Consider the following 144,179-nt stretch of genomic DNA (forward strand, 5'->3'; position numbering starts at 1 on the left):
CAGAAGTTAGTTCCTGTTGTACGAATCCTAAAACTTAAGCCTACTAACGACTAAGATAACGTTTATTCCATTCAAATATTGGAAAAGGTCATGCACCAACCAATTTGAAAAAAATGTTGATTTTTTTTTTTTTTGAAAATGTGTATGTTTGAAATAAGCCTTCACGACATTTTTATGATTCTCAAAATTAAAGAAAATTAGTGAGAAACAAATGTTATGTCAGTTTGGATATCTCATGTGGCTCTACAGTTTATTTTTGTACCCTCAGCATTTATGCTAACGAGGGTATATACCTTTTCATACGGGCAAAATGTGCCTCATCGAAATAATGGTTTTAGACCCCAAGTATGTTTGGACGAAATGTGTTTCAGACAATTTGGGGTCGATTAAGCAATGTCCGTCCGTCTGTCTGTCTAGCTGGCTGGAGCGTACGATAACTCTCGAACGAAACAACTGATTCGATCCAAAATTTGGCTTCCGTAATATTTTGTCCAAACTTAGTTTAAGTTCAAAGATGGGCTATATCGGTCCACTATTTCCGGTACTGTATTGTTCGTTAGTTTAACTGTTGACAACTGCATTTATTTTTATATTTTCAATATTGAATGTACACATAAAATGCAAAGGTGACTTGTTACAAATAGATATTGAATACAGTGTTTAAGTAAGTATCTAATCGAGTATACAACATCTTCCACTTCAAGTATGTTATACATCAATAAATAATGAATTGAAAATTATAAATGAAATATGTATTAATATTCTATTAAAATAATGAAATAATATTAATTTAATTTTTATTTGACAAACACAGTAACCTAGCCCATAGGGCCATGAGCGGTTCCAAAAACAGCTATACAATAACTACTCTCAGATACTTATATCTAACAATATTTCTTAGCATATCATGAATAGAATTAAACATAAATAAAAGCAAAAGCATGTAAATTAAGAAATGAAAATATATAACAAAATAATCATTAATAGAATCAGCTATGCAACAATATATCATTACAAACTAAGACAGCATTTATGAACGCTGTATTTGATTACGATTAAAATGAGCACATAATTTATTCTTGTAACATTATTAGGTTCTCTTCCGAATCCATCTGGAGTTTCGGCGTAAAGTTGTCAGTTGTCAGTTTGAATAATATATGATCTTGGAGATGAAAGGACTTCAATGATAACAGCTTCTACCCAACCTTTCTTCTCATGATGCCATGCCTTTTCTCCCTCAGTAAAATTGGATTTATATCTTGCATGTCTGTTATAGTATCTTTGGGAAGTAGCTTGCTTCTTTTCCAATTTTTCTGACACGTTGGGTATAATTTTAGGATGGAAAAGTTCAGTTTTCGCCGGCACTAACGATCGCGTTTTTCTGCTCATGAGCAACTCAGTTGGTGAAGCATTCACATCTTTCAAAGGAGTATTTCTATACTCTAACATTACAGCTAGATGTTTTCTTTAGTAGGTTTTTTGCTATTCCTACTGCTCGTTCCGCAAAGCCATTTGCTTGTGGGTAATGTGGACTTCTTGTGGTAGGCTTAATTCCAATATTTGAACAGAATTCACGAAATTCGTATGAGTTAAAAGGCATGTTATCTGAAACAATTTCTAAAGGTATTCCATGAAGTGAAAAACACGTTTTCAGATGCTTTATACATTCTGCAGCTCGTTTTCATTTTATTGGAATGATGTCTAAAAATCTTGAATAATAATCCGAAACCACCAAATAAGCCTGTGATTCATACTCACAGATGTCCATACCAATCTTGCTAAAAGGTAAGAGATGGACTTTATGACATATCATTGGTTCTTTTACTTCCGAGCCATGATTTGTTTGACATGGCTTACACAGTTTTATCATATTTTCAATATCTTTATTCAGTTGTGGCCAATATATAATTGTTCTCGCCCTTTGTTTCGTTTTTTTTCAATGCCTGAATGAGATGAATGTAACTGAGCAAGTATGTTTTTCCGTTCTTCTTGAGGTATTATTAATCTGTCGTTGAAAAATAATATTCCGTCATTCAGAAAAATTTCATCTTTAATTTTGCTATAACATCTTAAGTCATCTGATAATTTTTCATTACTTTTGGGCCATCCGTTAATCACATAGTTTTTAAGCTCAATCAGATACGAATCTTTTGCCGTTGCTCGACGAATTTTTTCAAGGCGATCATCCGTTACATTCACTGTATGAACAAATTCGTTAAGATCTTCAATTTCAGGTGTTTTATCATCTACATCAAAATATCGTGAAAGTAAATCCGCTACATAAAGATATTTTCCAGGAACATGTGTAAATTGCAAATTATACTTCAATAACGCCAATTCCATTCTTTGAAGTCGGGGCGATGGTATTTTACAAAATTCTTTCTTCATAATTTCAATTAGAGGTTTGTGATCTGTTCTAATCGTAACAGAATGCCCATATATGTAATAATGAAATTTGCGACATGCAAAGACAACTGCCAATAATTCCTTTTCTATTTGCGCGTAATTGCATTCCGTCTCTGTAAGACTTCGAGAGGCAAACGGAACTGGTTTTCCCATTTTGCATCAAGCAACATCCAATTCCAAATTTAGAAGCATCTGTTTCTATAGTAATTTACTTTGTTTCATCAAAAATTTGTAATGTTGGAGCATTAGCAATTAACAATTTTATTTTTTGCAAACAATCATCGTGAGGTTTTTGCTATTCGAATATTACATCCATCTTTAGTAAATCACGCAATGGTTTTGAAATATCACCTAGCTGTGGAACATAGTCACGTATATAATTAACCATACCCAATAATTTTTGTAAATCTTTTTTAGTCTTCGGTCTTGTTATTTTCAAAATGGCCTGTATTCTCTCAGGATCACATCGGATGCCATCACCAGATATAATTTTTCCCAAATATTTTACCTCTGATACTTTATATTGAATTTTATTAACATTAAATTTTATGTTCGCCTCTCGTGCACGCTGCAACACTTGCTCCAAAATTTTGTCATGTTCCTCAGCTGTATCTGCAGCTATTAAAATGTCATCTATGTAAACTACCACATTCGGAATGTCTTCAAAAATGCGTTCATTATATTTCTGAAAAACTTCTGGACCAATTTTTATATCATATGGCATACGCTTAAACCTGTAACATCCAAAAGGTGTATTGATCGTGCACAACTCACTGGCCGTGGGACTCAAAGCAATGTGCCAAAACCGTTATTTAAGATCCAAACCTGTGAAATATTTCTTGTTTGCAATTCTAGCCGCTATTGATTCAAAAGATGGTATTGTGTGATTTTCAAGCAAAATATCTCTGTTTAAATACTGAGGATCAATGCACAAACGAAGTTGGCCATTCTTCTTTTCTACGATAACTAAATTTGAAGCTCTCAAAGTCGGACCATCCACTCGTTCAATCACTCCTCTTTGAACCATGTTATTGAGTTCCTCTTTAACACGATTCATCAACGATAATGGAATTCTTCGAGCAGGCTTAACAACAGGAATGGAATCTGGCTTCACTTTTATCTCTAGATCTTCAACAAAGCATCCTAGCCCTTCAAAAACATCTGCATTTTTTTTATAAAATGTTCCTTATGATTATCCTTTAAACAATGAACTTTTTGGATTAGATTGAATTTTTCACAAGCTTCTAAACCCAATAAAGGCTCAAATGGAGTATCAATAACATGAAATCTAAGAACTGTGATATCATTCCGACACGTGACAACGCAGATGCCTTTAAAATCCAAATCTGCACCACTGTAACTTTTGGGAGGAAGACCACTACTTTCCATCTTGACATTTTTAATATACTTCAAATATCGTAGTGGGAGAACTTTAACATCCGCACCAGTATCAAACTTGAAATTTATAAGACAATTCTCCACTCGTTATGAAGAAACAATTCATCATTTTCTCTTACCATGCTATTTTCCTTGATTTCTCGCACTTTCTGAGAATAGCAAGCTATGCTAAAATGATTTAAACGGCCACAATTGTTACACTTTTTACCAAAAGCAGGACATTTCCTGTATTCATGAAATCCTTTACAAAATTTGCATCCTATCTTGCCTACTTCATTGAATCTTCCTTGAAGTTCCCTTTTTGTGCGTCCGCTTTCATCAGTATGCTGTTTCTTCTTCTCCATGTCACTTGCATGTTTATTCACCATTTCGGAAGCTCGGGCTATTTCTATTGTTTTCTCAAGCGTCAGGTCATTCGTTTCAAGCAACTTCTTTCTGAGTTTATTACAATTTGTTCCGATCACAATATTATCTCGAATCATACGTCCACTATCCAAATACCCACAACTTTTTACGAGCCTTCGAAGGTCCATTAAGTAAGAGTCAAAGGGTTCGCCATCATTTTGCTTTCTTGAATTGAACTTAAATGCTTCATAAACTTCATTTGTTTTTGGTGTGCAATAATCCTGAATGGCTGCTACGACATTTGTATATGTTTTTCGTTGTTCTTCCGTCAGCGTTAAAGTATTGTATACCTCAATTGCATCCGAACCACACGTACTCAAAAATATACCAATTTTTGCGATTCGCTTCTTGCATCAAGATCAATTGCAATTGCATAAATATCATAATTTTGCTTGAATATTCGCCAATTTTCCGAAATATTTCTTTCAAATTGTAATGCTTCTGGTCTGCGAATATCTAACGCATTACATTTGTTTCCTGCAGTTGCCATTTCAAATTCTTCGCTGCTTTCGCTATCTTCAGATTCAATGCTATTTTTAGTTTTAGAAGTGCTCCTTGTTAAAACCATTTATCCGGCTGCGCCATGTATTGTTCGTTAGTTTAACTGTTGACAACTGAATTTATTTTTATATTTTCAATATATCGTTCCACTCCTTCAGGTACCTCACCCACAAAAGTTCAAAAATGTTCGGAAAGGGAGTGACCGATGTAATCCATACTTTGCACATCCTAATATATCAACCAGATATAGATCATGTTCGAATATGAACTATATTTGTTTACTCCTTCTGGTACCTCTCACACACAATTTTGGATAAGTTCACTTTAAGGTCTGCTCCTGAATCACTTTGATATTTGTTGAAGCGATTTGCGTTCGATAGCTCCATTACGACGGTAAAAGTTTTTTCAGGGGTAAGTCCATATTTCTTAGGAAAACAGCCCGAAAGGTGTAAAAAATCCCTATGTCACCAAATGTGGCTGTCGGAGAGCACGATAACTCTCGAACTGTTCAACCGATTTGGTCCAATATTTGGTCTTCGTCATAGTATACCTAAACTTAGTTACATTCGATCTGTCCGTAGGTGAGGTTATATACCTGTCGGCAATGCCGACTGACACTTTTTTACTTGTCAATTATGTATCTACTGACAGTGACTTCACAAAATTGCCAATAATTCTGATAAATTCAAATTTTAAAATCATTTTGTGCGTCAGGTTTTTTCACCGAATTACTTTATAATTAAGATTTTATGTAATCTTATGTCGAAACTCATCACGGTATGATACATGGATATGAGGTTGTAAAAAAGTCATAACCCTAGGGCCTATACCGGCAAATTTTAAGTGGAAAGTTTTATACCCACAACGAAGACTACCTACAACTTTATTTCGGAGGGATATTGAGGCCACAACCTTCAAAATACCAAAAATCGGGAGGTACCGTTCTATGCGGGCTATATGAAGGCGTGGGCTTATACCGACAAGTTTCAGGTGGAAAGTTTAATACCCCTAACGAGGACCAAATACAAATTTCAACTATTTCAGTGGGAAATTGAGGCCACAAAATTTAAAAATCCCGAAATCGAGAGGTACGATCCTTTGGGGGCTATATGAAGGCCTTGGCATATACCGGCAAATTTGAAGTGGGAAGTTTTATACCCACAACGAAGACTAACTACAAATTTCAGCTATTTCAGAATGATATTGAGGCCACAGCTTTCAAAATACAGAAAATCGGGAAGTACCTTTCTATGGGGGCTATATGAAGGCGTAGACCTGTGCCGACAAATTTCTGGTGGAAAGTTTAATACCTCAACGAAGACTAATTACCAAATTTCAGTCATTTCGGTGGGATAATGAGGCTACAACCTTCAAAATACCCAAAACCTGGAGGGGGCTATATGAAGGCGTATACCGACAAATTTCAAGTGGAAAATTTTTTAACCTGAGCGAAGACCAAACACCAAATTTCAGCTTTTTCGGTGTAATAATGAAAGAAAAACCTTCGAATGCCGAAAATCTATAGGTACCATTCTATGGGGGGATAAATGAGGACCGATCTTAAAAAGTGTCTTGAAAATTTCATTATAAATTCTGGACCTGCGTTCAAAAATTTTAATTACATATGGGTGAATGCGCGGCACATGTTAGTTCGCTACTTTTAACGGATGTTAAAGGCTGGGGAGCTGCATTTGACTCCACGGGAAGGTTAGTAACTACTTCAGATGAAGGAGGGACTTTGCCATGTTAAAAACGGTCAGGAAAGTTGCTTTATATGTTTCATCCCGTACGTCACTCTGTCAGCAAAGCTGTCTGATACTATTTTACTTCAGTATAAATGTGATTTAGGATATAAAAAGTTCGACGAATATAACTCCGGTTTTACTTGTTTTGAATCTGTAAACAAAATCTTTAACCTCCTCAAACTACAAGCCAATAGCAAAATTCTCGTTTGGTTTCTAGTCTGCTATGATGCAATGCGATATCCGCCACACTGTTGCACAGTGTCCGATTTTCCAAAAAACCTGGCCAAAAATCGAAAAAATTACAATTTACACTAAAAAGGGTAAGATATTATTTATAGGATCCCAGTGCGTGTAGTTATGAAAAAATATATACACTTCTTGTTTAATAAGTGGGTATAAATGCAGGTCGAAGTGTCCCTATTTGGATTTTTTTTTTCAATATTTAAGTTGTTTATAAATCTATGATAATATGAACAAGTAAAAAAGCTTTAAGTTCGGCCGGGCCGAACTTTTTATACCCTCCACCATAAAATATTCTGAACTAAAATGGAATAATTAGTTTTCATTCCTGTCCCCAACTTTAAGTGGGTACGTTAAAATGTCAGATAATGTACATACATAAAATGTTTCATTCGGTAGGCCCTCTTTATGTATCTAACTATGTATGTTGACAATTTTTGGTGGGCTAGAAATTGGGAGGTACCGTTATACAGGGGTTATAATAAAACATGGACCTATGTTGACAGTTTTTGATGGGGGCCTTTAATGTTAAATAACTCCTAATTCGGTTAAAAATTGTAGCTAGAATGCTCAAAATACCGAAAATCGGTACATAACGTGGGAACTTCAAATGTCATTAACAGCTAGTTCGGAGGTATGTGGGCTATACGAAAATATGAACTTAAATGAAAAATTTTTGTTGGCTTTTAAATTTCAAATTACAGAAAGTTCGTCAAAAAATAAAGCTAAGGTACGGAAAATCGGGAGGTTTGTTTTGGGGCTATACCAAAACATGGACCTACGTTCGGTTAAATATTTTAAGTAAAATCCTCAAAGTACCGAAAATCGGGAAGTATCGTTATATTGGGGCTATGTTGAAAATTGTTGATGCAGATGTGTGGTGACCACTACAATCTTCAAAAGTCAAATTACAGTTTTTTACAAAAATTTTAGCTAAAATTGCCAATTACTGAAAATTGGGAGGTACCGTTATATGGGAGCTATATTGAACATGGACCTATGTTGCCAATTTTTTATGTTGTGACCACTAAGAACTTCAAATGTCAAATTACTGCTAGTTCGGTTAATATTGTAGTTAAAATCATCAAATTACTTAAAATCGGGAGGTACCGTTATATGGGAGCTTTATCAATACATCGACCTTTTTTGACAATTTTTGGTGGAGAGGTGTGGTGACCACTAAGAATTTCTAATGTCAAATGTTCAAATTACAGATAATTCGGTTAAAACTTGTAGGTAAAGTTCTCAAAATACCGAAAATCCGTTATATGGGAGTACCGAAATCCGTTATACCGAGGTACCGTTATATGGGGCTATACTAAAACATGGACCTACGTTCATAATTATTTCGAATATAAGTTTTTTTTTGTCACTAAGAACCCTAAATATTAAATTATAGCTAGTTCGGTCTAGAAATGCGACTTAAATCGTCAAAATACCTGAAATCGGGCGGTAACGTTATATGGGGGCTATTCCAAAACATTGATCTATGTCCACTAGTTTTGTTATATAAGTTTATTGACACTTAAGAACCCAAAATGTCAATTTATAGCTAAATCGGTCTGAAAATGTAGCTAAAAAGGTCAAAATACCGTAAATCGGGGGTACCGTTATATGGGGGCTATACCAGAACGTGGACCTATGTCCACAACTTTTGTTATATAAGTTTATTGACACTTAATAACCCCAAATGTCACATTATAGATAAATCGGTCTGAAAATGTAGCTAAAAACGTCAGAATACCGTAAATCGGGGGATACCGTTATATAGGGGCTATACCAAAACGTGGACCTATGTCTACAAGTTTTGTTATATAAGTTTAGTGACGCTTAAGAACCCTAAATGTTAAATTAGAGCTAAATCGGTCTGAAAATGTAGCTAAAACGTCAAAATACCGTAAATCGGGGGGTACCGTTATATGGGGGCTATACCAAAACGTGGACCTATGTCCACAAGTTTTGTTATATAAGTTTAGTGACGCTTAAGAACCCTAAATGTTAAATTTGAGCTAAATCGCTCTTAAAATGTAGCTAAAACGTCAGAATACCGTAAATCGGGGGGTACCGTTATATGGGGGCTATACCAAAACGTGGACCTATGTCCTTAACTTTTGTTATATAAGTTTATTGACACTTAAGAACCCTAAATGTCAAATTAGAGTTAAATCGGTCTGAAAATGTAGCTAAAAACGTCAAAATACCGTAAATCGGGGGGTGCCGTTATATGGGGGCTATACCAAAACGTGGGCTTATGTCCACAAGTTTTGTTATATAAGTTTAGTGACGCTTAAGAACCCTAACTGTTAATTTTGAGCTAAATCGCTCTGAAAATGTATCTAAAACGTCAAAATACCGTAAATCGGGGGGTACCGTTATATGGGGGCTATACCAAAACGTGGACCTATGTCCTTAACTTTTGTTATATAAGTTTATTGACACTTAAGAACCCTAAATGTCAAATTAGAGTTAAATCGGTCTGAAAATGTAGCTAAAAACGTCAAAATACCGTAAATCGGGGGTGCCGTTATATGGGGGCTATACCAAAACGTGGGCTTATGTCCACAACTTTTGTTATATAAGTTTATTGACACTTAGAAACCCTAAATGTCACATTATAGATAAATCGGTCTGAAAATGTAGCTAAAAACGTCAAAATACCGTAAATCGGGGGTACCGTTATATGGGGGCTATACCAAAACGTGGACCTATGTCCCCAAGTTTTGTTATATAAGTTTAGTGACGCTTAAGAGCCCTAAATGTCAAATTAGAGCTAAATCGGTCTGAAAATGTAGTTAAAAACGTCAAAATACCGTAAATCGGGGGGTACCGTTATATGGGGGCTATACCAAAACGTGGACCTATGTCCACAACTTTTGTTATATAAGTTTCCTGACACTTAAGAACCCTAAATGTCAAATTATAGCTAAATCGGTCAGAAAATGTAGCTAAAAACGGCAAAATACCGTAAATCGGAGGGTACCGTTGTATGGGGGCTATACCAAAACGTGGACCTATGTCCACAACTTTTGTTATATAAGTTTACTGACACTTAAGAACCCTAAATGTGAAATTATAGCTAAATCGGTCTGAAAATATAGCTAAAAACGTCAAAATACCGTAAATTGGGGGGTACCGTTATATGGGGGCTATACTAAAACGTGAACCGATATAGCCCATCATCGAACTTGACCTGCCTGCAAACAAAAGACGCATTTTCCCAAAATTTCAGCGTCCTAGCTCCATTTTTGTGGATGCTAGAGTGATTACCACAGACGGACGGACGGACGGACGGACGGACGTGCACAGATCGACTTAGAATTTTACCCTGATCAAGAATATATATACTTTATAGGGTCGCAAATGAGTATTTCAATGCGTTACAAACGGAAAAACAAACTTAATATACCCTCCATACTATGGTGGAGGGTATAAAAATAAACAACGGTTATTAAATATTTTCTTTCTGTAATTGTAATGAAAGGTATGTGAAACGTATTTAAGATGTTCAGTGTCGCCAATGAGTTGTGCGTTCTTTAATAACACTGGTCAACACGACTTTTGTTTCAACCGAAGTTGTTGTTGTTTTTAAATGAAATCGGCGAGCTATATTCAAATCTGGTCACGGTTTTTCTCCATCAGCTCTTGTTCTTGAGATATAGCTCAAAATCGGTTTTTACGAGTTTTACCCAGTATTTCGTTATTTTCGGATACAAACAAATATTATTTTGTGGGTTTTTCGACACTAATATATTAAAGAGATGTTGTACGGTCGATACACAAAGTTTTTGTAATTACAATGAATATATAACGAAAAAATATAGAAAACATACGACGGACCTTGTAAAAATTTCATATTTTGCGCACTTTAAGCTGTAATTACGTCATCGGGGGAAGTCATAAGATCTTCATATGACAATGCGGATATGCTTAGGGTGTCAACTATATAGTTCAGTATTCAAATATATAATATAAAGTTCATAGCGCCCATCATTCGGCCATAACCTAAAAATCATCGTGAAGACTGCCATTGAAAAGTAAATCGCATTTTTGGTAATGACATCACAGGTAAATGATTTCCCTTTAGCAGTCTTCATGACGATTTTTAGGTTATGGGCGAATCGTGGGCGTTATAAACTTTATATTATATATTTGAATACAGGACTGAGCATATCCGGAATGCCATATGAACTTCCCCCGATGACGTAATTACAGCTTACAGTACTCAAAATATGAATTTTTTACAAGATTTATCGTATGTTTTCTATATTTTTTGAAATATATTCGACATAATTATTTCAGAAATCATTTTATATCGAGCGTATAACATCTTCTTAATACATTAGTGTCGAAAACCCCGCAAAAAATATTTGTTTGTATCCGAAAATAACGAAATTCTGGGTAAAACTCGTAAAAACCGATTTTGAGCTATATCTCAAGAACAAGAGCTGATGGAGAAAAACCGTGACCAGATTTGAAAATAGCTCGCCGATTTCATTTAGAAACAATAACAACTTCGGTTGAAACATTCAACTTTTTCAATTTTGATGAGCAGTGTAATTGATGTCCGTACTTGTTAATTTTTTTCAAGATCAATTTTCACAATAAATTATGAAAATAGTTGTGAGTAAGATCGAGTTGGGCCGTGTAATTTATCATTTCATAAAAAGGAATGGGTTTTTTACCAATTTTCACCGAAACATTCTGCACATATTTGCACTTTTTGTTTTTATGTGATATTTTGTCTTGCAGATATGTACAGATTTTTTTATACCCTACACCACTATGTGGAAAGGGTATTATAAGTTTGTTTTGGGAAAAATTCATGTAACACCGCGAAATATTCGTCGGAGACCCCCAATGTGGTATACCAATCTTCATATCTCGGCGAGATAAAGCGATTTTGAGATGTGTGTCCGTCCGTCCGTCCGTCCGTCCGTGTGTCCGTCTGTCCATTATAAATTGTAATCAAACTCCAGGCCGCAATTATGGACCGATCTTCACGAAATTTGGTGTGGAGGTCGGTTTTACATCAGAATAGATCGCTATTTTAATTGGTGATGATCGTGAAATATTTAGCGGGTGAAATGGACCAAAAACATAATTTTTATCCGATTTTGTAGCTGCTCTGTAGGTCGCAATAATAGTCCGATCGCCTCGAAATTTTAAATATGGTAAGAGTATATGACAAAGAAGATGCTTGCAATTTGAGATGGCGATCAGATAATATTTAGAGGGTTAAATGGACCACAACTTTTGTGTGAAAATTGTGAAAATTTTTAATATACAGCTTATATCATTGTTCCTGAAAGACACATTCCTCCCTCGTGAGTTATATTTGGAAAACTATCTCTTGACCTTTCCATTGATGTCAATTATGTTGATGTACGTGATCAGATTACAGAGTTACAGCCTAATATATCCAGTTTTTTGTTTGTTGTGTAATCATAAACACGCTAGAGGTGCCAATTATAGCTCAATAGTCACGAAATTTTGCACGAGGTAAGAGTTTAGGTTGAAGAAAATGCCTATAATTCTGCGTGATGATCTGATTATTATTTAGCGGGCGACATACACCATTACTTTCGAATGAAAAATATACAAATTTTATTTTTGGTCCATATTTTAATTCCTGGAGGGCATATACCGACACAGTAGCCTACATATGGGAAAATAACTGCTGACCTTTCCCCTGATGGAAATTGCAATAATGTGTCTGCTAGATAACAGGCCTACTGCCTAATATATAATGGGTTTTGTGTAGAGAACCGCAATTTCCTCCTATGCTACAAATTGTCTCTATCATGACAGATAAATGTTCAGTTCAGTTGTCCAATTGGATGTTTTATACAATTATTACAGTATGGGGTCCCCTCGCCACCTATTTTATACCTCAGGATTTACAGTAAAGGGGATACATACAAAATAGACCAAAGATGTGTCTCATCGAAATAATGGTTTTAGGCCCCAAGTATATTTGGACGAAATTCTTTTCAGACAATTTGGAGTCGATTTAGCCCTGTCCGTTCTTCTGTCTCTCTTACTGTTTAGCTGGCTGGTGCGCACGATAACTCTCGAACGCATCTACCGATTCGAACCAAATTTTATACTTCGTAATATGTTGCCCAAGGGAGATGAGAGAAGTCTCCCTTGTCCCGTATGGGATGTTTGTGGAACAATTATTATAATATTTAGCCCAAACTTAGTTTAAGTTCAGATATAGGCGTTATAGGTCCACATCTCCCCCACAAAAGTTCAAATTTTTTTCGAAGAAATGTGTGAACAATAACTGCCGAAGTGAGCAATCGATCGATAAATCGGGTAAGACTATGTCGATCCACACCTTCGGGTACGTTCCGCACAAAATTCGGAAAAGTGAAATTTAAGAGTCCTCTCGAATCGTTTGAATTTTTTTCAGCAAATTGTCGTTGCGGTCCCCTTTACGATGGTACAATTGCAATAGCAAGTCCATACTTCCTCAGATTATGGCCGAAAAGCTCCAAGAAACCCTGAAAAACAAACAATAAGCCTAAATAAAATGGTTTGTCCGCAAGATAACTTTCAAAGGGATTTTCTGATTGGTCCAAACTTTGCACATCGTATTATTTCATTCTGTCATGCATCAGGTTGGAAAATGGACTATATCGGTCCCGTCCTTTTAGTACCTCCCACACAAAATTTGGGAAAAGTGCAGTTTGAGGACACGTATCGGATCTACATATTTGAATTTTTTGAAGGAGGGTCTTTTCGCGGTCCCTATTGCAACGGTACAATTTTTCCGGGGTAAGTCCATACTTCCTGAAATAATGGTCTAATGGAGGGACAAGGGAAGCTTCTCTTATATCAATGGATTTATATTATATTATTGATCTGTGACCTAGCTTTTATCGCCGAGTCCGAACGACGTGTCCTTAGTTGCCACATGTAGAGACTTTTTCATGCCTGAAATACTCAGGAAATATCGCCAACATTACTAAGGGGTATTTTGCCACCGTTGAAAATTTGGGAATCGAACCCGGTAATTCAGCGTCCAAGGCGGTTGAATATAGCTAGTTCCTAGAGGTTGTGGTGTAGGGTATCACATGGTCGGCCCGTCCGACTATAGCCTTTGCTTACTTGTTTTCATTCAGAATGTTAGAATATAGTATAGGGTCACTTTCTGGCGTTTGGGTATAATTTGGAGTTTTGGTATATTCTAAGACCTATAGTAAAATTTTATGGCGAACAAATTTCTAGAAGATTTTGGTCTGATCCGATCACATTTTATAGGAGATTTTAAGGATTTGTGGAAACAGGGACCAAAAGGACCCCTTTTATGACTCGCACGAGGGTTAATTTTTTTAAGAAAAATATTCCTCGCACTCTTGTCAGTATAGTTATTAAAGACATTATACACCTAAAGTGCAAGGATTCCAAGTGATCTTAACTCAAATATTTCCAAAACTGTAGAAATGGTGGAAGCTTCCAACCCTATTTTAGTTTCTTGGTTTTTTGGCAAAATTGATACCGATATTTTCTTGGTATGTAATGCAAATAGAGATTTCTTTTTTTTTGGTAACTGATAGTGAAATTTAGCAGAGAACATTTTTGTCTTTGACGGCATTCTTCTAAAATGATGCTTTGTATGACAATTTTGCCAAAACTCACATGAAGTACGCCCTTAACCCTAAAATGTGTTTATAATTTTGCATATTTCTGGAGTTTAGGAAAGGTATAGAGTTTTGGTGCATTCTAGGACCCATAGTAAAAATTGATGGCGAACAAATTTGTAGAATATTTTGATCCGATAAGATCACATTTTATAGGAGGAGGGACCAAAAAGACCCCTTAAATGACCTCCTCCTAAATGATATCAAAAATGTAATCAGCGGCCCGAAAAACATAAGAACCAAAGGTTAGGTCAAAATCCATTCATTTTTAGAGTTTTGGCGAGGTTTTTCGGAAAATTGGACACTGTGCGTTGCTATTGTTACTGTTATGCGTCCCTTATTCATCTATGTACAGTTGCTAATCAAAGTTGTCTCACAAGATTTTTGGAAACATTAATGAACAACATCTGTGAAATTTCTTGGTTTTTCAATACATACGGCTAAGTAAAAGCTTGTTTTCATGTCCTTGCTAATGGTATTCTTGGAATCTTCTTCAAACATTCGCCTTCTGACACAAAACCTTAGATGCCTTTTACCTAATGACCGTCATCTTTTAGCCACATTAATGGCTAATCATCTGTGACAACATTCACACTTCCTTTTTTGTGAAGGATTTGTCATTAGCGTTACCCCTTATGCCACATATTCCATGAAAATGTTTGCACAAACGTCCATTCCGTTTGGCTTCACAAAGAGTTCAAATGTAAAACTAATTACATTTTCCAACATCTTGTGGACTTTTCGAACTGACAGACGGACTATTTGCAGCTCCTTGAATATGATACAAGTGTCATCTGTTTACAAAAAGTGTGGTAACACATTGCAATGTTGTCGGGTAGATAGGTAGATGCACGACGAACTTCAGTTTACTCACGTCTGAATGATATCACGGACAACACAGTTTACCACTGAAACTGGTTACAAAAGAAACACACAGTAACAATATAACATATACCAAAAGCAATGGCAACAGCTATGTATGTCCATACAAGGAACAAAAAGGATACCATTACAGTCCAATGAACGTGGCCACAATTAAAGTGGCACATTATCTGCATACTAAAATGCTGTGAAACAATTTACCAAAGTGACAAATTAGTCTTCATAGTTGTGATGACTTTTACATTTGTATGAAAATTATTTTTTCTGTTTCCGGAAAAAGTAACAAATGATACAAAAAATGTTTCGTTTGCTTTTATCGTGTTACACTTTTTTAATAGGGCCTTGTTATGAATTGTTTCTTCTGGCACATTCCTTTACAATTCCATTTGAAAATCTAAAAATTTAAAAAAATTTGTTAGCAAATCTAAATTATACTACCTCAGAATCCGTATTAACCTCTAAAAAATAAATTAAAAATACGTACAGCATCCAGACATCGCACAAAAAATATGAAACCAAATTTATAAACATTGGATTTATAAATTGCATATTATAGCAACAACAAAAGAGAAAAAACTTATTGTTAAATAAACAAGTAAGCAAAGGCTATAGTCGGACGGGGCCGACCATGTGATAACCTACACCACAACCTGTAGGTATTAGCTATGTGCAACCGCCTTGCACGCTGAATGTCCAGCTTCGATTCCCATCAAATTGTATACGGTGGCAAAATGCGATATTTCCTGAGTATTTCAGCCATTAAAAACGTCTCTACAAGTGACAACAAAACATCTCTACAAGTGACAACTAGGTCACATATCAATAACATAATATGAATCCATTGATATAAGAGAAGCATCCCATGTCTTTACTGGAATGTTTGTGGAAAATTATATAAATTATACATTTCTAAATAATATTCGAAAATTGGAAAATTCACATTGATTAGCCCCTCCCTGATATATCTTCAAATTTTCTTTGAATATCAGGTTCCTTTTTGGAATACACCTAAAATAAATAAATATATATACCACGCAATTTGGTTTATTTGATAATTGGGAAAATTGCGAGTTTATTGAAGATCTATCGTCCAAAAATTGTGCACTTGTACCTCACTTATGATTCGAAAATAGTTCATTGTAGTTCATATTGTGATATCAAAAATATATATTATACCGGTAGAAATAACTAACAATGAATAGAAATTCAAAAATTTTGCATGCAAACAAATTTATAAATCCGGGCTTAGGTAAAGTAAACACATTTATGGTATTTACTTGGTGAAAATCGCAAGTTTCGTTTTATATTTGACATTAAATGTATTGAAGTTTTAGAATACGGTTTCTAAAATCATTTTATGTCAAGACATATCGGAAATTACGAGGAATAATAAATTTTTCAGGAAGAACATTTCCCCAGAAATAATGAATTTCTTCAAAAGGTTACCCCACGTTCTTTCCTGGAAAATTTACTTCATTCTTTTGACATTTCTGTACTCATTTTGGATCCTTCGGTAAAGAAATATAATTTTCAAGAAGTAAAAACCATTATTTTCGCAATTTTGGAAGCTATAACCCTAGTTCAAAGTAAGCGTAGAATTTCAGACGTACGCAGACAGTATGAAAACTTGTACAGTTTCATTTTTTTTCATAATTTCTCACAGTTTTCGACATAAAATGATTTTCGAAACCGTATTCCGAAACTTCAATACATTTTATGTCAAATATAAAACCAAACTTGCGATTTTTACCAAGTAAAATCCAAAAATGTGTTTACTTTACCTAGGCCCGGATTACGTTTCTTCGCATTTCAAAACGCTAACAACATTTATTTTCATATAAGACCTCGAATATTGTTACAGAAGGACTGCTATCAGCTATTTTCGTCAAAATTTCGGGAATAAATTGCAATAGTTAATCATATCTAGCACATTTTTCTTAATTATTTCAAATAATCGTCCGACTTTTTATTCATACAAAATTTTTAATAAAATTACCGTTATTTTTACATATTTCTATACCAGAGCCATTCCAAAAGAAGAAAAGAACAAAAATTTGCGGTATTTTGCTTTGAAAATCCTTAAAAACTCCCAATATATAGTGCTTATAGGTGTACGAATACGAACTTTGCCACCCACACAGGCGCCATCTATACCTAAACGACGGAATAAATTAAAAATTTGTTTTTCATTCTTAAATCTTTCTTCGTTATGGTAATTCCTATCAATTATTTCATATTTGCACATAAAATATGGTATTAATAACGATTTTATTCATTTTTTAGGGGTGTACGAATATGAACTTTGCATACTGTATGTGTAAAGTTTGGAGCAAATCGATTGCTCACTTCGCGAGGTGGCGAGGCGACCCGATGTTGCAATATTTGTATAAAAATTCAATTTGACAACTGAACTGAAAATTTCTCTGTCATGATAGAGACAATTTGTAGCATGGGAGGAAATTGTGGTTCTCTACACAAAACACATTATATATCAGGCAGTAGGTGCGTTTTCTAACAGACACATTATTACAATTTGTATCAGGGGAAAGATCAGTAGTTATTTTTCCATATATAGGCTACTTTGGCGGTATATGCCCTCCAGGAATGAAAATATGGACCAAAAATAAAATTTGTATATTTTTCGTACAAAAGTAACGGTCTATGTCAACCGCTAAATAATATCAGATCATCATGCAAAATTATAGGCATTTTCGTCAACCTAAACTCTTACCTTGTGCAAAATTTCGTGACTACTGAGCTATAATTGCTACCTCTATCGGCTTTATGATTACACTACAAACAAAAAACTCTATATATTAGGCTGTAACTCTGTTATCTGATCACGTACATCAACATAATTTACATCAATTAAAAGGTCAAGAGATCGCCTTCTAAATATAAATCACGAGTGGGGAATGTGTCTTTCAGGAATAAAGATATAAGCTGTTTATTAAAAAAATCACAATTTTCACACAAAAGTTGTGGTCCATTTAACCCTCTAAATCTGATCACCATCTCAAATTGCATGTTTCAAGTTTGTCATATACTCTTGCTTTATTTAAAATTTCGAGGCGATCGGACTATTATTGCGACCAACAGAGCAGCTACAAAATCGGATAAAAATTATGTTTTTGGTCCATTTCACCCGCTAAATATTTCACGATCATCACCAATTAAAATAGCGATCTATTCTGATGTGAAACCGACCTCCATACCAAATTTCGTGACGATCGGTCCATAATTGCGGCCTGGAGTTTGATTACAATTTATAATGGACAGACGGACACACGGACGGACGGACGGACGGACACACATCTCAAAATCGCTTTATCTCGCCGAGATATGAAGATTGGTATACCACATTGGGGGTCTCCGACGAATATTTCGCGGTGTTACATGAATTTTTCCCAAAACAAACTTATAATACCCTTTCCACATAGTGGTGTAGGGTATAAAAATATTATTCCAAATATATTTTTTGGTTCGATTAGAAAAATTAGAAACAAATATTTGGAGTTCCTCAACCATTTCCCTAAAATCTCATACAATAATTAATGTACTCTGCTAAAACTTCATCAAGAAATATGGTTTACAATCGCAAAAGCTTAATTGATTACTGCGATAACTTATAAGGACAAAAAGTTATGAGTAATATTCAACTTACAATAATTCAAAACAAATGAAAACAAGTAAGCAAAGGCTATAGTCGGACGGGGCCGACCATGTGATACCCTACACCGCATTCTGTAGGAATTAACTATATGCAACGCCTTGCACTCTGAATGTCCGGGTTCGATTCCCATCAAATTGTCTACGGTGACAAAATACCTCTTAGTAATGATGGCGATATTTCCTAAGTATTTCAGCCATGAAAAACTTCTCTAAAAGTGGCAACTTAGGACACGCCGTTCGGACTCAGCGATAAAAACTAGGTCACATATCAATAACTTAATATGAATCCATTGATATAAGAGAAGCCTCCCTTGTCTTTACTGGGAAGTTTGTGGAAAGATATATAAATTATACATTTGTAAAAAAATATACGAAAATTGGAAAATTCACATTGTATAGCCCCTCCTGCTACATCTCCAATTGTCTTTGAATATCCGGTTCCTTTTTGAAACACACCTAAAATAAACAAGTAAGAAAAGCGTTAAGTTCGGCCGGGGCGAACTTTTTATACCCTCCACCACAAATTTCAGCCATTTCGGTGGATTAATGTGACCACAACCTTCAAAAACCCGAAATCCTGAAGGTACCGTTCTATAGGGGCAATATAATAGCGTGGACCTATACCTAAAAATTTTTGGGGGAAAGTTTTATAAGCCTAAAGAAGACTAAATACCAAATTTCAGCCATCTCGGTGTGATAATGAGGCTAAAACCTTTAAAATATCGAAAATCGGGAGATATCGTATTATGGGGGTTATATCAACACGTGGACCTATATAAAAATTTTATGGTAGAAATGTTTCTTAGGCTCTGGAAACACAAATACAAAGTTACAAGCGATTCTTTGGTCAAATGGGTCGGATACATTCAAAATATATTAAAATGACGCGTACTTTATAAGGGGCCTTATGTGGGGGCTATACCAAAACGTGGACCTATATAATCCTACTTTGGTAGGAATGTTTTCTGGCCTCTGAAGACACAAAGTACCAAATTACAAACAATTCGGTGGTCAAATGGGTCAAATACATTCAAAATATACTAAAATGACGCGTACTTTATATGGGGCCTTATATGGGGGCTATACCAAAACGTGGACCTATATAACCCAACTTTGGTGGGAATGTTTTTTGGCTTCTGGAGACACAAAGTACCAAATTACAACCAATTCGGTGGTAAAATGGGACAAATATCTTAAAAATTCCTTAAAACGACGACGCGTCACGCGTCATTTTGTATGGGGGCTATACGAAAGCGTGGACCTACATAGCCCGCTTTCAATACCAAAAGTCCTACGTACATATAATATATTTTCCCAAAGTTTCATCAACCTACGTCAATCCGTTCGGACGCTAGAGTGATTTCCACAGACGGACAGACGGACAGACGGACGGACATGGCTATATCGATGTAGAATTGCACGCTGATCAAGAATATATATACTTTGTGGGGTCTACAATGATTATTTCGAGTAGTTACAAACGTAGTGACAAACTTAATATACCCCCATCCTATGGTGGAGGGTATAATAAATATATATAGCACGCAATTTGGTATACATATTTGATAATTGGGAAAATTGCGAGTTTATTAAAGATCTATCGTCCAAAGTTGTGCACTTGTACCTCACATATGCTTCGAAAATAGTTCATTGTGGGCATATATTGTGATGTCTAAAATATATTTTATACCGGTAGAAATAACTATCAATGAATAGAAATTCAAAAATTTCACATGCAAACAAATTTATAAATCCCAAAATTATTAATATTCAATTATACAGCAAAGAAGATAGTATAAGTCAGCTGCGCTAACGGTGATATACCCTCAGCCTCTGGCGTATAAAAATATATTTATTTTGTAACACGAGTTTAATTCAAAATACGTGGAATCTGTAGGTATCTCAATATGGGGCTATACCAAATCAATTTAAGTAAGCTAAATTCTGAGTTTCAGAAATATTTGAGAATTATTTTTTTCAGATTTGTAATTTTAGTTGGAACCGGCAGGGTTTTTGGAACTTCTGGACTAATGTCTCAGGAAGTATTACTTATCCCGGGAAAGGGACCAGAATATGGACCGTAAAAAGAACATTCTTCAAAAAAAAAATTATCAAATAGATCAGAAACGGATCCTCAAACTGCACTTTTCCCAAATTTTGTGTGGGACGTACTCGAAGGACGGACCGATACAGTCCATATTCCGACCCGACACATGACTGGATGGAATAATACGTTGTGTAAAGTTTCGACCAATCGGAAAATTCCCTTGAGAGTTAACTGGCGGATTTGCGGCGCAAGTACAATCTGCTGAAAAACATTCAAAACGATTCGAGGGGACTCTTTAATTTCCTTTTTACGAATTTTGTGTGGGAAGGACCGATATAGTCTTATCCGATCTATATGTGGAAGGAATAATAATATATGGAAAGTTTGGAGCAAATTGATTGCTCACTTTGCCACTTATCGTTCACACAATTTTTTGAAAACAATTTTGAACTTTTTTGGGGGAGGTGTGGATCGACATAGCCTACATTCGAACTTAAACAAAGTTTGGGCAAAGTATTACGATGTATTAAATTTGGTTCTTATCGGTAGATCCATTCGAGAGTTATCGTGCGCACCAGCCAGCTAGTCATTAAAAGAGACAGATGAACGGACAGGGCTAAATTGACTCAACATTTTCTGAAACCAATTTCGTTTGCATTTTTTTCTTCTTATATGTTAAGGTATCTTCTGATGTGTTTGTATTGCTGATCCGTACTATTTACTTTTTGAGAGTCCTATACTATGTCAACATTCCCAAGAAAAAACCTGATACTGTTGCCATATTTTCGGAAAATATCCCAATTATAATAAAAAATGTACAAAAAGTGTGCAATTTTTGCGATCATCAGAATAGGTTTGAATCAAATAAGATTGAAAAATTGTACTACCCATGCAAATATTGCGCAGTTTTTTTTTTTTTTTTTGATTGGTTTAGTTTAGTAAAATGGAACATTCTGATAAATCCTACAACAAATTTGACCCGCTATATTTGGAACGTGGGTTCAATTCTCAACATGGAAAAGTTACCAAGAACTTTCAGATAAAATCAAGAAATATTCAAACAAAAACGTTTTATGAACTTGCTTTAAATGCCTTTTTGATTTCGTTAGATCTCTTCTGAGCTTCGAAAATTGTCTGAAAACAAATACCAGGTGTAGCCATATTATTAGGATCGATAAATTAGAAAGGTCATTGAAAATAGTTGGTATTTTAGTTCAAGTTTCATTTCTTAACTATCCTTGCAGTACAAATTTAAGTATTATCATGCTCACAAATCTACCATAGTTGACTAGATGTATCATAAATGTTCGAAAATTGGTCTTGAAGAATGTTTCTTCGACGACAATAAAGTAGAAAATTGTAATTCAAATTTAACTCAAAGGGGCATCATATCGCCGACTTTTATAGTGCTGTATAACCTCAGTAGTCCATTCTTTTGTACTTATTCGTGTTTGTTTTATGGCGTACAGAAATAAGGCCCCAGGAAATAACACCCCAAATTGAAAATGAAAATAGGCCCCAAACAGGTATATGAAAAACAACAACAAAACTTTTGGGGTCTAATTTCGTCTTTTTGGGACCTTTTTTCATTTAACTGTTGGGGCCAAATTGTCTTCACAACAAGTAAATCGAAAATTTGAAAATCAAATTGGGGTCTAAATAATATTGGGGCCTAATTGAATTTTTCATTAGGGCCTTTTTGCACATGTTTGGGGCCTAAATATATTTTAGTGTTAACAAAAACAAGAAATTGGGGTGCATTTTCTAATGTTTTTATTAAGATATGATCAAAAAATGGGGTGCAATTTCGAAAACTTTATTAAGAAAAAAGCGAAAAAAATTAAAGGATTCAAAATAACAATAATTTTTAGTAATAATAAGCAAAAGTAAACACTTATTTCATAGAATTCAAAAAATTATATGATAAGTAAAAATAATTGGTAATAATTATTACTAATGTTGCAGATTTTGACAGTTGTGTAAAGGAAAAGCTGCTGAAAAATGTTTCAGCAACATTAAGAAAGTAAAAAAGATACACCTATTAACAATGTTTAATTTATATACCTCATCTTCCATTGGGAGCATATTTGTGCATATAGCGTTTTCTTCAAACACTATCCTATTTAAAAATGCTAAGGCATTTATTTTTCCTTTTTTACAGAGGAAGGAAGGAAAATATATTTAAAAAAATCGCGCGAATTTTTAAGTATATTTTTCTTCAGCTATTCTCCTTATTCTGTTTGACTTGACATGGAGAGAAAAAATATACTAAAAAAAATCGCGCGATTTTTTAAATATATTTTTTCTCTCCAAATCAAGTCAAACAGAATTAGAAAGAATTAGAGACAAAATATATTAAAAAAATCGCGCGATTTTTTTAGTATATTTTTTCTCTCCAAATCAATTCAAACAGATTGATTTGATTTTTTAAATTATTTTTTTAAAATATTTTTTTTCAGCTACTTTCCATTTCTTTCTTATTTTGTATATAGAAATTGGTACAGAAATACTCACTTATCACAATGTGTTAGAAAAACATTACGAACGGTACTTGATACAGACGATCCACTTCCCAAAGATTTTGCGATACCTACGCAATCGTCTTTAATTTTATTTAAAATTTTAATTTTTATCACATTCATAGACGCCTGCTAGTACACTTTTTAATAAGAGCTTGTTTCTAGGTGGCTTTAACATGCTACTATCGTAAAAAAGTACAGTCATAATTAGTTACATATTACAAACTATTGAATGAATATCTTTAAAAATATTTTTTGAAATTACACCCCAAATTTAGGGCTTCATTTACGTGAATAAATATTTTGGGGCGTGAATGCATACTTTGGGGCCTAATTGCATTTTCGTTGTTTGGGGTGATAATGCATTTTGCAAATGCACCCCAATTTCAAAAATGCATTTTGGCCCCAATGAAATTTTGGGGCATAATTGTAATATTTTTTGGGGTCAAATTTCCTAGTTTGGGGCCTTTTTGTATTGGGGCAATTTTTCAAATTGTAAAAACACCCCAAAAATTGGGGTCCATTTTCATTTACGTTTGGGGCGTTATTTCTTGGGGCTTTATTTCTGTACGCCTGTTTTATGACTTGTGAACAGAAAAAAACTTTTTGACCTGACTATATAGGTATTACAGCACTATAAAAGTCGGCGATATCATGCCCCTTTGACATAAATTTGATTTGCAATTTTCTACTTTATTGCCGTCGAAGAAACATTCTTCCAGACCAATTTTCGAACATTTATGATACATCTGGTTAACTATGGTAGATTTGTGAGCATGATAATATTTAAATAATGATAATACTTAAACATAAAGGAAAAGAATTCAAACCTATTCAGATGATCGCTAGTGTACTTGGGGTCTAAAAAGAATATTTCGATGAGACACATCCTTGTTCGTATTTTGTTTGTATCCCCTTTACCCTAAATCCTGAGGTATAAAATAGGTGACGAGGCGACCCCATGCTGCAATATTTGTATAAAAATCCAATTTGACAAATGAACTGAAAATTTCTCTGTCATGATAGAGACAATTTGTAGCATGGGAGGAAATTGTGTTCTCTACACAAAACACATTATATGTCCGGCAGTACGTGCGTTACCTAGTAGACACATTATTGCAATTTGCATCAGGGAAAGATCAGTAGTCATTTTTACATTTGTAGGTTACTTTGCCGCTATATGCCCTCCAGGAATGAAAATATGGACCAAAAATAAAATTTGTATATTTTTTATACAAAATAATGGTCTATGTCCACCGCTAAATAATATCAGATCATCATGCAAAATTATAGGCATATTCTTCAACCTAAACACTTACATCGTGCAAAATTTCGTGACTATTGAGCTATAATTGCGACCTCTATCGAGTTCATGATTGCACTACGAACAAAAAACTGGATATATTAGGCGGTAACTCTGTTATCTGATCACGTACATCAACATAATTGACATCAATTGAAAGGTCAAGAGATCGCCTTCCAAATATAACTCACGGGTGGGGAATGTGTCTCTCAGAAACAGAGATATAATCTGTATATTAAAAATTTTCACAATTTTCACACAAAAGTTGTGGTCCATTTAACCCTCTAAATATTATCTGATCGCCATCTCAAATTACAAGCTTCCTCTTTGTAATATACTCTTACGTTATTTAACATTTAGAGGCGATCGGACTATTATTGCGACCTACAGAGCGGCTACAAAATCGGATAAAAATTATGTTTTTGGTCCATTTCACCCACTAAATATTTCACGATCATCATCAATTAAAATAGCGATCTATTCTGATGTGAAACCGACCTCCAAACCAAATTTCGTGACGATCGGTCCATAACTGCGGCCTGGAGTTTGATTACAATTTATAATGGACAGACGGACACACGGACGGACGGACGGACGGACGGACACACATCTCAAAATCGCTTTATCTCGCCGAGATATGAAGATTGGTATACCACATTGGGGGTCTCCGAGGAATATTTCGCGGTGTTACATGAATTTTTCCCAAAACAAACTTATAATACCCTTTCCACATAGTGGTGTAGGGTATAATTAAAAAGCCTGTTATTCACGAACTAGTTAAAGTAAGTTGTTGCGCATTCGCTTTTGTATACATATTTCGATGTTTCACTCAGCGGCCATTGTGTGCCGTCAGTTGCATCTCACAATGCTAAAAACCTTATAGTGGGTAAAAGTCGCGCAATGTGCATACGATTTTGAGGCGCATCCGGTTTCATTACGCCCCATTCAAAATACATCTGTGTATACCTATTTCAAAAAGATTCTTCAAGAACCGAGGATGTGTCTCCACATTCTATTTTGAGTAAAAGACCTTTATAAATCGCGTATCTCTGTAATTTATGACACGCGTTTTTGCAAATATTATAGACCCGTCGCGTAAAAAACTAAATTCAGTCAGGCTTCAAAGGAAATGAAATTTTAAACGCAAAAATAGGGTTTTTAAGAAAATTTACGCATCAAATGTTAACCTTTAGACTCCAATTACTCGGATACTGTAAGGAGCCCACTCATGAGATATACATTAAACGACATAAAATCACGAGTTCTATAATTATATTATGAGTTTGAGATATTATCATGTTGCGCGTCCGGATTATTAAAAACATTCAAAAACGCCGACATTCCGGCTTTAAAATGTCAGCATCAATTTTAGGTGGATGCAGTGGATATATAAAAAAATCATGCACTAGTATCATGTTGCCCATGGAGTATTCTGTGATTCTTCCCAGCAAAAATAAAAAATCCTCCCAAAATATTGGGTTTAGTAAGAGATTTTTGGCAGCCGTAACTACTTACAAATCCCCCTACTAACCCATTATTTAACTAGGGCATTCGCACTGAATTACTAGTTATTCTATGACCACTAAAATAACTAGTTATTCTACGGCCACTGGAAGTTGGAAAATAAGCTATATGATAAATAAATATTTTTTTTTTATTTTTAGTTGGAATTTGTTTTCAATTTCAACATACTTCATATTTTTATTTTCTTTCGCCTCTTACTGGATTTGAACCCATCAAAAAAGTCCTCCCAAAATCATGGGTTTTGTAAGGGATTTTTGGCAGCCGTAACTACTCGCAAAGCCCCTTTCTTCCCCATTATTTTTACAAGGGCATGTCGCACTCAGTTTGTTGTTATTTTATGACCACTAGAATAACTAGTTATTCTGTGGTCACTAGAAGTTGAAAAGTAAGTTGAAAAAAATTCTATTTTTAGAATTTCATCACACTTCTTACTTTTATTTTACTTTCATCACACTTCGTACTTTTATTTTATTTTATTTCGCTCGCTGTGCGAGTTGAACACACGAACCCTCTGATTTCTAGCCAAAGACACTACATACTATGCTACGCACACGAACATTAAGGGTTGCTTAAGAACTTAAATGTGCAGTGCACCACGAACTGTTATTTTTTAATTAAAAAAAACTCGCGAGCCGACAGTGAGCGTTGAACACACAACCCTAGGATTTATAGTCGGACACACACTCACTGTGCCACCGTCCTCATTACTTAGTGAGGAGCAAAGTACGTAAGTTTGCCTTGTAATTTTTTTAAGAAGCCTCACATATCTTTTCAGATTACTTGTAATGGGGAAAGAAGCTTGTTTACATTACTTTGTAATGGGTTACGTAATGACTAATGGATCCGAATTTTTGCTGGGCACGAACTTCTGCTTTGTAGCCGAACTTACTACATACTAGGCCACGCACACGAACATTAAGGTTTGCTTCAATGTTTACGTGTGCACCACCAAGTGTTTATTGGTTTTTTTTTTTAACAAAAAGGACCCGGCCGGCGGTGAGCGTTTAACACACAAAACTCTGATTTGTAGTCGGACACACTAGCTCTGTGCCACCGTACTCACTTGTTGGCTTCAACTCAATTTTACCCATTTTTCTACATTGATGCCAACACAGTTTCAACGAAAATTAATTTTAATGGTGGAAATTACTGGATTTTGGTTTTTTTATACCCTCCACCATAGTATGGAGGGTATATTAAGTTTGTTTTTCCGTTTGTAACGCATTGAAATACTCATTTGCGACCCTATAAAGTATATATTCTTGATCAGGGTAAAATTCTGAGTCGATCTGTGCATGTCCGTCCGTCTGTGGTAATCACTCTAACATCCACAAAAATGGAGATAGGACGCTGAAATTTGGGGAAAATGCGTCTTTTGTTTGCAGGTTCAAGTTCGATGATGGGCTATATCGGTCCACGTCTTGGTATAGCCCCCATATAACGTTACCCCCTGATTTACGGTATTTTGACGTTTTTAGCTACATTTTCAGACCGATTTAGCTACAATTTGACAGTTAGGGTTCTTCAGTGTCAATAAACTTATATAACAAAAATTGTGGACATAGGTCCACGTTTTGGTATAGCCCCTATATAAAGGTACCCCCAATTTACGGTATTTTGACGTTTTTAGCTACATTTTCAGACCGATTTAGCTATACATTTAGGCTTCCTAAGTGCCAATAAACTTATATAACAAAACTTGTAGACATAGGTCCACGTTTTGGTATAGCCCCCATATAAAGGTACCCCCGATTTACGTTATTTTAACGTTTTTAGCTACATTTTCAGACCGATTTAGCTATAAATTGACATTTAGGGTTCTTAAGTGTCAATAAACTTATATAACAAAACTAGTGGACATAGGTCAATGTTTTGGAATAGCCTCCATATAACGTTACCGACCGATTTCAGATATTTTGACGTTTTGAGTCACATTTTTAGACCGAATTAGCTATAATTTGATATTTAGGGTTCTTAGTGACCAAAAAACTTATATTCGAACAATTATGAACTTAGGTCCATGTTTTGGTATAGCCGGGTACCTCGCGATTTTCGGTATTTTGAGAATTTTACCTACAAGTTTTAACCGAATTAGCTGTAATTTGAACATTTGACATTTTAAGTTCTTAGTGGTCACCACACCACTCCACCAAAAATTGTCGAGAAAGGTCCATGTATGGGTAAAGCCCCCATATAACGGTACCTCTCGATTTTCAGTTTTATGTTTTTATTGTTTTATTATAACCTCTATATAACGGTACCTCCCAATTTCTAACCCACCAAAAATTGTCAACATACATAGTTAGATATAGGCACCATAAAAAAGGCCTCCCGAATGAAGCATTTTATGTACATTATCTGACATTTTAACGTACCCACTTAAAGTTGGGCACAGGTATGAAAACGAATTATTCCATTTTAGTTCAGAATATTTTATGGTGGAGGGTATGAAAAGTTCGGCCCTTTTTTTACTTGTTATTATATATATTCGCGATCAGGGTAAAATTCTGAGTCGATCTATATATGTACGTCCTTCCGTTCGTCTGTGTTAATCACTCTAGCATCCACAAAAATGGAGATAGGTTGAAATTTTGGTCCACGTTTTGGTATAGCCTCCATATAGCGGTACCCCCGATTTCCGGAATTTTGACATTTTTAACTACATTTTTACACTGAATTAGTCAATAACCATATATAACAAAACTTGTGGACATAGGTCCATGTTTTGGAATAGCCCCCATATAACGGTACCGCCCGATTTTAGGTATTTTTTCGTTTTTAGTTACATTTTTAGACAGAATTTGCTATGATTTCACAATTAAGGTTCCTAGTGACCACAAAACTTACATTCAAAAAAATTATTGACATAGGTCCATGTTTTGGTATAGCCCCCATATAACGGTAGCTCCCGATTTTCGGTATTTTGAGGATTTTACCTAACATTTTTAACCGAACTAGCTGTAATTTGACATTTGAAGTACTCAGTAGTCACCATACCTCTCCACCAAAAATTGTCAATACAGGTCCACGTTTGAATATAGACCCCATATAACGGTACCTCCCAATTTTCAGTATTTTGGTGATTTTTAGCTAACAGTTTTAACCAAACTAGTTGTAATTTTGCATTTAAAGTTCGTAGTGGTCACCACACCTCTCCACCAAAAATTTTCAACATAGGTCTATGTTTGGATATTGTAGTCCACAATATAACGATACCCCCGATTTTCGGTATTTTTAGGATTTAAGCGAATTTTTTTTTTGTCTGAATTACCCGAAATTAGACATTTGAGGTTCCCTAAAGTCACGAAACTTCTTCACAGCCCAAACATAACGGTACAGCCCCCACATAACGGTACCTACATTTTTTGACTGAACTACCCGTTAAGGTTCCCTGCAGTCATGAAACTTCTTAACCAAAATTGTCGACATAAGTCCATGTATCTTATAGCCCCAATTATCACTGTAAATAATTGTCAAAATAGGTCCATGTTTCAGTATAGCTGCCATAAAACGATAACTCCATATTTTCGATATTTTGAGAATTAAATGTACATTTTTTTACCTAAATAGCGGTAATTCGATATTTGAGGTTCCCAGTGGTCGCAAAACTTCTACACCAAAAATTGTCAACTTAGGTCCAAACCTCCCGATTTTCAGTATTTTGAGTATTTTAGCTTCACTTGTTGGCCGAACTGACTGTCGTTTGAAATTTGAGAACAAACAACAATTCTACAACAAGAATTTTTAATTTAGGTCCATATTTTCGTATAGCCCAAATATGGCTTTACTGCCTGATTTTCGGTATTGTGAGAACCACAATTTTTAACCGAACTAGCTGTTATTTGACATTTAAAGTTCCCATTGATCACAATCCACTAGAAATACTCATCATGGGTCTAAGTTTTGGTATAGCATCCATATAACGTTACGTACCGAGTTTCTGTATTGTTAGAACTTTAACTACAATTTTTAACCGAACTAGCTAGGATTTGTCCTACATTCCCAGTAGTCACAAAACTTCTCTACCAAAAACTGTCAACATAGGTCTATGTTTTGTTATAATCCCAATATAACGGTACCTCCCGTTATTGTTATTATTATTATTATTATTATTATTATTATTATTATTATTATTATTATTATTATTATTATTATTATTATTATTATTATTATTATTATTATTATTATTATTATTATTATTATTATTATTATTATTATAATTATTATTATAATTATTATTATTATTATTATTATTATTATTATTATTATTATTATTATTATTATTATTATTATTATTATTATTATTATTATTATTATTATTATTATTATTATTATTATTATTATTATTATTATTATTATTATTATTATTATTATTATTATTATTATTATTATTATTATTATTATTATTATTATTATTATTATTATTATTATTATTATTATTATTATTATTATAATTATTATTATTGTTAGTATTATTATTATTATCATTATTATTATTATTATTATTATTATTATTATTATTATTATTATTATTAATATTATTATTATTATTATTATTATTATTATTATTATTATTATTATTATTATTATTATAATTATTATTATTGTTATTATTATTATTATTATCATTATTATTATTATTATTATTATTGTTATTATTATTATTATTATTATTATTATTATTATTATTATTATTATTATTATTATTATTATTATTATTATTATTATTATTATTATTATTATTATTATTATTATTATTATATTATTATTATTATTATTATTATTATTATTATTATTATTATTATTATTATTATTATTATTATTATTATTATTATTATTATTATTATTATTATTATTATTATTATTATTATTATTATTATTATTATTATTATTATTATTATTATTATTATTATTATTATTATTATTATTATTATTATTATTATTATTATTATTATTATTATTATTATTATTATTATTATTATTATTACTAGTACATACATATGTATATACAAGGATCCCACAGTTTTACTTGTGTAACCCTAATCACGCTAGATGGGAAAAATATCCAAATTTAATTTTTGGTCGAAATTTCACATTCTATGGCCACATTCCGACAAATTATCGTACTATGTTCTGACAAATGTTGTTCAAAGTTGTAAAGATAAAGTAATAAATCGAAGGGTTAGAAATCTCTACTTATTTTGATTTATGCTACAGATGGTTTGTATCGGGTCACCTACGATCGAGAAAGCCTTTCAAATTACCGAAAACCGGGTGGTTACCCTTCCATGGGGCTATATCCAAACGCGAACCAGTACCATAAACATTCTGGAGAGAAAGTTGTGTTGCCCCAATGAAGACTAAATACCAAATTTCACCCAATTCTCTACACAAACATTTCAGTTGAATGTGGCTAGAACTTTCAAAATACCGTGAATCAGTGGGCTATATCAAAACGTGGATCACTACCGATAATTCTCTCCACAAACATATCAGTTGAATAACGTGGGTAGAACCTTCAAAATACCGTGAATCAGGGGGTACGTTTCAAAACTTGGGCCTGTACTTAGAAATTTCTTGAAGAAAATTTTGTAGCCCAAATTAAGACTTAAAACCACATTTCATCCGTTTCGGTTGTATAATGAGGCTAAAACCATCAAAATACCCAAAAGCGGGAGGTACCGTTTTTGGGTGTTATATCAAAACGTGGACCTATATACAACATTTTGAATACCAAACATCCTAGGAGTAATATAAACATTGTGACGACCCGCTTCCCTACAGACCCTATTCCTTCAGGCCCAACGCTACCTTTTATTCCGGCTGTGCTCAGGGCTAATGTGGGGTGTTCTTACCTGAAGGAATCAGTCTAGGTCGATCAAGAAAAATTAAAATTTTTAGGTAGCATCAACTTAAAAGTGCAAATTGACGGGAGAAAACTTATTTCTTTCGGAAAGAAAAAGATACAGGGATAGCTTGATGTTGTATGTCATCCCAAAGCCGAATAACCCACCCATCCACTTTCTAACTTTTATTGTCAGCCCAAACGCTATTTAACCTAATCCTTCAATTTCGTGGAAAAATAAGACGAAATCTGTTTATAAATTCATTTTAAACGTTTAATTCCAAACAAAGATTATTAACGAAATATTGTAAAAAAAATATCTACAACTATTAACCGTGAAAATAAATTTTATAGTATAATTTAACAAATAACGCGATTGGATTGATATAACGCGAATGTAACGGTTTATAGAATATTTATCGTATATCAATGTAAATAAAAAAAATAATAATAACAGTATTGCGTTTAAAAGATAAAATGTTTTGACCACTCAACACATTTGTTTTATACTAAATACTTAAAATATGTTTATGTATATTCCATGTAATACTTACAGTTTTCATTATCCTTTTCAAAAAGCGCTTGCAGAATGGACCTTGAAAATCTTGACAAGAATAATTTGAGTGGGAATAAAATGTGTTGAGAAGTTTAAAATTAACTATAGAATGAAACTTAATCGTTAAATATATGAAGAAGTTAATCTAGATGATGTTCTCCGCTTAATTGTTTGACATAGTAGCCTTGTATTGATCCATTTTTCGCAGAAGAAGCAGGAAAATAGTTAAAAAGCTGGGATGTGATTGCTTAAAATCTTTAAAATTTTATCCAGACGTTGAATACAGAAGATATGGATAGACCATATCGCCAATAGATTTAGAAAATCGATGCATGTGTTCGATAGAAACTTGGCCTTATAAATTAATACAGCAGATTATAATTCTTTAGACGAAAATCAGCAGAAGTTCTTAAAACATTTTTATGGAAGCCAAAATCCTTTCAAAATTCTTATGCACAAAATTCAGCAGAAATTCTTTAATACTTTTTACGTAGGCCAAAGTCCTTTTGAATTCTCATGTACAAAATTGTGCAGAAATATCCTTTCAATCCTTTCATATACAAATTCAGCATAAATTCAAATATCCGCTTTATATAAAATTCAGGCGAAATTCTTGAAATATCCTTTTTATATAAAATTCAGGCGAAATTCTTTTAATATTTTTCGGCAAGTTCCATTATATATTCCAAGCAATATTCTTTATATCCTTATGAAAATTTCAGTAGTATCCTTAATGTATGTTCGAGGATATACTTATTTTTTTTTTTTTTGGATTTAATAACGAATCGTTTCAAATGCTATTTATTGAATGAATATTTTTTTTTATTTTTCGACAGGCAAACCTCTCTCCCCCAAAAGTATATTTCCTTGCCTTCTACATTTTTTTAAAAAAAAATATGTATTTGTAAATTTCGAAAATTAAAACTTATAGTGCTCACAATTTCACACCCCCACTTAAAAAAAAAAAAAAAAAAAAAAGATTTTTAGTATCCATCTATATCCAAATGTCCTTCGCGTGGTAAACGTTCTTGTTTCGTCCTTCTATGTCTTCTAATTCGTAATAGACCTTACCAATCCTGCGCACAACTTTCGCTCTTACACCTACCGGTGCTAACTTTGAACTATAGTATCCAACCTTGGAGCTTTGCACAAAATTTCGTCTTATCACTTCCTGTCCTACATTAAATTCTCTAAATCGTGACCTTACATTGTAGCTCTTTTCATTTCTTTCATATGCTTTCTTCATATGCTCTCTTATCGATTCTCCTATTACAGCGAATTCGTCCTGACGTTCAATTTTTGCGTCTGATTCAGATAACATTTCTAGTTTCCTTAAAATTTCGTAATCACTACCATGTGTTACCATTCTTTGTCCAAAAACAATTTCGTAAGGTGTTTTACCGATACTCTGGTGAACGCTGTTTCGAAGAGAAGAGTTAACGCTGTCAATATACCTATCCCACTCTCTCTGGTCGTCTCTAACATACGATCGTAATGCTTCGTTCGCTACACGATTCACACGTTCACTTGCATTTGATTGGGGACTGTATACCGCAGTAAGATTATGCTTGATGCCATTTTTCGCTATATACCGTCCAAAGTCCTTGCTCCTGAACTGCGAACCATTGTCTGTCACAATCACTTCCGGAACACCGTAACAGCTAAAAATTTCTTTTTGAAGATATTCTAATATAGGTTTAGTAATCAATTTCTTTAACGGTTTTAAAAAGGTAAATTTAGAAAAGTGGTCCAGAATAATCAGTATACCAACGTGACCAGATTTTGTTCGTGGTAGGGGTCCTATTAAATCAATATATAAACGCTGAAACGGCCTTTCTGTAGTAACCATTTGCCCTAATGGTGGTTTCAGCGTATTTGTAGGAGTCTTTGACGTCTTACACAAAATGCATTGTTGGATATATCGTCGTACATGAACTACTAAACCAGGCCAGAAAAAATATCGCCTTATACGCTCGAGTGTCCTCGCAACACCTCCATGGCTTGATTTCGGAATATCATGAGCCCAATAAATAATTTTTTCTCGCAATTCATGAGGTACATAAAGTTTCCAAGAGTCCGATTCGTCTGTATCACCGTTTGAAAATGCCATCCGTTTGTAAATATACTGATCTACTACCCTAAAATCTGGCAGCTTCATTTTGGTATATTCTTCCCGTAATTTAGCATAATCTACACTTTCAAAAGCATCGGATTTCAGATCTATGGCAGGTATATTATCTATATCTATCGCTTCCAAAAATTCCTCTCCTTCATAAACCCGAGATAATGTATCAGGCACCACGTTATACTTTCCACTACGATGCTCTATGCTAAAATTAAAGCCTTGTAATTTTAGTGACCACCTGGCTAGTCGTCCGGAGAGGTCTTTTTGTCCCATTAACCATTTTAAACTTGCATGGTCAGTCACAACTTTAAATTCTTGACCCTCGATATATGCTCTATACTTGGCTATTGCCATCACAACAGCTAAACATTCTAGCTCTGTTATAGAGTAATTTCTCTGACTCTTATTTAACTTGTGTGACATAAATGATATGGGCCTTTCAATGCCCTCCTCATCTTCTTGAGCTAATACTGCTCCAATACCATAAGTGCTTGCATCGCACTGTATTATGAACGGTTTGTCATAATTTGGATGGATTAATAAAGGAGCTGATGTTAACTTTTCTTTTAAGAGTTCGAAAGATTTCTGAGCATTTTCAGTCCAAACAAAAGTTTTCTTTTTAGAAAGAAGCTCTGTTAGAGGGAATGCTATTGCTGAATAATCCTGTATAAATCGACGGTACCATCCTGTCATTCCCAAAAATCTTCGAACTTGTCGAATTGATTTAGGTACCGGTATATTTTTAATAGCGCTAACCTTTTCCTCATCGACTTGCAGAGTTCCATTTCCTACTACATATCCTAAATATTTTACCCTGCTCAACGCAAACTCACTCTTCTTAACGTTTATTGTTAATCCCGCTTTTCGTAAATGGGTCGCTACTTCTAAAAGGTGGTTTATGTGGTCGTCAAAATTTTTGGAAACTATAAGGAGGTCATCCAAATATACGAAAACGTGTGACTTCATATTATACGGGATTACCATATCCATCAGCCTACAAAGAGTCTGAGGGGCATTACATAGCCCGAAGGGCATACGTGTAAATTGATAGAGCGGTCTATTAGGGACCGTAAAAGCCGTTTTCGGTTTTGAACTCTCATCTAGTTTTACTTGCCAAAAGGCATCTTTAAGATCTATCTTGGAAATACATCTTACTGGAGGAAGTCTGGCCAAAATACCATCAATATTTGGCATTGGGTAGGCATCCTTTTCTGTCACAGAGTTTAATCTGCGACTGTCTATGCACATTCTGACTTTACCAGGTTTTATTACAACTACTGTTGGTGAACACCAAGGTGATGTAGGTGCCTCTTCTATTACCCCTAAAGAAATCATTCTATCTATTTCACCGCACAACTGTTTTTCCACGGCCGGAGATATAGGGTAATATCGCTGCTTTATTGGCTTTGCGACACCTGTGTCTATAGTGTGTTCTATTAACGACGTGCATCCCAATCCTTCAATTTCCGAATCAGGAAAAGTGGATATTACGTTATTAAGCCTACGTTGTTGTTCTGAGGTCAGTTGTAATTTATCCGGTTTATTTTCGCTTGCGTCAATCGCCCCAATGTGTGGTAAAGAGATTTGTAATCCAAATTCCTTCCAAAAGTCATAACCGCAGATGACATCTTGTTGTATCGCTGGAACAATTAGAAATTCAAAATATTTGGATTTATTTTGAAATGTGACCTCTAATGTAATTGTTCCCAAGACACTCTGTGTCTGACCGTCTGCCGTTTTAACATTCCTTTTAAATTTTTGAAATTCTTCTCTACCTTGAATCTCATTTGCATACGTCCCTCCTATAACGCTTTTACTAGCCCCGCTATCAAGCAAAGCAAAATGATTCGATACCCCAATCTTGAGGTTTATATACGGTCTGTTGTCGGAATTTCTAACAAAAAACGAAGATATTGTAATTCGCTTGTATTCTCTCATTCTACGGTAATAATTCCTTATACGCCTAGTGGACCGTTTAATATGTCTTGTCTGTGTTTCTTGTGTTTGGTTCTGAATGTTATTAATCCGAATATGAAATGGTCTTAAAAGAGTATTATCATTGTTTTGAATTTCTAAATTTAGTTTCTTTTCGGTTTTATCTTTGTTTTCAACGGATGTCCGATTTATTTTCTGCGGACATCCGACTTCGCGTTTCCCTGACTCTTTATACTACATTTAGGGCACGTCGGTTTATATGTATCACGCAAGCCACATCCATAGCAGAAGATGCGTCGTGTTTTCATGCAGTCTATATATGTGTGCCCAGTTTCATCGCAATTCCAACATTTTATTATACGAAGAGCACAAATATCTTCCTCAGATTCATCCGATTGAACTTGGGGGATATCAGTCATATCAGTTATTTCCGCTATTCGTGCCTTGAATAATCTCGAGTCTTTATGGGTCACTTCTTGCATAAACCGTTCATGTCTTCGAACTTCCTTTCGGAGCTGAGACAAGCTGTCAATCTGAAAGTGAAGCAACTCATGTCTAACATCTGGTTTCAAATTTTTCAATACGGTCCCGCAAAGTTCCGATTCAGAAATGGGATGTTTCAGTCTATCAGTCATTGCAATTACCACCTCCAAATAGTCATCAATAGTCTCTTGGGGTCTTTGTTTACGTCGTCGTATCTCATCCATGATGTCAAAATCGCTAAAGTCATCTTTGAAATAACTTTTCAGAGCAGCGGTTAAAGTTTGCCAGCTAATGTCATCGGCGTTCCTATGGAATCTCCAATACCATTGCAAAGCCTTTCCGTCAAATATGCCGTGTGCATTCTTGCACAAAAGTTCGAAATCTCCATTCAAAGTGTTAGAAGTCAGGGTATTTATTCTATAAATGAATTCTTCTACTCTCATATCGGACGAGTTTCCTGTATATTTAATTTTCCAGTTACGGATAATGTTTAGAACTCTTTCAGAATTCACCACCTCTGTACCACGTTGTTCTCCTGTCCTAGAATTTGTTAATTGAGTCGCATTCTGTTCTCCACGTTGTTCTCCTGTTCTAGAAGTTGATATTTGAGTCATATTTAAGTTTAAATCTGAAGCCCCACCAGTTAATGTGTTGTTCACCCTTAACACTCTTAATTCATTTGTTATGACACTGGTCAACTCCTCCCTCAAATTATCACCGATTCGCTAATCAAAGACCTAATATGATTATCGTCTGGAACGGTTCGCGTACTTGTATTCCTACTGGGATTTCTGGAATTCTGGGCCCTAGTTATTCTTCGAGCTGAATTTTGCGTTCGAGCTGAATTTTCCGCTTGAGCTGAATTTTGCGTATCGTTATTTTCTAAATCTACTGTAAAACTACAGTTGATTGGTTCATCCACGTCTAACACATTCAAATTTTCCCTACTTCTTGTAAGGGGCATGATTATCAAAAAAATTACCAGTCAATAAATTATATGCTCCAATTTAAGTAAAATATATCAATATAAATGTTCAAATGTAAGGTTATTTCCACTACTCTTGAAGGTTTGAGTTAGAAAGCGTTAAATAAAATTATAAAATCAAATTCTCTCCGAAGAAACATTAATTTAAAACCTCGATAGAAATCGTCTAGGAGATTGGAAACAATGTACCTCATTACCAATAATCTCTACTATACATATTCTATCTACACCGAAACAATAATTATTTTGAATAAGCGTTGAAATCTACTGAGGAGATTGGAAACGAAATAATCCATTACCAATAATCTCAACCAAGTGCATTTCACTCAAAACCCAAGAATAAAATCAAGGAGTATATTCCAATATGAACCAGAATAAAATCTCACCTAAGCTTTTCTATGGTATATTCTCTCTAGCCTCTTTACTTACTTAGTACACTTCGATATTAACCAAAATGAAATCAAAAGAATAAAGTGGTTAGATTACAAAAACAAAAGAATCCGCCAATTTGCATAATAAATTAAATGATAAGGGATCCATCAAATCTTTAAATGTTTTATAAATGGTCTAATTTTCAAATTCTCTTCTCGATGGGCCCCACGTTGGGCGCCATAAAATTTCTGTGACGACCCGCTTCCCTACAGACCCTATTCCTTCAGGCCCAACGCTACCTTTTATTCCGGCTGTGCTCAGGGCTAATGTGGGGTGTTCTTACCTGAAGGAATCAGTCTAGGTCGATCAAGAAAAATTAAAATTTTTAGGTAGCATCAACTTAAAAGTGCAAATTGACGGGAGAAAACTTATTTCTTTCGGAAAGAAAAAGATACAGGGATAGCTTGATGTTGTATGTCATCCCAAAGCCGAATAACCCACCCATCCATGCCGACTTTCTAACTTTTATTGTCAGCCCAAACGCTATTTAACCTAATCCTTCAATTTCGTGGAAAAATAAGACGAAATCTGTTTATAAATTCATTTTAAACGTTTAATTCCAAACAAAGATTATTAACGAAATATTGTAAAAAAAAATATCTACAACTATTAACCGTGAAAATCAATTTTATAGTATAATTTAACAAATAACGCGATTGGATTGATATAACGCGAATGTAACGGTTTATAGAATATTTATCGTATATCAATGTAAATAAAAAAATAATAATAACAGTATTGCGTTTAAAAGATAAAATGTTTTGACCACTCAACACATTTGTTTTATACTAAATACTTAAAATATGTTTATGTATATTCCATGTAATACTTACAGTTTTCATTATCCTTTTCAACAAGCGCTTGCAGAATGGACCTTGAAAATCTTGACAAGAATAATTTGAGTGGGAGTAAAATGTGTTGAGAAGTTTAAAATTAACTATAGAAAAAAACTTAATCGTTAAATATATGAAGAAGTTAATCTAGATGATGTTCTCCGCTTAATTGTTTGACATAGTAGCCTTGTATTGATCCATTTTTCGCAGAAGATGCAGGAAAATAGTAAAAAAGCTGGGATGTGATCTCTTAAAATCTTTAAAATTTTATCCAGACGTTGAATACAGAAGATATGGATAGACCATATCGCCAATAGATTTAGAAAATCGATGCATGTGTTCGATAGAAACTTGGCCTTATAAATTAATACAGCAGATTATAATTCTTTAGACGAAAATCAGCAGAAGTTCTTAAAACATTTTTATGGAAGCCAAAATCCTTTCAAAATTCTTATGCACAAAATTCAGAAGAAATTCTTTAATACTTTTTACGTAGGCCAAAGTCCTTTTGAATTCTCATGTACAAAATTGTGCAGAAATATCCTTTCAATCCTTTCATATACAAATTCAGCATAAATTCAAATATCCGCTTTATATAAAATTCAGGCGAAATTCTTGAAATATCCTTTTTATATAAAATTCAGGCGAAATTCTTTTAATATTTTTCGGCAAGTTCCATTATATATTCCAAGCAATATTCTTTATATCCTTATGAAAATTTCAGTAGTATCCTTAATGTATGTTCGAGGATATACTTATTTTTTTTTTTTGGATTTAATAACGAATCGTTTCAAATGCTATTTATTGAATGAATATTTTTTTTTTATTTTTCGACAGGCAAACCTCTCTCCCCCAAAAGTATATTTCCTTGCCTTCTATATTTTTTTAAAAAAAAAATATGTATTTGTAAATTCCGAAAATTAAAACTTATAGTGCTCACAACATATGTAGAAAATAATACGGATCTATCTTAAATATTGCGAGCTCTATCTTGTTTTCAAAGACAGTGGGCAAACGCATAGAACGAACGCATTAATAAAAATGAATTAAACCAAATAAAAAACATTAAGTTCGGCTGCGCCTCCGCCATTAAATATTCTGAACTAAAATGGAATTATAAGTTTCCTGTTAGGTGGAATAATTCTTTGCCCACGGATCCCCAAATGCCTAAATTTAGTAAAAAAAATAACCAAAAATTGTTTAAATCTGTTGGTACCTTTTTCTGAGGGCTGCATCAAAAAATGGACCTATGTAGACGATTTCTGGTGTAGAAGATTCGTGATTTTAGCTAAAATCATCAAAATACCGAAAATCGGGGAAACCGTTATATGGTGGCAAAACCAAAACATGGGCATATGTTGACGATTTTTGCTGGAGAAGTTTCATGACTGCTGATAACCTCAAGTGTCAAATTACAACTTTTTCGTTAAACATTTTATATGGGGGCTATACTCAAACGTGGACCCATCTATGCAATTTTTAGTGGAGAAGTTTATTGGTCATTGGGAACCTTAAACGTCAAATTTCAGTTAATTCGGTCAGAAATTGTAGCTAAAAGCCTCAAAATACTTTAAATTGGGAAGTACCGTTATATGGGGGCTACACCAAAACGTAGACCAATCTTGGCAATTTTTGGTGAAGAATTTTGTTGGTCAGTGGGAACCTCAAAAGCCAAATCTCAGCTATTTCGGTAAAAAAATCTAGCTAAATTACTTTAAATCGGGAGGTACCGTTACATTAGGCCTATACCTAAACATGGAACTATATCCAACATTTTTGATGCAGAAGTTTGAAGTTTGCAGAAGAATGAAGTTAAAATCGTGAGGTACCATTATATGGGGCTATACCAAAATCTATATTGACAATTTTTAGTGGAAAAATTTCTTGGCTATTGGGAACCTCAAATGTCAAATCTCAGCTAGTTCTGAAAAAAATGTAGCTAAAATTCTGACAATACCTTAAATCGGGTTGTACCCTTATATGGTGGCTATACCAAAACGTAGACAGATATTGTCCATATTCGAACTTGACCTGCCTATGGAAAAAATATACTTGGGTGTAAAAATCTAGCGCTCTAGTTCAATTTTTGCGGACACTAGTGTGATTACAACTGACGGACAGGGCTAGATCGTCTTAGAATTTTATCTTGACCAAGAATATATATACTTTATATGGTCGCAGGGGATGAAAGATGCCAAGGAGGACCGTTCCGGACCGGTTTTAACATGGCAAAGTCCAGGATTTATCTTGGTCCCTCTCTCATCTCAAATGGACACTGACCTCCCCGTGGTGTCACCTGGGTTAGCAGTACCAGATTTAAGCATCACGATATTCATGAGGGCACCTAGCTATCGCCAGATCAAAGAACAAGAAATCAAATTGATCACGTTGTGATAAATGGAAGACATGCATCGAGCGTGTTGGATGTACGATCGTTTCTAAGTGCAAACATAGACTCCGACCACTACCTTGTTGCAGCAAAGGTATGTACCAGATTCAACGTAGCAAACAAAGTGGAACAGACACAACACGGAAGTTGAACGTCGGTAAGCTGCAATCACAACAGATAGCCACACCAAGGAATCCATGGTATGACCAGGAGTGTCGTGCTGCTATCGAAGTGAAAAATGCGGCATATAGGGCTACTTTACAATAAGTAGCAACGCGTAGCACACGAAGGAGGTATCGGGAGAAAAGGAGAGGTAATAGAGAGAGATGGAAAAGCGGGAGTGTGAACAAATCGAGATGTACAGGAGACAGAATGAAGTCCGAAAATTCTACCAAAGATTGAAACATCTAACCTGATGGCTTTGGCACTGGCACATCCTTCTGTAGAGACCAGCAAGGTAATTTGGTAACTGATACAGGTAGTGTGCTAAGGATATGGAAAGAGAATTTTTCGAAACTGTTGGTATCCAATAGTAGCGAAGTCGACGAAGATACCACAGATCCAATCCCAGAAGATGGTATTGAATGTATACCACCCAGTCAAGATAAGGTAATGACAGCAATAAACCGGCTGAAGAGTAATGAGGCAGCAGGAGCCGATGGCCTACCAGCTGAGCTCTTTAAAACCGGAGGCGACACGCTGATAAGCTGTATGCATCAGCTAGTTAGCTTCATCTGGCAGGAAGAACGCGTAGCCGACGATTGGAACCTGCGCATCCTGTGTCCCGTCCATAAGAAAGGAGATAAGACTTATGCTCCAACTATAGGGGCATAAGTCTTCTCCCTATCGCCTACAAGATAGTGTCAGGGATATTGTGCGAACGAATAAAGCACATGATCAACGAAATAATCGGACCTTACCAATGCGGCTTTGGACCTGGCAAGTCCATCATCGACCAGATATTTACCCTGCGGCAAATCCTGGAGAAGACTCAAGAGATGCAGATAGACACCTACCACATTTTTGTCGATTATAAAGCAGCCTTTGACAGCCCGCAACGTTCAAAGGTATTCCAAGCCATGTCTGAATTTGGTATCCCCGCAAAGCTCATTCGGATTTGTAAAATGACTGACACTTAAAATAGGAAAGAACCTCTACGAAGAGTTTTTGTACCAAAAGAGGTTTCAGGCAAGGAGACAGCCTTTTGACTTAGACTTTTTTTGCTCAGTACAATCCCAAGAATCAAAAACGCGAAAGGGCCAATAAGGTGATTATCCATATAAATCGCCCCGACCTAATGTACATACATACATATGTTGACTCCGCAAATCGATCGTCCGTCCAACAGATAATATGAGTGCCCTCCACCCAGCATATAATGTTCAATTTACTTTCTTCTAACTATTTGTTGACAGCCACGTGAAGTTCATCAGCACCAGACCATTAAAATAACCTTGAACAATGTAATGGATAGGACAGAGTTCGTATGTTATTTTTAGGTGCTCTGAAAATATAAATGTTATCCCTTTTTCGAACTCAACATGAGGTTAGATAATTATGTTAATGAATTTAACTTTTATCTGATACATGATGTTTTCGGCTGCTACTTGCTTCCTAAAACCCTATGAATAATTTTATAGATATAGGCAGTCCCATCGGCAGATATTCTAAGGAAATAAATAAATATGAGATTGTCTTTTGAAAATTCAAACTACAATGCCGTTTTTTTCTTTACTTAAATTATCTCTTTAATAAATCACTCAATTGCTTTCAAAGTTGCAACATTCAATACATTTATAGCTAAAAAACTTCATACTCCTTCACTAAAGAATTGCCTGCTTCCTATCCAAACATTTTAAATTTTCTCACATTTGTATGATTTCCTTTAGCTGTCATTTGCAAACTCTATAAAATGTGATGAAGTGTAAATATCTCTTTCTATAAAAGTAAATATTTGCATCTTTCCATTCAAATGGCAAGGCAAACATTAAAAGCCTTTGAAGTGTTTTCGATGTCATACCACCTACCCATTGCTTTGCAACATTACGAATTGTGAACCCTACTCTATTACCGCCTAATGTGCACATAAAAACGCATATACAAAGTTACACTTAAGTGTGATATTTACATAAAAGTAGGTCGGTCCTATTTACAATGATTGCGACGAAATATAATGTGAGTCTATGATGCACTGGGGTATAATTTGATTTGTATTAATTCGATTTACAGCCAGCGTTGGGCCCAACGTCTGGGTGAAACACACAACAAAGTGTAATTAACATCTTCATAATGACAAAATACTTAGAAATGTAATAGGAAAGCAACAGAGGTATAAAAACATCAAAGTATAATTGGATTTATTTACACCTCTTCAGAAAAAAAAAACAAAACAAACAGTCTCATATATGGAAATTACATGAGAAATACACTCCGGTTCTTCTGAATAGAACCAACCAATATTTGGCTACAAATACCGTTATATCTGACGATAGGAGAGAAATTGGAAATTATATTTGTGTGGACATGTAGAGTATATAGCAGCCGATATTTTCAATACCTAACATGTTTCACATATGCGTCATAACGGTACTTTTTACTCACTTTATGAAAAAATGTAAAAATATTAGCATTTTTTAATGGTTCACCAGGATAGAACCACCCTAAGAATTTACACAAATCCTTTGTTAGATGTGGTAAACTTTAACAAAAAACTATTTATAATTATAAATAAATGCCGTTAGTGTTGATTGCCAACAAATATTGTGCAAAAATTTGTATTAGGGTCTTGAAATTTGATGAAAATCGAGGCTTAGACCTCCAAAAAATATTTTTATGAAGAAATCGGTAGAAATAATTTATAAAGACAAAATTTTATGCTGAATGATGTTCAAAATTTTCTATACTATAATAAAATTACAAAAAAGTCACATTTGATAGGTTTATGAGTCCGAAACAAAGGAAATATGCTAAAGATAACTCAATTTTCTACCTTTCCAATCCAAAATTTGATATTTTATCTCTGGGAATTGAATGCAAATCGATGGGTTGCACCCAGTTTCGTTGGCTGTGGACATCTACAGGTCCAAAAAATAAAGGAAATTCCACCGCCGAACGCTCCATGTCACCATCCAGTCCTTGGAATTTCAAAAGGTTCTAAGACATTAGATGTGAAGAAACAACTTAGCGATAGGCGAAGGCAGACGTTATTTTTTTCGAAAGGAAATGCCTTCATTTTGATGGTTATGGTGTTCACACATCTTTTACTCATGGTATAAGTACCGAAAAAATATTTCTGATCCGTTATTACACATGTTTTTGTGCTTTCCATGTCATGTGATATCTTCTAAATCAAAGCCCTTGATGTTGACATGAAGCGTTCGGCTGTGGGATGTCCACAGCCAGCGGAAATGGGTGGAACCCATTGATTTGCATTCACTTTCCTGACATAAAATTTAAATTTTTGGATTGGAAAGATAGACATTTGAGTTACCATATTTCCTCTGTTTCGGACTCATAAACCTATCAAATGTGACTTTTTTTGTAATTTTAGTGTAGTCTAGAAAATTTTGAACATAATTCAGTATAAAATTTTGATTTTATAAATTGTTTCTACTGACTTCTTCTTAAGAATATTTTTTGGAGTTCTAATCATCATAATTTTCATAAAATTTCAAGATCCTAATACAATTTTTTTGCACAGTATTTGTTGGCAATCAACACTCACGGCCTCTATATGTAATTATAAATAGTTTTTTGTTAAAGTTTACCACATCTGACAAAGGATTTGTGTAAATTCTTAGGTAAATTCTTTGATAACGCATATGTGAAACATGTTAGGTATTGAAAATATCGGCTACTATATACTCTACATGCCCACAAAAATATAATTTACAATTTCTCTCCTATCGTCAGATATAACGGTATTTGTAGGCAGATATTTGTTGGTTCTATTCAAATGAACCGAAGTGTATAAAAGGTAATGCGAATATGCGTGAATCATTTGTAAAGCAAATGTTGGTACACGAATGGGAAGTGAGGAGCCTATATTAATTGGAAGTGGAATTAAATACTACATTAATGTCTCGTAAGGATCATATTTGCGGTAATAAGAGAAAAAGAAAGAAATTAATAAATTTGCTACGCATAACACTAAGGGTATCATGATTTGAAGGCATTTTGCGGTTTCGGTGAAATTTTAATAAAAAAATCGATGATGGAGTGTAGAGTGTCAAAAAATCGGTTTATCTAAACAAAACTGTTTTTGGTTAACCAAAATTTTCAATTTTTTCAAAAACCGGTTTTTGGTTTTAAACTTTTTTCAAAACTGGTTAACCGTTTTAGACCGGTTTTATTAAATAGGCACAAAATAGCTCATAATTAATTTGATTAAAAATGTGCGGCAAAAGGTAAATTAAGTATAACGACTTCGTTATTATATAATAATTATCTAATAATAATGTTATTAGACATTCAACCTCGAAGTGGGGGCAGCAAAATTAAGACAGAAATTGTTCTAAAGGAATAGAAAAAGTCCTTACAAATATAAAATTGTGTACCAAAGGAATTAAGTTTACATTTTCTTAAACTTTGGCAACCTCAAATTAAAGTGAAATGTTTGAATGTTTGAAAACATACATTTTGTTATGGGTACAAATTGTCAGTTTTGAATGACGAATGCTCAAATAATCGGTTGCTTGCTACTGTGACCATTCATTTTTGTCATTCATCATGTAAACACAAAATATTTTGTGGTTATTGGATGGTTGGACATTCAAAACTGACAATGTGTACTGCACTTAAAGATCGTGTTAATTATGCACAGACTTCGAGTAATAAGGCTGACCATAGTGAATATTAGACAGCATCGGAAAATTCGGCGGTCTGTTGAAAAATGACTATAATGGACCAAATATTTGTTTTAAATTGTTGCTACAACGGTAATTTTAGTACAATTTTATAGTACGGTTACACCAGAGTTTTTTGCCGGGTTAACCCACTTCGAGAGGATTTATTTGACGTTTGCGCTATGGAATTGACATTTGAAATCCAAACCCACTGGGTTAATCCGGTTAAGTGTAACCGGTGTATTACACAAAATATTTTTCAAACTTAAAGGTATGTGACATTTATATCTTTACCTCACCTGGTGTTAGTTAAGTTAAGTTTGCTTTCAAGAATACAACTGTAACGATATACAAAAAATATTACCATATTTTTGAAACCGATTAACCGACACAAATAAATGGTTTTTTCGGTTAACCGAAAATCTTGTTTTTGGCGAAAACCGGTTTCGGGTGTGTAACTCAAAATCGGGTAACCGGTTAAACGGTTTCGGTTTTGGACACCCTAATGGACTGTAATCATCTATTTTGAAAGATACAGTATGCAAAGTTCATATTCGTACACCCCTAAAAAATGAATAAAATCGTTATTAATCCCATATTTTATGTGCAAATATGAAATAATTGATGGGAATTACCATAACGAAGAAAGATTTAAGAATAACAAAACAAATTTTTAATTTATTCCGTCATTTAGGTATATATGGCGCCTGTGTGGGTGGCAAAGTTCGTATTCGTACACCTATAAGAACTATATATTTGGAGTTTTTAAGGATTTTCAAAGCAAACTACCGCAGATTTTTGTTCTTTTCTTCTTTTGGAATGCCTCTGCTATAGAAATACATATGTACAAATAACGGTAATTTTATTAAAAATTTTGCATGAATAAAAAGTCGGACGAATATTTGAAATAATTAAGAAAAATGTGCTAGATGTGATGAACTATTGCAATTTATTCCCGAATTTTTGACAAAAATAGCTAATAACAGTCCTTCTGAAACAATATTCGAGGTCTAATATGAAAATAAATGTTGTCAGCGTTTGGAAATGCAAAGAAACGTAATCCGGGCTTAGGTAAAGTAAACACATTTTTGGTTTTTACTTAGTGAAAATCGCACGTTTAGTTTTATATTTGACATTAAATGTATTGAAGTTTTAGAATACGGTTTCGAACATCATTTTATGTCAAGACATATCGGAAATTACGAGGAATAATATTTTTTTAAGGATGAAAATTTCCCCGAAAATAATGCATTTCTTCAAAAGGTTACCCCACGTTCCTTCCTGGACAATTTACTTCATTCTTTTCACATTTTTGCACTCATTTTGGATTCTTCGGTAAAGAAATATAATTTTCAAGAAGTAAAAACCATTATTTTCCCAATTTTGGCAGCCATAACCCTCGTTCATAGTAAGCGTAGAATTGCAGTCGTACGCGGACAGTATGAAAACTTGTACAGTTTCATTTTTCTTCATAATTTCTCACACTTTTTGACATAAAATGATTTTCGAAACCGTATTCTAAAACTTCAATACATTTAATGTCAAATATAAAACGAAACTTGTGATTTTCACCAAGTAAAAACCAAAAATGTGTTTACTTTACCTAAGCCCGGGTTACGTTTCTTTGCATTTCCAAACGCTGATAACATTTATTTTCATATTAGACCTCGAATATTGTTACAGAAGGACTGCTATTAGCTATTTTCGTCCAAAATTCGGGAATAAATTGCAATAGTTAATCATATCTAGCACATTTTTCTTAATTGTTTCAAATATTCGTCCGCCTTTTTTTTCATGCAACGTTTTTAATAAAATTACCGTGATTTTTACATATTTCTATAGCAGAGGCATTCCAAAAGAAGAAAAGAACAAAAATGTGCGGTATTTTGCTTTAAAAATCCTTAAAAACTCCAAATATATAGTGTTTATAGGTGTACGAATACGAACTTTGCCACCCGGACAGGCGCCATCTATACCTAAATGCCGGAAGAAATTAAAAATTTGTTTTTTTTTATTTTTAAATCTTTCTTCGTTATGGTAATTCCTATCAATTATTTCATATTTGCACATAAAATATGGAATTAATAACGAATTTATTCATTTTTTAGGGGTGTACGAATATGAACTTTGCATACTGTATATGCTAGTATCAGTATCATAAACTTAAAGAAACAAAAGTAGTTATTATAAGTTATTATACCCTACTCCACAATGTGGAAAGGGTGTTATAAGTTTGTTTTGCTAAAAATTCATGTAACACCGCGAAATATTCGTCGTAGACCCCCGCCATATACCATTTTTCATATATCGACGAGATAAAGCGATATAGCGATGTGTGTCCGTCCGTCCGTCTGTCCATTATAAATTGTAATCAAACTTCAGGCAGCAATTATGGACCGATCGTCACGCAATTTGGCACGGAGGTCGGTTTCACATCAGAATAGATAGCTATTTTAATTGGTGATGACCGTGAAATATTTAGGGGATGAAATGGACCAAAAACAAAATTTTTATCCGAATTTGTATCTGCTCTGTAAGTCGCAATCATAGTCCGATCTGCCAAATTTAAAATATGTTGTGAGTTTATGACAGAAAAGAAGCTTGTAATTTTACATGATGATCAGATAGTTTTTAGCGCGTGAAATGGACCGAAACTTTTGTGTGAAAATTGGAAAAAAATTTAATATATATATTATATCTTTATTACTGGTAGACACATTTCGCTCACGTGAGTTACTTTTGAAAGACGATTTCTCGACCTTTCCATAGATGCCAATTATGTTGATGTATGTGCTCACATAACAGAGTTACAGCCTAGTATATACAGAAAGACCACAGTTTTAATTCTGTGTATAGTAACCATAACCACGCTAGAGTTCGCAGTTATAGTTTAATACTGACACATTTTTACACGAGGTAAACATTTTGGTCAAGGAAGATGCCAACCATTTTGGATAATGAGCGGATAGTTCTTAACTGAACTTTTGTGGAAAAAATATCAAAATTCAATGTTTGGTCTATGTTTATTTTTTGGAGACATATTTTGGCAATCTACGAAAATAAGCTTGAAAACCAATATGAATATAGCGGTTAGATAACTGAAGTACGGCCTAACATATAAGTGGTTTTTCTATTCTTGTGACTTTCTTGCATGGAATGTAAATGTTACAAAATGTCGCAATCATGATAGGAAAGTTTTCAAATCATGAAAGAAGGATTCCCAGGTTTTTAAATTGTTACAAATTACAATGCTGTAGGGGATGTTGAAGTTTTTGTGATACCTTTGGTAAAAAATAATGTAATAGTACCTCGAAATATTGCTCTTTTTACAGTGTTTTATTTTACTTGCTTTGGTCCGTTTAGTTCAAATCTGGTAACTCATTTTTAACACAGTTGCAGTTGACCAATCGAACTGAAACTTTGCACACTTTTCAGATTTAGATGACGATACATGAATATGGAATCAAAACTAATATTGGTAAATTTTATAGTGTTTTAACGGTGTTTTATTTAAATTGCATTTCAAATCTGTTAACTCAATTTTGACACAGTTGCAGTTGACTAATCGGGCTAAAACTTTGCACACTTTTCAGATTTGGATGACAATACATGAATATCAAATTAAAACAAAGATTGGTCCATTTTTACCATTTTTACAGTGTTTTAACGGTGTTTTATTTAAATTGCATTTCAAATCTGGTAACTCAATTTTGACACAGTTGTAGTTGACCAATCGGACTTGCACACTTGTCAGATTTGGATGACAATAAATGAATTTGGAATCCAATATTGGTCCATTTTTACCATTTTTAAAGTGTTTTAACGGTGTTTTATTTAACTTGCATTTCAAATCTGGTAACTCATTTTTGACACAGTTGCAGTTCACCAATCGAACTTAAACTTTGCACACTTTTCAGATTTGGATGACAATACATGAATATGGGCCCAATTTTTCCTACAGCCCCCATATAGCTGTACCAGCCGATTTCAGGCATTTTGAGGATTTTATCTTCATTTTTGGCCGAATTAGCTGCCATTTGGCATTTCCAATGATGCAGACATTTCCCCACCAAAAATTGTGAACAGAGGTCCAGGTTTAGGTATAGCCCCCTTATAGCGGTACCACCCGATTTCAAGTATTATGAGGATTTTATCTTTTTTTGAAACTTCTCCACCAAAAATTTTTGACATAAGTCCAGGTTTTGGTATAGCTTTTATATAACGTTACTACACGTTAAAGTTTTTATCTAAATTTTCGGCCTAATTGACTATAATTTTGTTCTCAGTGGTCAAAAAAATGTATTTACTAAAAAGTTAGAAATAAAATATAATTAAAAAAAATAAGTTTCAGTGTTTTATTTAGAAATGCACTTAAAACAGCCAAGATCATTCATATACGTTAACGTGACTGAAACAACGAAATATGTTCTCTTTATTCTCATCTGTCGTCGACTAATGCACCAAACATTTTGAGCACCACCGACTTAAAACTAGGAAATAATTTGTCGCTTAGCCTCAATAAATATATTCTTTCTCACGATGGAATCTTACAAATAAAACGCTTGCATTTAAATTATAAATAGTGACAAAATTAAACGGCAAGCGTTTTATTTGAGAGATTCCATCATGAGAAAGAATATATTTATTGAGGCTACGCGACAAATTATTTCCTAGTTTTAAGTGCATTTCTAAATAAAACACTGAAACTTAATTTTTTAAATTATATTTTATTTCATTGATCGATTCGATAAAAATCACCGAAAACTATTTCTAAAATTCTTTTAATATTTGTTTATACCCTTAATATTTAGACCAACGAGATTATCGAAATAATGATTTTAGACCCCAAGTATGTTTGGACGAAATCCGTTTCAGACAATTAGGAGTCGATTTACCCCTGACCGTCCCCCCATAGAATGGTACCTCTCCATTCCGTATTTTGAAAAACGCCTAAATGGCTAAAATTTGGTATTTTGTCTTTGTTGGGGGTAAAACACGTTCCACCTGAAATTTATCGGTAAAGGTCTACGTCTTCATATAGCGCCCATGGAACGGTAATTCCATATTTTCGGTATTTTTATTGTTGTGCCCTCAATATCACACCGAAATGGCTGTAATTTGGTATTTAGACTTTGTTGTGGTAACAAAACTTTACACGTGCATTTTGTCGGTAAGGTACCACCCGATTTTCGGTATTTTGCTGGTTGTGTCCTCAATATCCTACTACAATGGTTGAAATTTGGTATTTACGGTAAGCTGAGGGTGCACCTCAAATTTTTTCACGTCCTCATATAGCCCCCATAGAACAGTACCTCCAGATTTAAGGTATTTTGAAAGTTTAAGCCTCATTAACACACTGAAATACATGAAATTTGGAATTTAGTCTTCGTTGGGGGTGTACATCTCTCTACTTTGAAGATTTTGGCTCCAATATCCCACCGAAATGGTTTAAATTTGGTAGTTAGTCTTCGTTGGGGACGTAAATTTGTCGGTATAGGCTCACGTTTTCAAATATCCCCCATAGAACGGTACCCTCCGAATTTCGGTGTTTTGAAATTTGTAAACCACGTTATTCAAACGGAATAATTGAAATTTGTTATTTAGTCTGCCGACAAAAATGTGGATTAGGAATTAACTGCAGTAAGACACAAATGTTGAACCTTTTTGGGGGAGGTACCCTTAGGGAGGACCGATATGGGCCATTCTAGAATTAAACTAAATTTTGACAAAATATTAGGAGATGCTATATTTGGACCAAATTGGTTGCCCCATTCAAGTGATATCGTCCTAGCATTTTAGTGACATTTTTTACATATTGGGGAGAATTACCGGATGTTGTGAACCGGTATTGCCCCATGAAACTAAATTTGGGTATACTATGACGAAGACCAAATATTGGACCAAATGGGTTGAACAGTTCGAGAGTTTTCGTGCTCTCCGACGGCCACATATGGTGACATAGGGATTTTTTACATTTTTCGGGCTATTTTCCTAAGAAATATGGACTTGCCCCTGAAAAAACTTTTACCGTCATAATGGAGCTATCGAATGCAAATCGTTTCAACAATAATGAAAGTGATTCGGGAGCAGGTCTTAAAATGAACTTATCCGAAATTGTGTGTGAGAGGTACCAGAAGGAGTAAACAAATGTAGTCCATATTCGAACATGATCTACATCTGGTATATATATTAGAATGTGCAAAGTATGGATTACATCGGTCACTCCCTTCAAGAGTTATCGTGCGCACAATTTTTTCGAACATTTTTGAACGTTTGTGGGGGAGGTACCTGAAGGAGTGGACCGATATGGCTTATCTTCGAGTTTAAACTATGTTTTGACAAAATATTTCGAAGGCCAAATTTTGGACCTAATCGGCAGATCCGTTCGATAGTTATCTTGCGCTCCATCCACTACACACGATGTTATAGGGGCTTTTTGCATCTTTCAGCCTATTTTCTCTGGAAGTATGGACTTGCCCCTGATAAAACTTGTACCGTCGAATGGAGGGCAATGAATACAAGTTGCTGCAACAAAAATCAAAGCGATTCGAGAACTGGTCCTAATCTGAACTTTTCCGAAATGTTGTGTGGGAGGTACCCGAAGGAGTGTACCGATTGAGTCCATTTTGGAACCTCATCTAAGTTTAGTAGAAATTTCAGGTTGTGCAAAGTATGGATCAAATCGGTTACTTCCTTCAAAAGTTAAGGTGCGCACAAATTTTCCGAACATTTTCGGACTTTTGTGGGGGAAGTACCGGAAGGAGTGGACTGATATAACCCATCTTCGAACTTAAACTAAGTTTGGATAAAATATTACGGAAGCCAAATTTTGGACCGAATCGGTTGTTCCGTTCGAGAGTTATCGTGCGCTCCATCCAGCCAGACGGACATTGCTCAATCAACTCCAAATTGTCTGAAACACATTTCGACCAAACATACTTGGGGTCTAAAACCATTATTTCGATGAGGCACATTTTGCCCGTATGAAAGTGTATATGGTAAATTTCAAATTTCTTTTGCAATTCCATTGGAAGAAATGTTAAAAAAATTTTTGGAACATAGATTAAGAAAAAAATCGTGGTTTTAAGTCTGTTCGCGTTCACAAAATTGGATGCTGCGCTCCAAAGTTATGGGCGGTTTTATTCCCTTATAAAGAACAAATATTTAAAAATTCAATTTTTGCTGTAATAAGAAAATGTATATATAAAGCGTTAACACCATTTAATATCTATCCGTAGATGCCTAAATATTTACTAAATGTATTTCTATTTTCGCGGAAAATCAAGAAATACTGAAAAAATCTTGGAGTAGATTGAATTTATTCTAATTTAGAGTCCAAATAAAACTCGAAAAAAATAAATTAAAAATACGTACAGATTCTAGACAACGCGTAGAAAAATATGAGACCAAAATTTTAACGATAAGATTTATAACTGGCATATTACAGCAACAACAAAAGACGAAAACTTATTGTTGGAATATTATTTCAAAAATATATTTTTTTTTGTTTAATACGAAAAATAGAAAAAAAATTTTTGGGAGTTATTCTACTATTTCACTAAATTTCGATGCAAGGACTGACGGACTTCGCTGAAAAATCGATGACAAACCTGAAAGTGTATTTGCTTACTTTGATAAACAATAGGATTATTAAATAGAAAGTAATATTGAAATTACAACCAAAGAAAAAACATAAAAGTTAAGAAACGTATAATTCGCGAATTCGTTAACCCACTTAGCGCCGAGAATTTTTTTTGCGAGAAAACTTAAAATTGTCTATGAAAATTATATCTTTGAGACTTTTTAAGCATTTTTTAATAAATAACTTTTCTCTCTAAAAGGTATAGTTTTCCTGCAATCGGGCCTTCTTTTAAAAGTGCCAAAAACTTTGGAGGGTAATATTGGTGTATCCGTTCATGCCAATCCCTTGGTTTTTGATTGAAAAAATACTCTTACTATATTCCTAACAAATCCCTGACCTTATATGATTCTAATTTTTATGATTAAATTTTTATCGCATATTTAATTTTTTCATCAAAAGTCGAAAATTACAAAAAAGTCGATTTTTTTTTGAGTAGCTTGGGTTTCAGGCCAATTGCGTGGAAATGCGTAGGTCAAATGAAGCATTATAAGCGTGAAATGACAGATAACAGACAATACTATGACAAAATGCAAAAAACCCCACAAAAATCTTCGAAAAAAACAGAGTTTTACGTCAATTTTTGCAACCATTTTTTGTGGCCTTTAAACGACCAGTGGCTTTATCTGGGTTAAAATCAGTTAAGGCGCATGCGATTTTCATATACAGCGAGTGCATCTCTATCTATATGTAGCGATTTTTCCACTTTTCATCCAGCGGCCAAAGTGTGCCGTCAGCTGCATCTTACTGTTCAAAAAACCTTTATGTGGGTAAAAATTGCGCGATGTACATAAGATTATAAGGCGCATCCGATTTCAGTGACCGCCTATAAAAAATACGTCATTATAACAAATTTTAAACAAATTCGTCAAGCACCGCGGATGTGCTACCAAATTCTATTTTATACGAAATACGAATATTACTCCAAAATCACGGTAATTTATGCCTCACGGTTTTGGAAAATAACATAATCGCGAATAAAGGATTCCATTTATGTAAAAATTACCAAAGAAAATCGCGGTTCAATGCGCGGAATCATCAAAATATAATTTTGCAGAATTTCCTAATTTCAAGGTATCTATATCCGCCGCTTTAGTGGATGGATTTGAAAGCGGAAGGGTTCATTAGATCCGGCGCGTAAAAAAACTAAAATCACGCGGGGTTCAAGGGTACCTGAGTCATAGTTGTACATTTTGAAGCCAAAAAATAGGTTTTTTAAGAAAATTTACGCCCCAAAATTTCGACTTTGGACTCCTATTACTAGGAAGCTGTATGAAGCACACTCATGAGATATACATCAAACGACGTGGAATCACGAGTTCTACAATCCAATAAATAGTTTGGGTAATTATCTGGTTGCGCCCTCCAATTGTAAGAAATATTCAAAAAACCCAGATTTCAAAACTTCAAAATGTCAGCATCGATTTTAGGGGGATGCAGTGTATATATCGAAAAATCATTCATTAGAACCATGTTGCCCAAGGGGTATTCTTCAATTCTTTCTTTGAGCTCAGGTCTGAATTTTCCGTGAATTTTGACCAGAAATCAAGAAAGAACACAAGAAAACTTGTAAACTTCAACACATTTTTTACCCATTTTTTAATATTACCACCAACACAGCTTCCACATAAATTATTTGTTATGGTTCATTTTATGCGACCCCGGCTAAAACACATCACTTAATATAAATATATTCATATTGTATAAAATATATTGACAGTTCGCGACTTATTAAATGGTGAACCTCAACTTCAACGATTGTAAAACATTTTTGAATATTACCATATACCCTCGTTAGCATAAATGCTGAGGGTATAACAAGTAATAGAGGGTTATAGTCGTCAGGGCCGACGATGTGATATCCTACTCCATTACACCTGGGCACTTTTTGCCAAGGAATTTTTTTTTTATGATTGCGACATATTTTAGCCGCCCCTTTATACATACATAAGTTTATATAGCATTCCATACATACAAATATACACCGTCATTACTGGAAACGTAAGGTATTATTTTCCGTATTTTATAATGACAAATCGGGGCTTTTTCGCTAATATTATTAAAACAAGTTAGAAATTATCAGTCAACTTTAATTAACGGAAGTTAAGAGTACAAAACATTTATACAGCCACAAAACATCCCTTGCAAAAATTAGACAACATGGATCCACCTTTTGTTATAGCCCCCATACAAGCGTAGCGTTTAAGGTTTGTTGAAGATTTTAGTCACATTTTTCTACAGAATTGTTTGTTAATTGGAATTTTGTGTTCCAAGAAAAAGTACAATTGATTGGTACAATTTGGATTTGGGTGAACGGACAGAGCAGGAATCCTGAAATTTGGAAATAAGATTGCTGTTGGCGTGTAGGATTGAGGTACTTTTGGAAAATCGTACTAATGGGTACGAACAACAGTTAATGGTGCTAAATGTGGTACAATTTGGGATTGAAATCCTGAAATTTGGAATGAAGATTACTGTTGGAGTGTAGGATTGAGGTAGTGTTGGAAATCCGTACTTATGGGTACGAAAAGTGCTAAATTTGGTGCAATTTGGATTTGGATGAAATTTGGAATAAAGAATATTGTTGGAGTGTAAGATTATGTAGTTTTGGAAATTCGTGCTTATGGCACGAGAAGTTTTTAGTGGTACTAAATTTGGTAATGTTTGGATTTAGATGCACGAATAGGGCTGTTGGTTTGTTTAGTTTCGTACCTACTGTTACGAAAAGTACTAAATGGTACTTAATTTGGTCGGAGTACATAATGGAGTCGAAATCCTGATACTTGGAATTAATATTACTGTTTGAGTGGAGGATTTATATTTATGGGTACGAAAAGTACTAAATGGTACTAAATTTGCTACAATTTGGGTTTAGGTGAACGGATAGGACTGAAACCCTGAAATTTTCAATTACGATTAGTGCTGGTGTGTGGGGTTGAGATAGTTTTGGAAATTCATTCTTATGGATACGAAAAGTACTAAATGGTACTAAATTTGGTACAATTTGGACTTGTTGAACGAATAGGGCAGGAATCCTGAGATATGGAATTTAGATTACGTTTGGGTAGATTACGGTTGAGGTAGTTTTGGAAAATTGTTCTAATGGGTACGAAGAGTTCTAAATAATACAAAATAAGATACAATTTAGATTTGGGCGAACAAATAGGGCAGGAATCCTGGGATATGGAATTAAGATTACGGTTGAAGTGTAGGATTTAGGTAGTTTTGAAAAATCGTACTTACGGGTGCGAAAAGTATCAAATGGTACTAAATTAGGTACAATTTGGATTTGAGTAAGTGCCCTCAATATCACACCGAAATGGCTGTAATTTGGTATTTAGACTTTGTTGTGGTAACAAAACTTTACACGTGCATTTTGTCGGTAAGGTACCACCCGATTTTCGGTATTTTGCTGGTTGTGTCCTCAATATCCTACTACAATGGTTGAAATTTGGTATTTACGGTAAGCTGAGGGTGCACCTCAAATTTTTTCACGTCCTCATATAGCCCCCATAGAACAGTACCTCCAGATTTAAGGTATTTTGAAAGTTTAAGCCTCATTAACACACTGAAATACATGAAATTTGGAATTTAGTCTTCGTTGGGGGTGTACATCTCTCTACTTTGAAGATTTTGGCTCCAATATCCCACCGAAATGGTTTAAATTTGGTAGTTAGTCTTCGTTGGGGACGTAAATTTGTCGGTATAGGCTCACGTTTTCAAATATCCCCCATAGAACGGTACCCTCCGAATTTCGGTGTTTTGAAATTTGTAAACCACGTTATTCAAACGGAATAATTGAAATTTGTTATTTAGTCTGCCGACAAAAATGTGGATTAGGAATTAACTGCAGTAAGACACAAATGTTGAACCTTTTTGGGGGAGGTACCCTTAGGGAGGACCGATATGGGCCATTCTAGAATTAAACTAAATTTTGACAAAATATTAGGAGATGCTATATTTGGACCAAATTGGTTGCCCCATTCAAGTGATATCGTCCTAGCATTTTAGTGACATTTTTTACATATTGGGGAGAATTACCGGATGTTGTGAACCGGTATTGCCCCATGAAACTAAATTTGGGTATACTATGACGAAGACCAAATATTGGACCAAATGGGTTGAACAGTTCGAGAGTTTTCGTGCTCTCCGACGGCCACATATGGTGACATAGGGATTTTTTACATTTTTCGGGCTATTTTCCTAAGAAATATGGACTTGCCCCTGAAAAAACTTTTACCGTCATAATGGAGCTATCGAATGCAAATCGTTTCAACAATAATGAAAGTGATTCGGGAGCAGGTCTTAAAATGAACTTATCCGAAATTGTGTGTGAGAGGTACCAGAAGGAGTAAACAAATGTAGTCCATATTCGAACATGATCTACATCTGGTATATATATTAGAATGTGCAAAGTATGGATTACATCGGTCACTCCCTTCAAGAGTTATCGTGCGCACAATTTTTTCGAACATTTTTGAACGTTTGTGGGGGAGGTACCTGAAGGAGTGGACCGATATGGCTTATCTTCGAGTTTAAACTATGTTTTGACAAAATATTTCGAAGGCCAAATTTTGGACCTAATCGGCAGATCCGTTCGATAGTTATCTTGCGCTCCATCCACTACACACGATGTTATAGGGGCTTTTTGCATCTTTCAGCCTATTTTCTCTGGAAGTATGGACTTGCCCCTGATAAAACTTGTACCGTCGAATGGAGGGCAATGAATACAAGTTGCTGCAACAAAAATCAAAGCGATTCGAGAACTGGTCCTAATCTGAACTTTTCCGAAATGTTGTGTGGGAGGTACCCGAAGGAGTGTACCGATTGAGTCCATTTTGGAACCTCATCTAAGTTTAGTAGAAATTTCAGGTTGTGCAAAGTATGGATCAAATCGGTTACTTCCTTCAAAAGTTAAGGTGCGCACAAATTTTCCGAACATTTTCGGACTTTTGTGGGGGAAGTACCGGAAGGAGTGGACTGATATAACCCATCTTCGAACTTAAACTAAGTTTGGATAAAATATTACGGAAGCCAAATTTTGGACCGAATCGGTTGTTCCGTTCGAGAGTTATCGTGCGCTCCATCCAGCCAGACGGACATTGCTCAATCAACTCCAAATTGTCTGAAACACATTTCGACCAAACATACTTGGGGTCTAAAACCATTATTTCGATGAGGCACATTTTGCCCGTATGAAAGTGTATATGGTAAATTTCAAATTTCTTTTGCAATTCCATTGGAAGAAATGTTAAAAAAATTTTTGGAACATAGATTAAGAAAAAAATCGTGGTTTTAAGTCTGTTCGCGTTCACAAAATTGGATGCTGCGCTCCAAAGTTATGGGCGGTTTTATTCCCTTATAAAGAACAAATATTTAAAAATTCAATTTTTGCTGTAATAAGAAAATGTATATATAAAGCGTTAACACCATTTAATATCTATCCGTAGATGCCTAAATATTTACTAAATGTATTTCTATTTTCGCGGAAAATCAAGAAATACTGAAAAAATCTTGGAGTAGATTGAATTTATTCTAATTTAGAGTCCAAATAAAACTCGAAAAAAATAAATTAAAAATACGTACAGATTCTAGACAACGCGTAGAAAAATATGAGACCAAAATTTTAACGATAAGATTTATAACTGGCATATTACAGCAACAACAAAAGACGAAAACTTATTGTTGGAATATTATTTCAAAAATATATTTTTTTTTGTTTAATACGAAAAATAGAAAAAAAATTTTTGGGAGTTATTCTACTATTTCACTAAATTTCGATGCAAGGACTGACGGACTTCGCTGAAAAATCGATGACAAACCTGAAAGTGTATTTGCTTACTTTGATAAACAATAGGATTATTAAATAGAAAGTAATATTGAAATTACAACCAAAGAAAAAACATAAAAGTTAAGAAACGTATAATTCGCGAATTCGTTAACCCACTTAGCGCCGAGAATTTTTTTTGCGAGAAAACTTAAAATTGTCTATGAAAATTATATCTTTGAGACTTTTTAAGCATTTTTTAATAAATAACTTTTCTCTCTAAAAGGTATAGTTTTCCTGCAATCGGGCCTTCTTTTAAAAGTGCCAAAAACTTTGGAGGGTAATATTGGTGTATCCGTACATGCCAATCCCTTGGTTTTTGATTGAAAAAATACTCTTACTATATTCCTAACAAATCCCTGACCTTATATGATTCTAATTTTTATGATTAAATTTTTATCGCATATTTAATTTTTTCATCAAAAGTCGAAAATTACAAAAAAGTCGATTTTTTTTTGAGTAGCTTGGGTTTCAGGCCAATTGCGTGGAAATGCGTAGGTCAAATGAAGCATTATAAGCGTGAAATGACAGATAACAGACAATACTATGACAAAATGCAAAAAACCCCACAAAAATCTTCGAAAAAAACAGAGTTTTACGTCAATTTTTGCAACCATTTTTTGTGGCCTTTAAACGACCAGTGGCTTTATCTGGGTTAAAATCAGTTAAGGCGCATGCGATTTTCATATACAGCGAGTGCATCTCTATCTATATGTAGCGATTTTTCCACTTTTCATCCAGCGGCCAAAGTGTGCCGTCAGCTGCATCTTACTGTTCAAAAAACCTTTATGTGGGTAAAAATTGCGCGATGTACATAAGATTATAAGGCGCATCCGATTTCAGTGACCGCCTATAAAAAATACGTCATTATAACAAATTTTAAACAAATTCGTCAAGCACCGCGGATGTGCTACCAAATTCTATTTTATACGAAATACGAATATTACTCCAAAATCACGGTAATTTATGCCTCACGGTTTTGGAAAATAACATAATCGCGAATAAAGGATTCCATTTATGTAAAAATTACCAAAGAAAATCGCGGTTCAATGCGCGGAATCATCAAAATATAATTTTGCAGAATTTCCTAATTTCAAGGTATCTATATCCGCCGCTTTAGTGGATGGATTTGAAAGCGGAAGGGTTCATTAGATCCGGCGCGTAAAAAAACTAAAATCACGCGGGGTTCAAGGGTACCTGAGTCATAGTTGTACATTTTGAAGCCAAAAAATAGGTTTTTTAAGAAAATTTACGCCCCAAAATTTCGACTTTGGACTCCTATTACTAGGAAGCTGTATGAAGCACACTCATGAGATATACATCAAACGACGTGGAATCACGAGTTCTACAATCCAATAAATAGTTTGGGTAATTATCTGGTTGCGCCCTCCAATTGTAAGAAATATTCAAAAAACCCAGATTTCAAAACTTCAAAATGTCAGCATCGATTTTAGGGGGATGCAGTGTATATATCGAAAAATCATTCATTAGAACCATGTTGCCCAAGGGGTATTCTTCAATTCTTTCTTTGAGCTCAGGTCTGAATTTTCCGTGAATTTTGACCAGAAATCAAGAAAGAACACAAGAAAACTTGTAAACTTCAACACATTTTTTACCCATTTTTTAATATTACCACCAACACAGCTTCCACATAAATTATTTGTTATGGTTCATTTTATGCGACCCCGGCTAAAACACATCACTTAATATAAATATATTCATATTGTATAAAATATATTGACAGTTCGCGACTTATTAAATGGTGAACCTCAACTTCAACGATTGTAAAACATTTTTGAATATTACCATATACCCTCGTTAGCATAAATGCTGAGGGTATAACAAGTAATAGAGGGTTATAGTCGTCAGGGCCGACGATGTGATATCCTACTCCATTACACCTGGGCACTTTTTGCCAAGGAATTTTTTTTTTATGATTGCGACATATTTTAGCCGCCCCTTTATACATACATAAGTTTATATAGCATTCCATACATACAAATATACACCGTCATTACTGGAAACGTAAGGTATTATTTTCCGTATTTTATAATGACAAATCGGGGCTTTTTCGCTAATATTATTAAAACAAGTTAGAAATTATCAGTCAACTTTAATTAACGGAAGTTAAGAGTACAAAACATTTATACAGCCACAAAACATCCCTTGCAAAAATTAGACAACATGGATCCACCTTTTGTTATAGCCCCCATACAAGCGTAGCGTTTAAGGTTTGTTGAAGATTTTAGTCACATTTTTCTACAGAATTGTTTGTTAATTGGAATTTTGTGTTCCAAGAAAAAGTACAATTGATTGGTACAATTTGGATTTGGGTGAACGGACAGAGCAGGAATCCTGAAATTTGGATAAGATTGCTGTTGGCGTGTAGGATTGAGGTACTTTTGGAAAATCGTACTAATGGGTACGAACAACAGTTAATGGTGCTAAATGTGGTACAATTTGGGATTGAAATCCTGAAATTTGGAATGAAGATTACTGTTGGAGTGTAGGATTGAGGTAGTGTTGGAAATCCGTACTTATGGGTACGAAAAGTGCTAAATTTGGTGCAATTTGGATTTGGATGAAATTTGGAATAAAGAATATTGTTGGAGTGTAAGATTATGTAGTTTTGGAAATTCGTGCTTATGGCACGAGAAGTTTTTAGTGGTACTAAATTTGGTAATGTTTGGATTTAGATGCACGAATAGGGCTGTTGGTTTGTTTAGTTTCGTACCTACTGTTACGAAAAGTACTAAATGGTACTTAATTTGGTCGGAGTACATAATGGAGTCGAAATCCTGATACTTGGAATTAATATTACTGTTTGAGTGGAGGATTTATATTTATGGGTACGAAAAGTACTAAATGGTACTAAATTTGCTACAATTTGGGTTTAGGTGAACGGATAGGACTGAAACCCTGAAATTTTCAATTACGATTAGTGCTGGTGTGTGGGGTTGAGATAGTTTTGGAAATTCATTCTTATGGATACGAAAAGTACTAAATGGTACTAAATTTGGTACAATTTGGACTTGTTGAACGAATAGGGCAGGAATCCTGAGATATGGAATTTAGATTACGTTTGGGTAGATTACGGTTGAGGTAGTTTTGGAAAATTGTTCTAATGGGTACGAAGAGTTCTAAATAATACAAAATAAGATACAATTTAGATTTGGGCGAACAAATAGGGCAGGAATCCTGGGATATGGAATTAAGATTACGGTTGAAGTGTAGGATTTAGGTAGTTTTGAAAAATCGTACTTACGGGTGCGAAAAGTATCAAATGGTACTAAATTAGGTACAATTTGGATTTGAGTAAGTGATTGGATTGAGATTTGGAAGTAAGACTACTGCTGGAGTGTATGATTGAGACATAGAAGCAGCTCTGGAAGTTCGTACTTATGGGTACGAAGAGTTCTAAATGGTAATATATTTTGTACAAACGTACCATTGTACCTATTGTACCACCTATTTAGCAGCCTGTTTTTTTTTTAAATTCTTGCCTGTCAAACGAATCCCTAGTGCTAAACCGATTGCGATCAAAACATGGTTCTTGTATAATTTTACGAACTATAATATGGAGGGTATAATTAAATTTGTCATTCCGTTTGTAACACATCGAAATATTCATCGGAGACCCTATAAAGTATATATATGATCAGGGTAAAATTCTAAGTCGATATAAACATGTCAGTCTGTCCGTCCGTCGGTCCGTCTGTTGAAATCAAGATACAGCTTGCAATTTTTAAGATAGAGCTTTGTGATTTCTTATAGAAGTTTCTATTACTCCTAGGATTATTGGTATTGCAAATGGGCTATATCGGTCCACGTTTTGATATAGCCCCCATAGAACGGTACCAACGGTATTCTGAAGGTTTTAGCCGCATTATCCAACCGAAATGGCTGAAATTTGGTACTTGGTCTTCATTTGAGGCTATGTAACGATCCATATGGAATTTGTCCGTATAGGTCCCCGCCTTCAGATAGCCCCCATAGAACATACCTCCTGATTTTAGGTGTTTTGAAGGCTGTGGCCTCAATATTCCACGGGAATGCACAGTGTCCGATTTTCCAAAAAACCTGGCCAAAAATCGAAAAAAATTATCAAATTACACTAAAAAGGGTCAGATATTGTTTATGGGATCCCAGTGCCTGTAGTTATAAAAAAATATATACATTTCTTGTTTAATAAGTGGGTATAAAAGCAGGTCGAAGTGACCCTATTTGGAATTTGTTTCTTTTCAATATTTAAGTTGTTTATAAATCTATAATAATAGGCAAAATACACAACGGTTATTAAATATTTTCTTTTTGCAATTGTAATGAAAGGTATGTGAAACATATTTAATATGTTCAGTGTCGCCAATGAATTGTGCGTTCTTTAATAATTGATGTCCGTACTTGTTAATTTTTTTCAAGATCAATTTTCACAATAAATTATGAAAATAGTTGTGAGTAACATCGAGCTGGGTCGTGTAATTTATCATTTCATAAAAAGAAGGGTTTTTTACCAATTTCCATCGAAACATCCTGCACATATTTGCACTTTTTGTTTTTATGTGATATTTTGTCTTGCAGGTTTTCTTTCATTCAGAATGTCTGAATATAGTATAGGGTCACTTTCTGGCGTTTGGGTATAATTTGGAGTTTTGGTATATTCTAGGACCTATAGTAAAATTTTATGGCGAACAAATTTCTAGAATATTTAGGTCTGATCCGATCACATTTTATAGGAGATTTTAAAGATTTGTGGAAAAAGGGACCAAAAGGACCCCTTTTATGACTCGCACGAGGGTTAATTTGTTTTAAGAAAAATATTCCTTGCATTCTTGTCAGTATAGTTACCAAAGACATTATTCACCTAAAGTGCAAGGAATCCAAGTGATCTTAACTCAAATATTTCCAAAACTGTAGAAATGGTGGAAGCTTGCAACCCTATTTTAGTTTCTTGGTTTTTTTGGCAAAATTGATACCGATATTTTCTTGGTATGTAATGCAAATCGAGATTTCTTTTCTTTGGTAACTTATAGTGAAATTTAGCAGAAAACATTTTTGTCTTTGACGGCATTCTTCTAAAATGATGCTTTGTATGACAATTTTGCCAAAACTCAAATGAAATACGCCCTTAACCCTAAAATGTGTTTATAATTTTGCATATTTCTGGAGTTTAGGTAAGGTAAAGAGTTTTGGTGTATTCTAGGACCCATAGTAAAAATTGATGGCGAACAAATTTGTAGAATATTTTGATCCGATAAGATCACATTTTATAGGAGGAGGGACCAAAAAGACCCCTTAAATGACCACCTGAGGGTTAAATAATATCAAAAATGTAATCAGCGGCCGGAAAAACATAAGAACCAAAGGTTAGGTCAAAATCTATTCATTTTTAGAGTTTTGGCCCTATTTCCGGTATTTTGAATGTTGTGGCCTCAATATTCCGCCGAAATGGCTGAAATTTGGTATTTAGCCTTGTTGAAGGTAAAAGCCTTTCTGACTGAAATTCGTCGGTATCGGTCCTCGTTTCGATATAGCCCCCATAGAACGGTACATCCCGATTTTCGTAATTCTGAAGGTTGTGGTATTAGAGCTGGCAAACTATCGATATCGGCCCTATTCGATTTTTTCGATATTTCCGTTTCAAAATATCGATAAAATCGATACTATCGTAGATTTCCTACTCCTATTTATTTAGAATCCGAAATTGCAACCAAATGTGTTTTGTTTACATTTCACATGTCAGTGAAATACGAGGCGCATTAGAAAAGTTGCGGCCTAAGCAACACGCAGTGTCGGCCTAAGCAACACGCAGTGTCGCCAGTCGTCATTTGAAAATTTTTTGGAAAGTGTGACTTTTTTTAGTCTGAGCGTACTCAGGACAGTTTGACATACGAACATGTGTTATGTTGTTTACAGTGACTTGAAAAAATCACTTTGCAAAAAAATGGAATTTACTTGTGAACATTTTCGTCCGATAATTTTTCACAACTTTAGACGTGGATAATCGCGGCAAGAGTGCATCGATCAAATTCAATATTTGTATGTCAAAAAAGGACCATCCTATAGCACTATGAAAAACTGGTTTAATGAATTCAATCGTGGCCGACATTTGCAAAAATAAAAATAAAAACAAAGTTCCTGAGGGTCGTCCAAAAACGGTCGTTGTGCCAGAAAAAATTAAGCCGTGCGTGAACGGATAGTGCAAGATCGCCATGTTATGTACCGTGAGATAAAGGCATCCTTGGGCATTTATTCCATCAACTAAAATTTGATATTGCATGAACACTTGGCGCAAAAAATGGGATCCCGCGTTGATCGGTGCAAGAAATTACGAAAAACTACGATCGCGGTGATTTAAAAGACGTTTGTAAGAAAATGCAGAATATAATTTCGACACGATCCGAGAGGAGCTCTCAAGGCCTGCGTACATAAGCTGCCTCGCCTGATTGCCTTGCTTTCCTACTTCATTTCTGACATAATAAAAATAAAAGAATAAAGAAGGCCGAGCAATTTTCGGACTGGGTTGCCCTTTTCTTTTTTATTCTTTTATCAGAAGCAAGCAAGGTAAGCAGTAAAAATTTCTGGCTATTGCTTCTATGGCTTTTCCTTAGTCCCGGTCCACACTAGCGTGAAATTATGTGTTCTTAAATCGAACTCCCCACTACAGCAATTTTATGATTTTACTCTACTATGGACGTCGATCTAGACTCTAGAGACGCATAATTTCAGTGAAATTACTGTAGTGTGGCTCGGGACTTAGTGATGTCAAAATGGCCGATAGTATCGATATAAAAAACTATTCGTCGATATTAGCGTAAAAAATTAAGTATCGATAATATCGATATTTCCATCGATGGTTTGCCAGCTCTATGTGGTATACCACATGTGGGGCCTACTACGAATATTTCGCGATGTTACATACATTTTCGGAAAAACAAACTTATAATACCCTTTCCGCATAGTGGTGTAGGGTAAAAAATGGGTTCAAGCAGGTATTACCTTTATATGAGTGTATCAAAGAGTGGACCTATGTTTACAATTTTTGGTGTAACAGTTTTGTGACTGAAGGGAACCTCAATGGGGCTATACCAAAACATGGACCCATTTTGACGATTTATTGTGTAGAAGTTGTATGGGGGCTATACTAAAAAATGAACTTATGTTTACAATTTTTGGTTGACAAGCTTCGTAACCATTCGGTATCTCAAATTCGGTTAAAAATTGTAGCCAAAATCCTTAAAATACCGAAAATCGGGAGCTACGGAAATAAGGGGGGTATACCAAAACATGGATCTATGTTGACGATTTTTAGTGGAGAAGTTTCGTAACCACTGAGAACCTGAAATGTCAAATTACAGATAGTTCGGTTGTAAATTGTGGCTAATATGCTCAAAATACCGAAAATCGGGAGGTTCAGTTGTATGGGGTCTATACCAAAACATGGATCTATGTCCATAATTTTTGGAACGTAAGTTAGCTGATCACTAGGAACCGTAAATGTCAAATTGTAGCTAATTAGGTCGGAAAATGTGACCAAAATTCCAAGATACCGTTACCGTTAAAACAGGGGGCCATATCAAAACGCCGAACGATATAGACCATTCATATTGACCTGCCTGCAAATACAAAACGCATCTTCCCAAAATTTCAGCGTCATATCTCAATTTTTGTGCATTTTACAGGTATTAAAACAGGGGGACGGATTGGCATGTACAGATCGACTCAGAATATTACCCTGATCAACAATATATACTTGATAGCGTCGCAAATGATTAGTTCAATGTGTAACAAACGGAAAAACAAACTTAATATACCCTCCATGCTATAATGGAGGGTATAATTAAATTCGTATTTATTATGATTAATAGTCCCAAAAATTCTCTGCGAAAAATTCTTATCAATTCCTCGTGGTTAGGGAGTTACCAAATGTTGCCTTTAAGAGTTACCAAATGAATTAAAAACAAGTAAAAAGTCGTTAAGTTCGGCCGGGCCGAACTTTTTATACCCTCCACCATAAAATAGTCTTAATTAAAATGGAATAATTAGGGTCCTTTTACAATTTTAGGTGGAACAACTTGCCCAGACCGTGCCCCAGACTTTCACCTCCATTTTGTTGCACAGTGTTATCTGATCTAATCTAAAAAAATGTGTTCAGCTAGGTCAAAGGTACCACCTACGGGTCTATATCAAAGAGTCAACCTATCTTTAAATTTTTGGCGGAAAAGTTTTATAGCTGCAGGGAACTTCAAGAGTCAAATTGAGGGTAGTTTCATCAAAACAATGTAGACCCTCAAAAATGGACCCATGTTGACGAATTTTAGTAGAGAAATTTCGTGACCACTGAAAATTCCCGAAAATCGGGAGGTACAGTTATATGGGAGGATATACCAAAACATGGACCTATATTGACGATTATTTTTGAATAGACAAAATTGTAGCTAAAATTCTCAAAATACCGATCATTACAGCTAGTTCGGTTAAAATTTGCAGCTAAAATTCTCAAAATACCGAAAATCGGGAGATACCGTTTTATGGGGGCTATACCAAAACATGGACCTATGTTGACGATGTTTCGTTGGAGATATTTTATGACCACTGAGAACTTCAAATGTCAAATTACAGCTATTTCGGTTAAAAACTGTAGCTAAAATTCTCAAAATACCGAAAATTGGGAGGTACCGTTATATGGGGGCTATACCAAAACATGGACCTATGTTGACGATATTTTGTGGAGATGTTTCATGACCACTGAGACCCTCAAATGTCAAATTGCAGATAGTTCGGTTACAAATTGTGGCTAAAATTCTCAAAATACCGAAAATCGGGAGGTACCCTTATATGGGGGCTATACCAAAACATGGACCTATGTTGACGATGCTTAGTGGAGATATTTCATGAATACTGAGAACCTCAAATGGCAAATTACAGCTAGTTCGGTTAAAAATTGTAGCTAAAATTCTCAAAATACCGAAAATCGGGAGGTACCCTTATATGGGGGCTATACCAAAACATGGACCTATGTTGACGATGCTTAGTGGAGATATTTCATGAATACTGAGAACCTCAAATGGCAAATTACAGCTAGTTCGGTTAAAAATTGTAGCTAAAATTCTCAAAATACCGAAATCGGGAGGTACCGTTATATGGGGGCTATACTAAAACATGGACCTATGTTGACGATGTTTCGTGGAGATGTTTCATGACCACTGAGAACCTCAAATGTCAAATTGCAGATAGTTCGGTTAAAAATTGTGGCTAAAATAACCAAAATACCGAAAATCCGGAGGTACCGTTATATGGGGACTATACCAAAACATGGACCTATGCCCATATCCTTTGGGATATAAGTTTGTTGATCACTAGGAACCCTAAGTGCCAAATTATAGCTAATTCGGTCTGCAAATGTGGCCAAGAACGTCAAAATACCTCAAATCCGGAGGTACCGTTATATGGGGGCTATACCAAAAAGTGGACCGATATAGCCCATCTTCGAACTTGACCTGCCTATGGAAAAAAGACCCTCGGGTGCAAAATTTCAGCACTCTATCTCAATTATTGCGGACGCTAGAGTGATTACAACAGACGGACAGACGGACAGACGGACATGGCTAGATCGTCTTAGAATTTTATCCTGATCAAGAATATATATACTTTATAGGGTCGCAAATGATTAGTTCGATGTGTTACAAACAGAATGACAAACTTAATATACCCTCCATACTATGGTGGAGGGTATAAAAATATGTGTTATTAATTTTCCGCTACTAGTACATACCTTGCTGCTCAAAACATTTGGACCTGAAATGCCTGTTCCACCATTTAGGGACATTTTGACAAATTAAAAAAAATAAAAAATATCTAATTATTCGAAACCCACTACCAAATAGAAAAGTATGTATGTAATAATTCGAATGCCACTACCAAATTAGTCTTAAAATTTTTTGTAATTGATCGTAGTTTAAAAAAACAAGTAGAAAAGCGTCAGTGATAAAAATTAAATTGCAAAAATTGCATACAAGCCCACAGTGGATTTTTTCCCATATTTTATTAGATAGCTGATAAAAATACCAAAAAAAGTGTTTTTTCTATTCGTACTAATAGTAAAGAAATTATTAGTAAGAGGGTTGGCGTTTTTTATTTGGGATGACGACTTCTAATTTGTTTTTCAAAATAGTCAGGCTTAATTCCATAGTCGTTGTTTTAATATTTTATTAAAACAACTTTAATTTATTAGTGGGAAAAATTGGCGATGTTTACCAAGGGGTAAGGCAGGGAAGATTGTAGTTTCAGATCTCGCCACAGATCTTCATCAGTTCCCTTGTTTCTTGTTTTCCAACGCGAAACTTTTTATACCCAAGTGTCAATTGCCCCTTGAAATTTTGTGGGAAATGACCGTCTACGAAACACTGTTTCCATTAAAGCGTGTTGCGGTGCCAACTCTAGCTTGAAAACTAATAATCCGTTTGTCATATGTTTTTGTGGGACATCAAGGACATCAAAATCTAGTCCTTCATTGATATATTTTGTAAAAAATATTAGATTTTACGGAAATGGCGGACAGAAAAAGACACAATTTCAATTTCTGGCTTTACAAAAACGACGTTTTTGTTTTTAAAACGGCCAAAAAAATTTGAAAAATAAAATCAATCGATGAATTACTAGACGAAAATTTCTGTAAACATTTTTAATTCAGAAAGTCTGCGTTTCTTTTTTAGTTGAAGAACAAAAATTACATGGAAGGAAATAAGCTAGAGGAACAAAATAATCTACAAAAGGATTCTTCATTCCATTTATCTGAAAAAAAAAATGTCTTCTCAGAATGATGAATCAATATCGCCAAACAAAGATATGAAGCTACTTACTCAAACATTATTGAAGCTACACAGAAACTTCTGATATGGGTATTTTGGAGCTCTTAATATACTCAATAGGGGCTTTCATTCCCAACGTGAATTTTTTACCTCCAAACCTTGGAATGGAATTCCATTTTATGTCACAGTGTAATCAGTAGAATTTCCCATAGCGAACACAATGTCCTTCATAGGAGTCCAACAGGTCCTTTAATAGAAGACCAGGATGACATCTTACAAAAGACAAGATAAGAAGATCAGTAGATTTTTGTGAGAAGACCACTAGGACAGACGTTATATGTCCAATTATAATTCGATTGTCATAGAACATTACTTTTGCTTGCAAAAAATTAATGGATCAATTGGACCAAAAATATTCTGGACATAAATTTTTTAATCAAAATAGAGATGAAAAGAGTAGACTTCAAAGGACAGTAAATATCCTGTGAATCATCCTCTAAATTTGTATAGTAAACCGTTTACTTAAATATTTTCTTTTAGCTCGTTTTTAAATAAATAATGATTTGTGAAAAAACTGGTGTCCAGAATTTAATGTTATATTTACAATTGCACTATAGGTAATTTGGCCTGTTTTTGAGGCAAAAATTAATAGCGGTGGATATGTGGGCTTTTTAAACATTTTTATTGCTTTATATGCAAAAGTAAGATAAAACAAAGAATTGCAACGTAAAATTCGGATATAGCGAACATCGGTTATAAGAAACTGCGTTTATAGCGAACAAAGTTTTATGTTTCCAAAGAATTTTTCTTAATATTTATACACACATTCAACTTCTTAAAACGACCACGACTATAACAAACAAAAGTTGTTACCCCGCGAATAGAATTTTTTACAATTTGTTACGATTTTCAGGCCCGCTTTAAAGCAGAAGCGGATAGCGACGAATTTAAGCACTGTTTCAAATATTTAAATATATGATATTTAAAAGTAGGCTTTAATAAAAATTTTACAGACGAATACGTCTATAACGAACGCAGGATATAACGAACAACTTTTCTTTTTCCTACCCCCTATTCTCATTTTACCTATTTTATCCGTTCCAACCCAATAAAAGCGGTTACAATAAAAGAAAAACGGTTACAATGAACTAAAGTACTGATCCGCCAAAAGATTTTTATAAACATTGATATGTTTAAAATATTTATTCGCGAAAAGATCTGTATAAATATTATATTTTTAAAGGACCAAATAAATCACGCAATCATGATCCCTAGTTAGAACTTATTACAGCTATAATTAACAAAAATGTTGACCACAACACGTATGTACATTTTTAGAACACATGGTGAATATTTCTTTAAAGAACATGTCTTTTTAGGTCAAATCGGATGCTTTTTCGTATTTAATATTTCCTTCACCAAACAAAAAATTAAAAAAATATATATTTTTCTGCAAGGAGGGCACCTTCAAAAAAGTGATATAACTCAAAAAACGCAAAAAATCGCACCTTGGTAATTATGTAGTTGATTCAGAACCCTTTGCTGAAGATATTCCCAATAGCAGAATCACGGCCAAACACGGCCAATTTAGTATAAGTCTATATGAAGTGAGTTTAAGAAAAATAAAATATTTATTTTTGACTTTTTGTGTTTTTTGGTCGCTACCCATAATGTTTAAGCTTTATTATATATTAAATAAATTCCTCTCGCAATTACCAATCTATTCCATTTTACATATATTTACATTTGGTTTATTTTTCCGCGGTTTTAAATACATTGAAATATGTCTTACAATATATATATTTTTTAGTTCTTCTTCGAAATTCTCACTTTGACTGCAATTTAAACCGCGATAATGACGCTATTTTGAAATATATCATTCATATTAATAAATTTTGACATGTTCTTTTTTTAATGCCAACTAACAAATTATTATTATTAAAAGTTGCAAAATCGACTTTTTGCCTCAAATACTGGGCAAATTACCTATAGTGAATTGTAGAAAAAATCGCCCGGAGTCGGAGTCGAGTTATTTTTTCGACTCAGACTCCAGCGAAATGGAATTTTAGCAAGGAAAATCGATTTCAGAATCGTATTTTCCTGGCCAAAGCTCTTTAACTTTTGAAAGGATAGAGATATTTTCATAATTCTTTTTGTTCGGCATATAACACAATCAGCTTTCCGGTGAATAAATAACGGTCAAATTTGGTCTAGTAGGTTCAGAGGAATTTAAGGTCAAAGTTAAACTTTTGAGTTTATTACTATTTTTTATAAAAATACAAGTATCACGCAATACTCCTGACGTCTATATAAACGAGGTACAACGTTTGGACCAAATAGGTTTCTCCCTTCGAGGGTTATCTTACGTACTGCCCTTATTAGTTGGTACTGTCGTAATAGGGAAACCAAATACAGGTTGTAACAACAAAAATCAAAGGGATTCGAAGTCCAAATTTTGGACCGATTCGTCTGATTCGTTCGAAAGTTATCGTGCGCTGCAGCCACTACACATGGTGTCATAGGAATTTTTACGGATTTCGGGCCATTTTATGAGGAAGTATGAGCTTGCCCCAAAAAGAAGTTGTACTGTCATCATGGAGACAGCGAATACAAGTTGTTACAAAAAGAAACAAAACGATTTGAGAGCAGGCCTTAAACTGCACTTTTCATACATTTTGTGTGGGAAGTACTCGAAGGAGTGGATATATATACTCCATATTCGAACCTGATAGATATATTAAGTAGTAGATATATTAAGTATGGACCAAATCGGTTACTCCCATAAAGAACTATAGTGCGCACAATTTTTCCGAACATCTTCACACTTTTGTGGGGGAGGCACCTGAAGGAGTGTACCGATATGGTCTATCTTCGAGCTTCAACTAAGTATGGACAAAATATTACGAAGCCCAAATTTTGGACCTACCGGCAGAGAGTTATCTGGCGCTCCAACCACTGCACCCGATGTCATATGTCTTTTTTCACCTTACAGTCTATTTTCTCAAGTAGTATGGAGTTGCCCCTGATGAAACTTGTACCGTCGTATGGGGGCAGTAAATACAAGTTGTTACAAGATAAGTCAAAGCGATTCGAGAGCAGATCCAAAACTGAACTTTTCCGAAAATTTGTTTGGAAGTTACCCGAAGGAGTGGACCGATAGAGTCCATATTAGAACCTCATCTAAGTCTGGAAGAAGTTTCACGATGTACAAAGTATGGATCAAATCGGCTACTTCCTTCAAGAGTTATCGTGCGCACAAACTTTCCGAACGTTTTCGAACTTTTGTGGTGGAGTTACCGGAAAGAGTGGACAGATATAACCCATCTTCGAACTTAAAGTAATTTGGGACCGCATCGGTTGATCCGTTCGAGACGGACGGACATGGCTAAATTAACTCCAAATTGTCTGAAACATAACAAACATACTTGTGGTCTAAAACCATTATTTCGTAAGCATAAATGCTGAGGGTATAAAAATGATCAAATTCCAATTAATAAGTAATATAAATACAAAGAAAATAAAAAACAAATTAAAAAAAAATTAAAAAGTTATTTTTTTTCAAAAAAATTAAATTGGTTAAAAAATTAAACAAAATACTTCTAAGTATTTCATAAAACTCATATAACACATATAAAAACTCATCTACTTAAAAAAATTTCAAATTGTTTAAAAAAACTCTAATTAATATGGGAAACTGTATGGAAAAAACACACGTTTCTCTTAAATTTAAAGAAGTGTTAAACGGAACGGGACGTGTACAAAAATAAATATGGGCTGAAAGTGGACACTCTCTGTCATCTTGCTGTGAATACCAAACCTTGTTCCATATTGTTTCCTAAAAGTTCTACTCCATTAAAATTGGAATTTCACTAAAATTTAGTACATGAGGAAAAATAAAATAACTCACAAACCTCTAAAAAATAAATTAAAAATATCTACTGAATCTAGACAATGCGTAGAAGAGTATGAAACCGAATTTATAGAGATTGGGTATCTAAATTGCGTATTATAGCAACAACAAAAGAGAAAAAACTTATTTTTAAAATATTCCAAATATTCCCCCAATGGCTCAACTTCATTTATTACCCTCTATTACAGAGAGTAATGTTTTTCAAAACGAACTGACAAACAAACAAAACGAACAAAAAACAGCGGAGGCACGCGCAGGGGAACTTTGTTAAAAATAAAGTTCCAACAACAACCTCACAGGCAACTGTGTTGATGTTCTTTTCAACTCACAGAATTCGATGAATTCTTAGTTGATACTAGAGGTGGGCGCGTCTCGTGCCGTGAGTAGTGCATGTTCGTGCCTTCTCGAAAAACGCCGTGTTTGTGCGTGAATGTGCATAAACGTTTTGGTCCGTGTTCGTGCATATTCGTGCCTAATTTTTTAGGCACGCGCCCATCTCTAGTTGATACTTGCTGACATGTTGCAGAATATTTTGATTTTCGTGTTTCTTTGGAAAAGCCGAAAAGTGAGTGCGATTTTCATTCATATGGGATACTAGGTTTTTCGCTAAAAAGGCATCATTTCAAAAACTGAGAAGCCAATTGATAATTCCCTTCGCCGGGATGAAATCATGATATTGGTAGAGATCAGTAAAATTTAGCAACACTGTCAGTTCGTTTTGAAAAACATTACTTCATATAATAGAGGGTAATAAATGAAGTTGAGCCATTGGGGGAATACTCCAATCAAATGATATTGAAACTTTAACAATAAACAAAACAAACAATATTCCAAATCGACACCTCCAAATAATAGTATGCTAAGTCTAAAAAGTGAGTTTTGCAGGAGAAGCTCTCAAAGTGTGGAAATTTTTTTGAACTTCAGTACTATGCTAAGTCAATATTTGTTTATAACTTCTGTTCGGATTGACCGATCATTACCAAAATTAGACAGAATTTAAGTTAAAATACGTTCGACACCTCCAAATAATAGTTTGCTAATTCTGAACAGTGAGTTTTGCAGGACAAGCTCTAAAAGTTTGGAAATTTCTTTGACCTTCAGTACTATGCTATGTACATATTTGTTTATAACTTCTGTTCGGATGGTCCGATTATTACCAAAATTTGACAGAATTTAAGTTAAAGGACGTTAAATATAAAAATGTAAAGAACTTGAAAACATGCTAAGTCGACTTAGCATACTATTGTTTGGAGGCGTCGAAATATATTTTTTGGTTTGATTAGAAAAATTAGAAAAAATATTTGGGAGATCTGTGACTATTTCGCTAAAATCCCAAATAATAATGAATGTATACTGCTAAAACTTCATTAAAAAATATGGTTTAGCATCGCGAAAGCTTAAATGATTACTGCAATAACTTTTAAGAATAGTAATATTCAACTTACAATAATTCAAAAAATATGAAAGTTGAAAAGCCTGTTATTCGCGAATAGGTTAAAATCAGTTGGTGCGCATCCGCTATTGGATACAGCGTATCAATATCTTTTAATATTTATGCATATTTCGATGTTTTACTCAGCGGCCAAAGTGTGCCGCCAGTTGCATCATACAGTTCAAAAAACCTTAAAGTGGTTAAAGTCGCGTAATGTCCATACGATTTTGATGCGCATCCGATTTCAGTAGCACGCATCAAAAATACGTCAATATACACCTATTTAAATAGATTCTTCAAGCATCCGCGCGGTGTCTCCTCATTCTATTTTTGTTAAAAACCCATATTACCCACGTATCTCTGTAATATATGACATGCTCTTTCGCAAATATTATAATCGCGCATAAAGATTTCATGTATGTACAATTTTTCAAAGAAAATCGCGGCTTAGTACGCGGATTTGTCAAAATATATTTTCGCAGATTTCCCCTTTTCAAGGTACAAATATCTGCCGTTTTAGAGGATTGTCTCGAACGCGGAAGGGCTCATTAGCTCCGTCGCGTAAAATAAACTAAATTCACGCGGGGTTCAAAGGAAACTGAATGACACTTGTAAATTTTACACTCAAAAAATTGGGTTTTTAGGAAAATTCACGCTAAAAAAGAACAAAACAACGAAATTAATTTAAAATTGTACTTGACTCTCCATTTAGCTATTATTTCCAGCAAAACATCTAGGTCCATCAACTTGGGCAAGCGTGGTATTGATGTTAAGCCTTCAACTCTAGCTAAAGAATGAGAGCGATTTTATTGAAATTTCGATTTACTTAAGTGCTTAGGATGAGACGCGAATAGTATTAGTTGCACAAAATGGTACTAAGATCAAAGATGTAATTAGTAGTACTATTTACAAAATATGTACATGGTTGCATTTTTAGCTGTTAAATTCATAACTGAATTAGTGAAAACATATACGTAAAGTATTAAAATAAAATATATACATAAGGGAAATTATAATAATAAAAGTTGATCCGCTTCAGTCTCCCCCTTCTGATGCTCCAATCGTCCCGATTAAGCATCAGAAACAATGAGTTGTTGAATCTGCTGCGGTAAACTGCATTATTATTATGGGTTATTGAATCGGGTATGTCCTCAATAATACTGCAATAATGGTGTGTAGATGGCGTTGTTGTTACATGTCCAAACTATGTAACGGACTGTCATCGAAATCTCCCCCTGGAGTAAAGCTGCGCAAGTCTTGTTGGTTCTCCAAACAAGCTGGTAAAACTCCTCATAATCTCCTTCTAGAGTTATTTTGCTCCACGAATTGTTGGTTCTCCAAACAACCTGGTAAAACTCGTCGGAAAAAGCTATGATAGGTTAAGGTCATCGGTTGGCAGTCAACAGAATCTTGAATAAAAACTGCGAATTTTCTGGCTGCTAAGGTTGTCCAAATACAGCGATAATCTCTTCAACAGTAAGTACACAGTTACAATTGTCACAAATTGCCTGGATAAACATCTTTCTGCTGGGATCTTCTAATATTCGCGTTATTGATGTTCTGCTTGTAAACACAATATGCACGACAAACACAGCAAGCGTTGATTTTCTCGGCTGAACGTTACGCACATTTTGAGCTGATGTGTGCGGACGTTGTTGTTCTTGCTTGATGTGCGTCGGTTCACCATTGTGCGTTTTCTTCTTGATGTTTTGTGTGTGGTTGTTGTAGTACATCATCACAATGTTGTTTTTCAACCCTCATTTTCATACAGATGAATGTGCCTGCGTCGTCTTTGCTGCTTGCATTCATACTTGTACGTAAATGTGTTTTTGATCAATGCCTTTGCTTGATCGAAGGAGTTGACGTTCTTGTTTACGCCAATCCACAAATTTGCTGCGTAATCCGGATGATTTTCGATGGATGTTGTTCAAAACTGATACACAACAGAGACATCTCTATGTTTCTGGGATCGCCTAGTACAAAACGCATGGGATTGCCATCATAACGCATTGCCTGGATAAGTTTTGTAAACGTTGCCAACTGATCTTCACCAGATACGTACGCTTCGCATTCAATGTTGTTGTTGTCCTCGGCTGTTGATGATAGAGTGGTCGTGTTACATGGCCACGAGTTGGGCGTCAATAAAAAACTTGTTGTTGTGCTCCACGTTGGTGCGCCAATAAAGCAGGACAAAACAACAAAATTAATTTAAAATGATACTTGACTCTCCATTAAGCTATTATTTCCAGCAAAACATCTAGGTCCATCAACTTGGGCAAGCGTGGTATTGATGTTAAGCCTTCAACTCTAGCTAAAGAATGAGAGCCATTTTATTGAAATTTCGATTTACTTAAGTGCTTAGGATGAGACGCGAATAGTATTAGTTGCACAAAATGGTACTAAGATCAAAGATGTAATTAGTAGTACTATTTACAAAATATGTACATGGTTGCATTTTTAGCTGTTAAATTCATAACTGAATTAGTGAAAACATATACGTAAAGTATTAAAATAAAATATATACATAAGGGAAATTATAATAATAAAAGTTGATCCGCTTCAACGCATCAAATGTTGACCTTTAGACTCCAATCTCTAGGATGTTGTATGGGGCACACTCATGAGATATACATTAAACCAGGTAAAATCATGAGTCCTTTTATCCTTTTATGTATGGGTTTTGAATACTATCTTGTTGCGCGTACCGATAATTAAAAAAGTAAAACAACCCAGAAATTCCGGCTTCAAAATGTCAGCATCAATTTTAGGTGGATGCAGTTTATATATGTAAAAATCATACACTAGCGTCATGTTGTCCATGGAGTATTCTTTGAGTTTTTCTTTGCGCATAGATCTAAAAAATGTAAGGTTAATCCAGAAATAAGAAGTAAACATAAAAACTTCTTGGCTTCAACCCATTTCTTTACGTTGATGACAACACAGCTTCCGCGTAAATTAATTTTAATGGTCGACATTATGGGATCCCTCCTAAAGCACTTCATTTTAAAGAATTTCAGTCATACTATATAGAATATGTTAACAGTTCGCGAATTCTGAAAGGGTGAAACTCGGATACATCGATTGTAAAACGTTTTTGGTTTTTACCATATGTTAGTTTTAGTCTAACCCCCTTGAACCGACATTGCGCAGTTACATGGGTAGAAACCCTCCACACCGAAAATTATCTATATAAAGTGATTATCATCTTATTATCCTCCAACGAATTATACTTAACGTAGAGAAAGAGCTTAGTATTTACTGATTATTCATATTTACTTCAACACGGTGTTGGTGGAGGGTATAGAAAGTTCGGCCCGTTCGAACCTAACTCCTTACTTGTTTAATATTAATTTTAAATGTCACAACTTGAAAATTCCACAACATGCTCCGCTTTTCAATAGACGTCGGAGACATTTTATATGATGAATGCGAAAAAAGCGTTACATACCTTCATTTCTAATATTAAACCTTTGAGTTTGAAACTATCATAATTTTTATACTCTCCACCATAGTTTGGAGGGTATACTAAGTTTATTTTTCCGTTTGTAACGCATTGAAATAATCATCTGAGTCGATCTATGCATGTCCGTTCTTCGGTCTGTGGTAATCACTCTAGCATCCACACAAATGGAGATGAACGCTGAAATTTTGGGAAGATCCGTTATTTATTTGCAGGCAGTTCAAGTTCGATGGGCTTTATCGGTCTACGTTTTGGTATAGCCCCCATAACTCCCGATGTTCGGAATTTTGAGGATTTTAGCCACAATTTATACCGAACTAGCTGTAATTTGACATTTGAGGTTCTCGGTGGCCACGAAATGTCTCCACCAAAAATCGTCAACATTGGTCTATGTTTTGGTATAGCCCCCATATAATGGTACCTCCCGATTTTCGATATTTTGAGGATTTTAGCTACAATTTTAACCGAACTAGCTGTAATTTAACATTTGAGGTTCTCAATGGCCACGAAACTTCACCAATTTTAATGGTGGAGGGTAAAAATAGCTCGGCCCGGCCGAACTTACGACTTTTTACTTGTTTAAGCTTGAAGTGATAACGTTATTTCTTATAATAAATTTATTTGTTCCATAAAGGAATCCGCGGAATGCTAATTCCCAGGTGTAGTGAATTAGGGTATACCATGGTCGGTCACTTGCGACTATAGAATTTGCTTATATGTTTATCCTTTATGTTCGTCTATCTCACGTGCATTGGCAATCTTGAAATAATATCCATGCACTCAATCTACACATGTACATTAAACACCTCATTAAATATTTTTAATATGGAAGTTCGTATCAACATCTTACATATTTCTTAAATGGACTTCATATTCAGGATTTCATATTAAACTATTAATTATTGTATTCCATAGTCTCTTGATGAGAGTTCTTCTCCCAAATGTGAAAATACACTTAAAATAATGCATAAGAGTCATCTTTTCAACAATTGATAGCAATTATTTAAACTTCCCTTACAAAATTCCACATTTCCGGTTTTCAGCTTTAGCAACAACAACAACCAGCATGGGGTCATTTAAGAACAGAACATAGCAATACAGTATTGTTAAGATGGTCGGTCGTTTATACATACATATGTACGTCTATACAATTACATGCATATGTTGCGAATAAATGTATATGTATATAGGTTGGAATGTTCGTGTATGAATCTGCATATTCAAGGAATACATTCCAAGCTATACATAATTTTCGTTCAATATCCTTTTGCCAATGAACGAACACACCAATCCCCATATACAAACATGTGTATGTATATTGGATGCATCAATTGTTCTACAGGAGTGAAGATACAAACTCACGCAAAATAAAAAAAAAAATACAAAACAGCCGGCAGTAATATTTTCCAATACAATAATTTTTTGCTACATTTTATTGTTGGTTGTTTCATGTCGTAGCATATGTTGCATAATATGTATGATTTTATCAAACAGGAGAAGAAGGCAACTGCGGTAGGATAGCTAGCGTATGTAGATTGTACCATCGTCATTATCAGTAACAGAATCTAGCAAGTACAGTGGTTACATACATGTTATGTGAAAGAAATATTGGACAAAAAATGGAACAAAAGTCGTTATATGGAATAAGTAATGAAAAGATACATTTTCAACCAGATCACAGAGTAAAGTGGTGTTTACACTAGCCATCAATGTAATATGACATGAAATAAAAATATTCCATATCTACCCACACAGACAATGTGGAGACGCAATTTCATTGCATTTCTGCTGGTGTGGACTCATAAAGTAAATGGCGTAAGCAAAATCCCCAATATTGCACACAATAGCGACTCTATAACGATGAAAAAGTTCATGTCATATGACATTGATAAATAGTGTAAACTACTGATATAGTCCACATTCGAACCCGAGGTTTTTCACGTTGCTATTCGATTTCTGGTTAAACCAATCAAAAGACGGACATCTGTCCAAAGTAAAAGTAAGGTAATAAAAACTGAAGACTACACTTCCAATGTATCACTTTTTAAATTTTTTATGGATTTTTAAGCCAGATTTTAGGTGTTTTTTGTATTTTTGATCTAACTGCAACGCACATTCGGGTATTTCAGAAAACATATGATAGTATCAAAGTACTCGCGATTACGCATAATTTGATATGTATATTGGCTACCAGACAGCATCACTGCCAAAAACCAAAATTTAGTGCGATATTCTAAAAACCCTATTTTTTTGGGTACAGTATTTACAATATCCTTTTGAGTGTTCTGGCACCCCGCGATATTTTACTTTTTCGACTGTTCGGATCATATAAATAATAAATCGTGAAAATCCATCCATTATCACTCCGAAATGGCGGAAATTTGGTACTGATTCTTCGTTGGGGGTATAAAACATTCCCCCAGAAATTTGTCGATATAGGTCCTAGCCTTCATTTTGAAGGTTGTGGCCACAATAATCCACCGAAATGGCTAAAATTTGGTATTTAGTCTTCGTTGGGGGTATAAAACTTTCCATATGAATTTTGTCGGTATATATCCACACTTTAATCTATCCCCCATAGAACGGTACCTCCCGATTTTCGGTATTTTGAAGGTTGTGACCTCAATATTCCACCGAAATTGCTGAAATTTGGTACTTATTTTGTACTTAGTCATAGAAGGTTGTGGCTGCAACAATCCACCGAAATTCGTCGGTATATGCCCACGCTTATTTGTATATAGGCCCTATAGAACTGTTCCTCACGATTTTCGTAGTTCTGAATGTTGTGACGTCAATATCCCACCGAAAGACTGAAATTTGTTATTAAGTCTTCCATGGGGTTATAAAATATTCCAGAAGACAATTATCAGTATAGGTCTACGTTTTACCGTTCCTTTTAATTTTCGGTATTTTGAAGGTTTTAGCCACATTATCTTACCGAAATATAGGAAACTTTGTATTTAGTCTTCTTTGAGTCTAAAAACTTTCCGCCAAAAATGTGTAGGAATAGATCGATGTTTTGATATAGCTCCCATAGAACGGTACCTCCCGAATTACGGTATTTTGAAAGTTAGCCACATTGTTTTACCGAAATTGCTGAAATTTGGTAATTGTTCCATTTTACTTCCATACAACTCGTGGTGGAGGGCCCGGCCGAACTTAACGCCGTTCTTATTTGTTTTTAATTCTTTCTTATTTTCCGCGAAAATTTACAACTTTTTTTTCGATGGAAAACAAAAAACTTTTGTGTTTTCTTCATGTACCCTTTCGAGCCTAAAGACTGAGGGTGTAGCAACATAATTGGTATTAATGGAAAGGTAAAAACTTCGTCTTGCAAATATAACTATAAATCAAGTGGTTGAAATGTGTATACCAGGAAAAACGATATAATCATGTTGAACTCGTATTTAAACGAATTCGTCGGTCACATTTATTCTTGAGCTCGGGTCGTCATAAAATTGGGGAAGAGTTCTTTGTTTCAATACAAAGAACTAAGGGAACTGATGAGTCCAAGTGGCGTTGGACGAAACTAGTCTTTTCTACCCTTCCCTAAAGTAAATCAATTTTAACTACGCCCACTTTAAAAACTTGTTGTTTTTAAAATTTGAAAACAACAAATCTGTGATTAACCTGGTCTCACTTTAAAAATAATATATAACCATTATATCAAAAAGTTTACCAATTTTCATGCAAAAATTTTGGTCGAAATAATCCGCTAATTACTGTCTAATCACTACGTTACATTGCAAGCTTCTTCTCTGTAATAAACTCAAACTATATTTAAAATTTCGCACTGATCGGACTATTATTGCGATCTACAGAACAGCTACAAAATGGGATAAAAATTTTGTTTTTGGTCCATTTCACCCTTTAAATATTTCAAGATCTTGATGGATAACAATAGGTGTCTATTCTGGTCTGAAGCTGACCTCATTACAAAATTTCGTGACGATCGGTCCATAATTGCGGTCTGTAGTTTGATCACAATTTTAAATGGACGGATGGACACACACGGACACATATCGTAAAATCGAAAAACAAACTTATAATAAGTCACGAAGTTTCATACTTTATTATGAAATAAAAGTGTTTTGAATAATTATGGCCTACGAGAACAAGATAATGCAATATTTAAATTGTCCGCTGCTATTTGTTTTTTTGGAGGTATCCAATATATCATCTAAGTTTCATTTCACCATCCACAAACCGTAGACGCATCTGTTACTACTCATCTATGTTTACCCAAGGCCGTTTAAAACCACTGTATCCCCAACTCAAAGGACAATAACCACGAATATGAAGAAATACAACAATACATTGAACAAGTCAAACATGTTGTTGTGGAGGCGGCAACAAGAACAATTGTAATTTCTGTGGCAATTGCCAATAAGAATGAAAGTTAATGATGCTTTTTGTGGCCAAAAATGTAAATTACAAATAGCAGAAGCCACTGCAACAAAAACATCAACAATTGTAACACAACCATTACCCGGCAACAACAAAAGAACATTCTGGCAGCAATTGTATCTTCCTCCAACAGATTTCTGGTAAGATTCTAAAGAAACATGTGAGTGTGTATGTATGGTTTAGCATAAGTAAAGCTCTGATCATAAGTTCTTATAAACGTTGGACCCGTGTTGCATAACATCTCCAAAGGGTTATTAAATATACATTTTACAAAATGTATCTGGACTGGGAGGGACGAAAAACAACCACACAAGACAACAGATTGCTTGCTACTTTGCGGTAATGTTGATGGCAATGTTGGTGCCCCATAAATTATGCAGATTTTTTTCCTTGGTGAAGATCAAAGTGCCAGCGAATTGCAATTTTATACTTTGAACATCGATTGGTGAGAAAAGAAGAAGAAAATGAACAAGAACAACTGAACGTAACTGACAGGGGCATTGATAAGCTTACTTTACTAAGAACATTGCAGTTGACAATGTCAGAAATTTTGCAAATTTGTTGCTTTTCTTTTTCTTTGTGTGGTATTTTGATGAAACGTATAGAAGTGAGCGCGTGTGTGATTTGTGACCGAGACATGCCGCTGTTTGTTGGCATTAATATCGCTTATTTCGAGGTTAAACCAATGATGAAAGAAAAGTATACCACCCTACACAACCCTCGTCGTTTAAGCGGCTATAGCTCAACTAATGTTCTGTCAAGAGTCGTTTAGTGTCACAGCCATTTGGCACAGCCTTGGCATCCATGCAAACTGACTGGGTGCCAATTATTATACAAAGAAAAGCTATTTCTATAAAATAATCACAAATAATGTCTAATTTGAATTGCCGCACTTCATGTTCCAAAACTGTTTATAGAGGGATTTACATGATTTCCAATTTATTTGCTTCAAACAAATTTGGAAGGAATTCAGAATTAAACGATTTGGCAAAGGGAAACAAATAATTTGATAACTTGGGGTAGGTTAGGCTGCAAGGCATTTCCCAAAAAGAAAAATATATGGATGCATATTTAGTCTCATTCAATATTAAGCTTCTTAAACTAAAAAAACTATGCCTAAAATATTCCACCATTGCCGGTCTCGAGTACAGGTGTGGAAGGGGGAGGCTATGATTTGGTAACATTTTCTTGTAAAATATCCTACTACCATGAAAAATAGGAATAAAGAAACAAATCTCCCATGTGTTGACGACCAGCGCAAACGTTTTAAAAGCCATGATCGGAGAATCTACAACTGGAATGTTCAAACTCTTTATAGAGAAGGTCCTGTTTACGCACTCACGGATGTACTCGCAAAAGTACAAGGACATACAGAAAATACAATGGATTGGAAAATGCGCCACACCAACACCTAAAGTTGACGCAATGTATTCAAGCTGCCATGACATAACTCATGAGTTTGGTTGCGGTTGCAAAGATTAAATCGGATCACTGACTTGTTGCAGCAATAGTACGTATCTGATTACACGCTGCAAATAAAGTACGACAGACATAACACGGTAGTTGGATATCTGTAAGCTGCAATCGCAGCAGATAGCCACAGGATATTTCAAGCAAATAGCCGAATTGCCTAATGAAAAAAGTATCAGTCGACTTTGCCGACAGAGATATACCCTCAGCCTACGTGAATTGAAACTTTGATCTACGAACAGATCGAATGTATTTACAGTCTTTTCAGAATGTTGTGGCCTTTTTGGACATTTGAAATTGGCGACAAAAATGTGGATTAGGATTAAAGTTCAAAAGTGTTGCGGGGAAGGAACTTGAAGGAATGTACCGACATAGTCCATGATGGAAATTGATCCCATTTTGGTAGTCGTATCTTTTCTATAGGTATGCGCCCACTAGTCATTTCAGTGGGTCATCATATAACTTTTGAACCAGTATGCCAGGAAGCATGGACTTGGCCACGGAAAACATAATATCGCTGTAAACAGGACCACAACAAACAGCATCGGTATACATTTCCAAAGGATCTTCGAACAGACTCTAACCTGCACTTAGACACAAATGTTGAACTTTTGTGCGTAGGTAACCTAAGGAGAGGACTGATATGGGCCATTTTAGAAGTTATGTCAAATTTGGACAAAATATTCGGAGATCTAAAATTTTGATCAAATTGTTTGCCCCGTTCAAGAGATATCGTGCATACCATTTTAGTGACATTTTTATATATGGAGGGAAAATACCGGAAGTTGTGGACCGGTATTGCCCATCATCGAACTAAATCTAAGTTTTGACAAAATATGACGAAGGCCACATTTTAGACCAAATCGGTTGATCAGTTCGAGAGTTAACGTGCTCTCCAGCCACTACATATGGTGCCATAGATATTTTTTACCCTTTCGGGTAAAAGAAGTATGGACTTGTCCCTGAAAAAAAAAAACTTTTACAGTAGTAATGGTGGCAGCATTAAAAAAAATCAAAGTGATTCGGTCACTCCCTTCCAGAGTTATCGTGCGCACAAATTTTCAGAACATTTTTGAACTTTTGTGGGGGAGGTACGTGAAGGAGTGGGCCGATATGGCTTATCTTCGAGCTTAAACTAAGTTTGGACAAAATATTACGAAGGCAAAATGTTGGACAGAATCGGCAGATCCGTTCGAAAGTTATCGTGCCCTCCAGCCACTACATATGGTGCCATTGGGGTTTTTTAACTCAATTTTCTCAGGAAGTGTGGACATGGCCTTGATGAAACTTATACCGTCGCACAGTGTTGTCGCTTCCATACAAAAGTGGACAAAAATAGAAGGAGTTGACCTAGGTTGATGAATTTTTGCACAAGTACTTATAAGGGCATAGGAATGAAAAATTTCAACTTTGATCCATATCGGTTCAGATTGGGATATAGCCCCCATATATACATATATCTCTCTCCGATTTTGCTATAAATCGATCAATTTTTGGAACATAGCCTTCAAATTTAACATGGGATGTTTTCTTAAGGCCTTTTTTCAGTTTCACCTATTTTGACAAAAATCGGTTTAGATTTGGATATAACTCTCACATATATTTTCACTTAACACGCAATGTATGTGAGATATTGATTAAATTAGGAAAATGTGACGTAATTATCCGTAATTGAGTGACATCGGGCGAAATTATATATGGAAGCCATATTCAAACCTGAACCGATATGGACCAAAGTTGATATTTATCATTCCTGTGCCCTCATAAGTACTTGTGCAAACATTCATCAACCTAGGTCAACGGTAAAACTGAACAGGGACCTGAGGAAAAATCCCATGTTAAATTTGAAGTCTATTCATCAAAAATTGAGCGAATTATAGCAAAATCGTGGGAAGATATATGTGGGGGCTATATCCAAATCTGAACCGATTTTCACGAAAATCGGTGTAGCTATTCAGGGGCCTAAGAAAATAACTCGTAATAAATTTGTAGGCTATCCGATCAAAATTGAACAAGTTGTAGCAAAATCGGCAAAATATATAAATATATGGGGGCTATATAAAATCTGAACCGATATATCTCAGAAGGTTGAAGGGATGGGCAGAATGTTTTTACACATTTCGCATCGGAAGATCAAGAGCAAAGGTGGCAATAGATGGCAATCAAAAGATATGCTCTACCAAATATTAAGAATTTATATTTTTTTATCAAATTTAAATTTTTAATTCTTGATAACGGTACTTTGCACGTGTGCAGTTGATATGCACTTTTTGTACTAAAATTTTATATTTATAGCCCACCCATCAAATCCCCATCCAAAACTTTTAATATTATCAACAAACTTTTCAGAAAATGTTGTTTTAAATGTCGTCTAATTTTCATATGATTATCGCTTTAGATTACCTGGGAAATATGTTTCATATTTAAAGAGCTATAACTTCATTATGGGCGCATATATCGACAAAATTCTTTCAGATTCGTTGTATCGAATGTGTTTACTGTTAGAAAAAAAAAAAACATAAAAATATGTAAATGTTAACATCACATTTTTGATTTTTGTTCACGCGGCAACACTGTGCATCGCGACGCGTCGTGTGGGGGCCAGTGAATACAAGTTCTTACTACAAAAAATCAAAGCGATTCGAGGGCAGGTCCTAAACTGATATTTTCCGAAATTTTCATACGGGAAAATCCATACGGGAACCACATCTATGTTTGATAGAAATTTCACGATGTGCAAAGTATGGACCAAATCAGTTACTCCCTTCAAGAGTTATCGTACGCACAAATTTTCCGAACATTTTCGAACTTTTGTGGGCGAGGCACCGGAAGGAGTGGAGCGATATAATTCATTTTCGAACTTAAACTAGGTGTGGACAAAATATTACGATACCCAATATTGTGTTTGAATCGGCCGACCTGTTCGAGAGTTATCGTGCGCACCAGCCAGCCAAACAGACAGACGGACGGAAATGAAACTGCAAATTGTCTGAAACGGATTTCGTTCAAACATACTTGGGGTCTAAAACCATTATTTCGATGAGGCACATCTTGCCCGTATGAAAGTGTATGTACAGAAGCCTCGTTATCATAAATTCTGAGGGTATAAACACTCCTCGTTCCGATAACATATGTACACAGTGGCAAAGTATTATCCACGCCATGCAAGGAACCAAGATATCCTTACTTGAATACCAGAGACCCCAACCAGGAAACTCATGGTATGGCCAAAGGTGTCTTGCTGCCACCGAAGAGAAGAATGCGGCAAATAGGCCTCCTCTACAATGAGTAGCAACATGTAGCGCCTTTTCCTCTGGAAAAAGAGAGAAATGTTCTACCGAAAGTTCTACCAAAGAGTGAAACATCAAACTGATGGCTTTAGTACAGCCACATCCTCATGTAGAGACCAGCAAGGTAATTTGGTAACTGATACGGATAATGTGCTCAGGATATGGAAAGAGAATTTTTCCAAACTTTTGGTATCCAATAGTAGCGAAGACGACTAAGATACCACAGAACCAATCCCAGAAAATGGTATTTAATATATTCCGCCCGGCTATGATGAGGTAAAGACCGAAATAAACCGGTTGAAGGATAATAAAGCAGCAGGAGGCGATGGCATACCAGTCGAGCAATTCAAATCCGGAGGCGACACGCTGATAAGATGTATGCATCAACTAGTTAGCACCATCTGGCAGGAAGAACGCGTACCCGATGATTGGAACCTGTACATCCTGTGTCCCGTCCAAAAGAAGGGAGATAAGACTGCCCTACTTTTTTAAAACACGCCATTTTGGCACGCTCACTTTTTACATATGTAATATTTCCAAAAGTACTAAACCGATTTTCTTGAAAATTTCAGAGAATGTACAGGGAGCACCCGTTGTAAAAATAGGCTATATATTTTGTTGAATGTCGGAGTGGGCGCGCTACTTTCTTAAAAACGCTATTTTAGCACGCCAATCTTTAAATATGTTACACTGTACAACAAAATTAAACTTTTTTTAGAATTACAAGAAATTCCGTGCAGATTATGAAAGAGGACCGAAAAATAGAAGACAGGTGTATCGGAATTATGAAAGTTCACGTTGGGAGCTAACCTAAGTAGGGGTCCAATATTTCACTTTGTGAACTGTTTTGTAAATATCCGGAGTAAGATTCCTCGTAATCCTTGCATTTTAAGTCTTTGGCAATATTACTAAGAATGCTCTGAGGAAAATTTTTTGGGAATATGTTAAACTTTTTTTAGAATTACAAGAAATTCCGTGCAGTTTATGAAAGAGGACCGAAAAATGGAAGACACGTGTATCGGAATTTTGAAAGTTCACGTTGGGAGCTAACCCAAATAGGGGTCCAATATTTCACTTTGTGAACTGTTTTGTAAATATCCAGAGTAAGATTCCTCGTAATCCCTGCATTTTAAGTATATAGTGTCTTTGGCAATATTACTAAGAATACTCTGAGGAACATTTTTAGGGAATATGTTATCCCTCTAACGTCTCGCTAAAGGGGTATTTGTGGTCCCGTTTTTAATAAAGTTTTTAAATCTTCTTTAAGGGTGGGTCGCAGCAAGTTCATATATTCCACAAAAATGTCCGCCATAAGATTTTACTATAAGTTTTAGAATACAGCAAAACTGAAAACTCTAAACTAAGGGCAGAAAATTTGAAAAAATAAAATCTCATTTTAGGGTTAAAGACGTACCTTTTTCGAAATGGTGACAGTTTTCTAACAAAACATAATTTTAAAAAGAAAGTGCCAAAGACAAAAATATTCTACATCAACTTTTAATATAAGTCCCGAAGACATGAAATCAGTATATATAATATTTACTAGTAAAATATCGGAATCAATTTTAGTAAAATAAAACCCAAAAATGTTTGTTGCATTTTTTGCTTGCAATTATTTTGCACTTTTTTGAATGACGCATGAGAGTAACATGAACATTTATCCTAAACATAAGAATGAAATATTCTACGTCAAATTTCACTCTAAATTTCAGAATAAATTTATGAAAATTACAGCAATAACTGGGGTATATAAACAAGAATTTTTATTTTGGTTTCCTTTTTAAAAATTTTATATCTCCAAAACTTTTGAAGCGATTTTCATGTAATTTTCAGATAATGTATAGAGTTGCCCTCTGGTAAAAATAATGTATATATTTTATTGAATTTCGGCGGAGCTGGGTTTGAAAATTAATTCGATAGACATTGGTGGTTATGTTTCCGTCCGTAGATACTTATTTGTGTCCTTCCGACCATGTCCACTTTTTTAAATATGTTACATCTCCAAAGCTTCCAAACATATTTCCATGTCATTTTCAGATGATGCACAGGGCCCCTGATGGAAATAGTCTATATGTTTTCTTGAATTTCGGAATAGCGGGTTATCCCCTGTGCCCTATTTTTTAAATGCGCTATATACGTAAATCTTACGTACGTGTCCGTTTTCCCGACCTGGGAACATATTTTAGTCATAAGACTCGACCACTGCCACATTCTTAAATGTTTTACAAATCAATGGAAATACCAGATGTTATGCATAACGAAGTTTTGCTCTTATTGAAAAGCATGTGTTTAGATTAGAAGGCAACATATCGATAGCTATAACTTCGTCAGGTATATAAGATACATTATAAGAAGGTGGAAGGCGACACAGTCGGCCCTTAAGTTGCCAATAGCCATTCATTTGAATGAAGGCCGCACATGCAATATTAAATAGAAGTTATTAGCTGGAACGAATGGACGATGGCACATACAAATTCCTTAGAAGTTATAGATCGATTCTTGAAGGATTTAAGAAGCAATCCGCGTTTAGTTTTCAGACAAAAAATGCATCATCAGTAGACAGCGGAATCCTATGCAAATGCATATATGGTTAGGATGGTCGTAGAGAAAATTTTATTACAAAATAAAACGAATTGGGCCCAGAAATTTTTGCATATTTTGCATATTCTGCATATCGTGCATATTTTGACATATTTTTACATATCTGCATAAAATGAGCATATGCAAAACCATATGCAAAAATATATTCAAGGATTTGTGGTCCAAATATCCCACCGAAATGGCTGAAATGTGGTATTAAGTCTTCGTTACACCTGAAATTTGTCCGCATGGGTCCACGTCTTCATATAGCCACCAAAGAACGGTACCTCCCGATTTTCGGTAGTTTGAAAGTTATAGCCTCAACATCCCACCGAAATTACTGAAAATTGGTAATTAGTCTTCGTTGGGGGTACAAAACACTCCACCTGAAATTTGTCGGCATAGGTCCACGTCTTCAGATAGGCCACATAGAATGGGACCTCCCGATTTTCGGTACTTTTAAGGTTGAGGCCTCAATATCCCACCGAAATGACTGAAATTTGGCATTTTGTCTTCGTTGTGGGTATAAAACTTTGCACCTGAAATTTGTCGGTATAGGTCCACGTCTTCATATGGCCCCCATAGAACGGTACCTCCGGATTTCTGGTATTTTGAGGGTTGTGCCCTCAGTATCCCTCCGAAATGGCTGAAGTTTGGTATTAAGTCTTCGTTGGGGGTATAAAACTTTCCACCTGAAATTTATCGGTATAGGTCCACGTCTTCATATAGCCCCTATAGAATGGTACCTCCCGATTTTCGGTATTTTGAAGGTGGCGGCCTCAATATTCCACCGAAATGACTGAAATTTGGCATTTTGTCTTCGTTGTGGGTATAAAACTTTGCACCTTAAATTTGTCGGTATAGGTCCACGTCTTCATATGGCCCCCATAGAACGGTACCTCCGGATTTCTGGTATTTTGAAGGTTGTGCCCTCAATATCCCTCCGAAATGGCTGAAATTTGGTACTAAGTCTTCGTTGGGGGTATAAAACTTTGCACCTGAAATTTATCGGTATAGGTCCACGTCTTCATATTGCCCCCATAGAACGATACCTCCCGATTTTCGGTATTTTGAAGGTTGTGGCTGTGGTTATACATTTCTCTATTTCATTGACTTGTCTGAAGAGAATTGTAAACAGAAAAATTTTACACACAAACATTTTTGCACCTATTATTAAAATATTTGTTGCATAAGAAAATATGTAAAATGCATAAATTTTGCATATGCAAAAATTTATGCATTTTGCATATGTCATATGTTTCGATTGCAATGTAATCAGAAGCCAAAAATATGCCCAGTCCCAAAATTTGACATGAATCGGACCACAAATATGGGTTGCATAAAATTCCGCTGTCTAATCATCAGTTCTTTGGCGGTATGTTAAAATTGCATATCGACACCAACATTTCTGACGATTTTTTATTTATAGTTACTTGCAAATCCCGACTTATTTGAGGTGTAAGGTCAGCGAAATAATTCGGTCATACCAATGCAGCTTTAGACATGGAAAATCCACCATTGACCAGATATTTACCCTGCGACGAATACTGGAGAAGACCCAAGAGATGCAGATCGACACCTACCATCCTTTTGTCGATTATAAAGCAGCCTTCTACGTTTAAAGGCTATGTTTGCATTTGGTCCTTAGTTAAAATAGAAAAGAATCTCTCCGAAGAGTTTAGTACCAAAAGAGGTTTTAGACAAGGATACAGCCTTTCGCGTGACTTATATAACATGCTGCTGGAAAAGTTTATACGATACGCAGATGTTAAAAGAAATGCCACAATTTACACCAATAGCAATGTGTTACTTGTTAATGCTGACTATATATACACACATAGACACCATGGACCGATCAGTAAAATAAGTAACTGATAGCTTTAAGAAGGTCGAAGGAGAATCTGCTAAAGTGGGTCTTGCGGTAAACGGCGAGAAGACCAAGTTGATGGTGTCGACCCTCAATGCGTTCATTGAGCTCGGACCAACAGTGGAAGTTGGTTTTTGAGGTAGTAAAAAACTTCGCCTACCTCGGCACAGCCATAAACACATCACACAACATCAATTGTGAAATAAGAAGAGGAATTGTATTGTACAGGCCAATCTGCGTTAAGGGTGGATATCGACGTCGTATGAACACCGAGCTGTATCAACTATACAACGACATCAGTATAGTTAAACGTATCGATATACAACGATTTCGTTGGCTAGGCCATGTCAACAGAATGAGCAATGATGAACCTGCTAAAAAGGCGTATAAATACGGGCCATGGCGGTACACGCAGAGCTGGCAAGCCAAGGCTTCTATGGAGCAAACAAGTGGAAGACGAGATCGAAAAACGCGGTATTCCAAAACGCAACAAATATAGGGGAATGGAAATTTTCTCTTAGTTCGGCTTATAGGACAAATGTTCTGTAAAAGGCCAACTAAGTTATTAAGTAAGGGTATAAAAGTTCGGCCCGGCAGAACTAAACGTTTTTTTATTGTTAGTTTTAGAAATGCCTTTAAGCACACGATGTTTGTGGACAGGGCGAAATTGTCGTATGCGTAAGACTGCACACAATGAAAGTCATTTTGTAGTTGTTGCCGACACCTGCTGTTTATCTGTGATTAATATTAAAGAAGATCTTCTGAGCTATAAATTGGTATCAATTGTGTTACCAAAATTTGTAAAATACTAGAGATATAAAAACTGCTCAACAATCCTTATTTGCAATATTTATATACCCTACACCACTATGTGGGGAGGGTATTATAAGTTGGTTTTGCCCAAAAAGTTTGTAACCCATCGAAATAATGGTCGTAGACCCATACTTATATATACCAAAATGAATGTCTCGACGAGCTGAGTCGATATGTGTGACCGTCCGTCAGTCCGTCTGTCCATCTAAACCTTTTAATCACGCTACAGGTCGCAATTTTCCGGAGGGGAAGAAGCCTATTAATTTTGGTGATGATCGGATAATATTCAGGGGTCGGAATGGGCAAAAAACGTATGTGGATAAACAGACAACGTTTTTTTCCAAAGCGAATATCTCAGCTTCTGTATGGGGTATACCAAAAGCAAGACCTGACAATAAAAGTAGAAAATATCACCTTTCTAATGGTGTAAAGTAAGTTCTCGTAGGTGATCAAACAACGAAGATATTACAATAGTCGCAAATAAAACCCAAATTTTCATTCTTGCGGTTTTAATTATAATGACGAATATCACCGCTTTGGTTGGTCAGTTCTTTGGCGGTATGTTAAAATTGCATATCGACACCAACATTTCTGACGATTTTTTATTTATAGTTACTTGCAAATCCCGACTTATTTGAGGTGTAAGGTCAGCGAAATAATTCGGTCATACCAATGCAGCTTTAGACATGGAAAATCCACCATTGACCAGATATTTACCCTGCGACGAATACTGGAGAAGACCCAAGAGATGCAGATCGACACCTACCATCCTTTTGTCGATTATAAAGCAGCCTTCTACGTTTAAAGGCTATGTTTGCATTTGGTCCTTAGTTAAAATAGAAAAGAATCTCTCCGAAGAGTTTAGTACCAAAAGAGGTTTTAGACAAGGATACAGCCTTTCGCGTGACTTATATAACATGCTGCTGGAAAAGTTTATACGATACGCAGATGTTAAAAGAAATGCCACAATTTACACCAATAGCAATGTGTTACTTGTTAATGCTGACTATATATACACACATATACACCATGGACCGATCAGTAAAATAAGTAACTGATAGCTTTAAGAAGGTCGAAGGAGAATCTGCTAAAGTGGGTCTTGCGGTAAACGGCGAGAAGACCAAGTTGATGGTGTCGACCCTCAATGCGTTCATTGAGCTCGGACCAACAGTGGAAGTTGGTTTTTGAGGTAGTAAAAAACTTCGCCTACCTCGGCACAGCCATAAACACATCACACAACATCAATTGTGAAATAAGAAGAGGAATTGTATTGTACAGGCCAATCTGCGTTAAGGGTGGATATCGACGTCGTATGAACACCGAGCTGTATCAACTATACAACGACATCAGTATAGTTAAACGTATCGATATACAACGATTTCGTTGGCTAGGCCATGTCAACAGAATGAGCAATGATGAACCTGCTAAAAAGGCGTATAAATACGGGCCATGGCGGTACACGCAGAGCTGGCAAGCCAAGGCTTCTATGGAGCAAACAAGTGGAAGACGAGATCGAAAAACGCGGTATTCCAAAACGCAACAAATATAGGGGAATGGAAATTTTCTCTTAGTTCGGCTTATAGGACAAATGTTCTGTAAAAGGCCAACTAAGTTATTAAGTAAGGGTATAAAAGTTCGGCCCGGCAGAACTAAACGTTTTTTTATTGTTAGTTTTAGAAATGCCTTTAAGCACACGATGTTTGTGGACAGGGCGAAATTGTCGTATGCGTAAGACTGCACACAATGAAAGTCATTTTGTAGTTGTTGCCGACACCTGCTGTTTATCTGTGATTAATATTAAAGAAGATCTTCTGAGCTATAAATTGGTATCAATTGTGTTACCAAAATTTGTAAAATACTAGAGATATAAAAACTGCTCAACAATCCTTATTTGCAATATTTATATACCCTACACCACTATGTGGGGAGGGTATTATAAGTTGGTTTTGCCCAAAAAGTTTGTAACCCATCGAAATAATGGTCGTAGACCCATACTTATATATACCAAAATGAATGTCTCGACGAGCTGAGTCGATATGTGTGACCGTCCGTCAGTCCGTCTGTCCATCTAAACCTTTTAATCACGCTACAGGTCGCAATTTTCCGGAGGGGAAGAAGCCTATTAATTTTGGTGATGATCGGATAATATTCAGGGGTCGGAATGGGCAAAAAACGTATGTGGATAAACAGACAACGTTTTTTTCCAAAGCGAATATCTCAGCTTCTGTATGGGGTATACCAAAAGCAAGACCTGACAATAAAAGTAGAAAATATCACCTTTCTAATGGTGTAAAGTAAGTTCTCGTAGGTGATCAAACAACGAAGATATTACAATAGTCGCAAATAAAACCCAAATTTTCATTCTTGCGGTTTTAATTATAATGACGAATATCACCGCTTTGGTTGGGGACTTTTCAAAAGCAAAGCCTGACTATGAAAGTAGAAGATCCCATTTTTACAATGATGCAACCAAGTCGGCGTAGGTGACCAAATAACGGAGATATCGTAATAGTCGGTAATACATCCCTTTTTTCCATTTTTTTGGAAATCACGCTACAGGTCGCAATTTTGATCGGATCGTCACGAAATTTTGGGTGTTGATGTGGGTCCCGGAGGGGAAGAAGCTTATTGATTTTGGTGATGGTCGGATAATAATTAGGGGTCGGAATGAGCAAAAAAGTTATTTGGAGAAAAAGTCTACATTTTATTCCAAAGCAAATATCTCAGCGTCTATAAGGGTATATAAAAAGCAAAACTTGGCAATGAAAGAAAAAAATATCACCTTTGAAACGATGTAACGTAGGTTGTCGTAGGTGGTCACACAACGAAGATATCGCAATAGTCGTTAATAGAACCCAACTTTTCATTTTTGCGATTTTAATAATAATGACGGATATCACACCTTTGGTTGGGGACCTTTTAAAAGCAAAGCCTGACTAAGAAAGTAGAAAATCCCATCTTTAAAATTATGCAAATTAGGTTGGCGTAGGTGGTCAAATAGTCGGTAATGCACCCCTTTTTTCCACTTTTTCTGCAATCACACTACAGTTCGCGAAATTTTCTCACAGAGAGAGAAACCTATTGATTAATTATTTTGGTTCAGTTCGCCTTAAGTCATTTGGTGAAAAAAGGCAGATAGGTGAAAACTTTCGTATCTCCGTAAAAGAAATGTTTTCGAGTGAAATGATTATGCACAGGGGTAGTGGTGTAGGGTATCACATAGTCGGGCCCGTACCGACTATAACCTTTTCTCACTTGTTAATATTTTGACATTTTGATAAATTTTAAAGTCTTTGAAAAACTCTGCTACTAAATAGGTTGTCGACGAACGTCAAATATAAAACATATATGAAAAAGCGACAAGATATCCCAATATTTGACTGGACCATATTAAGGTAATACCAAATTCAGACATGTTCTTGAATACCCTGTGGACAGGACATGGGATGCGAAAGTTTCTACTATCGGGCAGCTTTGCAAAAATAACAAATTCAAATATGGTTTGGAATATCTTTGATCATATAAAACTGTCGAAGGCAATATTATGGTCGACAAAATGGGTGGTAAGTGCGACCTTGTTCTTTTCGGGCCTTCTACATAATTTGCCGCAGGCTTACATGTGTACAGCCTTATTTCCTTTTTGTAGACATTAAAGTGGTTTTAATTAAAAAAAAAAAAATCGATGTCCGATTTTTTTAGGCGGCACCACCCAAAAGTGTTTTGTTAGATTTTCAGATTGCCAAAATTTGAGCACAATCGGAATACGTTAACACGTGCCACTGGGGCCTCGAAGTTTACATAGTTCCACATTTATTGTCCAATCGATGAAAAACATTTTACCAGTTCTTTGTTGTGACTAAAACACTAGTACTACAAAAAATTGAGAAAATCGGCTCGGATTTTAATATTAGCTATACATACGATGGTCACTCGAAAACCTTTAGACCAAAATACCTCGACTCCGACTCCGACTCCAGACGAGTTTTTTTTACGACTCCGGCTCCGACTCCGACTCCGGCTCGACTCCGAGAGTAAAATCCCATACCACTAAAAATGAATAAAATTTGCACAAATTGTTAACTTTTTCCTATATTTTGGCCTATACAGGCTAATGTGTTAGTTTTTCCTTACAATTCATTATGAAAGACATTCGTTCGAATCATTTGAACATATCAATATTGTTTCTGCCGGATCTTTCATTGAAAAATAGCAAAGTTAGAGCATTTTTGTCGGTTATCCTTTTTTGCACGAGTATATTCTGGACGGAATTCTTCCGCTTCAGAATATCGTTAAGCTTTCAAAATAAGTGAAAATGAAGGAGCAATACAAATCATAAGGACTACATGCAAAACAATTATAGGCAATTCATGACCAAGTTTCAAACTGGATGTAAGCCAACATTTTAGTGTGCTTAGCCTCAAAAGGAGACCCCCAGTTGTAAAGCTCAATAACAGTAATTTTTCTTGATTTTTTTTTTTTCGAGAAAACTACGTAACTTTTTGACAGTTTTGTTTTCTTTATCTGAAAGAGAAAAATATTACGAAGTTTTGAGGCCGTCTACGAAACCCTGTTTTTATTAAAGCATTGTGGGGTGCCAACTTTAGCTCGAAAACGAATAAACCAATTGTCATATATTTTTGTGGCCGATTTCGAGAAAAACACAGTTTATGCTGCAAACAAAATAACTACCTATTCTATGATATTTATGCTCTGTTCCAGAACCTGCAAGAATCTACTATTTTTTACTACGATAACAGTTTTTCCTTTATGTTATCGGAAAAAATTTTATAAATTAGTAGATTCTTGCAGTTCTGGAACAGACCATTATACATTCTACTTTTTTCTGAAATTTATACACATTTTGAACATTGGTGTGGAAATATTTGAGATATATTGTGTATTCTACCCAGCACGTAGGCAGATGGAAGTTTTCGGGAACTGAAAAATTAGCACACGATGAGATTTCGTGCATGAAAATATTCTACAAAAATGTTGCTAGAAAAATTTTATGTAGGGTCGGTCCACTAGGACAAGAAATCGATATTGCCATGTGTTCACTTCTTTATCACTTTTACCCGATCCTTTCTCATGAAAACTATGATTATATATTTCATTGAATTTCGTATGTGATTGTGTAGAAAACTCGGATACACATGAACTATATCTGTTCATGGCGGACAGATCCGCTTATTTGAATGTCTACATCTAAAGCCCTCATCGAGTATATAGAAAGATGATGAAAATGATGAAACAATGTCTCCAAACTGAGATATAAAGCTATTTTCTCAATGATGGATGGGGGTCAATGAAAAAATTCATTATGTCATAAGTCAGAAATTTCGGCTATGGGATCCTTTGGGGCTTTCATTCCGAAAAGGAATTTTTCCACCCCTAGATCTTGAATTCCATTTTGTGCCACAGGGTATTCAGTAAGATTTCCCATAGAGACCACACTGTCTTTAATAGAAGACAGGGATGACTTCTCATAAAACACTGGATGAGAATACCAATAGACCTTTGTAAGAAGAGCAGTAAGACTTCTGACGAAAGAGGTTACAGGTCCAATCTTAATTAGATTGTCATAGAGAATTACTTTTGTTTGCAAAAATGTAAAGAATCAATTGGATCAACAAAATAGGGATGAATAGACTACACTTCAGAGGATAATAAATATCCTGTGAATCGTCTCTTAACTTAGTATAATATACCGTTTGCATATATGTTTTCTTATACATTTCTTTTAAAATAAAAAAAAATATTTTTAAAAAAAATGTTCTTGTTCCAAATTTTATGTTATACTTCTATAACGTGGAAAAAATTTTGCCCGGAGTCGGAGTCGAGTTATTTTTTTCGACTCAGACTCCGACTCCAGCAAAATTGCTCGACTCCGACTCGTAGACTCCGACTCCGAAACCCTGCTTTAGACCTAGGTAACTTGCAGCGTCGCCAGGTGTCATTTGAAAGTTGGAAAGTTTGACAGTTTTCAGCGTAAGCGTACCCATGTCAGTTTGACATATGACCATGTGTTCGGTTGTTTGCAGTGACTTAAAAGTATACCTTTGCAAAAATATGGAATTTACTTGTTAACATTTTCGTCCGATAATTGTTCATAACTATCGACGTGGATAATCACGGCAAGAGTGCATCGATCAAATGAAATTTTTGTGTGTCGATAAAGGACCATCCTATAGGACTATGAAAAACTGGTTTAATGAATTCAATCGTGACGGACACTCGCTAAAAAACGAACGTCGCGAGGGTCATCCAAAAACGGCAGATGTGCCAGAAAAAAATTGAGTCGTGCGTGAACGGGTAATCCAAGATCGCCATGTTAAATACCGTGAGATAGGGACATCCTTGGACATTTATTCCATAAACTAACATTCGATATTGCATGAACACTTGGTGGCAAAAATGGGGTTTTTCTCGATGGATCTCGTGTTGATCGGTGCAAGAAGTTTCGAAAAATACGATCGCGGTTCTTCGAAAGATGGATACAGGTGACGAATCATGGAACTATGCGTACGAACCCGAAAAATAGCAGCAATCGCCAGAAGATGATGTAAAAGCGTGTGTCACAATCAAGCCAATGTAAACGAACCAACACATGGTCGTATGTCAAACTGATTACGCTTAGGCTAAAAACTGTCAAACTTTCCAAAGAAACGAAAAATGACACCTGGCGACACTGCGTGTTGCCTAGGCCAGAAGGTTTTCGAGTGACCCTCGTATAGGGACATGGAAACTTTGGGGACCCAGTGGTACGTGTTAACATATTCCTATATTGCTCAAACTCCGGAAATCTGCTTAAAAATTCGACATCGATGTTTTAAAACTACCCTAGTAGACATGCATTGGGAGCTCAATTTCCAACCATCGGCGGATATACCCCTTTTGAGCATGACGCCTCCGCTTACACAGCACGCCTTGTCGACCAAAATTCTGCTTTTGCTTCTGCAGGTTGGTCATCTCTGCCACATTAGAAATTTCTTATTTGTCGGCAGTCATAATTATGATGGCATTTCACACACCAACCAACTAAGTCATGATGTAGGTATCAAATTTCTAATCGGTGTTTTTGGTGTAGATGTCAGCAACGCATTAAATGAGCAAAAGTCAATAAAGAAACTAAACAGATGGTAGAGTGGTAAGTATGTGTTGTTGGTTTAAGTATCTAACGTATATTCTCCCATCGACCTAGACGTACATTGTGTTGGCAAAAAGCATTGACTTAGGCAGGGGTTAGGCAAAAATTGCAAGTAATGGCGTCATACAACCAATTTATTTTCAAACGTTTAAATGGCAAACAATTTAACTTTAAATGAATTTGTACGTGGGGGTTTTGCAAAAGTTTAGCAGACAAATTGCAACAGTGGATAAATGATTTCAGTTTGTGGAAGAATATCGTTAGTTATGGATTGCAACTGAAATCATAATAATACACTACACCATTATAGGGGATAGTATTATAAGTTGGTTTTGGCCAAAAAGTTTGTAAAGCATCGAAATAATGGTCTTAGACCCATACTTATGTATATATACCAAAATGAATGTCTCGACGAGCTGAGTCGATCTGGCTATGTGTGTCCTTCCCCGTCCGTCTGTCCTTGTAAACCATGTAATCACGCTACAGACCGCAATTTTGATCGGGTTGTCAACAAATTTTCGCTGATGATGGGGGTCCCGGAGGGGAAGAAGCACAGTGAGTTTGGTTACGGTCGGATAATATTCATGATTCCGAATGAGCAAAAAACTTATGTGAAAAAAAATTCAAAGTTTTATTCTCATGCGAATATCTCCGCTTTTAGTAGTTGTATTCCAAAAGGAAATCCCGGCAATGGATGAGGAATATATCACCTTTATTTTTGGCGAGTATCTCTGCTTTGGTAAGATGCGTTCCAAGATACTGAGCTTTAAAATGTTCCCAATTGTGTTACCAAAATTGATGAAATGCTTGTGATGTTGAGAAAGACACTGGAGTATCCCAGTTTCCAATTCATGAAATTTTATTTCCATTTTCTGTTCCTGTTGGACACATTTGAAGGAGAGAGCTTGATAACGAACCTCAAATGGTTAAGCTTTAAATTAATACAAAATGTGTCACTTATGGTAAATTATCAGAGTTACTGTAAAAAGCGCTAAGGTATCACGATTTTAATATCATAAAGCTTTTGCTATAATGATCAATACCTCTGCCTCTATTTGGTGTATTAAAGACATGTAAAATGCTATTCAAGAAGACCAGAAAGCTTTCAATCAGTACCTAGTAGATGTCGACAGTTGTCAAATATAAAATTAAATACACTGTGCAACAAAATGGAGCTCGAGGTCTGGGGGTGGAAAATTTCTTTTGGGGGTGAAAGCCCTTGATGGGCATATACAGGACCTCAAAGGGCAGATCCGCAGTGAGTCAAACTTTTGAGTTATGGCGTGATAAATTTTTCACTGGAGACCCTATAAGCCATAAAACAATTAGCATTATATCTTTGTTCGCTCTTGTTTTGGCTAATTTTTGATATGACATGTCTTCAATCAAATCTAATGGGGATCTCTTTCGTAGAGCATTTCGACCTTCTAAATCGCTTCCTTCCGTGTCCTTTTCGTCCTTTATTTCAAGAACAGCAATAAAAGTACCACAATATGACATTTTTCAGGTTCGAAATGTTCTGCAAAAATGTCGCTCAGAAAATTTTAGGTTCGGCTCTCATTGACAACTAATCGATATTGTCACGTTTACATAGTCATTTTTGACATTTACCCTGTTTTTGTTCAGAAAAAACTATGTTATGTGTTTTTGTATATTCTGTATATTAAAATATCCAACAACAAGTAAAAAATTATCAGTCGGCTTGGCCGACAGAGATATACCCTCAGCATATATGAATTGGAACCTGCATCTATGGACAGATCGAATGTATTTAGGGTCTTTTCAGAATTTTGTGGCACTTTTTGGACATTTGAACTTATCGACAAAAATGTGGATTAGGATTAAAGTTCAAAAGTTTTGCGCAGGAGGGAATTGACCGACATTGTGCATTACGGAAGTGGATCTTTTTTTAGAGTCATTTATGTGTGTTATCGTACGCCTGTTAGACCAGTATGCCAGGAAGCATGGACTTGTCCACAGAAAACATATATGGCTGTAAAGGATCTTCGAACAGACACTAAACTGCACTTGGACACAAATGTTGAACTTTTATTGGGGAGGTATCCTAAGGAGGGGACCGATAAGTGCCATTTTAGAAATTAAACTAAGTTTGGGCAAAATATGACGAAGTCTAAATTTTGGACCAAATCGGTTTATGAGTTAGAGAGTTATTGTGCTCTCCAGATACTACATATAGTGCCATAGGGTTTTTTACAAGTTTCGAGAAGTATGGACTTGCCACTGAAAAAGCTTTTACCGCCGTAATTGAGACAGCGTTTGAAATATGCTTACACAGAAATCAAAGTCAGTCAAGAGTAGGTCTTAAAGTGAACTTATCAGAAATTTTGTACCCGAAGGAATGGACAAATATAGTCCATATTCAAACCTGCTCTATATCTTGTAAATATATTAGGATGTATGATGTTTGGACCAAACCGGTCATTCCCTTCAAGAGTTATCGTGCGCACAATTTTCCGAACATTTTTGAACTTTTGTGGGGGAGGTACCTGAAGGAGTGAACCGATATGGCTTATCTTCGAACTTAAACTAAGCTTGGACAAAATATTATGAAAACCAAATTTTGGATCGAATCGGCAGATCCGTTCGAGAGTTATCTTGCGCTCAAACGACTACACACGGTGTCTTAGGGGTTTTTTTTTATTCTTTCAGGCTATTTTCCCAGGAAGTATGGTTTTGCCCCTGATAAAACTTGTACCGCTGTATGGGGGGCCGTGAATACAAGTAATTACAACAAAATTCAAAACGATTCGAGAGCAGGTCCTAAACTGAAATTTTCCGAAATTTTGTGTGGGAGGTATCCGAAGGCGTGTACCGATTGAGTCCATATTGAGTCTAAGTTTGGTAGTAATTTCACGATGTGCAAAGTATGAACCAAATCGGTTACTCCATTCAAGAGTTATCGTGCGCAAAATTTTTCTGAATATTTTTGAACTTTCGTGGGGGAGGTACCTGAAGGAGAGGACAGATATGGCTTATCTTCGAACTTAAACTAAGTTTGAACAAAATATTACGAAAGCCAAATTTTTGACCAAATCGGTTCATTCGTTCGAGAGTTATCGTGCGCACCAGCCAGCCAGACAGACGGACGGACATTGCTAAATCGACTCCAAATTGTCTGAAACACATTTCGTCCAAACATACTTGGGGTCTAAAACCATTATTTCGATGAGGCACATTTTGCGCGTATGAAAGTGTATATACCCTCGTTAGCATAAATGCTGAGGGTATAAAAAATGATATTACAATACCATATTTTATACCCTACACCACACTGTCGTAAGAGGTCTCAATAAGATAGTAATCTGCTAAAAAATCGACGTTAAACGGCAAACAGTCTTAATTTAGAACACTTTGAAGATTTTTGGTGATTTTTCCAACTTTAAATGACAATTTTACGATTTTCGGCCAAAATCTGCATATTTTTTGCATTTTTTGCTAGATCCAAAATTTGAGTCCAACTGGATAAGAAATAAAAGGCATGCAAAAATCCGATGACTGCTCATGATATATACATTAAACGACGTAAAATCACATAATCCTACTATGTGTTTTTAATAACATCTTGTTGCGCGTCCGGTTTATTAAAAAAACCAAAATTCCGGCTTCAAAATGTCAGCATCAATTTCAGGTGAATGCAGGATTTACTGAAAAATCAAAAACTTTCTTTGAGTCTTTCTTTGGGCAAAGGTCTATAAAATGTAAATTTTATCCAGAAATCGGAAGGGAGCATAAAAAACTTGTTGGCTTCAACCTATTTTTACCCATTTTTCTACATTGATGCCAACACAGCTTTAGAGCTTTATAATTTGGTCTAGAAGTTTCTATTTGTTCTAGAATGTTTGATATTAAAAATGGGCTATATCGCTCCACGTGATTTTCGGTACCTCGCGATTTTTGGTATTTTGATATTCTGAAATATAGGCATTTAGTCTTCATTGTGGGTTTTGAAACTTTCCACCAGAATTTTGTCGGTATATTCATATAGCCCCCCATTGAACGCTAGTTCCCGATTATGAAGTTTTCACCTATTTTTTCCAACCGAAATGGATGAAATTTGGTATTTAGTCTTCGACTAGGGTGTAACAGATTACAGGAGAAAAAAATATAAGAAAAAAAGCTCCCGATTTTCTTTATTTTGAAGGTTGTGGCCTCAATATCCAACCGAAGTGGCTGAAATTTGGCAATTAGTCTTCGTTGGCGGTATAAAACTATCCACCTGAACTTTATCGGTATAGATCCATGTATTTATAGAACGGCCCCTCTCGGTATTTTGAAGGTTGTGGCGTCAATATCCAATGACTGAAATTTGATATTTAGTCTTCGATGGAGTTTTAAAACATTACTGCAGAAATTTCTCCGTACAGGTCGACGTTTTGGTACAGTCATCATAGGACGGTTCTTCCGACATTCGGCATTTTGAAAGTTTTAACAATATTATTGAACTGGAATAATTGAACTTTGGTATTTAGTTTTAGCTAGAGGTACAAAACATGCCTTGCAAAAAATCAAACACTATTTGTCCATATATTTGCATAGCCCCAATATATATTTTAGTTCTTCACATTTTTCTACCGAATTGTGAATTGGAATTTGGGTTCCAGACGTGAGAAAATTTACTCGATATTGCTACAGGCTACAGTTTTCTTCTGAAGTGAGTGTAACTTGGTCTTAGTACTTTCATAAACGAAAGGAAACTAATTTTTCTCCTATTTACTTCAATACAGCTAGTTGTTGAGTATATATAAAGTTCGGCCCGGCTAAACGCCGTTCTTACTTGTTGTATTTCTAATACCCTACTAATATCTATCCGACAAAAAGTGGATGACCCCTCGTTTCACTGCAGCAAATCACTTCTCATTTGAGTGAGCAACTTTGAACATAAACACTTTCACCACACTTGCGGATTTAAAGAGCATAATATTCCAGACGAAAATGACAATAAAAAGTCATTACCACCATATTGTTCCATTACACTGAACGTACAGATGAACAACAACAAAGCTAACGTTCAACGAAAAAGATATCAAGATAACACTCGAAAGTATGTACATATCCATGTGACAATACACACCCATACAACATCTCAATATTCAACAAACCGACGTACATACATATGTATGTATGTATGTTATTTGACATTTGTTAACACTTGCACCGAAAATGTACTTTATACACACATTCCCTGCAAGCAAAAACTATCGCGGAAGTGACTTAGGCGTGTCGCCCAGGGCGATGAAAACAGTCGCGGCGATAGTCGCAGAAGTCACCCAGAAGTGACCTCCGTTGTGAAGAAATGAGCCACGCCGGGGTATCGTCTTGGAAGTCACTCCAGCGACACTTCTAGAAGATCATTTCCGCGATAGTTCTAGAAATTAAAAAAAAATATTTTTTTATTTTTTTTTCTATTTATTTTTATTTTAATTTAAATTTTTTATTTTTATTTTTTTAGTTTTTTAATTTTTTTATTTCTCTTCTCTTTTAGAGAAATTATTCTCCTACATTAATTTTGTCATTTTAAAAATGTGATGTTTTTTGCCCGACTTGGGAAGCGAACCCGGACCTTCAGGGTGCAAAGCGAGTGTGCTTACCACTGCACCACCGTCTCATATAATCATCAGATAGAAAATGTTCTATATTTGTTCAAATGTGTTGAATCATTAAATAAATGTAAACAATCGCCTTGGAAGTCACTCAGAAGTCACTCCGAAGTGTCGGCATACGCGATAAAACGTAAACACAATAAGACTATAGAAATTGTTTGTGTAATTCACCGACGATCTTCCTTGGGGTGTCTCCGGAGTGACCTCTTAGGCGAGGGAGTGCGAAACTCACTTCCAATTGCTGGCAGGGTTCTGTGGGGAATGAACTAATAATGGCATCACCCAAAGATGTATTGGTATATGGCGCCGACCTCTCTAGTGTGGCCGAATCGAATACGAGTACGGAGTATATTCTTTCAAAATAATCAAATGTTATGAGATTGATTTCATGCAAAATGGAAGGTGGCAAACTCATGTTGGAAAATGATAGTATCACGTATTAAAATGTCATCGAAATTGGACTGAAAGTTCGAAACGGATCGCGTGCCCGAGGTCTCAAATAACTAACAATACATTGAACTGGAGATTGGTAATGTAGTTCCAAGTTCACAGTTCTAGTTCCAATACGTATTAGTAATATAACATAAACTAACGTATGATATTACGTATACATATTACGACTGGAACTACGTAGTTAACCAGATCGTTCCATCCAGTTCAATTAGCAAAACTCTGTATTTGACGTGAAGGTCTGTGGTTGATATTTTCGATATCACCATTGTCAAAGACGATGTATTTCAAAACGGGAAATGCAAGGATCGATATAAACGAAACATACTTCAAGAAACACAACCGGGTCATTCGAGCACAAATTTATCCCCACAATAGCCCTAGTCACTGGAGGAACAATAACACTGTGCAACACTTAAAATACAACTAAATTAATATTAGGTCCTTTCTGAAAATACATATTGAGACTAAAGTTGGGTTTTGTGCTGCGATTTTTTAGGAATGTTTTCCGTCTTTATGAATATAGTAGCCCTATCAAACAGGCCAGCTAGGACAAACTGCATCAAGCGCGTCAAAACCGATAAAATATAGAAAACATTGTACATAATTTTAAGCAGTTAAACTATTGGGCGTTGAATAAAGTAACCCTTTGAAGAAAGCTTCCGAATACTGTGCTTAACAATTCTTCAAAATATTCCGAAACTCTAAAGTGTTTTTTTCATATTGTATTTTAGCTGATAATTTCAGTTCTCATTTATTACACCCTCCACTATAGCATTGACATAAACATTTGCCTCCCTATAAAGTATATATGTTCCTGATCAGGGATCAGAGTCGATCAATGCATGTCCGTCAACATTGAAAATTTTGAAAATATGCGTGTTTTGTCTTCAGACAGGCATATATTGGTCCACACTATTCCCTAACGTGAAAATAGTTTTTTTTTGGAATAGGCCCCATATAACGTCAGGTTTTTAGCCGCATTATCCTAAAAAAGTCAGTAATTTAGTATTTAGTAGGCCGGGGCGATTTGAAACTCTTAATGGACGCGTCACGTTTGGGATTCCTGGGATTGTACTGAAGATCTGTGGCGAGATTTGAAACTATAGTCTTCCCTGCCTTACCCATTGGTAAACATCGCCAATTTTTCCCACTAATAAATTAAAGTCGTTTTAATAAAATATTAAAACAACGACTATAGGATTAAGCCTGACTATTTTGAAAAACAAAATAGAAGTCGTCATCCCAAATAAAAAACGCCAACCTTCCTGAGCAAAAAAGTCTACTAGAGCATATGTGTACGGTGAAAACCTAGCTTTCCGATTTTTACTTGAAGTTTTTTATCCACGTTTTTTTTTTTTGGATATTTTGGCATATTACAGTTAAATAGAACTGGCAAAATATCGATATTCCCAACATTAGATATTTTCGATATATCATTTCAAAAAATCGATTGCTATTGATATTAACGTTAATTTGTCATCACCATTAATTTGGTAATTAAAATGGCGGAAATGTCCATGCTTTTTTGAAATTTTTAAAAACAGTTCACAGAAATAAATATAAAGGAGAAAAAGCAATTGATTTTATGTAATAAAAATAAACAAAAATATATGATTGCTTAAGTCTGGAGTATTCCCCCATGGGCTTAACTTCATCAGTACCTTTCTATACAGAGAGTAATGTTTACAAAACGCACTGACAGCCTGCAAAATTTACTGATCGCTACCAATATCATGATTTCATCCCGGCGAAGGGAATTATCAATTGGATTTTCAGTTGCTGAAATGATGATTTTTCTAGTGAAAACCTGAACTCTTTAGGCATCGAGTATTCTAATGTTAATGAGAATGATGCTCACTTTTCGACTTTCCCAAAAAAACACCGGAACAAAATATTTGCAAGCTGGCAACACGATTCAACTAAGAAATCATCGATTTCTTAGTTGAGTGAGTATGTTGTTGGAATTTAAAATTCCTTTGCATTCGCTGTTTTTTTTTTTGTTTGTATTGTTTTAGTTGAAGATTCAATCATATGATTGCTTAAGTCTGGAGTATTCCCCCATTGGCTTAACTTCAGCAGTGCCTTTCTATACAGAGAGTTATGTTTACAAAACACACTGACAGCCTGCCAATATCATTTTTTTAAACGATGATTTTTCTAATGATAACCTGAACTCTTTAAGCACCAAGTATTCTTACGTAATGAGAATGATGCTCACTTTTCGGTTTTCCCAAAAAACACCAGAACAAAATATTTGCAAGCTGACAGCACGATTCAACTAAGAGGTAGTTTACACTATTTATCAATGTCATATGACACGAAATAAAAACATTCCATATCTACCCACGCAGGCAATGTGAAGACGTAATCTTATTACATTTTTGCTGGTGAAGGCGCACAAAGTAAATGGCGTAAGGAAAATCCCCAATATTGCACATATTAGCGATTATATAACGATGGAAAGTTGCATGTCATATGACATTTACATATAGTGTAAACTACCCCTAAGAAATCATCGATTTCTGTGAGTTAAAGTAACACCATGTGGTTGGAATTTAAAATTTCTCTTTTGCGCGTGCCTTCGCTGTTTTTTTTTGTTTGTTTTGCTTTAATTGAAGATTCAATCATATTGCTTAAGTTTGGAGAAGAGTTCAGGTTTTCACTAAAAAAATCATCATTTCAAAAACTGAAAAGCCTATTTATAGTTCCCTTCGCCGGGATGAAATCATGGTATTGGTAGCGATCAGTAAATTTTGCAGGCTGTCAGTGTGTTTTGTAGACATTACTCTCTGTATAGAAAGGTAATGATGAAGTTAAGCCAATGGGGGAATACTCCAGACTTAAGCAATCATATGATTGAATCTTCAACTAAAACAAAACAAACACACAAAAATATATTTTATTTTTCCGCAAAATTTGTACGTGCCACTACGGACTTACTTTCTCACATCGACCAAACCGAAAAGTTGACAAATTTATATTTATTTCAATGAATTTTATGTTAGATGTTTTTAATCCGATAATATCGATAGACAAAACTATCTAACCATATTGACTTTTTAAAAACTATTCGATATTATCGATAGTGCCATCGATTTTTCGCCAGCTCTACAGCTAAACCATTGAGATTTTCGATCAAACACAATATAACACCCGTTGCGAAAAAAATAAGTTATACCCGTTTAAATTTTCACTACTTTTACCATTATGAAAGAATGAAACGAAATGACACAAGCGACCCAAAGTATTTTCGTTGTCCACGACCCCAATACGATAGAATTGTTGCATTAGAACGCTTGAATATTTTTTTGGTCAGCTTTTGTTGCACAGTGTCATTTATCGATATTTTCCAAAACACTGTCTTAATGTCAATACTGCCTGAAGGAGAGTTCCAATGCTTTTGTGATGCACTAGATAGTTACTAACTGTTGCCTTGGCTACAATTTTTGTCTTAGAGCTGTATCGAAAATCTCAATAGTTTAGCTGTTATACACTAAAATATAAAAAAACTTCAAGAAAAATCGGGAGGCTTTTCATCGGCTGACATATGCTCCAGTAGACGCTTTTGCTCAGTACAATCCTAAGAATCAGAATCGCAAAGCGCTCATTAACGTTTTTTCCTTCCATATAAATCGCCCCACCCTAGTATTTAATCTTCTTTGGGGTTACACACCTTTTTCCCAGCAATTTGTCGGTACAGATCCACATTTTTGTAGACCTCATAAAACGGTACCTCCCGATTTTGGGTATGTTGAAGTTATTAGCTTCATTTTTACACCGAAATGGCCGAAATTTTTTATTTAATCTTAATTACCCAGCAAAATAAATTGGAAGCAGTGCAATGTAGACTACTTCTATCACGGCATGTTTTGATGCAGTTCAAACGGAGTCATGAAAAAGGCACTCCATTCCTCACATTTCAACCGCTTTTGGATGCAATCCAAAGAATCACATCCATTTGCAGTTAAAATGCAGTGTCAAGGGTCAGTTAAAATGCAGTGCAAAAGGTTAGTTAAAATGCAGTGCTATGGACTGCATCTTTCAGTAGTCACGCTCTTGTAAAAATCATGAGTGAAAATGCATAATTGGATGCACTTCCAGATTACTTGTACATATAATTTAACTGCATCTTAGGAGGCAAACATTTTGCTGGGTTGCCAGGCGCCATTTGATTTTTTTTTTTTTTTTGAAAGATTGAAAGTTTTTAGCCTAAACGTATTCAGGACAGTTTTAAATTGAAAAACTGTCTTTGCAAAAAAGGAATTTACTTGTGAACATATTCATCCGATCATTTTTCACAACGTTCAACGTGGATAATCACGACAAGAGTGCATCGATCAAACTGAATCTTTTTATGGCGATAAGAGGCCATCCCACAGCACTATGAAAAACTGGTTTGATGAATTTAATAGCAGTGGACACCAATCAAAAAACGAAGGTCGTGAGGGTCATCTAAATGGTAAATATTCGCGTTTTCATTGTTAGCCCAGATTGTTATCGTGCAAACCTCGGAAACCTTTTCCTCAGAAATTTGTCAATACCGGTCCATATTTTGATGTAGCTCCCAATTTTCGGTATGTTGAAGATATTAGCTTGTATTTACTTTTATTTAGGGCTACAAAACTTTCTCCTCAGGAATTTGTCAGTAGAGGTCCACTTTTAATGTAGTCCCCATACAAAAGTACCGCCGGATTCTTCGGTATTTTCAGGGTTTTAGACGCATTATCCAACTGCAATTTAGTATTTAATCTTTTTTTGGTGCTGCAAACGATTCTCATAGAAATTTCTCACTTTTTGATATAAGTTCCATAGGACGTTAGCTCCCTATTTCCGGTATTTTAAAGGTTTCAGCATCATCATCACACCAAATTGACTGAAACTTGCTCTTCTTTGATGCTACGAAACTTTTCCCCAGAAATTTGTCAGCACAGGTCCACCTTTTAATTTTGTTCCCATAGAATGGTATCGCCAGATTTTCGATATGTTGAAGGTTTTAGTTTTATTTTCACATTGAAATTGCAAAAATGTTGTATTTAGTCTTGTTTGGGGCTACAAAACTTTTCCCCAGAAATTTGTTAGTACAGGTCCACGTTTTGATACAGCTCACATTGAACGGGATTTCCGGTATTTTCATTATCCTACAGAAATGGCACATACCCACATTTTGGTATTACCTAGGGTGTCCAAAACCGTAACCGGTTAACCGGTTTTGAGTTACAAAACCGAAACCAGTTTTCGCCAAAAACGTGATTTTCGGTTAACCGAAAAACCGGTTATTTATGTCGGTTAACCGGTTTTAAAAAATAGTAATATTTTTAATATTAAATTAAAATTATATTCTTGAAAGTATACTAAAAATAACTAAAACAAGATACGGGCACAGATGTAAATGTCAGATACCTTTAAATTTGAAAAATATTTTGTGAAAAATGTATAGTTGTGCCAATCTAGTTCAGCTGCGTATACGTAATATCGCAAGTTAGTTTGAATGACGTTACCCATACGTTTTTGAATTCGTACAGTAAACGATGAACTCGGGCCTAATTATGTGAATCGATGTCAAGTTGTTTCGAACCGAGTACTCAAAGTTGGGATGACAACATTCGTTATCGAGTAAAATGATAGAGTTTTTGAACTTAAATTTGCGAGTAATTTCTCGTAGCTAAATAGGCTATCGTAAACAAACAAAATGGAAGAGTTCTTATTGCCTTTTTGTTTAAAATTTAAAAATTGTTGTTTGTTGTCGGTTTATAGAAGAAAAATAAAATTAGTACGTAAATGTCAGCAATTTTTATACAAAATTACAAGAGAGTGATCCCTTGCAGTCGTTTGAGAAATATACATTTGTCTGCACTCGTTAGCCAAAAATTATTGTTTACAGTCATAAAAAATATGAATAGCCTTTATTTTACAGGTGAACAACATTTAATAGAATATATTTTAAAGATCTCATCTGTTGTTGTTTACCAAAGTACAGACTCTCTCAGAGAGGTAATGTAAGAAACCCATCAAATTGCTTGACCGATTTCGATCGAGTTTTATCATGCCGTTTTTTTATCGAATCGAAAATTTATTCAATCGAAACAAATCACATAATTAGGCACCTTGTCGATTTTAAGGTTGTAAACGGTGACGATAACAAAATGCATGTTTGTTTCCGGCATGATAATTTGAGGTTCTAAACGCATGATGGAGAATCGAGACTTAATAAAATGTACACTTAATTCTTTGGTTCACAATGTTTTATATGTATGTAACGGTTTTTACTATTCTTAGAGCACAATTTGAGTCTTAATATAGTTAACAGGAATATTAAGAGATAATTATATAATAACGAAGTCATTATACTTAATTTACCCCTTTCCGCACATTTTTAATCATATATTTATCAATTATGAGCAATTTTGTACCGGTTAACCGGTTTGTTGAAAACTGAAAACCGGGTTTTGACAGAATTTAAAATTTCGGTTAACCGAAAACCGTTTTGTTTGGAAAAGCCTGTTTTTTGACATCCTAGTATTACCCCCATATCACGGTAACTCACGACAGCTACTTTGAGGTCTTAATATACATTTTCCGATCAAATGGCTCTAATGTGCATATTAAGAATTCTCGTGGTCAAAAAAACCTATCCACAATAATTGTATCGATCGATCGATCGATCGATCGATCAATGTTAATGTACTTTGGTACAGCGGCTTCTCAGACTGGAAGGTAAACGATACCGCCAGATGTGATGCCTTTTAACTTGGTATTTCGGCCTCAAAATGTGTAGATAGCATCGATGTCTCATTCAAATAAAGAAAGAAAGTTATATTCTTCAGTAAGCATATTGCACTTTTCCTAGGAAAAAGTGTTGACGTGACATAAGAGCTTAGTACTTTCCGTTTTATTTCAATACAACACGTGGTGGAGGGTATAAAGAGTTCGTTTCGGTCGAACTTAGCGCCCTTCATACTTGTTTTTATACCCCACAAACATAGTACGGAGGATATATTAGCTTTGTTTTTCCGTTTGTAACGCATTGAAATAATCATTTGAGAACCAATAAAGTTTATATAGATCTACCCAAAACGTTAGCTTGATCAAGAATATAATCAGGGCAAAATTCTGGGTCAATCTATGCATGTCCGTCCGTCTCTTGAAATCACTCTAGCATTTACAAAAATAGAGAGAGGACGTCGAAGTTTGGTTACAGGCAGTTCAAGTTCGAAGATGCCCCCATCACGGTGCGCCTTAACTATTTTTAAATGGAAGGTGCTTACACCTGGGAAGTTTTTGCAGATTCTGAAACTACAATGCTCATAGATGAGAAATATAAAGAAACAAAAAAATCGCCGGAGGGATTTTCAAATAAATCGCGATTTAAGCTCACATTTTTAGGGGTTCTTTAGGTTTTCACGATTTTGCTTGGAAACCGCGAGTCCTTACGAAATGGGCTTAAAAATGTTGTAGCTGTGAAAATTCTCCACAAGATTTACCTTTATGATATTTTCGTAGGTTTTATCGTTTTTGAGATATAGAAGTTCAAATTGAGACAATGCACTGACTGTATCGCCTTCTTATAAAACAATGTCATTACTGCAATTTCGCAAATAAAACTTTTATATCTTGAAAATGGTACAACCTAGAGAATTTTCACAGCTTCAACATTTTCTTTAGTCCCATTTTGATATGACTTGCGGTTTCCAAGGAAAATCTTGAATACTTAAGATAAAAACCTAAAAATTTGAACTGCACCTATATATCTTAAAAATGGTAAAACCTACGAAAAAAGCTAAAGGTCAATCTTGTAGAGAATTTTCACAGCTACAACATTTTCCTTTCATTTCGATAAGACTTGCGGTTTCCAAGCAAAATCGTGAAAACCTAAAAAAACCCTAAAATTGTGAATTTTGATCGCGATTTATTTAAAAATCCCTTTAACGATTTTTTCTGTTTTCTTTATTTTTCTTATCTATGAACATTGCTGTTTCAGAATGCGCGAAATCTTCCCATGTGTAAGCGGTTTTCATCATAAGTTAGTTAAGGCGCACTGAGCCTGATATTGTTTTATAAGGAGGCGATACAGTCAGTGCATTGTCTCAATTTGAACTTCTATATCTCAAAAACGGTAAAACCTACAAAAATATCATGAAGGGCAATCTTGTGGCGAAATTTCACAGCTACAACATTTTCCAAAGGCCCATTTACATAGGACACGCGGTTTCCAAGAAAAAACGTGAAAACCTAAAGAACCCCAAAAAAATGTGAACTTAAATCGCGATTTATTTGAAAATCCCTCCGACGATTTTTTTGTTTCTTGATATTTCTCATCTATGAGCATTGTAGTTTCAGAATCTGCAAAAACTTCCCAGGTGTAAGCACCTTCCATTTAAATATGGTTAAGGCACACCGTGCCATATAACGGTTTCGCCCCATTTTCAGGCCGAATTTGTTATAATTTTGAATTTAGTTGTTTTTAAGTCTGGAGTGTTACCCCCAATGGCTTAAACTTCATCATAACTCTCTATTACAGAGAGTAATGTTTTTCAAAACGAACTGACAGTGTTGCAAAATTTTACTGATCGCTACCAATAACATGATTTCCTCGCGGCGAAGGGAATTATCAATTGGCTTCTCAGTTTTTGAAATGATGCCTTTTTAGCGAAAAACTCTTAAGTGTCTAGTATTCTCATATGAATGAGAATCACACTCACTTTTCGGCTTTTCCAAAGAAGCACCAAAATCAAAATATTTTGCAACATGTCAGCACGTATCAACTAAGAATTCTTCGAATTCTGTGAGTTGAAAAAACACCAACACAGTTGCCTGTGAATTTAGGGTATCTAGAGTTCACAAAACGTATGTGCCAAAAAATGGTGACAATAGGTCGATGGTATGGTATGACCACTATATAAAGGTACCGCACAGTGTTGCCACATTAGACGACCACTAAATAATTATTTCAACTGGATCAACTGGACATGGGTAAAGTACCGTTAACAAGAATTAAATATTTCAATTTGATAAAAAATATAAATTCTTTATATATCGTAGAGTATAACTTTTGATTGCCACCTTGACTCTGAACAGGGGTCTGAGGTAACATCCCATATTAAATTTGAAGGCTATTCATGAAAAATTGAGCGATTTATAGCAAAATCGGGGAAAAAGTATATATAGGAGCTATATCCAAATCTGAACCGATTTTTGCGAAAATCAGTGAAACTACTCAGGGGACTACGGAAACCGAGTTATAGCAAAATCGGGGAAAGATATATATGGGGGCTATTTCCAAATCTAAACCGAATTTTGTGAAAATCAGTGTAGCTATTCAGGGGCTTAAGAAAATAACACATATTAAATTCGATCAAAATTGAACGAGTTGTAGCAAAATCGGGGAAAGAATCGGAAGCTTTATCCAAATCTGAACCGATATAGACCAAAGTTAATATTTTCCATTCCTGTGCCCTCATGAGTACTTGTGCAAAAATTCATCAACCTAGGTCAACGCCTTCTATTTTTGTCCACTTTTGTATGGAAGGGGCAACACTGTGTACTGCCCGATATGCGGTATTCTGGCGTTTTTAGCGACATTTTCAGACCGAATTAGCTACAATTTACATTTAGGGTTCCTAGAGGCCTAAAAAGGCAAACTTTTCAAATAAACAAAATCAACTGAGCCAGGCTGCCAGCGTTCAGATCCAAACTCATAACTTTCAAAGGTAGCGCTAAGCGTTTGTCATGAAAGCACAACTAAAAAATGGGAAAATCCTCATTATTGTTGTAAAAAACAAAAATGCATCTGAAAGAAGAAAAGTTCGAGGACAGCGAAGCCGCTCCACATCCGATATGTATGAAGAGCCTTTACCGAAGGCGAAACATGCATGTCACATAGTGGTGGGTGTGTGGGTTCGAATCGTCGGCTTTCCTTTTTCACGTGCATTTTCTATCTATATATATATTTCCGCATACAAAGTAGCGGGCATTTTGCTAGTATATATATAAAAGAGCTTAGTGAGTGAGTGAGTGACTGAGTGAGTGACTGCCATATCATTGCCCAGACGAAACCGCTGAAGCTAGAAAGCTGAAATTTTGGCTTTGGGTTGCTGTCGGTGCATAGGGGTGAGATAAGGCTGGGTTTTTGGAAATTCGACCAAGAAGGGTAGGAAAAGTACTAAATAAGGTACCCTTTGTATTTGGCAAACGGGAAGAGCTAGAATTCTGAAATTTGGAATGAGGGTGACGGATGGAGAGTTAGAAAGATGTACCAAAGGATTTTTGGAAATTCGACCTATAAGTGCACGAAAAGTTACTAAATTTGGTACCAATTGTATATTTTCAGCGGATATAGCTACAATCTTCATATTTGTTATGGGAATCAAGGTTGGGAAGTGGTGTTGATATAAGGAAATGATTTTGTGTGTAGGGTTGAGATATGGATGTGGTTGAAAATTACTAAGTGGCACAGAATTTGGTCCAAATTGTTATTGTGTAAAGGAGTAGAGCTGAAATTGTGAAATTCGGTATTGCATATCAGTTGACGTTTACAGTGTAGATAGAGAGGACGATTTGGAAATTCGTACTAATGTAACGAAAAATACTAAATCGCGGTTGGGATATAGTTTTGGATAAAAGGTACTAAATGGTACCATTTGGTACCAGTTTGGTGTTGCACGAAGGGATATACATAGGTGGAATTTCGAATTGTTGTATGAGGGATTGTGTTGGTGTTTAGATACGGATTTATTTAAATGCATACAAATTCTAAAATTAGGCTGAGGGCTGGATGATTTATTGAGAAATACGAAATGTACTAAAATCTATTAAATTTGACGTTGTGTGTAGCAATGAATATGGAGTTATATCATTAGTGCGTGAAAAGTCCAAAATTGAAAAATAAATGAAATTTGTTATGAGGATCACTGTTGAGATTGGTTCAGAATGTTTATTTAAATCCGCCTTTAAATGTTTGAAAGGTTTCTACATGTAATACCATTGACTTAGGGTGAACAAGTAGATCTAAAACTGTAACATTTGAACTAAGGTCCTGGATTTTAAAAATTGTTCTGAATAATGTACTTTTGTTTCTAGGTTAACACGAATTCGGTTTCTAAATAATGTGCTGCAGGTTTTTTCATCCTGAGAAAAAAGGCCTAAAATAAAATGTCTCAAAAATTAACTGTTATATAGGGTAACATCTTCTGAAGAATGGTATTCTACATTTTTATATCACAAATTCCAAAATTGGGTTGGAAAATGTGAATAACATTTTCTAAATACCCATACCGTTCTAATAAAATATAGACTGGAATTTAAAATGTAGGCCGCGGTTGAAGTGTAGAGGTCTTTTTTTTAATTCGAACAAAACGTGTACGAGCAGTACTTGAAACAAATTAAGTATCAATTCAAATCTCCTATTAAATATTGTTTCTCCATATTAAATATTGTTTATTTGTATATTATTCCTTTTCCGCATACGATGTAGCGGGTATTTTGCTAATAGATCATAAAGCTCGATTAATAAATTAAAAAATTAATACTAAAAAATTATCTTCGCCTAAAAAAGGCTAACTTTTCAAAAAAAAAAAAAAAAAAAAAAATTATTCCCTAAAAATTTTGGGCATAGCTTCCTTTTTTGTTATAGGCTCCTTACAACGGTACCGCTCGATTTGAAGTATTTTCAGACCGAATTATGTATTATTATTATATTATGGAACGGTAATAAATAAAATTTGGTGTTTAGACCTCTTTGGGGGTACAAAACGCTGCTTTCACTTGTTCTATTGAAAACATATGTGTAATATCCCTTATTCCAACTATCAATATGTACGTATTCAAATATTCTCCAGTGTTCCTAACAGTGATTGTATGTTGTTAAAGTAATGTGTACAGCAACAATGACATTATTGGCCTTAATGTCACTGCCGCAATGAAACATCTAAAACTTCCTAAAGGCAAACATCAAGACATACATACAACATGTATGTAGACATTATGACATTGCCCAAATCGTTTACGAAAATTTGTTACGCCCTCTCTATCCAACAAAATGATCAACTGACTTGGTGACATTCACACCAAATGCTAAACAAATCGTCCAAAAAATAAAAAAAAATTGGAGATTCTGTTAGAGGTATTGGTTAGGTGGAGAATCAAACACTCTGAGAATCGGTTAACTTTGAAAAGTTTCTAGACATTAGTCTTACATATGTTCATGTTGATGTGTTGGTCGAATTTTTACTGATATTCGTTGTGATGTTTGTTGCATAGCACTATATATAGTTGTAGTTGCATGTATGTATGGGTATGGGGATGCTGTTCATGGTTACGTTGTGTTGTGTTGCGAAATGCTTCTTCTAGACTAGTAGACAGTGTAAATTTTGGTAGACTACATCATCATACCGACAATTTTCAAGATATGTATGTTTTACAATGTCTGAATGGTATCATAATGGCGCCCAATCATTGTCAATGCCATCATCATTATACGCCGCCACATAATCATCGTGGTCGTTGTAGTGTCGACCTCGTCATTATCATCATCGTTATTATTGATGTCACGCCATTGTCATGACGGTTAAGCAAAATGTCACTCTCTTTGCAATACGAATGAGATTGTGGCAATTCTTTTTAACATTACGTTTTCCTTCTGTTTTGCTTGTTCTTTTTTTGCCATCTATATAACGATGTTAAACATATGCCATGCCATTCCGATATAAAACATGTCATATTAATTGGATGTGGTGTCTCATACGATGTATAATTGCTTTTAATGTAATTCACAGTTTGTATGGATTGAAAGGGCTTCAAGTGAGTGTCTGGGCGTTTGTGTGTGTATGTGGGTGACAAAAAGCATCAAAGATGCTTTGCGGCAATAAAAATAATGACAATATTAATAGTGACAGATTATTTCTATGGAACCAGGGGTTTAAGATATTAAATAAAAAAAGGTACGTATCAAATGTAAAGTATTGACTGCGTTGATAGTATGAAAGCAGGGAATTGATATGAACCTATCTCTGCTACAAATAGATCGACAACTCCCGGTAAGATTTGCTTTAGAATAGTATATCTTTTGTGCTGCAAATATGTGATGCATATGACTCATTACATGTCTAAATGCCTCTCAATTGTCCACGATTGATATAACTTTTCAATTTGGTTAAACGAACTGTCCGTCCTGAGGTCAGATTTACAATGTTTATTAAACTTAGTTAGCAGCAAGTGCTGCTAGGTTTATTATAACTTTTTTATTAATTTATATTATATTTAAAAGTCGGTTAGATAGCATGTCTTTTAAATGTCTATTATACCTTAATTCCTATTAACTCCACCTTTTGGTCTTTCCACTGATGGCAATTACGTTTATGTATGTGGTCAGATACCTGAGCTATAGCTCATGAGACTAAAACTTTCAAAACACCGAAAATCAAAGGTACTGTTCAATGGGGCTATATGAACACAGATTTGACAGATTTCCGCTATTTCGGTTGGATGGTTAGGTCACAGCCTTCAATATACCGAAAATCGGGAAGCACTGTTCAATGAGGTCTATATAAAGACGTGGACATATACCGACAAATTTCTGGTAGAAAGTTTTATACCCCTAGCGGAGACTACATAGCAAGTTTAATTAATTTCGATTTGATAATAACGCTGAAACCTTCGAAATTACGAAAATCGCGGGGGACCTTTCGCTGGGGCCTAAATGAATATGTGGACCGATACCGACAAATTCCTGGAGGAATATTTTATACCTCATAACCACGACTACAGACTTCATGCTTCTATATTTCATCAATTTAGGTAGGATATTGTGATCACAACCTTCAAAATACAGAAAATCATGAGGTACGGTTTTATAGGGGCTACATGAAAACGGGTGTAAAGTTTTGTACGCCTTTTGAAGACTAAAAACCAAATTTTAGCCAAATATCGAAAAAAAAATCTGGTGCAATAATTTGCAGCTCCAAGGACGACTAAATACCAAATTTCAGCTTTTTCGACTGGATATTGAGGCCACACCTTTCAAAATATTAAAAATCGGATGGTACCCTTCAATGGTTGCTATACGAAGATGTGATCCTATACCAACGAATTTCCCCCAAAAAGACTTAATACTTAATTTCAGCTACGTTGGTGGGATACGGAGGCCACAACCCTCAAAATACCGAAAATCTGGAGCTAACGTTCTATATGGGCTATATGAAGACGTGGACCCACTTCAGCCATTTCGGTGGGATATTGAGGCCACAACCTTCCAAATACTGAAACTTATGCTGACAATTTTCTGGAGCAAAATTTTAGTCCTCCAATAAAGACCAAATACCTAATTTCAGATTTCGTTTAGAAGGTTTTATACGCCCAACGAAGATTAAATACCGAATTCCATACATTTCAATGGAGTATTGAAACTATATATGAAGGAGTGGACCATACCGACAAATTTCAAGTGGAAAGTTTTATACCCCAATGAAAACTTAATAACAAATGTTAGCCATTTTGGTGGGATATTGAGCTGATAAGCTTCAAAATACCGAAAATCGGGAAGTAACGTTACATGGGGGCTATATGAAAATGTGAACGTATTCCAACAAATGTTAGCCATTTTGGTGGGATATTGGGGCCACAACCTTCAAAATACCGAAATCGGGAGGTACCGTTCTACACTGAAAGAAAATTACGTTGTATCAATGAAATTTGTTATTGATTTTGAACCAACGTAAGACTTCATTGTATTAATGAAGAAGTTTCATTAAATTTCATAAAATAACTTTCATTATTGTTTCATAGTATTAATGTGAAAGTTTCATAGCAATAATAGAATTGTAACTTCTAAATACTTCATTGCATAATTGAGGAAATTTCATTGGAATAATGAAGAAACTCATTATTGTTATTTAATGAAACTTTTCACTCATTCAATGAAACTCTACGTTGGTTCAAAATCAATAAAATATTTTTCATTTAGAGTATGGAGGTTATATGAAAACGTGGACCGACATAGCCCATTTTCAATACCAAATATCCTAAGAGTAATAGATATTTCAATACCGATTATAAAACCCTATCTTAAAAATTACGAGCTGCATCTTAATCTCAACTGACAGACGAACGTCGGACAAACAGACATGATATCGACTTAAAATATTATGCTGTTCGGAATATATATACTTTATAGGGTCTCCGACGATTGTGTTATAAAGGGAATGACAAATTTAATTATTCCTTCCATATTATGGTGGAGGATATAATAATATAAACGGTTTCAGGAATAGCCGTAAAAGACACGTTTTCGTAATCACTACTATAATCCCCATAGGGTACTGACGTGTTATTTTTTGGTTATAGCCCTAAAGTATATATGGGGTCTCCAATGAATATGTATTTCGATGTATTACAGAAGGAATGACGTTAATGTTAATTGTACCCTACATATTATGGTGTAGGGTATACAAATATTCAGGTAAAGACTTGATTGTCTTTCCAATATATTCTGAAAGCTCGAAAAGAAACCGAAGATATTGTCCGATTTATATAAATTTCGGTAATTGTACACTCAATTTAAGGTTATGCAGATCTATCGGTCTATTATCTCTGAATGTATGAAATTGCCTCCGCGAGCACAACCTGCTGATAAAATTTAAGAAAACGGTTGATCTGTTTGACGGATATGGCAAAATCGACTCCAAATTTTTGAGACGGTTTTCTTCCAAACATACTTGGGGTTTTAAACTATTATTATCGTATCAAAGTGTATGTCACGGATATTGTCATTTATTTCGTATTCCATTTCAGAAAAAAAGGATAAATGTTTTTCGGGCAACATCAAAGATTTTTGGTATACAGGTTAAGAAAAAATTTCCCAGTACGAATCAGGTCGCCAGCCAATTTTTGGTTGTTGCGGATAAAAATTATGGCGGTTTTATTTCGACTTTTAATAAAGGAAATATTATAAAACCGCTAATTATTTTAATGAGCACAATTCTTACTAAAAAGTTCTCTCGAAGTGACTTCAGCGAGTAGATTGCATAATACATGTAAACTTTTAGTCAGAATTCGTGTACTCAAAATTGATAAATTATTGACTATAAGTCAACTTTTTTTCGAAATAGAGGTCTATTACATAAAATTACATAAAAATTTGTGGTGGATTAAAACTTCACGGCTAATCAAAAGAGACTAAAATCATACAGATTGGTATTATAGTTTCGATGTTACAGCAGAAATATACACATATTTTGGTCAAAAAATATTTTTTTGTTTCAAAAAAATATTGGGTGACGTAGGGGATGAAAGATACCAAGGAACGGTCCTGACCGGTTTTAATATGGCAAAGCCCAGGATTTATCTTGGTCCCTTTTTCATCTCAAGTGGACACTGACCTCCCCGTGGTGTCACTTGGGGAACTGCCTTTAACATCCGTTAAAGGTAGTGAGCTAACATGTGCCGCGCGTTCACCCATAAGAACGTTAAAAACTTGGGTTTGGACGTCAGGTTAGTAACCCTCCCCTAGGAAAAACAGCCTACTATGAAAAAACGAAAGAAAGGAAAAACAGACCCCTCTAAAGTTTACGAACCCCGCAAACGTTTTAGGGACCATGATCTGCGAATCTGCACCTGGAATGTTCGCACTCTTTATAGAGAAGGTGCAGTCTTCGCATTGGCAGACGTACTTGAAAAGTACAAGGCCGATATTACTGCCATACAGGAAATACGATGGATTGGGAAAGGCGTCACAACAACATCTAAAGGTGACGCACTGTATTATAGCTGCCATGACGTAAAGCACGAGTTTGGTTGCGGAGACTAAAACATCTGGTATCCAGCTTCACTCCAGTGAATGAAATACTTGCTGAAATTCAAATAAAAGCTAAATTCTTCAACATCAGCTTTATTTGCGCTCATGCTCCCACTGAAGAAAAGTACGAACAGACCAAAGATATATTTTACGAGCGCTTAGAAGAAACATGTGACCGTTGCCCTGCCCATGACATTAAAATCATCCTTGGCGATTTTAATGCCAAAATTGGAAAGGAGAATATCTTTGGCCCAACAGTCGGGAAATTCAGTCTCCACAGTGAAACATCTGACAATGGTATGAGACTGATAGACTTTGCAGCTGCAAAAAAAAACATGGTAGTTAGCAGTACCATATTTAATCATCTCGATATTCATAAGGGTACCTGGCTGTCTCCAGATCAAAGAATAAGTAATCAAATTGACATGTTGTGATAGATGGAAGACATTCATCCAACGTGTTAGATGTACGATCGTTGATTCGTACCCCTACCTTGTTGCAGCAAAGGTACGTACCCGTCTAAACGTTGCAAATAAAGCACGAACAGACACAACGCGGAAGTTGGACATCGATAGGCTGCAAACACAACAGATAGCCACAGCATATTCCACTCAACTAGCCCAATTGCTTAATGCGAGCACTCCTTGTCCCGATAACATAACAACACTCCGTGCAAACAGCCGCAAAATCCAAACTTGGATTCCAGAGACCTGCACAAAGGAATTCATGGTATGACCAGGTGTGTCGTGCTGCTACCGAAGAAAACAATGCGGCATATAGAGCTACTCTGCAATCAGTAGCAACACGTAGCGCACGAGAGAGATATCGGGAGAAATGGAGAGAAGAGAAACGTCTTTTCCGCAAGAAAAAGAGAGAAATGGAAAAGCGGAGGTGTGAAAAAATCGAGATGTACAGGATACAGAATGAAGTCCGAAGATTCTACCAAAGAGTGAAACATCAAACAGATGGCTTTGGTACAGACACATTCTCCTGTAAAGACCAGCAAGGTAATCTGGTAACAGATACAGATAGCGTGCTCAGGATATGGAAGGAACATTTCTTTAATCGGCTGGCATCCAATAGTAGGGAAGACGATGATACCACAGATCCAATCCCAGAATATGGTATAGAATGTATACCGCCCGGCCAAGATGAGATAAAAACAGCAATCAACCGGCTGAAGAATAATAAAGCAGCAGGAGCCGATGGCTTACCAGCCGAGCTGTTTAAAACCGGAGGCGACGCGCTGATAAGGTGTATGCATCAGCTAGTTAGCACCATCTGGCAGGAAGAACGCGTACCCGACGATTGGAACCTGAGCATCCAATGTCCCTTCCAAAAGAATGGAGATAAGACTGTATGCTCCAACTATAGGGGAATAAGTCTTCTCCCTATTGCCTATAAGATAGTGTCAGGGATATTGTGCGGACGACTAAAGCCAATGGTCAACGAAATAATTGGACCATACAAATGTGGCTTTAGACCTGGCAAGTCCACCATTGATCAGATATTTACCCTGCGGCAAATACTAGAGAAGACCCAAGAGATGCAGATCGACAAATATCACCTTTTTGTCGATTATAAAGCAGCATTCGACAGTCCCCTCCGATCAAATGTATTCCATGCAATGTCTAAATTTGGTATCCCCGCAACGCTCATCCGGCTTTGTACGATGACTTTGACTGACATGAGGTCCTCAGTTAAAATTGGAAAGAACCTCTCCGAAGAATTTTGTACCAAAAGAGGTTTCAGACAAGGAGACAGCCTTTCGTGTGACCTATTCAACATTTTGCTGGAAAAGGTAATACGAGATGCAAATGTCAAAAGAAATGGCACAATTTACACCAATAGGCACATGTTACTTGCTTACGCTTATGACATGGACATCATGGGACGATCAGTAAAGGAAGTAACTGATACCTTTAGGAAGGTCGAAGCAGAATCTGCGAAAGTGGGTCTGGCGGTAAACGGCGAAAAGACCAAATTGATGGTGTCGACGCGCAAAGCATCCATAGAGTTCGGACCAACAGCTGAAGTTGGTACCTAAAATTTTGAGATAGTTAAAGAATTCGTCGACATCGGCACTGCCATAAACACAACAAACAACATGAGTTGTGAAATAAAAAGAAGAATTGTATTGGCCAACAGATGCTACTATGGTTTAAGTAAGCAATTTAAAAACAAAGCCACATCTCGTCAAACAAAAATAACACTATGCAAAACGCTGATACTACCTAATGTATGGCTCCGAAGCATGGGTTCTTGCGCAAGCAGATAAGGCAGTGCTTGGTGTGTTTGAGAGGAAAATTCGTCGAAAACTCTACGTTCCGATTTGCGTTGACGGTGAATATCGACGTCGTATGAACCACGAGCTATATCAGCTATACAAAGACATGAAAGTAGTTAAACGATACAACGATTGCGTTGGCTAGGCCATATCATAAGAATGAGCGATGATGAACCCGCTAAAAAGGCGTATGAATACATGCCACACGGCGGTGCACGGATTTTGCTTTATAGACATTAATTTTAAAGCTTTCCCATTGAGGAAAATAGATGTCAAATAACCCATTTTAATTTATACAAATTTTAAAATACATGTAAATCGCGTAATTATCAAAATTATTTTGTCCGCATGTGATTTTCATGTACAGCAAGGCCATATCTGTTAATATGCATATATTTTTCAAAATTTAATTTGGAGGCTAGAATGTAGCATCGTCTGCATCTTAGTGTTCAAAAAGCTCTAAAACATCGCTAATTTGCACAGAGTACACACAATTTTTGATTTCAGTGTTCACCATGAACATCTATATCGATATATATCTATTTCAAGGCGATCAATCAAGAACCGTGGATGTAGCATCACCCACATTTTTTTATGAAATGAATGAGTGACGTTTTCAAATTTTTGTGTCCGCTATAACGAAGATGTTGCACTATTTTTTTCATTGCAGTGGAAACGACCCGCAGAAAACTCGATAAAATACGCGATATTTTCAAAAACAATTTTTGGTGATTTTTCTACTTTGGAATTTCTCGTAACTCATGTTTTAGTGGATGGATTTTCGCGGGGAACAATTTATGGGATTCAGAACGTAACAAACCAAAATGTGCAATGGAGTACGAGGTATTCCAATGGCGATTGCAAATATTAGACCCGCAAAATATGATTTTTAGAAAAATGTTCGCACAAAATTTCCGAATTTGGACAGATTCCGCGCAAATTATCTTTTAAGGTCAATATTTTTTGCCACGTCCAAAAACATGTCATTTTATCCAAAAATATTTAATTTGTGTAATATACAATCAGAAGTCGCGTGTCCTTAAGGGTTAACCTTGGCTTCAGCTATTTTCAAAAATAATGGTGATGTATGTACTAAGCCTCGTTAGCCTAAAGGCTGAGGTTATAAATGTTGCTAAAAATATGTACCTTTGTCACACCTTTTCTTACCTACTTAGGTGTCCCTCTGCAATACATTATCCATATAAGCCGAACTAGGAATAGATTTTTAGTGCCCTCTATTTGTTGCTTTTCTCTCCCAATTTGGAATATCGTGTTTTGATCTCTTCTTGTTTACTCCATCGAAGCCTTGGCCTTACAGTTCTGCGTGTAGCGCTATGCAGCGTATTTATTACCTTTTCAGTGGGTTCATCATCGCTCATTCTTATGACATGGCTTAGCCAATGCTATCGTCTTTACACGGTGGATTTAAGTATGATGGTGTAGTGGTATACCCGAATTTTATATATTGCTTACATAACCCAAAACTATCTTATTATTTCACAACTGATTTTGTTTGTTGTGTTTATGACCGAAATTCCAAATTGTAGGTGCGAACTATCGCATTCCGTGAGCGCATTACGCGTCGATAGAGATATTTTCATAATTTTTTTCTACACATAAATATCAAATTCGGCGTAGTAATTCCAGAGGAATTCAAGGGCAAACTTATATTTTTATTTTTTTCATATGTTGCATCACAATGTAAATATTTATGTGTGTTTTTATATGTTCACTCTATTAACAAAGTTCGAAACCCAATGAATAATTTATAAAATAAAAAAATCTAATTAACATGAGAATACTCGATGCTTAAAGAGTTCAGGTTTTCACTAGAAAAATCATCATTTCAAAAACTGAAAAGCCAATTGATAATCAGTAAATTTTGCAGGTTGTCAGTGCGTTTTGTAAACATTACTCCCTGTATAGAAAGTAATGATGAAGTTAAGCCAATGGTGGAATACTCCAGACTTAAGAAAATAAAAAAAAAATTGAAACAAGAATTAAAATGTAAAAAAATATTTTTTTTCTTTAAGAAAAATGTAATATTTGTTCAAAAATTAAAAAAAAACCACATCTTGGTTTTCATAAAATTCAAATAAGTCATATAAAAACTCATTTATTAAAAAAACTGTTAATTTGGGTAACAAAGCTATGGGGAAACGGTCAAAAACACACATTTTTATCCAGTTATTTTCAAAAATTTTAAAAAAGTGTTAAACGGACGGATCCGGACGATAGAAAAATATATATGGGATGAAAAAAAAACACTCTTGGTCATGTTTTTGCAAGAAGCAAACGTTGTTCCATGTTGTTTTCTAAAACTTCTACTCCACAAAATCAACAATCCTAAACACATAACAAAAGAAGAATGAACACAATATATGATATACTAGCAAAATGGCCGCTACTTCGTATGCGGAAAGGATATAAAAAACAAATAAACAATATATAATATGGAAATGACAAACACTGAAAATTTGGTCGCACTAATACCAATTTTAATCAATATTTATTTTTATCTTAGTACTGTACGTACCCCTTAAGTTCGATTTTCAAAAAGATCAGCCGTATCTCACCCTTATACATTAACAGCGAGATCAACGTTGCACACCAATACACACCCTAACTCCAAAAAATAAAAATTCCAGCACTGTCCCTACACCCAAAAACAAATTGAGTACCATTAAGTAATTTTCGTATACTTATGGTACGTATTTCGACGACATACAGCTGTGTTCAAAATAATAGGAGTGCTCATTAACACCAAGGGAATGGTCGAATAAACATGGTTAAACTTACGCATTTTGGTTTATTTTGAATTTGTTTAACATTGTTGACATCCCAACAGTTAATTCATCAGCAGAAATGTGGTAATCTGTTTTAAATTATTTACTGTTTACACCAACATTATAAATCGCCTTCAAATTTGTTGTTCAAAAAAATAGGAGTGCGGAAGAAAAAGGACAATAAAAATATTTTTAGTTGAGTTTAAGATCAAAAGTGTCTATATTTTAGTTGACAGTAGTGAATCCAATAGATTTTATGAAATTTGATGGCTGTTGGAAAACAAAAGTTCTTTTGGAGGTAGTCTAAAAACAGGTGATTGTCCTTGCAGCGATTTTTTCCATAAATTGAGCACTTATTGGGTAACTCAATGGATTTTGTAGACAGAACTTTAGTGATTAGAGAATTGTTGATGCTCTGACTGTTATCTCGAACAATATATAATGATCGGTATCACGGAAATTTGTGTATTTTGATCCTTGAGCCAAGTTTTAGCCGGTTTCCGTTACCTCTTTACGTAAGCATCGGTTAAAAAAGCGTATCTATAAGGCATTAATATCTCAATCAAGTGATTTTTTGAGGTCCTTAGCATCTTAACTGCACGCAGAATTCATTATATGGTTCATTTTTGAATAATTGGATGATTGGCACATATGAGACATTTTTCAAAACGCTTTGTTGAGAAGGAAACTTTAAAAACAAACTTTTGAAGTTGGCCTAAGACTATTTTTATTAGGTTTTACATGGTATAATAAAAAGTTTTCTAATGAAAATAACCTAAATGAAGTATTTTTGAGTGAAAAACGTAAGTTTATATTGAAAAATATATTACGGCGTATACCAACCTTAGTGCAATCCCAGCCTGCGTATCACTAAATGGTTCAAAGTACATTTCAACCGTTCACGTTTTAAACATTTTTTGAATAGAAGCGAAACTGATTGCATACACAAGGTTAGCATCCTAAAGACTTCCAAATACTATTTGGTTGGTGAAAAATTCCTTATAGATACGCTTTTTTGGCCGATCCTTACGTTAAGGGCTAATGTAAACTGTTTTAAACTTTGCTCAAGGATCAAAATACACAAATTTATAGGATACCAATCATTATATATTGTTAGTGATGACATCCATAGCATCAAACAAATCTAATCGTTAAAGCTTTTGTCTACAAAATCCATTGAGTTGCCCAATAAGTGCTCAATTTATGGAAACAATTTCTGCAAGGACAATCGCCTGTTTCTTGGCTACCTCCAAAAGACTTTTGTTTTCAAACAGCAATCAAATCTCATAAAATCTATTGGATTTACAACTGTTAACAAAAATATTGACAATTTTGATCCTAAACTCAACTAAAGCTATTTTTATCATACTTTTCCTTCCACACTCCTATTTTTTTTGAACAAAAACTCTAAACACGATTTATAATGTTGGGGTAAACAGTAAATAATTTAAAACAGATTGCCACATTTCTGCTGATGAATTAACTGTTGGGATGTCAACAATGTTAAACAAATTCAAAATAAACCAAAATAGGTAAGTTTAACCATATTTTTTGACAATTTTCTTTTTTTGTATGGGCGCTCCTATTATTTTGAACGCAACTGTATCTCAGCCATACACGGACATTAATACATAATAATTACAGTAAATTCCATAATAATTACAGTAATTCCAAATCTCAAGATTCCAGCTGTATCCGTTAGTCCAATTCCAAATTGTACCAAACTTAGTATCAAGTCGAACTCTTCGTACCCATAAGTAAGATTTTCCAAAACTACATCAATCCTTCACTTTAGTAGTAATCTTACTTCCAAATTTCAGGATTCAAACTCTATCCGTTAAACCAAATTAAAATTGTACTAAATTTAGAACAATTTAGAATTTTCGTACCAATTTTCAAAACTTCCTCAACGCAACAGGGCTGCAATAATCATACTTTCAAATTGCAGGATTCCACCGCTATCCGTTCACCTACATACAAATTGTATTAAATTTAGTACCATAAGTTTGCTTTTTCAAAAAAACCTGAATCCTACTCTTCGACTGTAATCGTAATTCTAAATTTCAGGATTCCAGCTCTATTAATTCACCCGAATCCAAATTGTATCAAATTTAGTACCATTTCTTTCCCAAACAACAATTTCAGGATTCCAGCTCTACCCGTTCACCCAAATCCATATTGTACCATATTTAGTACCATTTAGTACTTCTCGTACCCATACGTACGACTTTTCAAAATTTCCTCAATACTATACTCCTACAGAAATCTTAATTCCTAATTCCAACACTATCCGTTTACTAAAATTCAAATTGTACGAAATTTAGTGCTTTCTGTACCCATAAGTACGAATTTCCAAAACTACCTCAATTCTACTGTCCGGCAGTAATCTTAGTTCCGTTCATCCAAATCCAAATTGTACCAAATTTAGTACCATTTAGTACTTTTCGTACCCAAAGGTACGAATTTCCAAAACTATCTCAATCCTACACCCCTACAGTAATCTTAATTCAAAACTTTAGGATTCCACCTCTATCCGTTCACCCAAATCCAAATTTATTACTGCTCGTAATCATAAATACGAACTTCCAAAACCATATCCTTATTTCAACGCCATTTCCCAACCTTGATTCCCATACCAAATTTGAAGATTCTAGCTTTATCCATTAAAAATATGCAATTGGTACCAAATTTAGTACTTTTCGTACACTTATAGGTCGAGTTTCTAAATACCCTTTGGTACATCTTCCTAACTCTCCATCAATGACCACTCGTTCAAAATTTTAGAATTCTAGCTCTTCGCGTTTGCCTAATACAATGGATTCCATATTTAGTACACTTTAGCACTTTTCGTACCTTTCTACGACGAATTTCCAAAAACCCCTTTACACAAAAACAAATTGTACCAAATTCTGTACAATTCGATTTTCCAAAACAACCTTAATCCTTCACTTCAACAGTAACCATAATTCCAAATAACAGGATTCCAGCCCTATCCGTGCACTCAAATCCAAGTTGTACCATTTGGTACATTTCGTACCCATAAGTACGAATTTCAAAAACTACTTTCATTTCAATCTTATACTCCAACAGCAGTCTGACCGAATTCCAGGATTCCAGCTCTATCCTTTCCCCAAATCCAAATTGTACCACAGGTAGTACCACTTAGTAATTTTTACCCTTACTACCTCAGTCCTACACTAAAATAGTTATCCTAATTTCAAATTTCAGGACTCAAACACTATCCGTCACCCAAATCCAAATTCTACCTCTATAGCCTACCGCGAACGGGTTGCAAATTCTAACTCTTTCCGTTTACTAAAATTCATATTTTAAATGAAAATAAATAAAATTAAAGTACTTAAAATTCAGGATTCCAGTTCTATCCGTTCACCCAAATCCAAATTGTAATAAATTTAGTACCATTTAGTACTTATCGTACACATAAATACGAATTTCCAAAATTTCCCCAATCCTATGCTCCAACAATAATCTCAATTTCAAATTTCAGGATTCCAGCTCTGTCCGTTCACTAGAATCCCTATTGTACCAAATTTAGTACTTTTCGAACACATAAGTACGAATTTCCAAAACCACCCTCATATCTCAGTTCTACACTTCACAGTAATCTTAATTCCAAATTTCAGGTTTCCAGCTACATACATACGTTCACCCAAATCCAATTGTACTAAATATAGTACCATTTAGTACCCATAAGTACGAATTTTCAAAACTACCTCAATTCTACACCACACTAGTAATCTCAATTCCAAATTTCGAGATTCCAACTGTATCCGTTCACCCAAATCCCCATTGTCCCAAATTTAGTACCATTTAGTACTTTTCATTCACATAAGTAAGAATTTCCAAAACTTCCCCAGTCCTACACTCCAACATAATATCAATTCCAAATTTCAGGAATCCAGCTCTATCCGTTCACCCAAATCCCTATTGTACCAAATTTAGTACTATTTAGTACTTTTCGTACACATAAGCACGAATTTCCAAAACTACCCTCATATCTCAATCCTACACTTCAACAGTAATATTAATTCCAAATTTCAGGTTTCCAGCTCTTTACGTTCACCCAAATCTAAATTTAGTACCATTTAGTACTTTTCGTACACTCAAGTTTCCAAAAACCCTTTGGTGCATCTTTCTTACTCTTCATCAGTGATCCTCAGTCCAAATTTGAGGAATCAAGCTCTATCCGTTCACCCAAATCGAAACTGTACCAAATTTAGTGCTATTTAGTATTTTTCGTACCCTATGTACGAATTTCCAAAACATCCACAATACTAAACTCCACCAGTAATCTCAGTTTCAAATTCCATAATAATTACAGTAATTCCAAATCTCAAGATTCCAGCTGTATCCGTTAGTCCAATTCCAAATTGTACCAAACTTAGTATCAAGTCGAACTTTTCGTACCCATAAGTAAGATTTTCCAAAACTACATCAATCCTTCACTTTAGTAGTAATCTTACTTCCAAATTTCAGGATTCAAACTCTATCCGTTAAACCAAATTAAAATTGTACTAAATTTAGAACAATTTAGAATTTTCGTACCAATTTTCAAAACTTCCTCAACGCAACAGGGCTGCAATAATCATACTTTCAAATTGCAGGATTCCACCGCTATCCGTTCACCTACATACAAATTGTATTAAATTTAGTACCATAAGTTTGCTTTTTCAAAAAAACCTGAATCCTACTCTTCGACTGTAATCGTAATTCTAAATTTCAGGATTCCAGCTCTATTAATTCACCCGAATCCAAATTGTATCAAATTTAGTACCATTTCTTTCCCAAACAACAATTTCAGGATTCCAGCTCTACCCGTTCACCCAAATGCATATTGTACCATATTTAGTACCATTTAATACTTCTCGTACCCATACGTACGACTTTTCAAAATTTCCTCAACACTATACTCCTACAGAAATCTTAATTCCTAATTCCAACACTATCCGTTTACTAAAATTCAAATTGTACGAAATTTAGTGCTTTCTGTACCCATAAGTACGAATTTCCAAAACTACCTCAATTCTACTGTCCGGCAGTAATCTTAGTTTCGTTCATCCAAATCCAAATTGTACCAAATTTAGTACCATTTAGTACTTTTCGTACCCAAAGGTACGAATTTCCAAAAGTATCTCAATCCTACACCCCTACAGTAATCTTAATTCAAAACTTTAGGATTCCACCTCTATCCGTTCACCCAAATCCAAATTTATTACTGCTCGTAATCATAAATACGAACTTCCAAAACCATATCCTTATTTCAACGCCATTTCCCAACCTTGATTCCCATACCAAATTTGAAGATTCTAGCTTTATCCATTAAAAATATGCAATTGGTACCAAATTTAGTACTTTTCGTACACTTATAGGTCGAGTTTCTAAATACCCTTTGGTACATCTTCCTAACTCTCCATCAATGACCACTCGTTCAAAATTTTAGAATTCTAGCTCTTCGCGTTTGCCTAATACAATGGATTCCATATTTAGTACACTTTAGCACTTTTCGTACCTTTCTACGACGAATTTCCAAAAACCCCTTTACACAAAAACAAATTGTACCAAATTCTGTACAATTCGATTTTCCAAAACAACCTTAATCCTTCACTTCAACAGTAACCATAATTCCAAATAACAGGATTCCAGCCCTATCCGTGCACTCAAATCCAAGTTGTACCATTTGGTACATTTCGTACCCATAAGTACGAATTTCAAAAACTACTTTCATTTCAATCTTATACTCCAACAGCAGTCTGACCGAATTCCAGGATTCCAACTATATCCGTTCACCCAAATCCCCATTGTCCCAAATTTAGTACCATTTAGTACTTTTCATTCACATAAGTAAGAATTTCCAAAACTTCCCCAGTCCTACACTCCAACATAATATCAATTCCAAATTTCAGGAATCCAGCTCTATCCGTTCACCCAAATCCCTATTGTACCAAATTTAGTACTATTTAGTACTTTTCGTACACATAAGCACGAATTTCCAAAACTACCCTCATATCTCAATCCTACACTTCAACAGTAATATTAATTCCAAATTTCAGGTTTCCAGCTCTTTACGTTCACCCAAATCTAAATTTAGTACCATTTAGTACTTTTCGTACACTCAAGTTTCCAAAAACCCTTTGGTGCATGTTTCTTACTCTTCATCAGTGATCCTCAGTCCAAATTTGAGGAATCAAGCTCTATCCGTTCACCCAAATCGAAACTGTACCAAATTTAGTGCTATTTAGTATTTTTCGTACCCTATGTACGAATTTCCAAAACTTCCACAATACTAAACTCCACCAGTAATCTCAGTTTCAAATTTAGAGATTCCATCGCTATCCGTTCACCCAAATCCCCATTATACAAAATTTAGTTCCATTTAGTACTTTCCGTACACATAAGTACTAATTTCCAAAACCACCCTCATATCTCAATCCTATACTTCAACAGTAATATTAATTCCAAATTTCAGGTTTCCAGCTCTATCCGTTCATTCAAATCCAAATTGTAGTAAATTTAGTACCATTTAGTACTTTTCGTACCCATAAGTACGAATTTTCAAAACAACCTCAATCCTACACCCCACCAGTAATCTCAATTCCAAATTTCGAGATTCCAACTATATCCGTTCACCCAAATCCCCATTGTATCAAATTTAGTACCATTTAGTACTTTTCATACACATAAGTACGAATTTCCAAAAGTTCTTCAATCCTACACTCCAACAGTAATCTCAATTCCAAATATCAGGATTACAGCTCTATCCGTTCACCCAAATCCCTATTGTACCAAATTTAGTACTATTTAGTACTTTTCGTACACATAAGCACGAATTTCCAAAACTACCCTCATATCTCAATCCTACACTACAACAGTAACCTTAATTCCGAATTTCAGGTTTCCAGCTCTTTACGCTCACCCAAATCTAAATTTAGTACCATTTAGTACTTTTCGTACACATGATTGGTAATTTTCCAAACCATTTCCTTTTAGAAGCACCACTTCCCAACCTTGATTTCCATACCAAATTCCTATATTCCTGGGGCCTATTATTGATTTCATTAATTATTTAGCGATTTCTTCAAATTACAGATTTTGAAATTGAAAATTGAATAGTTATGACTGTACATCTCCATATACGATAAAATTCATAATTGCAAATAAATCGTGGTAATATGCACAATTTTATTGCACTTTCATTGATTTGCAAACATTTAGTTATTACCAAAAAGTGAGGTCCATACAGTTTTTAGTTGTTGTTATTTCTGGCCGATATCTGAATTTATTCCCCTAATGTTGTCTTCAACAGCAACTCATTTGTTCAACAAACCCAACATCATTTATTGAACGAATTTTTGTTTTAATTTTAAATTGGAAATCAAAATTTTTACAAATGCATCGTTTGTAATCATCTTTTCTAACTGTATTTTAACGAATGAAAATCTTTTGTGCGACACCTGTTATGTGAAAACTAAGTCAGGATCGGTTTGTATTTTTCGCGTAATTGATGTTTATACCATAATCACCAACTGCGACATCTGTTGCAATGGAAGATAACAAATGTCTTGTCTTTCTATTATTTAGTGGTTTACGATAAAATAAGTGCGCCTAGAAGTAAACTACAAAATTTGAAATTATGTGTGATCGTTTACGGTATCATGAAGTTATAGCATTGTTAATTTGACACATGTCTTGCAGAGGGCCAACTAAGTAAATAAGTACGTAATAGTAATGAAAAATAAGGATTTTTGTTGTTGTTATTTTTTGTGGTTCCAGGACGAATTTTCTAAAACCCGGCCTTATCTCGCACATTTGCATCAACAGTGACCCACTGGTAAAATTTCAAGCTCCTAGCTTTAGCCGTTTTGGCTGGGCGTTGATGATGAGTCAGTCAGTCAATCACTTATCACCAAGCTCATTTATATATATAGATATCTGTTTCTTTCTCTAGAAATTTGCAAAAAGTTACAAATTTCCCAAAATGGTAAACAATGCGGAATTTAGGATCACGCCGCGCCCGCTCTTTATAATATTTTGACCTAATTTTTGAATTCTTTATATTCAATATGTTTACTCTCAAATGCCATATAGAAATCAACAATCTGTAAAGACAAAAAATGGAGGTTTTGGTCAGAAAAATAGATTTCTGAACCACTGTGCACAGTTTATTTCAGACCCACTTCTACAGTTTCTCCCTCGACTGTTTTAAATGTATTAATTACTACTTTCATATATCGACCCATACTAAAACCTTTGCCGCCACGAAATCCATCAATCTGAACCCTCTATTGTTGCAGTAGTGTTTTTCAAATTTGTGTACATAAAAAACCGGATTATAACCGTATAACCGTTATGACCGTATAATGCATATTATTATAATCCGTTTTTTTTTTTTTTTTTTTAATTCAAGACTCTTAAAATTTCAAATATGCACCTCCTTTGCAAATTTTATCTGAAAACTTGATACTGTAATAGGATTTTATATACTCATATTAAGGATAATACTCATTAGGATGGACAATAATAGGATTTTTGTGCAACCACAGTAGTGTGTGGAATGGTTAGCCAAACGCACACCCACACATATGTATCTACTTTGAAATTGATAGACGAAGTCGTTTCATCATTTCGGCCAAACACCCACACAGACCAAGCAAACAAGCATTTCGCCAACATTTGAACATAAAAATTCGAAATGTGTGCCATCTATTGAATTTTCCACACAATAACAATAAAATGAATTAATGTCAAAATAAACATTTAATGCAATACTCCACACGCTGCGGCTGCCGTTGCTCACTCTGCGAGCATTCGAACCAGTCATTCAATGGGATGTTCTGAGTTGAATGGCAGATAAATTCAAACATATATTTTAGCAAAAAAAATATATGTACTATAATCGAATAAAAATGGATAAATTTATAAGAAATAGCATTTACAACACAACATTTTGATTAATGGAAATCACAAACTTGCAAAATATAAATAAAACGCCTGCCAAAAGGACTGTTCTTAAGCCCTCTACAAATTCCATAGAAATAAGAGTACATTCACTTAACAGCCACACAAACCGATGTGCGCACACATACACAGTAAAGTATGACAGACATGTTATGGACCATAAAATGCCAATCATATGAAAAATCACTTCGACAAAGCAAACAAACATTGAAATTTGTTTAGCTTCAGAAACATGATATGTGTTTGAGTGTGTGTCAGCGACAGCTAGAAAATGGGTTATTAAATTGAAAATGATTTTGTTCTTTATGTTGCCACCTATTGGGACCTACATATGTTATAATAAAAAAAGTTAATAGATTTCGGCACGGCACCTATTTTGCGGCTTTAAGCAATTCGGTTTTAGGTCTTTGGCAAATTTAAATAGGGTAATAGGATGTATGCATAGTAAGAAAATAATGCACATAGTAGTCTTCACATAAGTAGGGATAGGTAATGAAAAACCATAATCGATCTTTCGGCTTTTCGATCTTGGTCTGAAACTGAAAATGCCATTTTTCGGTCTGGCGATTATTTCAATTGTTCTAAAACTGATAACCGCAGAAAATCGATTGTAGTATACTATTCTTCGATTTTCGAGTTTTCTTTTGATTCTTTACTCAGATGATTTCAGAAAATTGGTAAACCGCCAAAGTCAACTAAAATCTATGGGCAAAATTTAAAATTGATCACAAACAAATCGCTTATGCGATTTTCCCTCTAGTCAAAACTGGACTTCGGATTTTAGATTTTTGACTACAAAAAGTCGACTAATCGCTACTGCTGTACTGCTGTCATCTCATCTCGAAATTGGAGACATACCCTCGGTGTATTGATCTCCACAGTGATTTTCATATCTACCTTGAAAGAGTGTAGATAGTCTCCAGGATTTATCGATTGGCCGTAAGACATCTAGATCCAATAATTAGTAATAACAATAATTTTTCCACAAACATCCCAGAAGGGACAAGGGAGACTTCTCCCATATCATTGAGTGTACCCAGATTCATATTAGCTCAATGATATGAGACCTACTGATTATCGCCGAGTCCGAACGGCGTGTCTAAGACACCACTTGTATAGAAGTTTTACATGGATAAAATACTCAAGAAATGTCGCCAACATTACTGAGGGATATTTGCCACAATTTGAAAAATGTTTGATGTTGCCGGCCGGAGAATCGAACATACGACCTTCATCTCGCATGGCGGGTGTACATACCATTTCACCACGGTGGTATTTAGTCTTCGCTGGGGGTATAAAACTTTCCACCTGAAAATTCTAGGTATAGGTTTACGTCTTCATATAGCACCCATAGAACGGTACCTTCAGGTTTCTGGCCTCAATATCCCTCCGAAATGTCTGAAATTTGGTATTTAGTCTTCCTTGGGGTATAAAACTTTCCACCTGCAAGTTCTCGGTATAGGTCCACGTCTTCATATAGCCCCCATAGAACCATACCTCCCGAAGGTTGTGGCTGTGGTTATACATTTCTTTATTTTATTGACTTGTCTGAAGAGATTTTTAAACAGAAAAATTTTACCCAAACATTTTTGTGCCTATTATTGAAATATTTGTTGCATAAGAAAATATGTAAAATGCATATGTTATATGTTTCGATTGCAATTTAATCAGAAGCCAAAAATATGCCCAGTCCCAATATTTGACATGAATCGGACCAAACATGGGTGTTGCATAAAATTCCACTGTCTAATGGAAAGATTCCTATTTCCAATCTTTTATCACGTAACAGTGTCCTGACATAGCGAACTATACAGTGATACTTTATATTTCAAAATATATTTAAATGTTTTTAATGATTTAATGGAAATTTAATGGAAAAAATCTGTCGTATGTTTCATTTTAAAAATCTTTTTAATTTTGCACAACTAATCTGGGTTTCAACCCTGATAAATATTCAGCAATACAAAGTGTCACAAACGCTTCGTAAGAGCTGAGTGATACACAATACGTGATTAGTATTTAAAAGCATTTTAATTGCGCCAGTATTTAAACATTTATTTTTCAACATTAATAGTTTTATTTTGAAACACGGACGTTTATAACAGTTCCATTAAGTAATTGTATAGAATTGAGTAACAAGCGTTCTAAAAAAATGTTGTCACATAAAAAATTAAATTTTTCATTTCATTTTCATTTAAGTTAATGAAAACAAGTAAAAAAGTATCAGTCAGCTGAGCTGACGGAGATACACGCTCAGCAACTGACATAAAAAAACCAACAAAATTCCATAATTATGCCGTATATAAAATATATTGATTTTGTATCACGAGTTTGCTTTAAAATCTGTAGGTACCGTAATATGGGGCTATACCGAATCATTGACATATAACAAACATTTTTAGTAACAAAACTTTTTCATAAAGGACTCGAAATATTAAATTTCGTTAAACTAAGTTTGGAAGAAATTTTTGAAAAAGTTTTAGAGTTATCTTGCACAACAGTCATATTAGTATGTGCCTGCAGGGTTTTGGAGCTTTTAGGCCATTATCTCAGGAAGTATTGACTCACTCCGGAAAAAATTTTACCATCGTAAATGAGGTCGCTAGAACAACCTACTGAAAAAAGAATCAAAACGATGCGAGAGGAGCTCTTAAACTTCACATTTTCCTAATTTTGTGTGGGGAGTATCCGAAGGCGTGGACCGATATAGTTCATATTCCTACCTGACTAGATGAAATAATACGAAGTGCAAAGTCTGCACCAATCAGAAACTCCGTGCGAGAATTATCTTGTGGACAAATCCCTCAGGTGCCCTCAGGATTTCTTGGAGCTTTTAGGCCAATATATTAGGAAGTATGGACTTGCTCAAGAAAAAATTATACTGTCGTAAAAGGAGCCGCAAGGACAATCTACTGAAAAAAATTTCAAAATAATCCGAGAGGAGCTCTCAAACCAAATCCAAAATTTGGACCAAATTTGTTCAAGAAATATCTTGCATACCATTTAAGTGACATTTTTTTATATATTCGGGGGAAGTACCGGTAGTTGTATTGTATTGCCTATCTTTGAACTAAAAGTATGACAAATATGAGGAAGGCCAAATTTTGGACCAAATCGGTCAGTTCGAGAGTTATTGTGTTGTCCAGCCACTACAAATGGTGCCATAGGGTTTTTTTTGCACCTTTCGGGCTTCAAGAAGTATGGACTTGTCCCTGAAAAAACTTTTACCGTCGTAAATGAGGCAGCGAATGCAAGTTGCTTCAACAAAAATCAAAGTGATTCGGGAGCAGGTCTTAAAGTAAACTTATTCTTAATTTTGTGTGATAGGTACCCGAAGGAATGGACAAAAATAGCCCATATTCTAACCTGATCTATATCTGGTAGATATATTAGGATGGGTAAAGTAAGGACCAAATCGGTCACTCCCTTCAAAAGTTATCGAGCGAACAATTTTTCTGAATATTTTTGAACTTTTGTGGGAGAGGTACCAGAAAGAGTGGACCGATATGGCTTATGTTCGAACTTAAACTATGTTTGGACAAAATATTACGAAGGTCAAATTTTGGACCAAATCGGTTGATCCGTTCGAGAGTTATCTTGCGCGCCAACCATTGCACGCGGTGTCATAGGAGTTTTTTGCACCTTTCAGGCTATTTTCTCAGTAAATACAAGTTGCTACAACAAAAATCAAAAATTAAGGGGATATACCAAATCATTGTGATCACTAGGAAAATCAACTGTCAAATTACAGGTTGATCGGTTAAAAATTGCAGCTACATTCTTCAATATACCGAAAATTTGGAGGTGCCGATATATGGGGGCTATACCAAAATCCTTGACATATGTTCACAATTTTTGGAGGAGATATTTTGTGATTGGGAACCCCAAACGTCGCAAAAAGATAGACCTATGTTTAAGATTTTTCGGTTAAAAATTGTAGGTAAAATCCTCAAAAGGGGTTTTGGAAATTCGACCTAAAAGTTACGAAAAGTTACTGAATTTGGTACCAATTGTACATTAATTTCAACGGTTATAGCTAGAATTTTGAAATTTGGTATGGGAATGAAGGTTGGGAAGTGGTGTTAATATAAGGAAATTGTTTTGGAAGTTCGTACTTTTTTGTACGAGATGTACTAAATTGTAGGTACTAAATTTGGTACAATTTGGATTTGGGTGAACGGATAGAGCTAGAAACCTGAAATTTGGAATTAAGATTACTGTTGGAGTGTAGGATTCAGATATAGGGGTGATTTAGGGAATTCGTACTTATGTGTAAGAAAAAGACTAAATGGTACTAAGTTTGGTATAATTTGGATTTGGGTGAACGGATAGTCCTGGAAACCTGAAATTTTGAATTAAGATTACTGTTGGACATTAGGATTGAGGTAGTTTTGGAAATTCGTAGATATGGGTACGAAGAGTACCTAATGGTTCTAAATTTGGTACAAATCGGATTTGGGTGAACGGATAGAGTTGGAATTCTAAAATTTGGAATTAAAATTACTTTTGAATTGAGGTAGTTTTGGAAATTCGTAGTTATGGGAGCGAAAAGTACTAAATGGTACTACATTTGTTACAATTTGGATTTGGATGAACGAATGGGGCTGGAATCCTGAAAGGTGGAATTAAGGTGGATTAAGGAGTGTAGGTTTGAGGAAGTTTTGGAAATTTGCACTTATGGGTACGGGAAGTACTAAATTTAGTAAAATTTGGATTTGTGTGAACGGATAGAGCTGTACGCCTGAAATTTAGAATTAAGATTACAGTTGGCCTGTGATATTGACGAAGTTTTGAAAATTCGCACTTATGGGTACGAAAATTACGGAATATAGTTTAATTTGGGTGAACAGATAGAGCTGGAATCCTGAAATTTGCCATTTATATTACTGTTCGAGAGTAGGATTAAAAGATTTGTTGAAATTCGTGCTTTTGGTACGAAAAGTACTAAATAGTACTAAATTTGATACAACATTACTGTTAGAGTGTAGGACTGAGGGAGTTTGTACGTATGGGTACGAAAAGTACCAAATAATACTAAATACGGTACAATTTGGATTTGGGTAAATGGTTAGAGATTGAATCCTGAAATTTAGAATTAAGATTACTATTGGACTGTAAGATTGAGAAAGTTTTGAAAATTCGTATATATGGGTACAGTAAGTGCTAAATGGTACAAAATTTGGTACACTTTGCATTTGGGTGAACGAATGGCACTGGAATCCTGAATTTTGAATTTAAGATTACTTTATGCCTGTACTTTTGAGTAACTTTTAAAAATACGTACTTATGGGTACGAAAATTGTACAAATTTTGGTACAATTTGGATTTTGTTGAACGGATAGGGCTGGAAATCTAAAATTTGTAATTAAGGTTACTTTGAAAGTGAAGGGTTGAGGAAGTTTTGGAAAATGGGTACGAAGAGTAGTAAATGGTACTAAGTTTGGTATAATAATACCCTACACCACTATGTGGGGAGGGTATTATAAGTCGGGTTTGGCAAAAAAGTTTGTAACGCATCGAAATAATGGTCGTAGACCCATACTTATACATACCAAAATGAATGTCTCGAAGAGCTGAGTCGATCTGGCTATGTGTGTCCGTCCGTCAGTCCGTCCGTCTGTCCATCTAAACCTTGTAATCACGCTACCGGTCGCAATTTTGATCGGATGGTCACGAAATTTTGGATGTTGATGGGGGTCCCGGAGGGAAAGAAGCCTATTGAGTTTGGTGATGGTCGGATAATATTTAGGGGTCGGAATGGGCAAAAAACTTATGTGGATAAAAAGACAAAATTTTTTTCCAAAGCGAATATCTCAGCTTCTATACGGGGTATACCAAAAGCAAAACCTGACAATAAGAGTAGAAATTATCACCTTTCTAATGATGTAAAGTAGGTTCTCGTAGG

This window comes from Musca autumnalis, unplaced genomic scaffold (genome assembly GCF_047663935.1).
Source record: "Musca autumnalis isolate F117 unplaced genomic scaffold, ASM4766393v1 scaffold_3, whole genome shotgun sequence".
NCBI lineage: Eukaryota > Metazoa > Arthropoda > Insecta > Diptera > Muscidae > Musca > Musca autumnalis.